At 47.6% G+C, this 115913-nt stretch overlaps 2 protein-coding genes across 3 annotated transcripts; one reads left to right on the plus strand and one right to left on the minus strand.

Moving 5' to 3' along the window:
* Positions 1–11914: 11914 nt before the first annotated feature.
* Positions 11915–92997, plus strand: TNRC6C (trinucleotide repeat containing adaptor 6C). 2 transcript variants are annotated; one of them, XM_082860700.1, is made up of 22 exons: positions 11915–12035; positions 12782–12803; positions 36526–36852; positions 49358–51961; positions 58683–58898; positions 60752–60918; positions 63873–63953; positions 65232–65289; positions 67195–67337; positions 68954–69103; positions 70454–70600; positions 72622–72741; positions 74867–74950; positions 75131–75362; positions 78561–78728; positions 80084–80275; positions 80768–80911; positions 84630–84746; positions 86557–86751; positions 87498–87568; positions 88083–88222; positions 92452–92997. In XM_082860700.1, exons 1-22 carry the CDS (start codon positions 11973–11975, stop codon positions 92810–92812), a joined length of 5802 nt encoding a protein of 1933 aa, XP_082716826.1. In that variant the 5' UTR covers positions 11915–11972; the 3' UTR covers positions 92813–92997. The 2 variants fall into 2 exon arrangements, with proteins under 2 accessions (XP_082716826.1, XP_082716827.1); XM_082860701.1 differs by lacking the exon at positions 84630–84746.
* Positions 92998–99696: 6699 nt separating this feature from the next.
* Positions 99697–112779, minus strand: TMC6 (transmembrane channel like 6; the record flags this gene model as incomplete). The annotated part of the gene is made up of 20 exons (XM_082860088.1): positions 99697–99851; positions 101087–101154; positions 103389–103467; positions 103560–103736; positions 103878–104011; positions 104700–104775; positions 104942–105037; positions 106133–106230; positions 106461–106542; positions 106649–106800; positions 107229–107384; positions 108051–108195; positions 109056–109246; positions 109537–109794; positions 110032–110125; positions 110270–110375; positions 111679–111837; positions 112156–112251; positions 112424–112566; positions 112721–112779. The coding sequence occupies 20 exons, from the start codon at positions 112777–112779 to the stop codon at positions 99785–99787; spliced, it is 2436 nt and encodes an 811-aa protein (XP_082716214.1). The 3' UTR covers positions 99697–99784.
* Between the last annotated feature and the right edge of the window lie 3134 nt (positions 112780–115913).

Consider the following 115913-nt stretch of genomic DNA (forward strand, 5'->3'; position numbering starts at 1 on the left):
CAATAAAAAGTATAGTGGCATTTTCTGACTTAATTTGAGGCTACTTTAAACTCAGAAATGAAATAAAGAAAAGGTTTTCACAAAATGGTACTTAGGGACTTCCCTGATGGTCCAGCAGTTAAGACTCCACGCTTCTACTGTGGAAGGCACAGGTTCAATCCCTGGTTGGGGAACTAAGATCCTGTATGCTGTGTGGCTCGGCCAAAAAAAAAGAAAAACAGTACTTATAACTTCTATACTTGTAACTGACATGTGATATAGTAATTCTAAAGCAGTTTTTATAGTGGTTAAAAATGTTTACTGAACATGATTAGTTTTGAGACATCATAATTAAATAGTGCTAGATCCAGTCAGCACATACTTTTACTACGACGTCTAAATTAAATAAATAGATTGTCGAGAAACTGTATTTATCAGGATTCTTTGGTTACAAGCAACAGAAAGTGACTCTGTACAAATTAAGGGGGGAGGGGAAGAGGGACTTTGGAATGATATGAGGTGGCTGACATCATTGAAGGAAAAACTGAGAAGCCGGGCTCCTCAGCCTGCAAAATCTAGGTAGCAAGTGCTAATGGACAGATCTGGAGGCTGCAGTCGCTGCGATGGATCTGTTCCAGCTGTTTGCCACTCAGTTCAGGATTCACATTCCAAGGAGGATCTTGACTGGCCTAGTAGGACCAGGCAAGGGCAAGGCACTGAGGTACCAGGCCACAGGAACAACTTGTTCCTGGGCTCAAAGGACATACATTACCAAGACTTAATTCTCACGCCATTTCTTTGCTTCTTTTCCTTGGCGTCAGCTTCATTTCCAGGCCCTCTGTGATTAAGGCCTTGAGTTTCCGTTCAGCGTCCTTCCTGTGATGTTCACATGCAGAGTCATCCTGAATCTAATCACCGTGGCCCAGGAAATGCAGTGCTCTTTGATTGGCCAGACACATCTCTGGAGCCACTGTCCTTAACATTAGCGTGAGAGAAGGACTGGTACTCTGGGGGAAATTGGGGCACAGTTTCCAAAGGGAGGAGTAAAGGAAGCTGAGCGGCAAAAATAACAGACGGAGGTAATCAACTTTATTGTTCAGAGAAAAGCCTACCAAATGAGGGACATCATTTGTTCTGTGACAAAAAGCCAATGGAAGAAGATAATAAGATGTAGAGAAGCATTAGTGGGACAGGGAAGTGGGTATATGTCAGTGGTTAGACAGCAAGCACCATAGTGTGTGTTTATCCGATGAGAGGAACTGCTAAGAAGTCTGGTCAGTCAGACTGCTCCCTGCTAAGGGTGCTGCTGGCTTTTGTTCTGGTTTGGTGTTTTAGCCACAGTAGTCAGTCTGTATTAGCACTAAAATGAAAATAATGTCAGAGTTCTTTTGGAATACCTCGAGGCCAGCTGCTGTTGCCATGCCTCTCTTCAGATCTCTGTGATGCTTCTCCATCCTTCTAAAATAAAGGTGCCTGCAGTCAGCATTCCCAGTCAGTGTCTCGTCCTTTTCTCCACATCTTCCCTCTGTGTCTTATGGTACACTGGTCCTGTGGTAAATGAAGATCTTTATCTTTAACTCTGTACCCTCGCAACTCACTCCATGTCCCCCCCTCCATTTAATTGAAACCTCATCTCTCATTAGGCCAGGAATGGAGGGGGAAGAAGATGCATGAGGGAGGGATTCAACGTTCCCCAGAACCACCACCTTCCCCCCCACCCTGCCTCGCCCGGTGACCATTTACAAATCATTTTTTGCTTTTGTTTTTGATTTTTGTTGTTTTTATTCACTTTTTTAAAAAGTTTACGTACAGTACAATTCACTCTCTAGTGTACAGTTATCTAAGTTTCAGCAAATGCATACAGTATATATATGTAATGTTTATAGGTGTATATAACCACCATCATAATCAAGATTCAGGATAGTTCTGTCATCCTCCAAAAAAGTTCCCTTGCTCTGCCCCTTTGTAGTAATATCTTCCTCCCTCCCCAGGCCCAGGCAATCACAGGTCTGTTTTATGTTCCTATAATTGTTCTTTTTCCAGATTGTCATATAAATGGAACTATACAGCACGTATCCTTTTGAATCTGGCTGCTTGTACTTAATATATGATATGTCTGAGTGGGGTTTTCTTCGAGTTTATCCTATTAGGAGTTCACAGAGCTTTTTGAATCTGTAAATTTATTTATATCACCAACTTTGGGGAGTTTTCCACCATTATTTTTGCAGATTTATTTTTCTTCACCAATCTCTTTCTCCTCTACTTTCTCCTCTACTCCTGGAACCCTAATGACATGAATGTTGGACCTTTTGGTATTGTCCCATGGTCCCTGTGACTCTTCATGTTTCTCAATCTTTTTTCTGTCTGTTCTTCAGATCATTTCTTTTGCTTGAATTAAGTTCACAAACTTTTCCCTCATTCATTCTTTCATTGCACTCATCTAGTGAAGTTTTTAATTCAGATATTTTATTTTTCAGTTCTAAAATTTCCACTTGAGGGAATTCCCTGGCGGGCCAGTGGTTAGGACTCTGCGCTTTCACTGCCAAGGATGGGGGTTTGATCCCTGGTCAAGGAACTAGGATCCTGCAAGCTGCGTAGCACAGACAAAAAGTAAAAAATAAGTGAATGAATGAATAAAATTTCCACTTCTGTTTTTACAGTTTCTGTTTATCTGCTGTGAACACCTATATTCCCATTTGTTTCAAGGGCATTTACCTTTATTTGCCTCCTGGAGCATAGGTACAATAACTGCTTTAAAGTCTTTGTCTGATAATTCCAACACCTGGGTCATCTGGGAGTTGGTATCCCTTGTACTTTGTCCTGACAGTTTGCCCACATATTCCTGGTTCTTCGTATGAAGAGTAATTTTGGATTTTATCCTGGACATTTTGAATGTGTTGTATAGACTTTGAGTCCTATTAAACTCCTCTAGAGCATTTGATTCTGTTGCTGTTATTTTGTTTTGTTTTTGTTTTAGCAGGCAATCAACCCAGTTAGGTTCAGACCACAAAGTCTGTCTCATCTTCTGTGGGCAGTGGTTCAAATGTCATTCAGTTTCCGTAGCTTTCACCCTGCTATGCTGCTTTGGGCCTGGCCCACCCGTGTGCCACTCAGGGGTTAGTCCAAGACTTTGGGGAGAAGAGGGGAGAGTAGTTGAAGTTGTAGTTCAGTTTTCAAAGCAGCTGCTTCGCTGTTTTGGGTCTGTCCCACACACGCATGACTCGAAGGTGAACCCAGAACTGTGGAAGTTTATGCACAGACTTTGGGGGTCTCCTCCAGCCAGTTGCTCTCTGGGTCCCCCACACTGTCTAGCTCACAAGAGCTCAGTTTCCTAATTCTCTGTTCAGAAAGATGGGCTTCTCTCGGTTTCAGCTGCCTGGGCCACCACAGCACAGCACAGCTCTGTGACTGGGGCCAACCTTCTGTTAAAATTACAACAAACCAGCTTCAAGAGGAGGGTAGGTGAGAAACTCGCCCCCATACAGTCACCTCCCCAAGTTTTGACTCCTCTGCCTAGTCCACCTGCTTTTGTTTACTTTTCATAGTTTGTATTTTTGAATTTATATTGTACCTCATCCAGTCTTTTGTGGTAATCAGTGGCAGAGAGGCTGTGGTGGGCTTACTCCATCTTGGCTTGCCCTGGAAGTCTTAAATCACGACCTGTATTAGTTTCCTATGCTTCATGACAAATTACCACAAACTTAAAGCAATACATATTCATTATTTCACGGTTTCTGTGGGTCAGGAGGCTAGGCATGGGTTAGTTAGCTGGACCCACTGCAGGCTGCAGTCAAGGCCAGGTCTGGGTTTTCATGGGCGGGGCGCGTGTGTGGGGGGAGTTGACTGGGGAAAGGTGGGCTTCCAAGCTCACTCAGGCTGTTGGGAGAATTCATTTCCTTGCAGCAGTAGGACTCATGGCAGCTGTTTCTTCAAAGCCAACACCTGAAAGGGAGACTAAAGCAAGTCTGCTAAACAAATGGAGTCTTCTAAATGTAGTCAAGGCAGCAGCATTCCGTCACCTTTGCCATAGTCTAGCGGTGAGAAGCAAGTCCCGGGTCCCTCCCACACTCACGGGGAGGGCATTACACAAAGCTGTGAACATCAGGAGACCTTAGATTCTCTCTAACTGTGTTTTCCTTTAATCCTCAAATAAAAACTCTCCCTTCCACCCTCTGCTCCTGTTTGTCAGAGCTGTGGTGCCCTTTTCCACCCCACGTCCTGGTGTCACGCTGAATGACTGCATGACAGTCCAGTTCTTCTACCCAGTCCAGCCCATACTTGAGCCTACAGGTTCTTGACCTCCTATGCTAGTGACCTTTACTTTCGAACCTAGTTCTGTGACTCTGAATCTCAAGCATAAGCTGTCTACTACATTATTCTGTTTATTTCCATAGTCTATCAAGTATTAAGGATAATTCAAGCCTTACTGTCACTCTCCTATTAGATTCTATTCCCCTCAAGGTCTAAGACTATTTTATGTCTTATCCTTTCTGTACTGCCCACAAGGCTGTATCGTGTATTCAAACACATGTTGAAAAGAATCTTAAATATTTATTTGACGACTGGACAAGATACCTCTTCCTTCCCCTTCCCTTTTTAATTTTGTCTGATAACACTTAACCAGCTCTTCCTAACGTAAACCCTGCCAGGAAATTCTAATTGAATTAGCCAAACTGTATATAATGGCATATAACACACACACACGCGCGCGCACACACGCGCACACACACACACACACACATACACACTGAATTAGTGAATATTTTAATGACATGACATTGGAGTCTAACTTCAGAGCATAAGCTGTGATGTGTCCTGTAGGTGAAACCAGGTTACAGTTTCTGGTGACTAAACCTCACAGGCAAAAACAAGCCCACCCTCTTTTTTGAATCCCGTTCATTTGCAAAAAGGGAGTAATCAACTAATAAAAGACTGGAAATTTGGAAGACTTCCCACCTAGAATACTTTGGTGTAGGGTGGCTACAGCTGTCAAATCATGTTTCCCTGGGAAAAGGTGTAGTTAGCTAGGAATACTGAGATGATTGATACCCATAGAGGCTCCACTTAAGGGCAGTCTCCTACCTCCCGACCCTTCCTTCTTCTGGCTGCCTCCAAAATACGAGTGTGGCTCTTTCTCCACCCAAAGCCTCCTAATCCAGCGATTGCTAAACTATTTGAGAGTAAAGGAAGTATGCATCTGGAAAATCCAGATTATTAAAAATATTTTCTTTCCAGTAGAATTCAGTATACTAGGGACCCATGACAGTATGCCTTGCCACACAGAGTAGAGGTAATTTATGTCCACTTTGCCCCTTCAGACTTGCTCTGGGTCCTGAAGTTGATCCCCGAATGAGATTTCTCCTTACCTAGTTTTCACTATTACTGAAGCATTAGCTATATCACTAATCAAAGCAATGTTGTTCTCTTTAGCAGAAGCTAGATAGACTAAAGCTGGAGTTACTTGTAATGGTGATAAACTGGAAATGAAGTGAATGTGTATGAATAGAGGAATAACTGAATAGAATATGGTAACATTCACACCATGGTATATTATGTAGCCATTAGAAATAATGGATATGGATTAGATCTGTCAGTTGGGAGAGGGGATGAGGAGAGAGAGACATATACTGAATGAGAAGAGCAAGATGCAAAAAAGTTTACATAACATGATCCCTGTGTTACAGAACAATGATCAGATAAAATCCTTTGTAAACGTATATAGGTATGTATGTTTCCATATAATTACATGAGCATGGAGAGAGGCACAGAAGGGTATGAACTCGGTGGCTACATGGGTCATCTGGAAGAGAGGTGGAGAAGTGAACCTTTGAGATGGATGTGGAGGGAGAAGGAAGAATGAGTAAGGGATGCCAAGCAAATGAGAAACAAAAGCAAAGGTTATATTGGGAAAAAATAGATAAGATTGTATGTACACATGTATATAAAGTCATATGTATTTAAATTTAATTTTTTAAGTTGAAATTAAAATTTAAAAGTGAAATTCTCCCAACCTGGCTATCCCTCTTCTTTATTTCCCTTACAGCTTGACTTGTAAATCTCACAACTTCTCCACATAGGAAAAAAAATACAGTTTATAATCTTCGTACTAGCCTCAAAAGGTAGATAGAAATTTATTAAATATTACTTGGTCATTTCAGAAAATAAAGTTTCCCTTGAAAAGAAAATATAGAAGATTTTTTTCCAGTATAAATTTCACCTGAGATTATGGACCAGAAGTTGGTACTAGAAATGTCCTGAATGATGACAGGCTTTTCTTGGTGCCACAGAGACAGAAGACAGTCCTGCCACCAAGGTTCTTACAGCCCAGAGTACAGAAGGAAGCACACAGTGTTCATTAAAGCAGGACATAAGGTCCCCTTAACTATAATAGAAAGATAACATAAGCAGGAGGGCATCACCCAGCAGACTTTTATGTTCTCGTTGCATTTTGTACATATCACTGCTGTAATAGTGATCATTTATTTGATGCATTATTTATATGAATATCCTTAAAAGCGTATGAACTCTGCCTTGTCACTGCTGTAATCTCTGCTATAATATTTGTTAAATGAATCAATCGCTCTTTTTGTCCCTGGTGCCTACCACAGTAAATAACATATGCTAGTTGTATAGTTCCTGAGTGACTGAATTAGTGAACATATGAGATGATCTTAAGGTTTAGGCTCTCTAGTAAAGGAACTGATGAAAATAGCTTAGAAGAAAATGGAAGACAAGGAATAGGAGTTTTTGGTAAAGATAATGAATGGGTACAGTGGAAATAGTAAGGAGAGGAGGTTATGGTCAGAATTCAGAATAATGACATCGAAAATTTCAGCAGTTCTAGGTGGTTAAGGTCTAGTAGCTAATACTTTGAATAAAGCACCCTGGTAATCAGGGGAAAGGCTGCATGTTTTCATCTTTGAGGCTACTTTAGCAACATAGCCAGCTCCCCAACCTGTCTCCCTAAAGCAAAGCCAATGAGGAAACAAGTCCAGCCCATGCACACAAAAATAATTGGTTTTTTGTTTTGTTTTTTTTGACCCTGAACGGTCAAACCAAAGATGACCAGACAATTGAGAAAAGTCTCTTACATCAAAGGGAGTCTAAGGGAAGAACTGTTCAGAAAGGAAATAATGCAGAAAATTTAGCAGAACTTCAGAAAAACCCTAATTAATATCTTCTGCTAGCATAAAAATGATTTGCGTCCATAAAACAAGAACCCAGTATTGTGGGAAAAGAGCAACTGGAGAATAAGAAAGTTATATAAAATTTTAATATCATGGAATAAGAAGCTCAGTAGAAGGACTGGAACACCAAGTTCAGTTAAGCACTCAGAAAACTGAGAACAATAACAAAAAAGAGTAGAAAACATAAAGATAAATCATGATGATCCCTCCAAGGAACTTAATACGTGTTGTTTAGAAAACAGAAGATGTTTTCAATAAAATAGAGAACTGAAAGAAATGTCTCTATATTGAAAGCATCAGCCAAATACTAAGCACAAATAATGGGGGAGCAGATACCAAGGTGCACATCATCATGAAATTTCAGAATCCCAGGGGTGAAAAGAAGCTTTGGAGGGGGGGAAAGCACCTAGAAAGGACTAAAAAAGCAAAATGACATCAGACTTCTCTTGAGTAGGTATGGATGCTAGAATACAGGGGCACTGTGCCTTCAGACTTGATTTTCAACCTAGAATTTATGCTCAGCCAAACCATCAGTGAAACAAAAAGGTAGCCAATTCCAGCATAACTTGAGGGCATCATTCAAGGAGGAAAACAAGGGAAGTCACAAGATGACCGAATTAGTAAGTTTAGGTCAGCATTCATGGATGGGCAATGATGAGGAGTTTGCACACACTGTTCCTTCTGCTTAGTCTGTTAGTTCCTCCTTTCCCACTGTATCAATCTGGATTGATAGAAATGACACAGTGATACAGAGTTAAAAATAAGGAATATGTAAACTATGATAAAAGAGTAGGCCCCCAAAAGATACACAAATGTCCAAGAAGCATATGAAAAGATGCTTGATATCACTACCATTAGGGAACTGCGAATCAAAACCACAATGTGGTACTTAGGGTTAGTCAGATTAATAGAAACAGAAAATAGAATGGTGGTTGCCACGGCCTGGGGAGAGGGGGCGTGTAGTGGGGAGTTGTTTCTTGGGCACAGAGTTTCACATTTGCAAGATGAAAAGAGTTCTGGAGATTGGTAGTACAACCATGTGACTAACATTACTGAACTGTACGCGTAAAAATGGTTAAGATTGCAAATTTTATGTATAGTTTACCACAATTAAATTTTTTTTTTTTTTTTTTTTTTTGCTGTACGCGGGGCTCTCACTGTTGTGGCCTCTCCCGTTGCGGCGGAGCACAGGCTCCGGACGCGCAGGCTTAGCGGCCATGGCTTACGGGCCCAGCCGCTCCGCGGCATGTGGGATCTTCCCGGACCGGGGCACGAACCCATGTCCCCTGCATCGGCAGGCGGACTCTCAACCACTGAGCCACCAGGGAAGCCCCAAAATTTTCTTTTTATTAAAATAACTAGAGGGTATTAGAAAACTCTAGCAGAGTGCTCCCGACTGAGTGAGCTGGACTGAGGCTCTGGAAAGGAGTTTGGGAAATGCAGTTGAGGAGAGGGCTCATGTTTTTAAACTGGAGGAGGGTGGTTGTGTAAAAAACAAAAACAATTTTTGTAAGGAGGATATTGCAAAAGGAAAAGAAGAACAGTTAAGAACTCTAGAAAAAAAGCAGCTACACAAGAAGTTAAATGTCCTCACAGTACCCTACCTAGCTCTGCAGCGAACATTAACATACTGTTTTTAAAGCAAATGCCATTCATCGTTTGAACTCAAAGCAGTGATGGGGTGGAAGATAGGGGTCTGAAGAACCAAATCCGTATCCATCATTATAGAAATTAAATTGTTACTATCTCAAATTGATAAGAAATAGGAATCCAAGCATTTTTAAAGATACACAACCGCATATTCACATAGAGAATGTTCTTTAAAAAACTCCTTACCTCCAAGGAGAGAGCCTGCGGACACTGGAGAAGGAAGAATCTGTCTTTTTGTTAACGTATCTTTTGCACCGTTTATGTTTTCTCATGAGCATGTATTACTTTACAAATAAAAATGAGATTCAGGGCTTCCCTGGTGGCGCAGTGGTTGAGAGTCCGCCTGCCGATGCAGGGGACACGGGTTCGTGCCCCGGTCCGGGAAGATCCCACATGCCGCAGAGCGGCTGGACCCGTGAGCCATGGCCGCTGAGCCTGCGCGTCCGGAGCCTGTGCTCCGGAACGGGAGAGGCCACAACAGTGAGAGGCCCACATACCGCAAAAAAAAAAAAAAAAAAAAAAAAAAAAAGATTCAGTGTTGATTTTTTTAAGTTATTAATGAAAAATTGTAGAGGTAGAAGAAATTAGTGCTAGGTGGGGGGATATTAGATAAAAACTTCATTAAAGTTCATACATTTGAATCGTGCTTTGTCATAGGAACATGAGCTCAGGCAGGAGAAGTGTAAGATATCTCAGGGCTACGTGAGCTGTTTATTTACAGCACTTTATTTTACCAGTACAGTAAAACCTTAACTGTACTCCTGGGGGAATAGCTGGTTCTAATTAATTTAACTTTCAGAGTAATCCAATCAAGCAAAAATCCTTTTTATTCCATCTCCTATAGAATGCCTTTTTTTAAATGTAGCTCTACTTGCCTTCTTTATTAAGTTTAATATCTGAAGATAAGGCTTTCATTATGCTGTAGATTAAGAAAGTATAACAGTAGCGGTGGACAGACACTACATTCCTAGTGAACATTTGTTCACTTTTTCCCTAGATGTGTGGCAGTAGCATGGTGATTACAGCAACAACCCATCACTCACAGGGCTTGCCTGTACCTTGTAAGAATATTTAAACACAGATTTCTTAGTGTCCCTGCATCCTTTAACATGAAAATATTCCTGGAAGGTGTCATCTAAGGCAATGAATAATAGCTGGTTCCCAAGCTTGGGAAATGTACTGACTTCCTTTTAAAAGTTGTTTCTCAGCCTCGGTCGGACATTGGAGTCATCTGGAAGCTTTTAAAACTGCTGATGTCTGAGTTCAATTCCCTGATTTCACTGAAAAGGGATACAGCCTTGGCATTGCGAGTTTTTAAAACTTCCCAGGTGATTCTTACGAGCAGCCAAGAACCACTGTTTTAAAGGAAGAATAAGCTCTGAGTGCCCCCCATCACCACCAGCACCTTGTTGATTTGAGTTATTTTTATTACGATGGTATTCAAATAACGTGCCAACTGACACTAGGTTGAGACCCCCTGTGCATGTAGTAGTTGTAAACACATTTACAGGTTGAAAACAAACTCCAGAATTAATAAGTTAAACAGCAGTGGTGTGTGGACAGTGAGGTTTGCTGAGGCCTTTGTGCACGTTGCTCCTTCTGCTTTAGTCTATTAAACCCTCCTTCCCACTTGTGTCAGTCTGGCCCAGTGAGGACGCAGAAACTACGTGGTGATATAAACGGGGAACGTTTATTGTAAAGAGTAATTAAACTGTGGTAAGAGAACAACTGCAGAGCTAGCTAGGGCTGAGGGAGAGAACCTGAGGAAGGGCCAATTGGAGGTGGCCCCTCCCCAAGGCTGGAGCTCCCACTCACTGAAGAAGCTGTAGGTGCAGCCCGCTGGATGGCAGAGTGGCTCCCAGCTTCGCCCAGGTCAGCCAGTGGGCAGTTGCTGGCAGCAGGAAGGAAGCACTCCTCCAGCCCGGGAAAGCCAGTAGCCCGCCACAGGGGCACACAGGAGGTGGGAGCCCTGGTGGCAGACCTCCTGGTGGCGAGCTGCAGTTGATGGCCAGGCGTGCAGGTGTGAAGACAACGTGGCAGTGGCAGTGCCACGGGCACGGAGCACGTGGCATCCCCGTCAGGAGGGCCGCGGCCACATCATTGGGAGAAGGCCACAGAGACTGGTGTGGGAGTGGGGCGAGTAGCAGGAGGCCCGCAGTGCACAATGTCTGTGTTGACAGGGTCCCTGGAAGGTGACACGAGATCACGCCAGAGCTGCAAGGTTGCTAAGAGACTGCCCTTTCTTGCTCCGTGGCTGGGGTCCTCACCAGGTGTCCTCATAGCCACATGCTGACCCCACCCTGCAGGTGCCAGAGGCAGTGGGACGGCCCCTTGCTGCTGCAGGCCCCTCCAGCGCCCCTCACTGGGAAGCCTCTGCATTGCGCTCACAGGGAAGGAGAGGTGCTTGAGGGGGCGGGTCCATTATTGGCAAAGCGTGTGCCGGAGGGTGAATCTGGAGCTGACAGGCAGCAGATGGATAACTGACACAGCACCCCATGCCAGCCAAACACTTTTGCCACATTTAAGCCGTAGCTCATAGGCTACCTCACTCTTCCAAGTGTTGTTCTATGCCATGTTCCAGTGTACCCTTATAGTAGCTCACCATGCTGTGTAGGGATCTTTGTTTAAAAAACAATTGTTTTGTCCAGCCAACATAAAAGGTGTGCATAAGAATCACCTCCAAAGGCTCTGATTTGGTTGGGCTAGTGTGGGATCCAGGAATCTACACTTCTAATAGGTAGATTCTGATGATGGTGGTCCCTGAGACAGCACTTCTAGAAATACTGGTCTGGGGCTGGATTCTAGGGACTATGTCTTTCTCCATCTTGTACCCTTAATTCCTGGTACACTGCCTGATAAAAGGTTGGTGGTGTTCAACAGATGTGGGCCAGTGAATGAACACTGCCAAAGAAGTCAGGGCCACGTGCTCTAGTACTTAACAGAGAAGTGGAGCTGATGGGGGGACGGGTGAAGGTCCATTTCTAACACTGCTTCTCAAAAATATCCTTCTTTATACCACGTGTGAAACTCTGTGTGACTTAAAACTTTCTGCAGCTAATGTTTTTTCATTTTTTCATTTTAAAATGGACATTATACTAATACCATTTTATTTTTAATAGGGAGAAAGAACAAGAAACACAAAAAGAGGAACGTTTGATGGAAGAAAAGAAAAAGAAAAAGCAGGAAGAAAAGAAAAAGAAGGAAGGTGCTCAGAAAAAGGTTTGGCTAGAGTTCCTAGTTCATTGTTTCTGTCATCACTCGTGTCTCACCGCATTATAGCCATTGCATTATAGAGGTTCGGTTATTACTTTTAAAATTCACTATGCTCAATCTAGAGTGCTAGTGATATAGATAAAAGGTGACAGCCACAGAATGTCTTTTTTAAGGACTCAGAAATACTAGAGCTGTGTTTTGAAGGACTTTGATTTTAGTCATTGGTAGTAAAGAATGTCCGTGCTATTTTACTTAAACTGAACTGTCCGGGGCAGCCATGTCTAAGGGCCATTTAACTGATTTTGTTTGAAAAGCTAGAAATAATTTTTGCAGCTTTGGCAAGTGTTCTTTTACAGCTTGTACTAGTAAATATTAAAATCTAAAGTCCTACTGTATATCTTACGGCCATGCTTGAATTTTAGGGCATTTAAGGTACCAAGTTATGCCATTTGTATTGTTCTTGCCTGGTTTAATGCATCTTATAGTTAAAACTGTATCCGTTTTAGTTTGTATTAAAATATAGAGTTTAAGTGAGCTTCCACATAGATTTTTTTTGCCTTTAGATCAATATTGGCACATAATTAATAGAATGTAGACAATTATACATTTTTCCCAGTAGTAAATTTTAATAAGGTAACTGGGCAAAAACTTGTTTTTAAAGTTTCCAATATTAAAGTCTGCTTATAAACTTTCATATGGATGTGTACATCCTACACATTATTCCTAAAGAGTTTCTGATTTTTTTTTTTCAGGCTGCTGATCAAAAAACCAAAGGTAAGTTTACTTTATTGTGGGGGGATACGTTTTATGACAGTACCAAAGTTTATGATGATGACTTTTTTTTTTAAATTGGTGGTTAAAAACAAAGAATGTCACCGTGCCTTTGAATCTGCTTTTTACTCTTCCCTGTGAAATTCCTCATTTATCACTGGTTTTACATCTGCATTTAATTGGCATATGCTTAATCTAAAATGCCTAAAGAACGTTACATTACCTTTCTAAACAATGCTTTATAATTTTCCTTTGGTTTGATTTCCACCAATCAAGGATTAAGCTGATAAAGTTGGTCCAATTTGAGTAAGAATGACCAAAGGACATTGAATTTTTTTAAAGCTTCCAATTTCTCTTTGCCGACTATTTATAATAAAAAGAGGTATATTCTTTCCTTTTGCTTAATAATGTGTGAAAGGTTTCTTTTTTATTTTCCAAGTCCAGAATTGGCGTATGGTTGTCTTAATGGGTGTGGATGGGAACATATGTGGTTCTCACAGGAACTTGGGCATCTCTGTGTGATGTGCCGGAGGACAAGCAGAAGGGAAGCCACGCTCGGAGCCTCCGCACTTCATACTTGATTTGTTCAGGGACTGTCCAGTGCTGGGAAGCACACACTCAGGACTCGCATAGACCAGCTCTGTTTAATTTGGGGCAAGGCGCTTCACATCTTTAAGCCTTGGGTATCTCATGTTTACAATGAGAAGGGTAAGGGGTGAATGGTTCCCACCTCACAGAGCTATCTCACGACTATATGAGATCCACATGGACAAGGCTTGGTGCCTGGCACAGAGCTGGTGCTCACTAGAGGTTGCCTGTGATTAATTGTAAGTTTTATTTCTTTTGGACTGTCACATATAAATGTAGACACAGACACATGCTCTGCAGAGGCTTGTGTCTCAGGCAGCGACACAGCGAAGGGCTCCACTTTTGTTTGACATTTATAGTTTTCAAAGTGGAGTTTATGTTATCTCATTTGAACTTCATGATTGAGCAGGGCAGGTGTTAATTGACAGTGAAGAAACTGAGGCCGATAGTGTGACTTACGTGGCTTGCTCTTGGCCTCGAGTTAGTGTAAGGACAGGCCTCGAGGGAGCCCGGGCATCTGACCCCAGCGCAGGCGGCTGCAGAGCTTCCGCAGCAGAGCCACGGTAAGAGATGGATTTCATGTAAAAGAATATTTAAAGACAGCATAGTTTTCAAAAAGGACGTTTTTCTCTCTTACATTCTCAGTGGTAGTGTGAATTTACAAAACACTTGTCAGAAGGGCCCTGGTACATGGTGGTTTTGAAATTATGATCTTGAATGAGAAATAATGGTTTCTTAAAATTGTCATTTAAAAGTACAGAATTATTGCTCTGAATCATCTATTTCCTTTTTTTTTTTTTTAACATTTTGAGAAGTTTTTACAACCTGATTCAGTACCAGCAGTGTTCTGTTGTCACTGTCATAATAATTATTTTCTCTTGAAGTAGTCACAAATTGCTTATGATTGTATAGCGGTCATGAATTGCATTGTCCTGCCCCCTTCCACAGAGCTATTATTTTCTGTTGCTGTTCTGATGAGTATTTTCATTGCTGACTGCAAACCCTGCTGGGTTTTTATCTTTTCCTTTTATCTTCTCTAAAATACTGCGCCTTTGGATACAGTTTGCCAGTAACTGTACTAACTATAACTAGCCTCAGAACACAATGATGATTATTAACGTCCTTCTAAACAATAAAAAATGCTTTTTGAATTATAAATAATCTAGCAGTGCTGCTAGGTAATTCATTAATAAATATGAGCAGCACCAAGGTCTAAATTTTTCTCAGACTGTCCATTATTACTGGTTCCAGTCAAAATTAGCTGCCTGCAAGGTGGTGGTTCTGAATTTCCAACTGGACATGTGTGTTAAATAACACAAGCTGGGCCTGACTGAACGTTGAGATACATTGTAGGAATAGTACGAGTGCTCACACGGAGCAATAGGTCCGCTTTCCTAACCTTCTGTCATTTTCGAGTCTTTCCCCTACTCTATTGTGTGTAGCCAGAAGGGCAGGGCCAAGTTTGCCTTGCTCGCTCTCACACGCCCAGCTCCTTGCTCTGTGTGTGCAGTCAGGAGGCCTGAGACCGGCACCCTCATCAGCAGCTGCTTTCAGACAGACCCTGTACATGTATTAGTTCCAGTTGTTGTTGGCACTGTCTGCAGTGTCCACACGAGTAAACTGAAGCTCTGAGAGTTTGCCCAATGCCCCCAAGACTGTATAGCTAGTGAACAGCAGGGCTGATGTGCCCAGAATCTTCCTGAACTTACGGCATCCAGGAAGGGCACACGACAGACATTCATCAAGCATTTACTGTATCTCAGTACCTACCATGCTTCAAAACAATCCTGTATCGGGAAAGGGATGCTCAGAGAGGTATGGTAACTTAGATAAGGTCACAGAGCTAGTGAGCAGCAGAGCTGGGTCAGTCCTGCCTCTGATTCCCGAGCCAGGTCTCTGACTTCCTGGCCAGATGTGATGACCCACTTCAGAACCACAAGAAGCCGGAGAACGCTGCTCTCACCACAAGGCAGCACCCAGAAGTCTCAGGGCCCTGAGTTGTTAGAATGTAGGAAGGAGTTTAGCAATTTGAGTGAGTCCAGGAGTTGAATACTCTTAAGAGAGAGGCTACAGTTATAACTAAGGTTATATAATACACTGAATCAATTAACGTAGTAGAAGTTTGAATTGATTTTATTTTGATAATTAGATAACTAGACCATATCAATTAGTAACTTCCTTGCTCTGCAGCATTACACATGCATAAACAGTGGCATTAGGAAAGCAGTGCCTCCACTAGTTAGCATTATATTTGACTTAATTTTCTCAATAACTGAAACTTAACTTCTTTAAATTTTGATTTATTTTAAACATTTTCAGGGAACTCTTTATGTTATACACATACATATATTATACCTTTCTGCTTTCTCCTAGAGAATAACTAGCCTAATCCATTCTTGATAGACGAGTCTTCATATAGCATTAATTATGCTTAAAAAGTTTTCTATATCTGGTTATAACCATTGAACTTGGACTATGAATCTTCATTTAAGAGACAAATGAAGAACTGAATCTCACTGGAAATTTTTTCATTAGCTTAATCTAATATATAGCATGCTTCTCCTCCCCTACTGCAATCTGAAAACCAGGTGCTAGAAATTCTGCTTTACAGAATTACAAGTAAAATTAAATTTAGTACCTCTTTTTTCAAATCCTGCCTTGCGATTTCTTTGTTAAGGTCATTTTCTTTTTGTTTTAAGATTCAGGCAAGCGAGTTGGTTTGTTTGAAACACTGTGCTGCCAGCATTTGTGCCCAGCATCCCAGCATTTCTGCCCTGATGTCAGGGGGGAGCTGCATTTTCTCTGCTTAGTTAAGCGCTGGAGACTTTTATGCAAATAGTGGATTCACCCTCTCCTTTCACCAGTTTCCTCCTCCTTCTGTACCCCTGAGTATCCTGCACTGTAGGAATCTGAGCATGTTTCTGTGACTGGAACTCTTTTCCTTCAGTGCTTTCTAGTCTTGGGTGGGGTTGTTTCAATCATCCTTTCCTTATTTTTCCTCCTGTGATGAAAAATGTAAGTAATAATATTCTCATTGTCTAAAAAGAAGTTAAAGTTCAGTGAAATCCCTCCATCTTGAGATATTTAGCAGTTAACATTTTGTTGACCATCCTTGAAAGCATCTCCTTATGAATACATAAATATGCATTTTATATGGACTCTCTGCTGCTTCCCCTAATTAAACACTTCCCCATCCCTTGCCTCTCAAGGAGCTGCACTAAGCAACTTGAAAACCTCTGTATAAGCCTATTCAGAAACAAAACAGTCCTTAGTAAATTCTTCTAAACATTGTCTTTGCATTGGTGACCAATGAGAGAGCCAGCTGAACACAATGCCTTAGTGACACCCTAGATGTTCTCATAGTTAGGGGGAAGAGGAATCAGATATAATCCTGTTTCGAAACACCATTAACTTGTGTATTGTATCCCTGCTGTGGAGTAGCCAGTGTCTAAGTGTTGGACACTATAATGGGTTTTGCTTCGGTAATCAGTAATCTCTGTTCATTATTTGAGGCATTGCCCTTAATTTGGGCAGAGAAAATAATAGCTTTACATGTGATGTGATGACCTTATGAGCCTAAATTTTCCGTATTGTCTTCTGGGTTTTTTCATGGATTTAAAGGGGTTTTTTAGGATTAACTATAATATTCCTAAAGGTGAAGTGGATTTAATTTAGTGGTTTTAGCCAGATTTTCTCAAATTCATAAAATAGAAAGATAATTTTTCATCCCAAAAGCTCAAAGTTAATTATATCATGTATAAAAGTGAATATTTTGATGACCCAACATGGCTCCAACTTCATATGATTCATGATTCATGGTTTCGAGTCATATACTTTTAAAAATTTGTACATTTTAATTAGTTTCCTAATCTTGCTTGAAAGGACTGTAAGTTTTGCAATCAGGTATTCAGCTTCTCCATGCATTCAGTTTTTTGTTTTGTTTTGTTTAACATCTTTATTGGAGTATAATTGCTCTACAATGGTGTGTTAGTTTCTGCTTTATAACAAAGTGAATCAGTTATACATAAACATATGTTCCCATATCTCTTCCCTCTTGCGTCTCCCTCCCTCCCACCCTCCCTATCCCACCCCTCTAGGTGGTCACAAAGCACCGAGCTGATCTCCCTGTGCCATGCGGCTGCTTCCCACTAGCTATCTACCTTACGTTTGGTAGTGTATATATGTCCATGCCTCTCTCTCGCTTTGTCACAACTTACCCTTCCCTCTTCCCATATCCTCAAGTCCATTCTCTAGTAGGTCTGTGTCTTTATTCCTGTCTTACCCCTAGGTTCTAAATGACATTTTTTTCCCTTAAATTCCATATATATGTATTAGCATACGGTATTTGTCTTTCTCTTTCTGACTTACTTCACTCTGTATGACAGACTCTAGGTCCATCCACCTCATTACAAATAGCTCAATTTCGTTTCTTTTTATGGCTGAGTAATATTCCATTGTATATATGTGCCACATCTTCTTTATCCATTCATCCAATGATGGACACGTAGGTTGTTTCCATCTCCTGGCTATTGTAAATAGAGCTGCAATGAACATTTTGGTACATGACTCATTTTGAATTATGGTTTTCTCAGGGTATATGCCCAGTAGTGGGATTGCTGGGTCATATGGTAGTTCTATTTGTAGTTTTTTAAGGAACCTCCATACTGTTCTCCATAGTGGCTGTATCAATTCACATTCCCACCAGCAGTGCAAGAGTGTTCCCTTTTCTCCACACCCTCTCCAGCATTTATTGTTTCCAGATTTTTTGATGATGGCCATTCTGACTGGCATGCATTCAGTTTCTAATTGTTAATTTTAAGCAAACTTTTATATGCTTTTATTAATGTAAGTCAATTGAAAGCATATTCTTTCAGTAGCCTTATGTTGAGTGATAAGGGCTTGGAGAGGGTCACTGTGCTGTACTGCTATTAAGGCTCATTCTAATATATATATATATATATATATATATATATACACACATTTTTTTTTTTTTTTGGCCATGCTGTGCAGCTTGTGGGATCTTAGTTCCCTGACCAGGGATTGAACCTGCACCCTTGGCAGTGAAAGCATGGAGTCTTAACCACTGGACCACCAGGGAATTCCCTAAACATATATTTATAAAGCTTTCCCTCAACATGAGTGAAAAAAGTGAGAATTGATGTTTAAAGCATGCCTTCCCAATTTCATAGTCAGATATAGATAAAAACAAACAGAAACGCACCCAGATTTCTGCACCTCACCAATTAGGTCGCACTTTTCTTTAGCTGAGGCAGTTGATTTCTGTTGCTCAGTCCTTCAGGGGTCTCAACACAATAATCAGCAGTTAGTATTTATAAAGCAGCAGGTCTGTGTTTTCCTGAGTTATACTGTGTCATAAAATTGGCCAGTTTCCTTGAATTTACATGTATTCACGTTCACATCCGCATAACCAAAGCACATGTTATTTCGAGTATATGAGTTACTCTTAAAAGCAGCATCTAAAAATCTAGTCAGCGTACTTAGCACAATATTTTCTATAAAATATGGCATTTTATTTGCCTGTCTACAAGATTAATAAAATCTTAGAGCTTGAAGGATCCTTAGAGATTATCCAATTCCTGTTAGATGGGAAAGGAGATTCAAAGAGGTTAAATGATTTGTACAAGTTTTGACAGCTAGTTAATAGCAGAACTAGAACTAGAACCCTCATCTTCTGGTTGTCAGTTATATATTTTTTCCGCTATCATGTGAAGGGACTGGAGACGTAGATATTGTTTATGTATCACCAGTACTGTGTGAGTTCCTTTTAAGAAGTGACTTAGGATATTTTCAAATAAGACTGGAAGAGATTCCTAAGAGATTTGTTGTATGAGGGAACGCTATGGGATGGTATCGTACAGGATTTTAAATATTATCTATGTCATTCTTTAACCCCATTGCTCTCTGTTTAAAGGAATTATTTAATTTTACTATTAAATCCCTAGGGAAGGAAGATATAATAAATGCATGAATATTTTTTCCATGGGAACAAAAGATAGTATATTAAGATGTGGTATTTTTCCCCTAAATATGTAGACAATTTAAAAGGATAAAAATTTATTGGAAAAAAAACCTAAGGAAATATATATATATGTATTCTTTCTTGATCAAATTTTAGAGGAAAGGAAGTAAACCCAGTGATAATTTATCTGTCGTCTGTTATAAGCCCCTTTAACTGCATCTTCTGGATAGGTCTCAGGTGAAGTCCACATCTCTATTTAGCATAACTTCACTGAAGTGTTAAACATAATCATGATCTCCAGGCATAAAATTATAGTTTATAGCTCTAAAGGAAGCTGGCAATCTGCTTTCTGAGAAATCATTTGTTTGCCCAGATTGCTTTCTTCTTTTTTGTTTTTTTTTTGTAAGCGCTTTACTGGGTTATAGTTGACATACAATAAACTGCATGTATTTAAAGAGAACAGTTTAATAAATGTTGGCATGGGCACACCTGTGAAGCCATCCCTGAAATCAAGACAGCATCCATCACCCCTGAAAGTACCCTGTGCCCCTTCCCGACCCAACTCTCCTACCCCTCCGTCCCCTCGCCAGTCTCTGGGCAAACACTGATCTCCTTTCTGTCACTACAGAAGCTTTTCTAGACTACTACATAAACGGAATCATACAGTGTGCACCCTGGCTGCTTTCACTCAGCCTAATAACACTTGGGAGAGTCATCCCTGTTGTTGCGTGTATCAGGAGACCATTCTGAGTAGTATTCTATTGTTTGGATTTTTCACAACATGTTTATCCATTCGTCTGTTCATGGACATTTGAGTTGTTTTGAGCTTTTAGCAATGATGAATAAAGTGCCTGTGAGCATTCATGTACGAATCTCTACATGGATATATATACATACACTTTCATTGTTCTTTGGTGAATCTGTGGGAGTAGAATGGCCAGATCTTATGATAGATGGACGTTTAACTTTTCAAGAAACTGCAGAACTTTTCCACAGTGATTGTCCCATTTCACAGTTCTTTGCATCCTCATCAACACTTGGAAAGTGAGTCTTCATAATTTTAGCCTTTCTAATAGATGTGGAATCTCCTTGTGGTTTTGATTTGCATTTCCCTAACGGCTAATGATGCTGAACATTACTTTTATGTGCTTTTTTGCCATCTGCGTATCTTCTTTGGTGGATGTGTATTCAAATATTTTGCCACTGCTTCCTGAGTTATTTGCTTTCTGACTCCAGATTGGTTTCTAATATTAAATTGGCCCCTAGACTCGGCCGGAAGGTCTCATCACTGCAGCTTAGTTTTCTGCATGCCTCAGTCATTTCCCTTTCTTTCTGTGCCTGCAGTTATTTGTATGATAGTTATATCAGAAGATATGCACTTTCCATTGTGATCACATTTCATCTAGCTTTAACATACTAAAGATTGCATTAATAAATTAGCTAAATATTAGTCACATTTTATCACCTAGAGTTGTCAAGTTAGTTCACTAATTAATTTAGTAAATAGTTTATAAATACCTATCAGACAGCAGAGGTAATGGGAAGAGTTGGCTGTATTAGCAAATGGATATATAAGCAAGTGAATGCAATAAAATGTTCTGGGTGTTGTGATTTATTTATCCCACATCTTCTACCTGAAAGGATTGAAGTTACATTCATTTGATCATCTTTTCATCCTATATTTATATTTCTATGAGAAAAGATAACCTGTTTTTAAAAATAAGTGAGAAAACTGGGGGAAAGGACAGTACTGATTGAGAGTGAGATAAATGCATGCTGGAGCTGGGCTGCTCTTCCCATTGGCCCCTAACTTAGCTGTGGACACAAGGACAAGGAGGGATGCCTTACGCCAGTCATCCCAAACCCATCCATCAGGTGTGAGCCTACCCTATGAAAAAGGAGAGTCATTGGAGAGTTCTGAGTGGGGGAGTGACATCATGAGATTTATGTTTTAGAAAGATCACCGAAAGCACCAGATTGAAGGTGGATTAAACAGTTGGAGAGAGAGCTGGAGGCAGCGGGTGCAGTGAGACCGCTGCCCAGTTCAGCCTGCAGATGCTAAGCTGATGGGTGGGGGTAGGGAGGACGGCTCATGTTGACAGAGTGGGCAGAGCCCAGAGGCCAACCGGGCGCTAACCATCTGATCCAGCAGATATTTATTAAACACCTACTATTGGCCTTGCGCTTGCTGTTCACTGTGGGGAGAAAAAGATTTAAAAAATAAATACAGGGGCTTCGCTGGTGGCGCAGTGGTTAAGAATCCTCCTGCCGATGCAGGGGACACGGGTTCGAGCCCTGGTCCAGGAAGATCCCACGTGCTGCGGAGCATCTAAGCCTGTGCACCACAACTACTGAGCCTGTGCTCTGGAGCCCGCGAACCACAACTACCGAAGCCCGCGCGCCTAGAGCCCGTGCTCTGCAACAAGAGAAGCCGCCGCAATGAGAAACCTGCGCACCTCAACGAAGAGTAGTAGCCCCTGCTTGCCGCAACTAGAGAAAGCCCGCATGCAGCAACAAAGACCCAACACAGCCAAAAATAAATAAAATAAAATAAAAAATAAATAAATTTATTAAAAAAACAGATATATTTCCGACTCTCCTGGAACTTAGAGTCTTATGGGGAACAGACATAAACATCAGTCACAATGCTATAGGTATCGTTACCAACTGCCGTGAAGGAGAGGAGCATTGATTAATGAGAGCACAGAACACAGGAGCCTGGACTAGGCTGGGATTAGGGAAGGCAACTGAGTGCTGCTTCAAATGAGACCTGAAGGATGACGAGAACCTAGGCCCAGGAGAGTAGAGAGAGGGCGAAGGGCTCCCGCGTATGGAGGGAGCAGCGCTTGCAAAGGCTGGCTGGCTGGCTGGACCCTAAACAAACAAAAAGCCGTCAGGGTCTAGGAGCCATCAGCAAGGGGGAGAGAGTGGTGTGAGATGAGGAGAAAGTGGTAGATGGAGACCAGGGCGTGATAGAGGTGGAACATTCCTTTTCCTAAGAACAGTAAGGAGGCTTTCAAAATAAATTAGCAATATGGGCAGTTTCCCGCCCCGATCCGCTGCCTTCTCTGACTGAATGTTGGAGAAACTTGGGCTCCCTCTTCTGGCAGGATGTAGGATTCTGCACTTTGTGGGAGGAAAAACATCTCAGGATTATTGCTATTCCGTGATTTATTTATTTTATTGAAGTGTAGTTGATTTACAGTGTTTCAGGTGTACAGCAGAATGATTCAGTTATACATATTTTTTTTTCTTTTTCAGATTATTTTCCATTGTAGGTTACTACAAGATATTGAATATAGTTCCCTATGCTATACAGTAGGACCTTGTTGTTTATCTATTTTACGTTTGGGTTTTTCCATAAGACGGTACAGAAAAACCCAAACAACTTTTTTGACCAGCCCAGTATATAGTGGTTTGTATCTGCTAATCCCAAACTCCTAATTTATCCCTCCCCCACCCCCTTTCCCCTTTGGTAACCGTAAGTTTGTTGTCTATGTGTGTCTGTTTTTGTTTTGTAAATAAGTTCATTTCCACATTTTATTAGTTTATTAAGACACACGCACACAGCCCTCCTGCACAAGGCAATATACATGTCCTGGGAGAACACTGGAACACTGGTGAGACATAATCCCACTTAAAACCTCTGTTTCATGAGATTTCGGATCTGCTCTTTGTTTCCAGAGCTTATTCAGCTCCGGATGATTCTGTGTGTAGAGAGAAGAGGTCAGACATAGAAGCTGTATACTCCCTGGACTTTCTTTACCCTTCACGTCTGTCCGGTGTGTCACCTCTTTGGGGAGTATTTCAGTTGATGGTCCGTATTGACAAGGTTATAGAAAAGCCAATATATGTTAATGCTGTATTGGCTACTTGGCTTTAACGTATGCTGTTATCAAAATTTTCAATTTTTATTTTCTAAATCAGCTAGCCGACGTTTAAAAGAACCTAGAAACATTTGCCGGTGTGACAAGTAATACATTTTCTTAGAGTAGAAGAATCCAAGGACCAAAACAAGGTAACCTTTTTTTTCCCCCCCAATTCATTTATTTATTTTTTGGCTGCGTTGGGTCTTCGTTGCTGTGCGCAGGCTTTCTCTGGTTGCGGTGAGTGGGGACTACTCTTCGTTGCGGTGCGCGGGCTTCTCATTGTAGTGGCTTCTCTTGTTGCGGAACACGGTCTCTAAGCACATGGGCTTCAGTAGCTGTGGCTCTCGGGCTCTAGAGCACAGGCTCAGTAGTTGTGGCACATGGGCTTAGTTGCTCCGTGGCATGTGGGATCTCCTGGACCAGGGCTCAAACCTGTGTCCCCTGCATTGGTAGGCAGATTCTTAACCACTGCGCCACCAGGGAAGTCCCTAAGGTAACCTTTTAATGAAATGATTCTTATTGTTAGTAGCCTTTATTAAAATAATTTTACTGTAACATATTATCCAGTCTGATACATTAAGAGTAGCGTTTAATTTAATACCTTTCAGAGAGGTAACTATAATCCATTAGAATAGAAAACTCTGAACAGCATTTCTCATTAGCAGCAGACACGAAGTTAATGTAGTTAGTAGCTAATGAATTTGTGCTCATTTGAGTTGGACTCTAAAAGTTGCTATGGTGACAGATCAGCCAGAAGCCATCAACAGAACAAACAGAAGGCCACCGCTTTGTACCCCACCGGGACTGCGATAAACAGCAGATGGACCAATGCTCATAGCTGTCTTCTCCTTGAATCTCTGTTGTTCTAAGGGAACATCTCGCTAAAATGTTTGTTGCTGTAGAGGTTGCAGAAGTAATTGTAATAATGAAAATATTCCTCGGAATCACTGATTATTTCAGCACAGGAGAATAGTTCTCTTTCATAGTCACATTTTGCAAACAGTTAACGTATACATTTCAGTAAATTTAAATTTTTAAGAAACTCTGAATCTTGGAGTATATATTCTGAAATGGCTAGAATTAATGCATGATTTTAAAATATTTTTCCTTTTTTGTCATTGTGTGGTGTCTTATGCATAAGAGAAATTCTATGCCTTATCATATAGAAACATCTGTTTCTTAAGTTCTAAGATAGCATCAATTATAGGGCATACCATTGATTTAATAATGTCTTATTGATGGAGTTGGAGGGTGAATGAGGAAAGTATGTTAAATTTATACACCAATTGTAGAAGCATCCAAATTTCAGAAATAAGACGTATTGAAATGTGTAGGTTAAAACGTCCCTTTAGGTTAACATTTACCTATAAAAACTTACTTTTAAAATATACTTCTATAACCCATTGCATGCCTGCTTGTCAGCATACTTCAGGCTAATGGAGGTAGCCTCTGAGAGTCTAATCCAGGTGTACGTAGGTAAGTCCCGTTACAGTAAATGTCATTAGTTGAATATCTAGCTCATACCATATACTGTGATACCGTCTAGGTGAATGAAAGATTTAAATGTCCTACTTGCTAAACAAAATCTGTGCTCTTAACCAGAGCTGAATTGAAAAGTATAGAAACTACTCTAGCTATTTTAAGCAGAAATGAGTTTAAGTACAGGGAATTGGGTGCTTATAAAATCGGGGGGGGGGCGTGCCCTAGGCTGGGAGGCAGATATGACTCCCCAAAGGGTCCTCCAGAAGAGCTGCTCCCTGGGGAAGAGTCAGGAGGCCCCGCCGGTACTGCTGGCTTCAGGAGCACGGTGTCACTGCCGCAGCCCAGCTGTCAGGAAGCTGCCACCAGTGTTGCCTCTCCCCACGACCAAGACAGTGATAGGAACCGGGACCCCATGCAGAGACTTCCACCATCTCCAGGGCCGTGCTTACACTTGGAGCTGGCGCAACGGACAGAGCGCCTAGTCAGTGCTGGATCCCTCGCGCACATGCCTCCTTGCAGCTGTGAACCGACCCCTGTGGGGCCTGCCGCTGGTGTGCCTGTCGCTGAGCAGGCACCTTTGATTGCTGCTCTGTAAGGCTTTTAAAAAGCTGGGATGGCTGTCCATTAATAACATTTGTATAGTGCTTCACACTTTTCAAACAGTGGAAATGAGAGACGCAAATTAACGGAAGAGGTCTAGGGCCAGACTGGAGATCTAGTGCTCTGATGATCCTGAGTACAACGGTCGTTGTCTGTCCCAAGTTGTCACCTGGCCTAACCTCTTTGAGTGTTGCCTCTCTTCTTCCCTTGTTTACTTCATCATCTGCAATTCATTTAATGTAAGTTGGGTTTTGTTTTTGTTTTTGTTTTTTTGCGGTACGCGGTCCTCTCACTGTTGTGGCCTCTCCCGTTGCGGGGCACAGGCTCCGGACACGCAGGCTCAGCGGCCATGGCTCACGGGCCCAGCCGCTCCGCGGCATGTGGGATCTTCCCAGACCGGGGCACGAACCCCGTGTCCCCTGCATCGGCAGGCGGACTCTCAATCACTGCACCACCAGGGAAGCCCATGGTTTTTGTTTTTAATCAGCCTAAAATGCCTCCCATTGCTCCTGAGAGGAAGAGGATTATTAAGACTGACAAAGATTCTTTGTTTGACCAAACCTTTCTCAGGCTCCTGGACCTTCTCTTAGGCCCATCTCTGCACCTCCCTGTAAAAATCTAGTTTTAGCAAGAGCCCCACTGGGTCGCTTTAACCAGTTTCCTTCCTCCTCCTCCACCATCGCCCAGGTGATGTCTGACGACCACCCCCACCACGCCTGCCTGCAGCAAGAATCCTGTTAGGTTGGTTTAGCTAGAACACCCCCTCACCCCTGATGTTTCCGCTTAGTATTTTCCATCCACTGACACCCTCACCCCCTGCTCCTTAACTCTCAGTTCCCACGTGCCCGTGCTATATTCCGAGCTGAGCCCAGTCTCTCTCCCACACTGTAAAATCCCATTACAGTGGTCCCGTTGTGATGGTCCTGTATCAACTCTGCTTTACCATCTTCAACAAGTGTCATTGCATTTTTTCTGTAACATAATATAAACACTTACCATGCACTCACTATGTGCCCGACACAATTCTAAACGACTCTTTACATATATTAATGTTCGCTCCTCAAAGAACCCTCTCAGTGAGGTACTGTTACCCTCACTTCATCCTCCACTTACCTACATTTTTACAAGTGGCACCACTGAGGGACAGAGAGTTAAGTGACTTACCCAGGGTCACCAGCCAGTAAGTGGCAGAGCTGAGATTTAAATAGATGAGTCTATGCCCATAGCCACTACACCGCATCTGAAGAGAAGAAGCACATGGGAATGATAAACCCCAAAGTGCGCATGGCCACAGTCTCCTGGGGGGAGGTGGAGTATGAAGCCAGGGAGGGGGAGAGAAGAGCCTTTGGTGGTATTGGGGACATTTTCTTTCTTAAGCTGGAGATTGGGTCCACGGAGTTTGTTGACTATTTGGTCTTTATGCCTTTTTGTACATCTTAAATATTTCCAAATAAAGTTTTTTTTTTTACAAAGAATGTCTTGTAGTATGACTTGGGTAATAAGATGGAAACACCTCAACACACTGGGCACCCCACCCTCCCCTGCTCTGTTCAGTTTCTGATAAGCAGCACAAGGTACCTCATAGCAGGAACCAAACCGCCCGAGTTTATAGAACAAGACAACGAGGGTGCTGCTGCTCTGGGCCATGGCTGCCGGGAAGGTGCTGTCGGGCAGGACCCCCTGGCTCTGGAGCCTGGACAGACAGGCTCTTGATCGAGGTCACCTGCTTGTTGAGTTTAAACAGCCAGTGGTCACAACATCCTGGACTCTGTGAGTTTGTAATCAGAGGAGCCCGTCCCCAGAGAACTTCTGCCCGAAACTGGAGGCTCCAGACTCGTCAGTGTGCTGCAGCCGGGACAGGAACACCACGGGGCCTCCCTCCACGGGCTGCCCCGACTGCTCTTCCAGCTGTCGGCCAAGTGATGGGACCCAGAATCCCCGCCTGCCTCTCCAGCCTTGTGTCCAGCAGCTCCTCCCTTGGGCACTAAGCTCCAGCCACACCAGCCTTGTTTCAGACCTTGAAAGCACGGAAGCCCTTTCCCATTTCAAGACCCTCCCATGCCCTGTCCCAGCTGGTGGGCGTGAGTTCGCAGACACGCTCCACCCAGCCAACAGTCTTCCAGGCCCAGCGTAGCTGTCACTTCCTCAGAGGAGCTTTCTCTGAGTCCCTAACCTAAGCTGGGTTCTTTTATCCTATCGCTTTTATCGTGCTTGTGGCAACTTGTATATTTGTGGAATCATTTTTAAGATAGTGTCTCTCACTAGACTATAAACTACAAGGACGGGAGCCGTATCTATTTATTTTCCTCAACACACCCAGCGCCTGGCACAAAATAGGCGCTGATGATGTATTTCCTAAATAAGTAAATAAAGGAGGATAAATGAGGGCCCTGGCACGCGCGGGCTGTGGAGCGATAGGCAGGCAACCTGAGAGGCCAGCTTGAGCCCTTAGTTGCCTGCCCAGCTTTCCTCGCTTTTCACAGCACTTGGCACCTTCTGATGACCACTTATCCTAGTGCATCCCGTTCATTGCCGTTTTCCCCTGCTGAGATGTGAGCGGAGGGGGTGGGGAGGTGGGAGTCTGCCTTTTTTGTTCACTGGAAGGTCCCAGCACCTGGAGCTGGGCTGTAGAAAGGCTTCGTGTGTGTGTGAGTGAGTGAGTAGCATCGATCTCAGGAACCTAGAGTCCCAGCCAGAGGTTGAGAGAAGGGGGTGGGTATCAGGATTTGGGAGAGGTAGGGAAAGTTTGAAACAGTTGCTATAAGGGACTTTGGGCCGACCACGTTGGATTATAAGAGGAGCGTTAGCAGTAGGGGCTTGGAATAGCAGAAGTGGGTACAGAACTCGTCGCTTCCTGAGCCTGCAGTTTCAGGCAGTCTGGAAAGCAACTGAAGGCTGGGATGGTACAGAGGTGTGGATAGCATAGTGGAAGGAAGGCCAAGGGGGGCTGGGGGGTGGGGGGCGTCCAGATGGCAGTTTTGGGGCTTGGGCCATGTAAAATGGCTAGAGAAGCAGAAGAGAGAACGGGGTCGTCCAGAGTAGAATAAAAGGTAAGGAGGCTGGGTCAGCAAGGGCAGAGCCTTCTGTCTTGGTCTCCTAGAGATGGCAAGGTGTCGTACAAAAGTTTGAAAGGAGATCCTTCCTGAAGTCACCCAGACACCTGAAGGGACAGTCTAAACTTCCTGCCTATACTGTGGCCTGTTGTTTTGGAAAAGCAATGGTAGGAATTTATAAACTATTTGGACCCTGATGTGACAATGTCCCCTGAAATTTTTAACTGAAAGCGGAAAATTGTTTCTTGGAAAGAAAATTGTTGAAAGGACTTGCTTTCTTACATAAGGATTTAATATCTTACCTTTTCGCCAGCAGGTGTCGCTCTCATTTAAAATAAAAAAAGTAAAGGTTTATTAAAGAACCAGTGTCCAGCTTGCTGGAAGTTCTTTATTAGCTGTGTAGTTATTCACTGGATGCTATTCTAATTTCTTCTAAATAAAACAGATCATTTGTTGGCGATCCATATGAATCAAGCTAAAATTCCCATTGCCTTACTTTGTTCTACTGTGAAAATGGTGATGTGTCAGGTCGACTGGCTTCTGAGACTTTGTCATTGAGGTATCACCTTAGGTCCCGGTCTGTTTGAGAAGAGGAACGTCAGAATTGCTTTGATACCCTAGCCTAGTTCTTTGGGCAGCGATAGATTGAGAAGAGAGTGTGGATAGTCAAAACTGACCATTTGATTTATCTGTATTTTAAGAATAGATCCAGATTTTAAGAGTCTGTTTCTCAGTTGAGATTGTTAGTTGCCTGCTAGTTTCAAAGATCTGCAAAATACTACCTTAAAGAAGGTTTATCACTATCTCATGGAAAAGAGGCCAGAGGTGCAGCTTGGCAGGGTCAGAATTCCTGGTTCCCTCTCCCTCGTCCCTCTGCTGAGTGACGCTTCTCTTCCTTTTCCTCAGCATTCAGGGTGACCCGCCCCCCAGACCACCAGCCACGACACTAGTATCTCAGGCAGCTAGAAATACAACCATGAGGTTGAGCGTGTGGGTAAATTGGGAATACTGTGCTTGCTCTGTACTCTGGGCCCTTGGTCTCGCTAGCTACTTTGCAAATATCTAGTGACATTTTTCTGTTTGTGAGATAAGGCGCTAGTACTTCAGCTGGTACAGAATTGTAAGGGAAAATCTCTCACCCGAAAAGGCTTGTGATCTACCACGACTGATGGTCCTTTATGAAAACGGACAGTTATCTAAATTTAACACATTTCTGAGAAGCCAGCTCAAACTTTAACTCCTTCAAGAAGACAGTGCTGTTTCTAGACCAGCGCTATTCAATAGAAATAGAATTCAGGCCACAAATGTGAGCCACATAAGGAACTTCAAATATTCCAGTAGCAACATTTTAAAACTAAAAAGAAACAGGTGAGATTACTTTTAATATTTTTAATTCAATATATTCAAAATTTTATCACTTCAATACATCAATATAAAAATTAATGAGATTTTTGTGTACTGACTCTCTGAAATGCAGCGTGTATGTACTTAGAGCACATCTCAGTTCAGACATCAAGTGCTCGGTAGCCATATGTGGTTAGTGGCTACCATGTTGGGCAGTACATGGTTATCTTTCCGCTAAGTGACCAACTTCCAGTCTATACCACATGCTTCTGTGTCTTGTAACTTTTATTTCCCCTGTTGATTGTTGGTTCACTTAGGTGAGAAACACCTTATGCTTCAGTGCCTTCCTACAACAGTCAGCACCATCCTGGGCTCAGCCCAGGAAGTCCTGTTTGGCCTTTGGGTACTTTCAGTTTGAAGGGTGACAGCTTCCAAGCATCACCGTCCAGTACACAACTGAAGGTCAAGGCTGAACTAGAGCTGGGGGCAATATAGAACAGACAGTATTCGGGTGTCAGCCTAGAGTTGATGGTCCTAATCGTGAACCTGGATGGCCTCTCCGCAGAGTCCAGGGCAGAGGAATGAGGCCAAAGATTCGAAGTCTGCTTCTCGCTTCTGGTCAGAGGGCCAGCAGAGCAAATAGGAAGAAGAGGTGAGCAGCTCATCCAGTCTGTGTTGACAGGGTAACAGAGTGCATTCTGTTCTCGCAGCTCAGTGCTAGGCTGTATTAAGAGCACCTGGGTTTCTAAGAGAGCGATCAAATCTCTTCAACTTAAAGTGTTCCCTTTGTTTTCTTGAGTAATAGCATCATATTACCCTTCATTCAGTAATCATAAAGAGGGTGAGCCTCACAATTGGGGAGGAGACATGAAACTAATTAGTTAGTTATACTTATTTATTTTTTAAAACAACGCTCACACAAGACTTTGGCATACATTACTTGGATTTTTCCCCTAAGAAATTTGTACGTCTGATGCTTAATATAATAGCACAAGAAGTTTCTAGTCCCTACAGCAGGAGCTGGTCATACTTTTCCTGTGAAGCGCCAGATAGTAAGTATTTTAGACTTTGTAGGCCATATATATATGGTCTCTGTGACATATTGTTCATTGTTTTTTTCCCTGCCTTTTAAAAATGTAAGAAACATTTAGTTCACCTGCTGGCTCCTGCCTTAATCAGCAGTTATTCACGCGGAAAGGGAAGACTGGCCTAGAGTACTTTCACTCTCAGAATGAGGCTGTCTGATAGAGACACAGATGTAGAAAACAAAAGTATGGAAACCAAGGGGGAAAAGCGGGGTGGGGGGCTGGTGGTGGTGGGATGAATTGGGAGATTGGAATTAACATATATGCACTAATATGTATAAAATAGATAACTATTTTAAATAGATAACCTGCTGCATTAAAAAAAATTTTTTAAAAAAGGGGCTATCTTAGATATAAAAAGGACTACACATAATGCATCAGGCAGATAACACAAGGAAAATTGAGTATTTCATATCAAATAACTTAGAACTGGTTGTTTAGATTCAAAACTAGTAACTGGGGCTTCCCTGGTGGCGCAGTGGTTGAGAGTCCGCCTGCCGATGCAGGGGACACGGGTTCGTGCCCTGGTCCGGGAAGATCCCACGTGCCGCGGAGCGGCTGGGCCCGTGAGCCATGGCCGCTGAGCCTGCGCGTCCGGAGCCTGTGCTCCGCAACGGGAGAGGCCACAGCAGTGAGAGGCCCGCGTATCGCAATAAATAAATAAATAAACTAGTAGCTGATAACATTCATTTATTTCTTCATTTCTGTATCATGAATTCCTTTTCCTCTAAAGGTTTTGAAGAAAAATAGCCCTGAATTTGTCCTTTGATACTTTTGAAAAGATAACAGCAGTGTCATGGAAGACCAGTCCTGACAGCAACTGTCATCTTGGTTAGCAGACTTGGGCCGAGGGAGTCTGTGTGGATGAGGGTAAGACGGGGTGATTTCTTAGGCTCAGTGTGGGTTCTTTGCTTCTGAGTCCTTGCCAGTTGTTTCCTCCAGGTTTTGAGTTCAGGTAGGTTTTCTTCGTTTCCAGCCTTTGAACAGGCAGGATGACGGGTGGAAGCGCCTTGCCTGGTAGTAGCTGGCCAGCCGATGTTGGTTACTACAAAAGGAAACAGGTTTTGTAACAAGGGCAGGTAGGGCTCTCTAGTGGTTCTCTTGCTTCCTTCCTCCCTCTACTCCTCTTCCTCCTTTTCTTCTTCTGCTTCTTTTGAATTTTGTAGTAAAAGGAAAGAACCAATTGCATTCAGACTCTGAGCTTCCTAAGAAGCAACTGCAAGGTCTAGAATAAAACCTTTGGGCCAGATACATTAAAATGTGCAGTTAAGTGAATTGATATGCTGATTACATGTTTTTAAATAAATTTAGTGGTTCTAAGTTTCCCAGACAAGTGTACCTCTACTCTGCTCTCAATTTCGTTCGCAAAGTCCTAATGGAAAGTGAAAGAGACATCAAATTTGCTTCTCTGCTTTTCGTTTTTTGTCTTTTTAGTTAATAGACTTTATTTTTTTAGAGCAGTTTTAGGTTTACAGAAAGACTGGGCAGAAAATAAAGAGTTCCAATATATTCCATCTCTCCACCCCCAACCCACCCTCAGTGTCTCCTGTTATTAATACCTGGCCTTGGTGTGGTGCATTTGTTACAGTGGATGAACCCGTATTGATACATTATTATTAACTGAAGTCCAGAGTTTACCTGTGCCTTCAATCTTTGTGTTGTACAGTTGATGGGTTTTGGCAAATGCCTCATGTTGTGTATCCAATCTCACAGTATCACAGTGTCACCACCCTGAAAGGCTCCTGCACTCTGCCTGCTTATCCCTCCCTCCCTCCCTCCCTCCCTCCCTCTCCCCCGAGCCCCTCTCAACCACTGAGTGCCTTATGGTCTCCGTAGTTCTGCCTTTTCCAGAATGTTATATTATAGGAGTCATAGAGCATGTAGCCTTTCCAAACTGGCTTCTTTTACCTAATAAAATGCATTTAATGTTCCTCCATTTCTTTTTATGGATTGATAACTCATTTCTTTTTAACACTAATATTCCATTGTATGGATGTACCACGGTCTGTTTATCCACTCACGTAAAGAAGGACATCTTGGTTGCTTCCAGTTTTTGGCAATTATGAATAAAACTGCTGTGAACATTCATGTAGAGGTTTTTGTGTGTGGACATAAGTTTTCCACTCATTTAGGTAAATACTTAGAAACTTCTGCTACTTTAATTAGCTAAAGGCCAATATCAGGAAAGAATATATTTGAAGGCCCCTGTACATTTAAAAATCAACCTATAGGGACTTCCCTGGCAGTCCAGTGGTTAAGACACTGTGCTTCCACTGCAGGGAGTGTGGGTTAGATCCCTGGTCAGGGAACTAGGATCCCACGTGCTGCACGACGCGGCCAAAAATTTTAAAAAAAAAAGGAAGTGTTAAAAATCAACCTATAATAGGTTTTATCACTTTCTTTAAAAAAAAAAAAAAAAGATGTAATGGATGTTCATCTAAGCAATATACAATGCTGAATGCATTGGGAAACACCCAAACTGGCCTAGGAGAGTCAGGGAAGGTTCTGAGGGAAAGTGACATTTAATTTGATATTTAAAGAATGACTAGGAATTACCATGTTTTATTGAATCTGAGATATGATCAATTGTTTTATGCATTATTTTATGCACCACTTAGAAAAAAAGCATTGCCTTTTAAACTGATACATACAACATCAATTATAAGATGCATCTCAGTTTGAGAGATGTTGAAATGCGGAAATATGTTGTTTTGGGACTCATGATACATGGTGGTTAGACAGAAGAGGGGGCACAATGGCCCAGAAGCAGGAAGTTCAGCATCGTGAAGTTAGAGGGGGCTGGAAAATTGGGCATTAGGACAGCTAACTGCTAGGACCTTGGACTTTATCCTAAGGGCCGTAGGAATCCCCAAAGCCTTCTAAACCAGGGAGGCGATCTGCATCTCAGAAGGATCATGCTGGCCGCAGTGGATGATGGATTAGAAACAGGCTCTGGTCATGGCAAAAGGAATGGAAATTGAGGGAGTAGTTTGAGGGCTACTTAGGGGAGACATTTGGGAGCTAGAAATGTCAGCGTTTCGTGGTTGGTTGGATATAGGTTTGGGGAGACAGGGGGAGTAATCAAGGATGGAACCTGGGTTTCTGACTTGGAGCCATTTGCCGGAAGAACAACGGGAAGACTCAGAAGAAGAATGAGTCGAGAAAGCTGATGAGTGTTTGGGACACGTTGACTTTGAGGTGCCCGTAAGACTTCGATGTAGGTATCTAATAGCCATCCAGGTCTCAGACCAGGACCACAGGGTTGATAAATGAAGCGTTGTGCGTAGATTAGATGACCCAGGATTAGTGTCTGCAGCAGAACCTTAAAGAGGCAGAAGCAGCAGCCTGTCATTGGGGAGCAGAAAAGAGTGGCTGGAGAGGTCAGAGGAAATCCAAGAAAGGACTTGCGGTGTTGTGGAGGCCCAGGAAGAGAGGCTCAGGACAGCCACAGCAGTCACCGCCAGTACAGACGACTGAGAGGGCAAGCAGAGGAAGCTCAGGGGGGCATAGGGTTTCAGCCACAAGGAGGAAGAGGAGGGTGAGAGGACCTGGCTGAGAGGCACACAGCAGGTGAGGAAGCTGGACCAGAAGTGTGATGGAGGAGAGGAGAAGGCGGCCAGTCGGGAGGGGGGTGTGGGTCGAGAGGAGCCGGAGAGCCGCTGTCTAGAGAGAGCAGAGGTGTGCGCATGTCTAAGTGCTGACCAGGAGGGCCTGGTTGCAGGGTGGCCACATCCTGGCCTGGTTACTGGTTGGAAATGTGCTCTCCTCCACTCCACACGCGAACTCGGTGGCCGGATTTCTCTTCTCTTTTACACTCAGCAATGTCCATCTACTAAGCCCTGGAAGAAAAAATATAAATATTTGTAAAACAAAGAATTAATCGAAGACCCAGTCTTCAGCTTTGAGCCTTTATATCTGCTCTGGAGAATGTCATGAGTTGAAGATCCAGGACACACAAAGTCCCTGAGACGGGATCCAGAGCCGTGGAGGGAGCCGTCTTGTGGTGCCTCTCTGACACCATAGGCAGTGAGATGCCCCAGTATTTCATGTGCCACTGAGGAAGGGATGTGCCGTCGATGGTAAGACACATGCCGATGCAAGTGATTTTCATATGTGAAGAAATGTGAGTCTTGGAATTGGTAAATATAATACTAGCCTTGGATAGGAATAACAGAAGTGTGGGACAGAGAACAGTGTGATGTGCATTGTAGGAGCAGAAACCTGGTTTTTGCCTGCTGGTCTTTATTTCTTTGAAGAATAAGGTCCAGTTTATCTTCTGGGGATGGGAGATAAAGGCATTATCACTGGAGAGTGGAAGGTCTTTGAATGAGTCATTGACAGCAGTGGAACCAGGCAGACCCAGGAAATCATAGGCTGGTCAGGAAGCACTGAGCGTGTCCTGAGGTTAGGGCCCAGGAGTTCATAGTGATGCCAAACTGCACGGCTCTGTTTTCTTGAGAGACATAGCAGTCCGAGTCCAGGGTGGAGAGAGTGGACAGTGACAGTGGCTTCATCCAGAATTGAGGGTTTGCCAGGCAGGGTGACAGAAAAACAGTGGGCAGAGGCTTCGCGGATACTGACTGTGTACAATGGGGTTGCGGGGTGGACAGCAGAACCCATTACGGGAGGTGAGAAATGCGGGCTGATCGCAAGGGATAATAAAAGGCAAACAGTGTCGACTGGAAAGGTTTTTATAATGCTGCTTATACAAACAAGATATACAGAGAACTAGGTATAACTCGTTTTGCACATAGCTTTTACTCAATTCTGAAATCAAAGACATTTATAAATTAAGTCGAAAAAATTTTTTTTCAAATAACAGGGTAACATAATATTCTGGATATTAATGTTTCAAATTCAAGATGGAAATGAACTTGAGGCTCAGATTCTTTGGCACTTGACAGGCCTGTGCTCCATTCCTCACTCAGGGCCACCATTCAGATCACCTTTTGCATTTGGCATGCTCACTAGCAGGGCTGTCACTCAACTCTCCTGCTCCTTTTTCCTGTTTACATTGCTGTGGAACCTTTGTTGATGCAGCACACTCTGATAGCGTTTTGGCTTTCACTTAATGCATCATTTGCAAATTAGCCTACGGGCGTTCTTTTCCAATAAATGTGGGAGGAGTGTAGTGGTGCTATCGATACCATCACCACAAATGCCTTAATTATTCAGGTAACCCAGAATGCGCATATATATATATATATATATATATTTTTTTTTTTTTAGATTGTCTTCAGAATTAAAACAAATATATATATAAATTCATGGACATCTAATGATCCCTTAAATTTGAGAAACACAGACTGAGAGCAGTGATTCTCAAAGTGTGGGCCCAGGACCCGGGGCATCACCCTCACCTGGGAACTTACTAGAAATGCAGATTTGTAGTCTCCCCTCCCTTCCAACCACGTGAATTTCCCGGGCGGGTCCTAGGAATCAGGCCTTTAACCTGACTCCAGCTCAAGCTGAAGAGCTGCTGCTCTAACCCAGCGTGATCACCTGTCTTATAGATGAGGAAACTGGCCAAGAGCTACAGCTCAGGATCGAGGTTCATTTATAGGACAACTGGGTCTCAAGCCTGGAACTCTGGGCTTTCGTGGAGTTCGATTCCAAAGCTCTCCACTGTCATTTCTTTCTCAGTGTTTGGTTTTGTTTTCTTTGGTTTGGGTTGAAGGAGGTGATAACTAAAGTGTTGGGGTCTTTTCCTTTTGTTCCTTCTAGTGCCAGAACCTACTAAGACCTGTTCAAGCCAGCTCCAACCTGCCGGGACCAGTACCAGTACTTCCACCAGCACTCTCTCCAGCAGCAGCAATGGCAAACGTGCGTCTGCCGGCGGCCAGCAGCCAGCTGCATCCCGTTACCTGCCTCGCGAGGTGCCTCCACGCTTCCGCCAGCAAGAACAGAAGCAGCTGTTAAAGAGAGGTCAGCCACTGCCCACGGGGTCTCTGACCAGCGTGAGCCCCACCCAGGGTGCTGGGCCTGCAGGGCTGAGCCCTCCCCCGCTGCCTGGAGCCGGAGCACAGCCGCACCCCAGCAAGCCCCAGCCAGGTAAACCGCACAGAACCCGGCGTTCTTTCTATCAGAGAACTGGTTTGCTACTTTCAACTTGCTGCCCAGAAATAGAAATGGACATGTTTTGATCCATGTTTACTGTACACTTAGTAAAGCTCGCTAGCTAGATGATAGCTCGATTCCTTTCAATTAGATCTTAAGGTTTACTTCTAGTTCCCCCTGCTCACTTATATTGTTCCTCATACACTTTCAGGTGGCATTAGCTACTTCAGCTCGTTTGTTGCTCACCAGAAACTAAGGGTCTATGTTAGTACATATAAATCTGCCAAGGCAGATGCTTTCGAACCCTGCAGTGAACACTTCAAAATAAAACCCTTTTCCCTCAGGTTACTAGGATATCTCATGACTGCACACATACTTTCTGTGCAGGGAGGTAATAGCATTTTATGGGGAGCGGTGTTTCTAAGTAACTTATTAAAGCATCCTGAGGCAACCCTGCCTGCTGTCTCCCCGTGCTCGGCCCCTGCGGTGTCTGGGGCTCTACGCCGCCTGCTGCTTGTTGTGTCCTTGCCTGCAGTTCAACGATAACTTTCTCTGGGCTCCCAGGAGAGCTCGCAACTTGCTCATTTGCTTTCCAGCTTCCAGAATGTCAGCATCTCTCATCTCCTCTCTCTCCTGTTCGCATCTTCTTGACCTCATGGATTTACACTTTTAACAAGTTCTTTACTGGAGTTTCAGGGAAATTTTTGGAAGAGCAAAGTGCATGTGTTTGACTGCCATGAATCTCTGATTTTCTTCAATCTTTACGTTTCAAGTAATTTAACTAACAATTGGCAATGGTTCTGGCATCGAAAGCGTATTTGCTGATAGTAGTGAAATTCAGGTCTATAATTAGAGAGTCAAGGAGGCTTCTTGTGTTAGATTAGAATTTAAAAGAAACATGTCACAATTCATATTAATATTTGTTTTCCTTCATGTGCTGCCTTTTTACATGGGGAATAATTCCAGCATGACATAGAAGTATTTATAGCAGAATTTCTCAAAACCATGACTTTGTGGTTTTATTTGGAACAAATATTTTTAGACAGCTTTGCCATGTCTCTTCAAATAGTCTTTACTTTCATCTGCTAAATTCCTGGTAGAGGCGATGTAGGTCAGTGATTTTCAGCAAAAAGCTAGGAAGGAAAGAAATGATCAAATATATTCACTGAATATAATCCCATCTGCTTAACTGCAACCAGTTTATAGTCAAACGTATGGTTACTTTCCACACTGAAATATGGTTCTCCGACCAATCTTAACAGAGACAAAGATTGTATAGTCAGACCTGTATAGCTTGGGGTGTTGATTTTAGACGCTTATGTAGAAAAACTGAAAAAGAAGTGTAACAGCCCTGCTTTTTTCTGGGCTTATCTCATTGTTATAAGATTAGTTGGCAGTCTTGCATCAGTGTTCTCACCAAATGCGAGAGGTGCAAGATGTTACTGGTGTCTTCTTAGATAAGGAGAAAGTAATCAAGAAATTGATTCAGTAAAATTTTATATGAAAGTAATATTCTTTAAGAAAGTATCTGGCTCTGTAATTATAATATCCTTCTCCAGAAAGTTATTCCTAGTTGTTTGTACTTTTTAAAATATATACATTGAAGACTAAATCATCATTTTATACATAAAAACATCTTGAGAAATGGAATCAATCTATATATTTATATTAATAAAATAAGAAATGATTGATTTTTTTGGCTCCCAAGCAAAAGTCTTTGTTTTACACCAATTTCATCTCTTCACCAGCAGTCTCTGGTATCACAGCTTCAGAGGTCCCTTCGGAAACCTGTCCTGGTTTCCTAGTTCCTAATGCAGTCTCCGTCTCTCTGCCTGGCTCAGTGCCCTTCCCAGCCTTGTCCAGCCAGCATGTTTCCTTCTGTCCCCGGGTCCTGCTTTCCGTTCTGATTGGGATTGTTTCCGTATGGCTTCACAAATAGGCCACACTCAGTGTTGCCTTTCCCAGCACATGCACACACCTGATCGCCCTGCCCCTTTCTGTCTGCAAATCACAGTCACCCACCCTCCGTGAAGCCCCTTGAGTATTTCTGTCCTCAAGCTCCTCTTGAAGCTGTAGGATACTCCATTCGTCCGCAGCATGCAGCCTCACACGCACTGTATACTGTGTAACCTGTATTGTATCCTAAAAGGACAGTGTCCGAACCTCTGTGTGACTAGTTGAGCAAAGTGAAAGGAACTGAACTGAAGGGGAAGTCCTGGCAGCCGGCACTGGTTATGCCACAGCCAGTACTTCCATTTCTCACCTAAAATGAGACTTCTAAGGTCCTTTCCCTGGAATCTCCAACTCAAACCCGCTTCCAAAGAGCTCGCTTGATTTTGTCAATGCAAAGCATTGCTGGGACGCCATCCCATGTCCTAGTGGAATCAGCACAGGGACCTAGGTGGGCGTCCCCGGGCATGGAGGCAGTGTGGCAGTGTGGTCAAGAGACAGGTCCGATTCGTTTTCCAGACCCACGACCCCTGTGTGACCTTGTCACTTAGCCAACTGGCAAAAATTTTAACTGATAAGTGTATATAGTCGTATATGTGTGGTGATTCACCCTATTAAGCTTCCAGAAAAATGTTATTTTCTATTCAGACTATGTTTTTGCCAACCTGGAGTATAACTCCAGCTTGAAACACTTGAGAGCTTTTATCTTTTTTAAAAAAGAAAAAACTCTTTCTCGCTGCGCTTAAGGCAGAACAATGTATTGTTTTGGTGGCTACTTTGTACATTCGTAAACTGAGGCTTTGATTAATACGCGGTAGTGTTTGCTACTTAGATCTTTTGTAGATAGAAGCAGGAAAGAAGTTGGACACGTGCCAATTTACATATGGGGCTCATTTAGAAAATTATAGCTAGTGTTGGTATGCCGAACGTTTAGTGTGTGTTCAGGAAAAGCGGGAAAGAGGAAGGAACGGAACACAAAGGAGTAGGAAGGAGCAGCGGTTTATTTGCATGCAGCCAATGGGCAACGCGCCCTTGCTCTTTTGGCAGACTTTCAAAAAACCGAGGAAAAGTGGCTCTGGTGCTGCTGTAACTGGGTCCTGTAGTGAAAATGGCTGTGACAATTGAACGAATTTTAAGAGGCAGGAAGATCGGTTTAGTGTCAGCTGCAATTAGATAATCAGAGCTTTCAAGTCCTCTCCGCGGATGCCTCCCCCCGCCCCTCCCGCTGGAGGGGGTGATCGGCTCCCTCCCGGGAAGGGAAGGGCAACGCCAGCTCCTGCCCCGCGGGCGCCTGCAGGTCGCCGGGCGCAGCCAGCACGGAGCCTCCCGGTGACGACAGCCGGCGGCCCGGGGCGCGCGGCGACAGGGTGGAGCTGGGAACCCGCGCTGCCCTAGATGCGGGCGCCCGGGCGTTCGGCGCGCAAGGTAGCGTCTCCAGGGGGTGGGCGGCCCCTCTCCGCAGGCACTTTCGCCCCCGCGGCCCGCAGAGCCGCAGACACAGAGCCGACACGGAGCAGACAGCAGCTGCTTCTCCAGGGCCTCGGACGGGGCGCGAGGGGCGCGCAGACGACGCGTAAGATGGCGCCCCCGCCGCTGCGCGCGGAGCTGCTCCGGGCCCCGCGCCGCCGCCCCCGCGGCCGCCCCGCTCGGCAGTGCCTCTCACAGGGTCTGACCGCGGAGGAAGCAGCCTCGTTTCCTGCCGTTTTGAAGAAAAACAAGGCAATAAGCGTTTTCTTTTGGACACTTTCATTATTGTTTGCAGTAAACCTTTCACTTGGTTCTGCATTTCGTAATTCCTTCCATTGATAGAAATTGACGAAGGAGATGTCTCGGAGTCTGTCCAGTGACGTAATTCTGAACTCAGAGCACTTTCTCCACAAGATTTTTACGCACACTCAAGGCAGTGGAGAGGGAGGTGGCTTCGGTTCTCCAAAGCTGAAAACGATGGTTTCGTTGATCCCGCCCCTTGAAACCGAGGACTGTGTGTTATCAGTAAGCGTAGCACTCATGTGTTTTCAACTATGGAAGGCATTTGGAATGACTTTATAATTTATTATTCTGTCATTTCGGTTAAAAGCACTGCGGTGAGAAAGAATGGACTACGTACTGTTTGTCAGTGTTAGCAATAATTAAGCATCCCGCGCACTTCTGAGTAAATCTTGTCCACACTTCCCTATCTGATTAATTTGATACCTAATTAAAAGCTCGCTTACTGTAGCTTTAGGAAGCTCTTTGTTAAACACTTTTTCTTGAAAATTTTATCTTTACATGGTAACATTTTGGAATTTAAAAAAAGAAGAAAGCTTTTTTCTTTAAACCATGCTGTCGTGTGATCCTTTTTAATCACCTAAGACTGTTTATGTTACTTACATTTTTATAGAGCCACCTATTTTTAGAACGTGTAAACCATTCAAACAGCAGGAAAAAAGTGAATTTAACATTTGGTGATAGAATGTTGTAATGGAAGGAGCACTGGAATTTTATCCTGAAGATAGGCATTTCTGTTCAGTCCTTACTGGTTATTGGTTATAACACCTTTTCCAAATCTGGCCTCTGAGCCTCTGTTTCCCCATCTGTAAAACAGATGTAATTTGTAAGGTTCAGTTAATTTAATGTGTGTGGAAATACGTAGAGCTTGAAAGTGCTATGAAATATGTGATGTCTTAGGGATAGGAAGACTTATTTATAAACTCTCTCAAGCTTGCTGCATAACAGATGCATGGATTTTAGCCTTTAACAGTTCCTGTGGGCTTATCCTGGAGAGTTGAGAATAACCTACAAGAGAATTCAGTCTTGGTTTATTTTAGAGCTTTCATTCATTTCAAAATGCCTGTTCCCAGAAGTCAGTCATTTCACAAATTTCTTTCATAGAGTCTTTTAGACTATAACTAAAAGATGGGTTTTTGAATTGATAGCACAGTCAAGAGACTTTGGTTTATGAAAGGCATGTTATTCAAATATTTTTGAAGTCATAAATTCTCCCAAGAAGAATGGTGTGCTTTAAACATAAAGAGAGTAATAGCCTTAAAAATGTAACACGTTTTCATTTTGGGGATAAATTCTAGTGTCAGAACATGTGGTGGTGGTGGTGGGGGGGTATTGCTGGTGCTACTGGTGATGATGGTGATGGTGGGAGTGATAATGCTGTTGATGTGATGGTGGTGTTGGTGATGATGACGATGAGCGGCAAGAGAGGAGAGACTTCAGGGGCTCCCCAGAACAGAACTAGTCAAACTGTGCTCCTCAGATACCCACAGAAGGCTTTAAAGGAGTCTGAGTGGTGAAAGGATGGTGGGAGTGGGGAAAGCCTAATTTTTCCGAAGTGGCTTTAGGTTTAACTCCTTTGTGTTTTGGGGAAGTAGGTTCTGCTCTTTGTTTTCTGTTGTCTGGTTTTTACCACTGCACTAAGAAGACGGTGAGTGGTATTTTCAAATCAACTTAAGTCTATATTTGAAAATCAAAAATATTGCATTAAAATCATAACTTTCTGCTTTCTAGTTTTCAGGTCCTTTCCAGCTTTTAAATGCATTTATGTATTCAAACTTTTTTTTTTTTTTTTTTTTGGCTGCGCAGGATGTGGTATCGTAGTTCCCCAACCAGGGATCAAACCAGCACCCTCTGCATTGAGAGTTCCAAGTCTTAACCACTGGACTGCCAGGGAAGTCCCCAAACTATTTTTTTTTTTAATATATTAAAGTACATAGGACACAGTTGATTCCCATTTTAAAACTTTTTGAGAAGGAAAAAAATGAGAAAACAAGTTAAAGTGAAAGAAGGAAAATAAAAAACTAGAGCAAAGAGTGGCACCTTTGTGCTTCATGCTTGTCTCGGCACAGAAAGTTCTTTGAGGGGAGACTAGGTCTTGTTCATCTGTGCAGTGTTTGTGAGCTCATCGGTAGGGCTGTTGAACATGCTTGTTCAGCAGAATGTGAGTGTCTCAGGGAACTGTCATCGGAGGACACTGTGACTAGAGTCACACAGGAACAGGCTCTGTACGGGGCCCCAAACTGTAGGAAGAGAGGACCCTGTAAAGAAAGATCCTGGGGCTAAGAGCTTTCTTTAATGTACCAGAACTGGGAACACTAAGGAGCAAGGCCGAAAATCAAATTGTGGAACCACGGCATAGAGTAGTTTTTACCATTTAGCCTTAACTTTTTGGTTTTTAATGTATTTAATGTTCATTTTGACCCTATAAACACCCCCAAATGTGGTATTATCTTGGAAAAATCCATATATCATTTTGGTGTTCTTGAAGTTTAATTACAGTGAAAGACATTGTAATATTTGTCTCTTTCATTTTGTTTCCTTATCCCCTGTTTCCATTACAACTAAAAACATTTTAAGTAGAAAAATATTTTTAGTGGCTTACATGGTAATAACACATATAAATGTATATAGCAAATTAACTTGTTAGCCTCACTTTAAGCCCCTCCAAGTAGTTCCTCATATAAGGGTGGCCGTCTTTGCAAGCTTAGGACAGAAGTCCTCACCTGAAAATGGACTTGAGCTGTTCCGTGCACTGGTGAGAATTGAGCTTCTCCTTTAGGTTCCTTTAGTAGCAGTGATCCCCTGTCCTTTATACCTTCTGTGCCAAAACACAGGTGTAAGTACCCGTTCAGTAAAACTCCCTTGGTGTTTGGGGGACATTTCTTTTTTTCTTCCTTCCTTCCTTCTTTTTTTTTTTTTGCCACACCACACAGCTTGAGTGATCTTAGCTCCCCGACCAGGGATTAAACACAGGGCCACAGCAGTGAAAGCACCGAGTCCTAACCACTGGATTGCCAGGGGATTCCCAGGGGGACATTTCATCTCATGCTTTCACCTCCTTCCCTCTTTTATCTCCTCTCCTCTAGCCTTCTCTCTCTCGTCTCCTTTCCCACCATGTGTACCGAGTTCCAGAACACTTAGCTCCCCTTTGAGTTAGGAGCACTGGTCTCCTGGCATGCACCACTTGCAGACACATTCTCGCCTTTGAGAAGAGTGTCCTGTTGAGTGGATGACAACACGTAGATTCCGCAGTGCTTGTTGGAGGGAGCCCCCACTTGATCCAGCTACTGAAGCTGGTGATGGAGGGGAGTGAAGAGGGGAGAAGAGTGGTGCTAATGGTCTTTTAAGGAGCTGGATGAAGCACCTGCAAGGATGCGTGAGTCCACACGGAGAGACTGCTGATGAGCTGCACATTAACATCTGAGCTTCTGACTTGCTTCTCCCAGGACTGAGGGCGGATCCGCTCGGAGGTCTTGCAACCGCCCCAGACTCAATATGTCTGGATCTCAGTCCGTCATCTCCCTTTCTTCTCTCCTTCCCAGAACTGCCCTTACTCCAGTGTTCCCTATTATAGTTTAATATAGTTCCCTGTGCTCTACAGTAGGTCCCTGTTGTTTATCTATTTTATATATAGTAGTGTGTATCTGTTAATCCCAAACTCCTAATTTATCCCTCCCCCCGTCCCCTTTGGTCACCTTAAGTTTGTTTTCTATGTCTGTGAGTCTGTTTCTGTTTTGTAAATAAGTTCATTTGTATAACTTTTTTAGATTCCACATACAAGTGATATCATATGATATCTTCTTTCTCTGTCAGTGGACATTTAGGTTGCTTCCATGTCTTGGCTGTTCTAATAGTGCTGCCATGAACATAGGGGTGCGTGTATCTTTTCCAATTATAGTTTTGTCTGGGTATATGCTCAGGAGTGGTATTGCTGGATCATATGGTAACTCTGTTTTTAGTTTTCTAGGGAACATCCGTACTGTTCTCCATAGTGGCTGCGCCAATTTACATTCCCACCAACAGTGTGTGAGGGTTTTCTTTTCTCCAGCATTTATTATTTGTAGACTTTTCAGTGATGGCCATTCTGACCAGTGTGAGGTGATACCTCGTGGGTTTGATGTTAAGAACCTTCTGAAGTGTGTGAGGAGGCATTCGTGATCTGCTGGAGGTGCATTTGGAAAGACTATTTGGTGCATTACTGAGAAGAGACTGGAGAGAAGCAGGAATGGGTCTGGGGTAGACAGTTAGAAATTCTCCTAGATTCTCATAGGAGAATCCAGTCGTAGTAAGTGAAAGTGTCCTAGAGAATCCAGTGCGTAAACGCACAGGCGAGACTTCATCCTGCGCTCTGTCGGCTCGGGTGCTGGGGCTCCTGCCAGCACTGCCTCGTTGGCGCTGAGCTGGCTCTGCTGCCCTTGAGCTCTTCCTCTCCACCCCAGGGAAGGACTGAGCGGTGGAACTTGATCACTGTGGGGGCCATCCCTTCAGCAGACAGACACACTTGTTAGAAAGAGCCCAGGCTGCACGGCGACGCTACATACCCTTGATACACCTTTATGGATGTGTGTTTTTTTTTAACCTAATGACTAATATTTTTCATGAAATTTGGGATTTTTAAAATTTACGTGAATGAAAAAAATCCTTTTTCTCACAGGATTATCTCCTTAATTCCAACGTTAGCCTTTGGTCCTTGGCCCTTTGTTGCGCTTGTAAAGCTCTAAGGGCAGAGGACTATCCGTGAAAGGAGAGAATTCAGGTATTTATCAGCATGTTGATTCAGTGTTTTTCATGTAATTTTTCTCCTCCTTGTTTTCCATCTCCCCTTTTCAGGTTTAGTTACTGTATTTTTTTTTTTTTCTTTTTTGGCTGCACTGCACAGCTTGTGGGATGTTAGTTTCCCAAACAGGGATTGAACCCGGGCCCTCGGCATTGAGAGTGTGGAGTCCTAACCACTGGACCGCCGGGGAATTCCCTAGTTACTGTATTAAATTCATTACTTGCCTTACCCTCTCTCTACCTCATAGAGAAGTTTATAAATTATTTTATCTTGTAAAATGTTATGTAGGATGTTACATAGCTCAAAATGTAATGATCTAGATTTATTTTTCTCACAAGCAACAACATTGCTCCTACATTTTATCATCTCATAATGTCAGAAATTAAATAATATTTACTATTTACAGTTTTATGTTTTGATTATAAATATTTGTAGAAAATTCCAAAACAAAACCATCTGAGTAGGAGGATGGCATATTTTGGAATAGTTTTACATTATTTATTGAAAACTCATTGGGTTTTATGGTTTTTTTATATGCAAACAATGTAGTTCTTGGATTGTTCATTTTAAACGAAATAAATCAGTTTGATTATAAAAATGCTTTACATGTGAAAAGATACTCAACATTACTAATCATTAAGGAGAAGCAGATCAAGACCACAATGAGATACCACTTCACACCCATTAGGCTGGCTGTTATTCAAAAATCAGAATATAACAAGTGTTGGCAAGGATGTGGAGAAATTGGAACCCTGGTGTATTGCTGGTATAGTGTTTCATCTTGGGATGAGGGATAGTGGTGATGGTTTCACAAAATGAATGTACTTAACACTGCTGAATTATATACTCAAAAATGGTTAAAATGGAAAATTATATTTTGTATATTTTGCCAGAAAAAAAAAATCTTCTCTCCAATATTGTAATTGAGATTGACAGTGTCAAATATGTTGCTAGGTATTTTTTTGTGTGATTCTTATGTAGTATATATAAACTCTAGATTATAAATTTTAGAGCTGAGAACTTTAGGGCTTAGGTAGTTAGTTCATCATCATCTTTGTAGAGTTGAGAAATGACTTAAGATTGTTCAGCTAATTGGTGGCTTTAACTAAAACTCATATTTGGTTCTATACATTGATTCTTTTGTTTGTCCAACAAACATTTGTTGGTTGCCTAATATGTGGCAAGCATTATGGATATAAAACCTTGCTAGGCCAGGCTGGTAACCTGCTACTGCTGGGTGCAGGTTGCAGTGAGTGCTCTCCTAGTCAAGAGGTAGGTGGCCTGCCTTTGGGTAAACCTTGTCCCTGCAGAGGCAAGACCGAGGGAGAGTGAACTGTGGTAGGTTTGCTGACAAAAAGTGATAATCTTTGGTTTTTGTTTGTTTTTAATTGGGGTATAGTTGTTTTACAATGTTGTGTTAGTTTCTACTGTACAGCGAAGTGGAGTTCCCTGTGCTATACAGCAGGTTCTCATTAGTTATCTGTTTTATACATATTAGTGTACATATGTCAGTCCCACTCTCCCAATGCATCCCACCCCACCTTTCCCCACTTGATGTCCATACGTTTATTCTCTACGTCTGTGTCTGTATTTCTGCCTTGGAAACTGGTTCACCTGTACCATTTTTCTAGATTCCACATATATGCATTAATATATGATATTTGTTTTTCTCTTTCTGACTTCACTCTATATGACAGTCTCTAGGTCCATCCATGTCTCTACAAGTGACCCAATTTCGTTCCTTTTTATGGCTGAGTAATATTCCATTGTATATATGTACCACACCTTTATCCCTTCATCTGTCGATGAGCTTTTAGGGATAATCTCTGTTTTTTAACTTGGTCTTATTTTCAGTGTTAAATGATGAGTGGCTTATTGATCTCTTTATTTTGAGGGCCACCAGGGAAGCCCTCGTTGATCTCTTTAATTGGTTATTACATACGCTAGTTTTTATAGTATAGGCAAAACCACCAACAGGAAATTGTCATAAACCAGGGTAGCAGAGCCAACCCCTAATATCAATATTTGGCAATAAAGAACTTCGTTGTTTCATGGTAATTTAGATACTTAAAGTTTTCTGTTGCCTATCTTCATTTTCCCTTTGTAGTTTTCACCTGGAATTACCTGCCTACTTTTTTTTTTTAATATTTACTTCTTTATTTTCTTAAGAACAAAAGCCTCGGATTTCCCAGGTTGTGCAGTGGTTAAGAATCTGCCTACCAATGCAGGGGACACAGGTTCGAGCCCTGGTCTGGGAAGATCCCACATGCCTCGGAGCAACTAAGCCCGTGCGCCACAACTACTGAAGCCCACGCGCCTAGAGCCCGTGCTCTGCAGCAAGAGAAGCCACCGCAGTGAGAAGCCCACACTCGCCGCAACTAGAGAAAGCCTGTGCGCAGCAACGAAGACCCAATGCTGCCAAGCATTTTTTTAAAAGAAGAATAAAAACCTCTTACAAGCGACACAGTTGATTTTTTTTTTTTTTTTTTGACCACGCCATGCAGCATATGGGATCTTAGTTCCCCTACCAGGGATTGAACCCGTGCCCCTGGCACTGGGAACATGGAACCTTAATCACTGGACTGCCAGGGAAGTCCCTACCTGCCTACTTTAGAATCACCTAGACCATCATTCTAAATTCATTACATTCCTTTTAGTCGCGGCCAGTTAGCTCAGTTGGTTAGAGCGTGGAGCTGATAAATTCATTACATTCCTTTTAAATCAGGCAACAAAAGTCATTTGTTTGGGTTTTTTTTTTTTTAAGGTTGAAGTTAGTTTTGGTATGTTCTTTCTAGTGATGGTGATAATTCTTTGAATACTTCCTCTTTTAGCTCCATCAAACTATAAAAGAGATTGCGGGGGGAACCCAGTTTTACTGTCCATGAGTAAGATATTTCTTGTTGAAATTAATTTGCGGAGAACATAATAATGAAAGTGTTCTAAAAGAGAAGAAATATTTAATTGCAATTATCTGTATATCATACTATTTAAAGAAACTGTCAACGATTTCTAAACTGTGTGAGGTCTTGAGTGATGCATACTTCGAGTAAAGTCTATTGGAAAATTCGTTGGATATAAGTTTGATTGCAATGTTAGAAATACTCCAAAAATTAGGAAATTGAAGGAGGTAAATAACAGATACCAAATACTAGCTTCTTTAAAAGGATCATAAGAGTGAAAAGATATAAATACTATAGAAGATATCGTATAAAGTTATTCTGGGGATCTCCAAAGAAAAGACTAAATTAAGGAAGTAGAAAGCAACTGTAGAAGCAATCCATAGAGATCCGAGAAGATACCAGATATAGGGCTGAGAATATTTTTTATTAATGCACAGGAAACCAGGATAAACCATAATCACTGGTAATAACAGATAAAGTAGTATAAATGTAATCAAATCGTTCTAACTCTTGTACCCTTGATAACATGAGAGATCATTTTCTAAAACCACTTCTCTCTCTCTCCCTCCATCCCCCACCCCCAAAATATTGGTTCTGTTATATGATTCTGCGGGAGATTTACAATTCTCTTCTACCAAATGAGCTGTGTAACTTCTATCTAATACTGTGACTCATTAGAAGTCTTGAAAAGAACTGCAAATTGCACTCCGCATCCAGGCGAGCTTCAGTGTTGTGGCCAGCGTTTCCCAGAAGCTGAGTATTCACAGGTGTTGCGTAGTCGCATAGATTCCAAACTGCTTCCAGTTAAGCCACTTTCTTTACTACAAACGCTTTCCCAGATGCTCCTGTGCTAATGTGCATTGTGAATCTTCTCAGTAGTATGGTGTAGTGGTAAGAATTAAAGTAATTTTAGAAGCATTAACTCTTTTTTGAATGGGAGCTACTTAGAAGACAAATAACTTTTTTCTTGAAGTCATTTTTTAGTATTTGTCATTCAGAATTGAAAACTCGAAATAAAGAGCTTCCCCCAAAGGCTAGTTTTAACAGTTGATTCACCGATAAGTGGGAGGAGAATCTAACTTTGAACTTGTTTCATCTTTTTCAGAAATCGGCCACAGCGGGCTGGCAGAGCATTATGAAAGTTCCCACTGGGGACAGCAGCCCACTTACAGGAGCGAAGCCAACGGCAGCTGGGATAAAGTGATAATAGACAGGACCGATAAGGAGGCGTGGCCTTCCATCACGGGAACAGAGGCTGAATCTGCCTCAGAATGTACGACAGACACTGACTGTACCTCCAGCTGTGGCTCAGAGAACAGTAGCATGGCTACAGGGAGTGCCCAGGGCAGCTTCACTGGACATACCAAGAAGACGAACGGCAATAATGGCACCAACGGCGCACTCGTCCAAAGCCCTTCTAATCAGAGTGCCCTTGGGGCGGGGGGAGCAAACGGTAATGGAAATGCAGCCAGAGTGTGGGGCGTAGCCACGGGCTCCAGCTCCGGCCTGGCTCACTGCTCCCTCAGTGGTGGGGATGGAAAGATGGACAACATGATCGGAGATGGGAGAAGTCAGAATTGCTGGGGTGCTTCCAACTCCAATGCTGGCATTAATCTTAACCTTAATCCCAATGCCAACCCAGCTGCCTGGCCTGTACTTGGACATGAAGGAACTGTGGCGACAGGCAACCCTTCCAGTATTTGCAGTCCAGTCAGTGCCATAGGTCAAAACATGGGCAACCAGAATGGGAACCCAGCGGGCACTTTAGGTGCTTGGGGAAACTTGCTGCCGCAAGAGAGCACAGAACCACAAACGTCCACTTCTCAGAATGTGTCTTTCAGCGTACAACCTCAGAACCTTAACACTGATGGACCAAATAACACTAACCCCCTGAACTCTTCACCAAACCCTATCAATGCAGTGCAGACGAACGGACTGCCAAACTGGGGCATGGCTGTTGGTATGGGGGCCATCATCCCGCCCCACCTGCAAGGCCTTCCTGGTGCTAACGGATCATCAGTTTCTCAAGTCAGTGGGGGTGGCAGCGAAGGAATCAGCAGTTCTGTGTGGGGACTGTCCCCAGGTAACCCTGCCACAGGAAATAGCAATTCTGGGTTCAATCAGGGGAATGGCGACACTGTGAACTCAGCATCAAGTGCTAAGCAGAATGGCTCCAGCAGTGCTGTGCACAAGGAGGGAAACGGAGGGAACGCATGGGATTCGGGACCTCCTGCCGGTCCTGGCATCCTCGCCTGGGGGCGGGGCAGTGGCAACCACGGCGTCGGTAACCTCCATTCGGGAGCTTGGGGCCACCCCAGCCGAAGCCCCTCTAACGGGGTGAACGGGGACTGGGGAAAGCCCCCAAACCAGCATTCCAGTAGCGACATCAATGGGAAAGGATCAACAGGGTGGGAGAGTCCTAGTGTCGGCAGCCAGAATCCTGCCACGCAGCCTGGCAGCGAACACACGAACTCTTGGGCCAAAGCTGCATCTTCTGGAACGACAGCAAGTGAAGGAAGCAGCGACGGTTCTGGCAGCCATAACGAAGGAAGCGCTGGGAGGGAAGGAACAGAAGGCCGAAGGCGAGACAAAGGGATTCTAGACCAAGGGCACATCCAATTGCCAAGGAACGATCTTGACCCAAGAGTTCTGTCTAATACTGGTTGGGGACAGACTCCAGTAAAGCAAAACACTGCCTGGGAATTTGAAGAATCCCCAAGGTCTGAGAGAAAGAATGACAATGGGACAGAGGCCTGGGGTTGCGCAGCTACTCAGCTTTCAAACTCAGGGGGGAAGAACGATGGGTCCATCATGAACAGTACAAATACCTCTTCAGTAACGGGGTGGGTCAGCTCACCACCTGCTGCTGCGCCAGCAAACACAGGTTGGGGAGACAGCAGCAGCAAAGCGCCAAATGGCCCCGGGGTTTGGGGGGACACGATAAGCTCTACTGCTGTTAGTAATGCTGCTGCGGCCAAGAGTGGCCACGCTTGGAGTGGGACCGTAAATCAGGAGGACAAGTCGCCCACCTGGGGTGAGCCTCAAAAACCCAGAGCCCAGAACTGGGGAGACGGACACAAAGCGAATCCAGCCTGGAGCGCAGGCGGGGCAGATTGGGCAGACTCGTCTTCTGCCCTCGGACACTTGGGGGATGGGAAAAAAAACGGCTCTGGATGGGATGCTGACAGCAATCGATCAGGGTCTGGCTGGAACGAGGCTCCGAGGTCTGGGACCAGTGGCTGGGGCAATGGCACAAATGCGAAGGTGAATCCAGGGACAAGCTGGGGAGAGTCTTTAAAGCCTGGCCCGCAACAGAACTGGGCGAGCAAACCCCAAGACAGCAGCGCAAGTAACTGGGGAGGAGCCACTTCCGTTAAACAGACAGGAACAGGGTGGATTGGGGGGCCGGTCCCTGTCAAACAGAAGGACAGCAGTGAGGCCACGGGCTGGGAGGAACCTTCCCCGCCATCTATTCGACGCAAAATGGAAATTGATGACGGTACCTCAGCTTGGGGCGACCCGAGCAACTACAACAATAAAACTGTAAACATGTGGGACAGAAACAACCCGGGCATCCAGAGCAGTGCCTCGGTCAGCACCACCACCAGCACCAGCACCACCACCGCGAGCACCAACGCAAACGTGGCCGAGGCGCCCCCGACGCACCAGGCCAGCGCCCAGCTGAACCGATCGCCACTGCTCGGTCCAGGTACGTGGGGGGCTGTGTGTTCCTTTAGAGGCAAAGAAAAAAATGTTTATTCTCATTACATTTGCACACATACTCGACTAGTGTTTTTGTAGCAAATAACGTTAAACTGATTTTAGTGCCCTTCACCTTACAATATCGTATTGAATGTCACCCAAAGAGAAGAAAGTTAAGTAGGATTCTCTGATAGCTTTTGATTCAAGAAAAAAAAAAACATTAAGCACCTTCAAAAGAAAGGAGAGGAAAGAAGAAATACGTCCTCTTAGGAAAGATTGAGGACCTATGTTAGTTGGTGTTTACTTATTACAAAGTCTTTTTTGCTTTTTGGTTTTTTTTTTTTTGGCCTCGCTGCACGGCATGTGGGATCTTAGTTCCCCGACCAGGGATCGAACCTGTGCCCCCTGTAGTGGAAGCTCAGAGTGTTAACCATTGGACTGCCAGGGAAGTCCCAAGTCTTCACTTCCTTATGAGATAAACCACTGGTTCTCAACACCAGAGGGCTTTCGTTAGAATTACCCGGGAGCTTGGGGACTGGGGGATACCAACCTGAGAGATTGCTAGTGTCATGGGTCTGGAGGTTCAAACCCATTCTGGAGCTGGAACACAGTACAGTAATAATCTAGAGAAATACCCCATGCCTGCCTTTTGATCAGAGATGGTAAGCTGCCCTTCCCAGTCCTTCTCAGACTCGGGGTCTCACTGGCAGTGGAGGGTGTGAAGTGGTGTCAGCTGGCTTGGAGCAGAGCCGCCGCCTCAGCTCTGCCCGGAGGCCTGGGGTAAGTCTGAGCCAGACCTGCAAGCGTAGCCCTTACTTACGTTTCTAAGGAAGCAAAAGCAGGTCCTGAAGTACAGCCCGATTATCTCGTGCACTTAGAAATAAACACTCTGGGACACTTAAAAATCTATTTGCAGACACAGGAGAACATTGAATATTAATTAATAAAACATTTGATGAATAACTTATCTTCACAGTAAACTCTGAATCTAGCAATGAGATTAAGGGAGAATCTCCTGAGACGGTTTCTTTCACCCCTGAACTTTGTCAGGTTTCATTAAGACGTACAGATAATTTGAGAGGGATTGGGAGGCGGTGGGGTGAGGGGTTAGAGAGAGAACTACCCAGTTAATTTAGAGTCAAATATGAAGGCCATTATAGGCTTGATCTGAGTGAAACCAGTGACATGGTGGGGTCACGATATCTTGCCTAGGGCTGTGTCCTCCCACGGTGGATGGAAGTGAAACATAGTGCCACATGTCAATCAGAAAACCAGAAGAATACTGCTAATGTCGCTCCTATTCCAGAGCATTTTGTAATCCGTATTCTACGTACCTATCTACCTGTTCTCCTCAGCTCCTCGGAAATGGGTCTCATTACCCTTGGCCAGGCATTCAGCTGTGCCGGTGGTAACCCCTGTAGCTGTCTCATGAGGTTGGAGGAGGCCCCAGCCAGAAGCAGACTTGACTTTGCATTGTATTCTTATTCTAATGATATTATATTTGCTTTATCGTTTAGTTTTCTGGCACAAACATAACCAAAGGCAGAGATTGTGTGAGTTAATCATGGAAGAAGCATATCACCCATTCGATGAACTAAAACTTGGAAGAAATTGGATTTGGGAATCCTCTCCCTAGGTAGATAAAACACATGTGCTGTTTCTCTAAGTCTCCTTAGAGCAGAAGCTGGAGGACATTGTCCTGCCTGCAAGCCGCCCTGTCCTAGAAGCTCAATTGCTCTTTTATCATCCTTTGGTATAAAAATGATACTCAAAAGTAGAGTCACCTGCAGATGGAGTGAATCAGCAAGATGCTGTTAGAGTGTGACTATTTTCACACCATAACCTCAGAAATCGATCTCACCGACCCCTCCAGCCAGAGGAATTCTATTTTAAGCGCCACGCAGTAGTTACTGAAAGAGGAATGAGCTGTGAGCAATCAGTGCTTTGTGTGGGTATGAGATTTTTCTTGGGTTTCAGTTTGGTTAGGCTGTTTATACTTTCGTGTGTGTTGAGGGACTTGGTAAGTCGGGCTGGACGTGAAGGAGGACCAGGGAATCAGAAGTCCTGCTCAAGAAGTAGGAGGAGATGCCTGTCAGTGCAGGTCCTGCGGATACACATGAAGGTTTTCACTTTAGGTACCTTCAGTTCAAAATGAATAGAAAAATGAGACAAAGATGCCATTTGCCCCGCTACACAGCATATCAATAAGGAAGAGTTAGCCCATTTAAAATCGGTATTAATGCACTAAAATAAAAACCTATTTTTCTGTTTCTGATACCTACCCTCTGTGATGACCCAGTAAGACGGGCAAAGGCAGCTCTTCCTAAGAGGCTGTTGTGCAACTTGAGACCACGTGGTCAGCTTTAAAAAGGACCCTTATCTGTAACCCTCAGATAGACTCCCCTGTTTTTGGAACAGAAGTGTCAAATAAATGCCCGAGAAACAGGGCGTTCTAAAAATTATGGGATGCTTTGCATCTGACTGAGCAAACTCTTCCACAAAAAGCTTCACTCTAAGTACCTATCTTGATTTCAAATGTGAAAAATTAATTGTTGCTGCAATAAATAAGAAAAATTGTTGCTGCTCTGCACCTCCATAAGCCAGTAGCCATCCAAGCATTGTAATAAATTTACATTAGGCTTACGTGCCATCATTATGAACAAACTCCCATCTCGTTAATACTTAAGTTAGTACCTAAAAATACCAAGCACATAGCAAGCGCTCAGATGCCTAATCAATTAAATTTTCAGTCCTTTATTTTTCCTTCACTTAATTGTAATTGGTCACTTTTTAACTGAACCTTTCTTCCCCAGAAGGAGTGCCTGTCACACTTGTAGAACTCTCTGAGTAGCATCCGTGGAACAAGCTAGCATTGATTTCTTATTTCACAGAATAACGAATGAATGCCACCTCCCAGCTTAACTATCTGTAGTGCTTAGGATGAGAATCTTTGAGTCGGGTGAAGATTCTCTTTCTCTAGGTTCTGTTTCCTGGGCTCTCATCTGCTCTGTGCTCATTTTCACGCCAGTCTTCTGGGCCTGCAGCACTTGGGCACCCTGGTTTTCTCCGTTCTGATAGAAAGATAAAGAATGTACAGTAAGTCCCCTACATACCAACCTTCAAGTTGCGAACTTTCGAAGATGTGAATGTGCGTTCACACGTCCAATCACATTAGTTAGTTCACACTGAAACGGAACAGGACCCTAGGGTCCTTGCCCCCTCCCACCGTGTCCTCAGCCTGCCTTTTGTCTGTGCAAATACTTCGGCCAAAGGATTAGTTTAATCAGAGAAGTGAGAAAATGCAGAAACAAAGGAAAACAGAGGAGACCAAATAATAATAGTTTAGTCAGTAAACATAGTCAAGGACCTTTATTTCCTCCTCAGTGGCTGTAGATAGTATTCTGAGCCATATCCTGTGAGCTGTCTTATAGATACTGAAACCCACACCAGGTGGCAGAAGTTATCTACATGATGAGCAGGCTGTAGCCGTGACATAAGCTGCCACAGTTCCAAGAATTGGCCTCAAGGAAATGGAAACGAACAGACCCTGGAACTGAAGATTAACTGTACCTAAAGCAGTCCAGATGACTCTGGTCAGACCACTGATGACCAATTTCAAGATGCCTGTCAGGCTGACTGTATTGTTTCTACATGTAGCCCCCTCCCTCTGTCTCTAAAAGCTGTTGCCGCCTGATTGTCGGGGGAGGGGGGAGTCGGCCTTTGGACAGGCGTCCGCCCTCCCCACCCTCCCCGCTTTTTGCCAGCATCCAAAATAAAGCAAACTTTCATTTGCACCAACCTGGCCTCTTTATTGGCTTTTGAGTGGCAAGCAGCCGGACCTGGGTTCGGTAACATGTCTGGCGTACATTGTCACGTGCACGCATCCTCTACAAGTGGTTGTGCTTTTGTGTACTGTACTGTACAGTGCTGTATAGAGTACAGTAGTACAGTATCTTTATTTCAAGCCCAGGATGAGTGAGTGAAAGTGCAGCTTGCCCTCTGTCTCCTGTTGCTGACGATTCTTCAGCTCTACCATCTCCCACCTCCTCTCCCTCCTCCAGCCAGTAACGCTTCTTGCCTGTTCACTCGATGCCAGCCCCTTGTACTGTATGCCAGCTGTTGTACTGGTACTACTGTACTTTTCAAGGTACTGTACTGTAAGATTAAAAATGTTTTCTTTTTCTGTGTTTTTTATGTATTATTTGTGTGAAAAGTATTATAAACCTATTACAGTACAGTACTCTATAGCTGATTGTGTTAATTGGGTACCTAGGCTAACTTTGTTGAACTTTCGAACAAATTGGGCTTACAAACGCACTCTCGGAACATAACTCATTCGTATGTAGGGGACTTACTGTATATTTAAAACGGACTGAAAACTACATATTCTGGTAGCATCTCATTGCTGTTGTTATTTTATTCCCAGCACTGTGTTTGTTCAGTTGAAGAAGGGAGATAATTGGGACTTCTCTGGTTAAAGACTGTGCTTCCACTGCAGGGGGCATGGGTTCGATCCCTGGTCAGGGAACTAAGATCCCGCATGCGGTGTGGCCAAAAAAAAAAAGGGGGGAGGTTGGGGGGGTAATGACTCCTGTATCCCATGGACCATCTTTTAAAACTTTAATATCAGTGTTTTAATGCAAGATAGAAATTTGTTCAGCCTCATTAAGCCCAACTTTAAAAGAACTTCTATAAAATTATTAACAACAGGGATACCAAATTCACTTGAGCAAAAAACATTAAAAGTGGAGATCGTATTTATTTTAGTAGTATGTATTTAAAATTATCTCCTAGCTACCGAAAATATTTGCTTTGCATCAAAACGTTCTGGTGTGCCTGGGTTTTCAGCATCTCTTCCAGAGGCTCTCGGTTGTCAGGTGGTGCACTCACTCTGATGTGTATGTTAGTTTGGCCTTGTAGGTAAATTATTTTCTTGCCAGAGATCAACTTAAACTGGAAATGTTGTTTTCTTGCTTTTCTGAGTGAGCCATTCTTCTTCCATTTATTTCTAAGGTTTTAGAACCTGCCGCTTGCAGACCGTTTGCCTTCCATATAAAAATACTCTGTAGACATTCCTGCTGCTTTCTCAGGAATTAAAACCTCTTTAACTATAATTACCAGGGTTTTAACACTTATTCTTAGTTTTGACTTAATTAAATAATTTGTAGTACTGTATTTCAAAGATTTTAGATGAGTTTGTTATTTAATTACCAACAGTAAATCAGTACTTTTATAGCTGATTGGCCTTTAGCAACACCTGTATTATTTTGTCTTCCTCAAACTTTCATAATTTTTGTCATCTGTGTTAATTTTCCTAATTTAATTTTGTCCCTTCGATTTGTAAAACTCCTTCTCCCAAAATGCACTATTGTTTTATGTGTAATTATAGGTAATACTACAGTTAGCAATTGGCGACAACAGCAATTAGGGCTAACTTCCCTGATATTGGTAATAGTTTACATAATATATTGCTCAGCATAGAGCTTGTAGTTTGAAATGATTCATAGGTTGCATGTACTTTTATTGTGAATCAATATTATTGCATTTTATTAGAGTAAAGCATCATGGGAGCTGATCACATGCTGTTTCTAGTCAGAAAATTAATAAATTTCATAATGGAGATGGTACTATCCATATTTTAACCAAATAACTTAAAATTTGTGGTTGGCTACTTGTATTTTATGCTTTCTATTCTTCAGTTAGTATTTAAAACAGTCACAGTTCTGTCTCCGAGAAACTGTGTCTGTATGAAGACTACAAGTGATATGACCTGTCATTGTGACTATCAGTAGTGTCAAGTGAGCTTATGGGCAAAAGCAAAAAGATCAGAATGTGGGTTGATTCGGAAAAAGTGAAGTTTGCATATATAACATAAGATGTTTTTCTTACTAAAGTGTAAAGAAGGTGGGGAGATCCTTACTGTTGCCTGGTCTCGTGACCTCTTCTGTGCCTGTAGATAGTGATGCCATAACCTTCTGGATTCGTTAGGGACCCTTATCTAGTTTCATTGCATCCCAGTCCCAGATCAGCGTGCCATGGCAACAGGACTGGGTGGAGGAATGAAAGAAGAATTCTGAAAAATTCTTGCAAAAAGTACTTGCAATCAGTGTGTGTGTTGGAACCACGCTTATCCATAATTCCTCCACTCTGTTCCCGTCTTTAAAGATGAATGCCTCAGCTCTTTCTCAGCCCACTGCTGGTACCTGAGAATTGTCTGGGTTCTCTATTATTACTTTATTTGTACATGTCTAATCTGCCATCTTCTCATTTCTTTGCCCAGATATATGTCTTTGATGGTTGGTCAAAAGATAAGCAAAAATAATTTTCAGTGTATATTTGCCACTTGTAAATTTTTTTATAAGAGATTAATGTAACATGAAATTTCTTTTAGGTTGTTATGTATAATGCCAGAAGTAAAAGAGCTACTTCTTAAACTTTAGTTTTTAAACTATTCTTTTAAACTCTATCATGTTGCAAATACTGTGAATTGAATAGTTTTTAATATAATGGACTTTTAAGTGGGTAGGGGTCAGGAGTGAGAAGAATGCAACTTAAAAAAAAACTGAACAAATCTGATTAGATTCAATATTGTCTCCTTTTCGCTCTCTACTAAAAGCCATCCTAAAGATAGATTATCTCAAAATTATTTTGAACTTGAAATTACCATTTTTACTTTCTCTCTCTGTTTCATTTTTATTGTTTTCTCTCTCCCCTGGTGCCCTTTTCAGTTTCGTCAGGCTGGGGAGAAATGCCTAATGTTCATTCAAAGGCTGAAAACTCTTGGGGAGAGCCATCCTCCCCTTCTACCCTGGTTGATAACGGCACAGCAGCATGGGGCAAGCCGCCCAGCAGCGGCAGCGGATGGGGAGACCAGCCCACCGAGCCGGCGGTGACGTTTGGAAGAGCCGGCGCCCCCGCTGCCGCCCCAACCCTGTGCAAACCAGGTGAGCCATGCTTCCTGCCCTGGGTTGGCCGGTTCGAGATGGACCCGGGTAGTCTGTTTAGAGGGATGCTTCTCATTGAATTTTAAGAATTCGTGTTTTAGGACGCTTTCCTCATTTTTAAGTCTAACATTAAACTAAAACTATAAAGAAATATTTGCCCTGTCTGATACAAGAACACAAGGGAGCTTTTAACAGAAGTCCATGTTCTCCTTTTTACAAAAAAATAAATACAAGGATCAGAGCAATAAAGCATAGCTGCTTGATGGTTAGTGGCCTCCACGCTTCTTCAGCAGTGTTCTGCTACCTGCCATTCAAACTACTTAAACTTGCTATTTCACTGAGCAAGGCGGATAAGGCAGGCCATTTTTCTTTTTGAGATTAGGTTTTGAAACATACATTGCTTAACAGCAGTCTGACACTTGCTTTGCTTTCAAGTAAACAAAATTCTGCTTTAGATTCTCCAGGTTTATGCTTCTTCTCTCTCTTTTTCTTTTCTTAAAGAGAAAAACCATGCTGTGTTTTCCTCCCATTATCTGAAAGTATAATAAGTATACATATAAAATGTACATCCTTACAAATGAGCAGATCATGTTTACCAAGTGGAATCCTGTAATGTGTGGCTGTTTTGCAATATGATACTTACGACAAGAGCATGAACATGTTTGCTGATTTAAGTCTGATATTAAAATTAATTGTTCACATGGCTGCAGAAGCTCGGGTTTTTTGTGGTTTTTTTTTGGACATCATTAAATGTCTCAGATCTTAAAATGAAACTTTATTGTTTTAGTATTTTGTTACGTTGTTAACACTGGATAGTATGCTCTGTATACCAACCATTCTGCTGGATTGTTTATTTCATTTATATTACTTCTTGTTATACATCTAAAGGATGGGGAGCTCCTGGGTATTTAAGTTCAGGCACTGAGATAGTATATTTGTTTTTAATAATTTGTCCTTGGAGGCCTAATTATATGCCTGTCCACCTTGTAAGCCTCATGTCTTCATCGTCTTACGGACTCTAGTAACGGTACTGTCACCTGACCTTTGTCCTTCTTCAGATTCCCCAGGAAGTGAAAATTTGGGGTAACTTTTTTTTGTGGTATGGCCGCTCCGCGGCATGTGGGATTTTCCCGGACCGGGGCACAAACCCGTGTCCCCTGCATCGGCAGGCGGACTCTCAACCACTGCGCCACCAGGGAAGCCCTGGGGTAACTTTTATACCAAGAATTGCTTTGTATTTTAAGAAAGGAGAAAGATAATATCCTGAAATCAAAACTCAGTATTCAACTTGTAACTCCCTCTGCCTATAGCCTCAGCTGTCTCCATCCTGTCATTCTGGGAGCATCTCCTGGGAGCTTGTCAAAAGCGCAGACTGTTGGGCCAACCACAGACCTGCCGCATTTCTCCTGATCCCCTGGCAACTGGGGTATGGTCGCGTTGGGGGAGCACTGGTCCACGTGACATACCACGTGACAGGGAGGATAGTGACGTTTTGCAGGACTCTGCGTTTTACCAGCCATTCCATATCACGCAGAGATTGCCGCCTTCAGTAGCCTCCAGGATTTACTGTTAGAATGTCCATGCTTTGAAATGACTTCTAGTTGGTTAAAGGAGTTTGGAACAGCACAGCCTACAAATAGCTGAAGTTTGAAGAAAAAAATAGGTACATATATACATGTATATTACATTTCTAGTAGGGAAAATTAAATTCTTAGGTCTAAGGGAAACGAAGTAGTGAAAGGTAGGTTATGTACACCCCTTTTGTCCTGCCTCCCCCTAAATGATGTTATAGGGCACCATTGTCTGCTTTGGGAATGGTGAATCTGATACGTTCGTGTTCCCTCTCTTTCTAGCTTCAAAATCTATGCAAGAAGGCTGGGGCAGCGGCGGGGACGATGCGAACCTCGGTGCCGGTCAGTGGGAAGACGAGGACGGGGGCATGTGGAACAACGCCGCTTCCCAAGAAAGCACCTCCTCCTGCAGTTCCTGGGGGAACGCCCCCAAAAAAGGACTCCAAAAGGTGCGTGCGACACTAAAGGAAATAAACTCTAAAAATCAGTGGTGGTACTTAAATACATTCAGTTTCAAGGTGGTATCTCCAGGTAACAGTGACAGAGAGATCTGAGGTTCTCAAAGTGCTCTCAGGACCCCAGTGGTCCTGAGGCCCTCTCGGTGGGTCTCTGCCGAGCGTAGAATGGGTTTTCCAGAGACTACATGCCATTGCTGTCACAGCAGAGCGAAGGCAAGGACAGATGGGTGAATCCAGCTGCTTCTGTGAAGCCGGACAGTAGAGAGATGTTCAGTCAGGTACGACAATGCCACTCTTCTCACTAAAAATTTTTGTTTTAGAAAATATAATTATTTTCCATTAAAAAACATTGTTATATTAACATATAATGGCTTTGTTATGGTTATCTTTAAACAAATTAATACAGTTTTTTTAATTTATCAGTTTTAATTTCTAATACAGTAAATATCAATAAATACAACCCATATAAACAAAACTTCTTTAGGATCCTTGGGTTGTTTTTGTTTTTGTTTTTGTTTTTGTTTTTGCGGTACGCGGGCCTCTCACTGTTGTGGCCTCTCCCGTTGCGGAGCACAGGCTCTGGATGCGCAGGCTTAGCAGCCATGGCTCACGGGCCCAGCCGCTTCACGGCATGTGGGATCTTCCCGGACCGGGGCACGAACCCGTGTCCCCTGCCTCGGCAGGCGGACTCTCAACCACTGCGCCACCAGGGAAGCCCAGGATCCTCGGTTTTTAAGAGAGGTAATGGGGTCCTGGGAGCAGGAAGTGTGAGCACTCCCCAGGGACTCAGTTCTCTGCACCCAGATGCACAGCCTCCAGAAGAAATCAAGTGAGGTCCACAGCACAGATGCGCACCAAGACAGCTTCCAAGTAGATCACAAATTCAAATATGAAAGAGAAAAATGTAAGAGAATTTTAAAAACTATCTTGGCGAGGAAGAGGCCTTTCTAACTATGACCAAAATCTAAAAGCCATGGAATGAAAGGCTTATAACTTCGGTAAACATAAAAACTATACCTGATAGAAAATTTCATCATCGAAGTCAAAAGACAAATAACAAACTGGAAAAAAATGTTTGTAAGTCATAGAGAAGACTGACCTTCCTGATAAATAGAGAAAGATCCTAGAAACTGTTTTTTTTTTTTTTTTTTAAAAAACCCTCCGGTAATCCAGTAGACAAATAGCGAAGAATGTAAGCAGGCGATCCATGGAAAAGGAACACAAGTCACTGTTGAACGTGTGAAAGGATATTCAACCTGACTTGCAGAAAGAGAATTCAATTTAAAACAACATGAAGAAATGCCACTTTTCATCTCTCAGCCCAGCAGAAATCCAAAATACGCTGTCTTCGCAAAGCTGTAGGAAAACCAGCACTCTCGTACATTGCTGGTGGAAGTGTAAACTAGTGTAACCCAAATGGAGGGCAGTGTGGCGTCATCTGTCAAAATTACAGATGCGTCAGCACTTTGACACAGACCTTCTACTTGTCAAGGGACAGCAAAAAAATAGTAACTTAAGTGCACATTGATGGGGTAACTAGTTAAATTATGCTACATCCGTATTATGAAAAACTAAAGTTTTTTTAAAGAAACTAAACATTGATATGAAAAGATCAACGAAATATATTGCTAAGTGAAAGGCAAGATACAGAGTATATGTATAACACAACCCCGCTTTTGGGGGGCAAGGGGAAGAGAAGAGAAGATGGGTGTGTGAGTGTGAGGCACACACGTACTCGTAACGGCCTCTGTTGAATTTAAAATTCTCTGGAAGGATGAGTAAGGAGAGAAGAACTCAGCGGACGGGTCATGGGGCGGGAAGAAGATGCTTCCATTTGCCCCTTTTTTCTGCTTTTGAATCATGTGAATGTATTATCTGTTCAAAAATTTTTCAATTTGAAAACCATTCAGTTAGCAGTAAGCAGAACCCAGAAACTAAAACCACGGCTTTTTGCTCATAAAGAGTAGAAATGATTGCAGACTCCAAATTAAATCTTTTCACAATCGGGCTGGCAAATAATCCTGTTAATGATGGGACCAGAAACACCAAATTGATAAGTTAAAGTATTGTATATTCTTGGCAAACCTGGCTCTGGCCACAGAGTAATGATTAAAATCACCTCTAGAGAAGCCGCTTCCTTGAGGAGAGTGAGCCTGTTAGTTTACAGTCACCCCGCACGCGCTGTCCTGTGATTGTGGCAGGCTCAGGTTTGAAAGCACTGTGAGGAATACTGTGTATGGTAGTGACGCATTGTTACATCCCCCTCGTCGCAGAAGAGCAGGAGATTCTTGAGGGGTCACATCTTGACGCTCAGCCCTTCCGCGGTGCCCTGCTGCCCCCTCTCCGTCTCGCTGCCCTTTCCTTTCCACTGGACTCCCTCCTTTTGTCTTCATCCTCTCCCTCACCGCCATTTCCCCACTTATTTTTTTTCTCCACCCTACAGGCCATAAACGATGAATAATTAACAAAATTAATAGGTTTTTTTGATCCCTTTCATCTTGTCTTTTCTGTTGGAATGAACACCCTGTATTTTGTCATCTTTTAGAATAAAGCTTATAAAAGGGCAAAAGCCATGTAATTTTTAGTAAACTTTATATGGTTATTATAGGGTCATGTTCAAGGGAGCACTTATTATGATTATTTGATAATGGAAGCGGTACATATTTGTGATGAACTAAATTCATTCTCTGGAGAAAAGAAATAATTATCTTGCTTTTTGAAGTCCATAAATTGCACACATATGCCAACCTCAGAAGCACCCTGAAGCATTTCGTAGCACGAGCCGCCGAATACTGTCGGGGCGATGTGGAGCACAGCATTGCTCAGCGGTAACACAGAGACACTGTGACATGTAAATCAACGTGAATTTTAGGCATCTCCCACTTCTGGAAGAAATGCATTAAAGCGTGGCTCATGGACTTTCTCCTTCCCACACTTGGTTCTAGGGCATGAAAACATCTGGCAAGCAGGACGAGGCCTGGATCATGACCCGGCTGATCAAACAACTCACAGACATGGGCTTCCCGGTGACTGGCGTCTTACTTTACTCCTCCCGCCATGTGTCCTGCCCTGCATGGCCCTGTTGTGTCCTGCCCACCTTTGTCATGTGTAACACGGAAGGAAGACTTGGGGGATGAGATTGTTGGCAAAACCTAACTCGTAAATTCCCCTTTCACCTGGGCGCGTCTGCTTAGGGATCATTGCTTTGAACTATAGCAAAGATCCACATCATTTCTATCAAGAAAGGTGTGAGAACCTTTTCTTAGAATAAAAAATGATGTGTGATTTTTAATTTTCATTGGTTTATACAGTTTTATATTTTCTTTTCGTTTATAATTAAAAGTGAGTTTTCATTCGTTTATGCAGTACGTTGACCAAGATCTCAAGAGAAAACTTGGTATAAAGTACTAAACCCTCGTGTCCAGATAAAGAATCCTAACCAGACCTATTTGCTTCCTGAGTTTCATATCGTGTGTAGGGAGAGTTGGAAATCTTAGGGTCTTCTTCTGAAAATGCCTCCCGGTCTCTTCAGTCCCTAAGAGCCACTGGCAGGAGTTCAGACCATGAGCAGTGCCTCCTGTATCTGCCACATAGCCCCTTCAAATGTCTTCTTTCCAAATCTTCATTCAAATGAGTGTTTACCTTTTGATTGCTGCAGATGTCCCTAAGGATGGGTCTAGAGTGGCCCCAGACTGGAGCAGGGGACCACATACTTCACGTGGGGTGCAGGCCCCTGACCCTGTGCGGGCGTGGCCGGGGGCCCAGCCTCCCCACGGGTGAGGTGATAGGCCCACACTGGCCCTGCAGTGCTTCAGCACCATGCCCAGCTTGGTTTTGGCCTCCACCGAGACTAGTCCGTTTCAATCAGAGAGATAATTATCAAAATGAACCTACGTGTTTTGTGTTATGTTGTCTTTACATTTTTTGGTGAAAAGTAGTTTACAGCAGAGCCTAGAATCTGACTCTTACTGTGACTTCCTGCAGCTGCCCTGGGAGAGGTTTCACCCTGCTAAACCACAGAGTCAGAAATAAGACTCTCCTGGCACTGGACATTGGGGGTTTAAAGTGTTAAATACAAGTTCTTCCCTCTAAAAATCAATTCAGTACATTTTCTTATTACAAGTATTTTTTATTTAGAAGACATTTCTCTCTAACCACATGGAAGAAAAGTATTTCTAGTTCCGAAATCTAACAATACTAGGTCAATATCAATCACTTCCCTGAGTTAATAGTGATAGAGCTCTTTACAAGCTTTTCCTTTTGTTAACACGCAGTCCTAGTGAAAACTCTGTTTCCCTCCACAGAGAGAGCCAGCTGAAGAGGCCTTGAAGAGTAATAATATGAATCTTGACCAGGCCATGAGTAAGTAAGATGACATACCTAAAGCACACTTTTTTTTAAAGGTACCAATTTGTGAGTTTTGATGTTCAGAGTCATGGGTTAATGGTTGAATACGCACTGGGGAGACAAGACCACCCACAGGATGTGCACCTGCCAGGGGACCGATCCCTCAGGACTGGTGGGCACTGGGAACAAATGGCCAAACACCACATTGAACTACGTTTGCTTTTTCTGTTTGGGGGGTTTTTTTAATTATTATTTTTGCAACAAATAGATGAATTTTTTTCTATCTCCATCTATTTTGAGTGGGGAGATAGTGACCCTGTTGGAGAAAGGCGCTGGGACCACGTGCCCGCCTCATTGGGTGCTGAGTGAGCTGTTCTTGTGCCGCGCCCAGCAGGGCTCGCTCAGGGCCCCACGGGAGCATCGCCTGCCGGCTGAGAGATGAGAGTTACTGTCGAGGAACAAGCAACCCTAGTTCTGGAATTGCTTTACAAATAATATCAATTATGTTAAATGCTTACATGTAAAGTACAGCTGATTCTCATCATTCGTGGTACTTACGTCCTGTAAAGCCCCTGCAGACACTGAATCAGGAAGTAGTAAACCCTTGCTCCTCGGGAACATACAGGGTTGAGGTCGTCTGAGCCTCTGGCCGCAGCATTTTTGTCAACCAGTCAACACGTAACCTTGTTTTATGTGTGTTTCTGTTTAAAGACACCGTATTTAATATGTATTTCTCACAAATAATTATGTGCCGTATTTCTTTATAATAAAGCATTAGCTACGAAGGGTTGAACATCCTCCTGACCCTGGATAATGTGACCGTAGATTTTGTTCCCTTTTTGACTCACACCAATGCCGTGAGCTACGCTGTTTTTAAATAAGTTATCATCTTGTGAATCCACAAATTTAGCCACTTTCCATCTTTTCTGAAGCTTCATCTCACACTGTAGACATTACTTTAGCTCCCCCCACACAGCCTTATACACGATGGTGACATTCTGTCCCTGTTCCGGCTGCACTGCCCTGTTCATCAGCTGAACGCAGCCGCCTGGGCAGCGCTGCTGCAGCAGCTGCTAAACAAAGCAGGCACCATGCAGCCTTCTTGCGCTTAGGACACTAGACAGCACATTGGCTTGGGGACCATGGGGACCACTGCGATGACCAACAAAAAGCACAGAGATAGCCCTAAGTACACCACAAAAGGACACCTGTCGCTTTGTGAGAGCCTGATCTGGGAATGTGTGTGTCGGGGGCTCAAATTCTTCACCGCCCCACGTGTCCACAAATGACCAAAAAGCGCCATACTATTGATTTGGGGGCTACAAGTATATGTAGGCAAGTAGGTGGATTCACAAGCTCGGAATTCACAAATAATGAGGATCAACTTTATAATCACATGCAAATGCCAAATGGGTGGTATAAGCTGCCAGGACACAGGGAATCGGTGTGAGCTGCTGGAGGGAGTTAGTCCCGCCTCCTCAGAGCCGTGAGGCGGCGCAGAGTCAGAGGGAGTGGAACAAACACCAGTCTCTGAGTCGGAAGAGCACAAGGACAGACTCTGTCTGGTTTGCGTTGTATTGTGTCCCCGACATTCGGACAGGTCCTTACAGCCAGTAGGGACTCAGCAGGTGGAAATCGATGGCCATGAGGCGGGGCAGCCAGGGAAGGGCCCTCTTTGGAAAAAGAGGCGACAAGTCCCGGGGGAGAGGAAGGGCCTAGCCCCACAGTGGCAGAGGTGGCCGGCGTGGCTGCGAGGGACGAGGAGCAGGGGCCAGAGCCAACCCGAGTCCCCTGTTTTCTGGGGGTGAGCGTCTTAACTCCTTCCCTGAGGGGTAGGCTGGTGCCCGTCCGTGCTCAGAACTCGCAGCCGACCCCCGAGGCGTCTTGTTTCAAGCGCTGCTTCTGTCTGCTTTGCCCCAGGCGCTCTGCTGGAAAAGAAGGTGGACGTGGACAAGCGTGGACTGGGAGTGACCGACTACAATGGGATGGTCACCAAGCCCCTTGGCTGCCGCCCACCGATCTCCAAAGAGTCTTCCGCGGACCGCCCCACCTTCCTGGACAAGGTATGAGTTTAGGTGGCTTTTTGTTTGTTTTTAACAAGAGGTGTTTTTCGTTTTCACTGTGTTGGATTAAAAAGTTATTGGGCTATAATATTTAAGTGACTTTTACCCATTTTTCTAATATATATGAACGTTTAACTCAAAAGAGGTTGTGTTATATTTCATATGATGGGACTAGGAATAAAAATACTGAAATTGAAAACTGATTTTCATGTTAGCGGGTGAGCTTGGCTGCTTCAATTTGTCCAATAGACGAGGGTCCATCAAATTTCTGTTTTACGGTCTTACTTTATATGCACAGTTCTTCCCACTGGAAATGATGTATTACATGTCTAATCTCAGGAAAAAGGGTCTAGAAGTGGTTAGGCATGGGCACCCATGTCTCATGGCCCTTGCTTGGATGTTCTACTTCAGAGAACACGCAGGGGTCTGTGGGAAAATCCCCTTAGATGTTTCAACAAGTGTAGTCGCCAGTTCATTCCCCTTAGTATCGTCATGCTCCCTCTCCAGATTGGTGTGACCTCAGAGGGGGGAAACAGCATCCCGTTAAACTCAATCAGAATGTTCATCCTTGAAAAAGAAATGGAAGCAAGAAAGGACAAGTTTAAAGCAAACAAACAGGCTAAAAGGAAGCTCATAGGAGAAGAGCTGAGAGTTCGTCTGTTCTCAGATTAGCAGTGTCCTCTGCCAGCACTCCACACAGTGGAGTCCTCGCCTTGCCCGGCACCGGCACCACTGTGCCCAGAGAAATTGGAATTTCAGACAACAATGAATCATTTTTGGACCATGTTTATTCTCAGATATTATTAGTAGTTTATCTGAAATTCCAGTTTAACTCCACACCCTGTATTTTTATTTGCTAACTTGTGGGACCCTGACTTATTTCCGTATCTTTAAAATGTGAAATAATACTGCAGGTTTGGGGACTTCCCTAGTGGTCCAGTGGTTAAAACTCTGCACTTCCACTGCAGGGGGCACAAGTTTGCTCCCTGGTCAGGGAACTAAGATCCTGTATGCCACATGGCATGGCAATCAATCAGTCTATCAATAAATACTGCAGGTTTGTTGTGAAGTTAGATGAGATAAATTTACAAAGGACCTGGCACCCAATAAATGTAAAAAAATAATAATAACAAGATTTTTGTCTGTTTTATAATTTACCTTATTATTAGGTTAAACCATATGAAATCGCTGTTTGTAGGTCAAAAACATTTGAATGTCAGCAGATTTCAACCTAATGTATACCTAGAGCCTTGCTAATAACTTCTCAAAAGGAGCCTGTTTATTTGAAAATGGTTGTAAAGTGTTTTCCAAGTAAGACTTTTTACAGTGTTTGTCTCTCTTCTGATTCCTACCCATAGGCAGGGTCAGTAGTGATGAGAATATTATAAGCTGATATGTGTTTGTAAAATAATTGTTAAAATGAAAACAGCATCTTAATCCTGTTTCTCTTTTTTCTTTTTCCCCTCTTCCTTTTGACCATTTCTCCATTTTCCTGTCCACACATTTTTGATCTTTTAATTCTTTGTTCATCCGCATCCCTTTCTGTGTCCCGGGAAACTTGTGCTTTGTGTGCGGACGGGCACCGCACACAGCTCACGCTTTCTTTCCCCAATCAGGATGGCGGCCTCGTGGAAGAGCCCACGACTTCACCATTTTTGCCTTCACCAAGCCTGAAGCTCCCCCTTTCCAACAGTGCACTCCCTAATCAGGCCCTGGGCGGGATTGCCTCAGGGCTGGGCATGCAAAACTTGAATTCTTCTAGACAGGTAAGGCTGTTGGTAGATGGCCACCATGGTCTCTCTCACTTGCCTTTAAGAAAGTGTGTTTGACACGCAAACCTTCTTATTTTTAATTAATGCCTGCATTTGAAAATATAACTGAATATGTAAAGGAAGCTGAAATATTATAAGGATTTCCTTCCAAGTGATGTACTGCTGTCAAGAATTGAATCCAGTTCTTGAAATTTAACCATGTTATAGGAAATGCTTCAAAATTTTATTTATTCTTACATGTAACTAAAACACCCTTGGTACTAAAGTACTGCTAGTACTTTAAATGACATGGACCGCAGAGCCGTCTTCACCTGCCCGATGCGTTCACAGGTCCAGGCAATGCCGTCCTGTCTCTCCTGACAGTCGAAACCTTAAATGCATTGATCTGCAGGAAAACACCATACTCTCCCCTTTTTCCCAGAACAGAGGTGACATCTCTTGCAGGTTCTCAGTGGTTTTCAGAGAGTGATGTTGGCACTGTTCCCTGCCTTTGACACTCTTGGGGGAGGTGAAAGTCACCCTCAGACGTCCCTGAACGGAGGGACCTGGGGTTTTGATCGACGGCCGCTTCGTGTCACTTCTCTCCCCTGGAATGAAATGATACGGAAGCGCGTCGCGCTCTTCCCGTCCACAGAACTGCTCTTCTTGATTTTCTCCCGGGGGAGGCTCACATCACACAGCTCTGAGCCTTCTCTTCCAGCGACGCTGTGAGATTTGGGGTGGCCGGCGGCAGTTCTCAGTGGCGCCCCATCCGCGTGATCCTGGCCATCTCTTGTTGCCCACCGGGCTGCGGTGCCAGTTTCAGCTCTTCTGCGGTCGGGAAGTCGGCAGCCTGGCCGGCGGGCCCCGGGGATCAGATACCCAGTCAGGAGAGTAGAAAGAAAGCACTCAAATATATAGTTATTATATTTAACACAAAGTTAACTGCCTGGACTTGTTCACGTATTCAATTTCAGGTTTGTTGAAATCATAATTATATTTCCTTTTGGAAAATGTCCTGTTCTCCCAGGTTAGTGGTCCCCACACATGATGCCCTTTACCCCAGCACAGACGGTGCCCACACAGCCATGCCTGCTGCTCCTGTGCCTGGCTCTGTGTAATTGTAGCTTCCTGGAAGACAACAGCCTTGTTGGGGGGCACCTAAAACTGGCTCTGTGGGCGGCTTCTGTGATTTAAAGACATAGGCAGGCTTTGCGGGCAGATCTCCTGTCATCTGTACCCAGTTTAGACAGCACTTCTTAAACATCCCCTTTGGTACACGTTGAGAGCGGCAGGAAGCAGGTGCAGCCTTGCCCCCCGCTTGCTCCCGGGCGACTGTGTAACGCGCCCTCCGCCTCCCTGCAGACACCGAGTGGCAACCTGGGCATGTTTGGCAGCAGCGGAGCAGCCCCAGCGAGGACCATGCAGCAGCCGCCACAGCCGCCCGTGCAGCCCCTGAGCTCCTCCCAGCCCAGTCTCCGTGCTCAAGTGCCTCAGTTTCTATCCCCTCAGGTCAGACCCGCGTCCGCGCTACACTGAGAGCCAGTCAGCCCAACCATGTTAACCTGTCCGTCCCACCCTCCTGCCCTGGGAGGCATTTCCGGAGCTGCTCCCCCAGGGCCCCCGCCCCATAGGCCAGGGCTGGGCCTCCTCCCGGCAGAGTGCTGTTGCCGGGTGACACATGCCAGGGATGGGACTTCTGTCCTGGTCTTGAGAAGATTACTCGGATGAACCCATTGAATTCTTCTAGATTGGTGAGAGAGGAAAGTGGCAAGTGAAATTGCTTGGGACATAAAAGAAAATTCTTAGAAGCAGTGAAGGACTGAGTAATGCTTTAGTGACAAACTAAATGTGACAATATGTATTAGTGTCCATATCACAGACTTTTGAGTTAAGTTTATTCTTTAGTATTAGATCGTTTTAAAACAAAAGAGCAAATAGAATCAAGGAAAAGGATATTGTTTTGCATAGCTCTAAAGCATAATGTCAGCTTTTTCTCATATTAATATTGTTTACTTTTAGAACATTTCCATAATTTTTGACTTTGGACTGAGTTTTTAATTACAGTGTTACAGTCCTTACCGCTTAAAAGAATATTCAGTAATAGATTAAAATGGTAAATCATAGAATTCGCTGGAAGTAATTATTCCTCCACAGTTGTTTGACCAGAGATCTGTGCACTGAGTTGAGATGGCTGAAATCTGGGTGAAATAATAGTGAAATGCATTAAACAGGGTACACTGTAAGCTGCTACAGTAAAATGCATTAAACAGGATACACTGTAAGCTGCTACAGGGTACACTGTAAGCTGCTACAGCAAAGACACCCTGAAATACAGATGCTCGGACGAGACAGACAAGTAATTCGCCCCCAAGCAGCAGAGCAGAAAGTAGCAGCTCTGCCTCGGCCGTTGCCCAATGACAGGAGGGAAAGCGAGAGACATACCACTTCCACTCATGTCCCACTGCCCAAGCCTAGTGACACGGCCACCCCAGCTAAGGCACAGGAGCAGAGACAGGTCCTGGAGACAGAGCAGCCTTCCGCACACAGCAAGCCAGCGTGTCCCGAACGTCACTCATCTGTGTGCCTCCCACGACTGTTACATAATGTGTTCTCTTTAAGTTGACTTGCTTTCTTAATTTAGATAAATTTATTCTTAAAACTGAACATATCTGTCGTAAAGAGAAAAAGCAACATTTTTCTAATACACGTTAGGCGACTGTAAAAGATACTCTTCTGTGCTCTACCTAAAACCATCTTGTGTAAATGCTGTGATAAGCGTACAGCGCACGCCGTGGAAAACACTGAGCTGGCCAGTGCCAAGCCCCTGAAGGGTTCAGAGCAGTGAATGCCAGTTGGGCAGGGAGGCAGGCTGACCATTGCGGTCAGGGCTGGCCGGCCACACCAGGGCACGTGCCACATGGGAGGCTGGGCAGCCGGGCCCCCCGAGAGGAATGGCTGGTCCCACGAGCAGGGGGAGACCACTTCCCGAACGTGTCAACTTGAGAAGGGGTCCCTGCCTGCCCTGGAACAAGGCCCCCCGGTCAGATGGCCGCGGTGCCATCTGCTGAGCTCCTGCGGGGACTAGTCCAGGGCGCCTGTGTGAGACGTAGACACTGGCCTCCTTTGAGGAGGCTCGAACTTCCTCCCAGAGACCACGCCTTCGCTGTCTCCCACCCTTAAACGATGCCCACTTAGCTTCATTTCGACAGAACGTGAAACCAGTTACCGATGGGAGTAACCCAGAGCCCTAGAAAGTTAATTCGTAACTAAAATATTTGGAGGAAGAAATCTCTTTCTTGCCATCTGCCTTTACCTCCCTCCCTCCCTTCCTTCCTTTCTTCCTTTCATATTATCCACAAAAGCATGTAAACTACTAATGTTAAAATGTCTGTAAATTTTTTAATGGCTTTTGAAGTTCACTGAGACAAATATAACTGTCATTTACTCAGTTTTGAATCTCAAAAAACTGCACAGAGAAGTAAATGTTTGAATAGAGAATCCATGTCTAATGGTGCATTTTTTGTTAACAGGTTCAAGCACAGCTTTTGCAGTTTGCAGCAAAAAACATTGGTCTCAACCCTGCACTATTAACCTCGCCAATTAATCCTCAGCATATGACGATGTTGAACCAGCTCTATCAGCTGCAGCTGGTGAGTAGGTAGATCTGCTCGGGTTCTAGGACAGAGGAAGAGCCTTCTCCCCGTGAGCTCGGGGATGTGCCAGCAACATGCACGCCGACTGAAGGAAAGCAGTCGCCGTAACGCTTTTCTTCACGTCAGGGAATGTCATTGAGACATTCATGAAGTTTGTAAACTATTAAAGGAATTAGGAAGTTCTTCACTTAAGGGTGTGTCCACTAAGCTTTGTGGATTCTGTGGCCCTTTCGTGATCACAGTCTTCCAGATCTGACAGTTAAGGTGTCTGTTAGCTCTCAGCCAGCCTTTCTCATCTGAACCACAGAACCCAACAAATCATTTCATGATTGTTCTCTAAATTCTTCCAAGGTTGGTCTACACAGATAGCATTCTAGAAACAAAAGACAGAAGTTACTTCGTTACATACAGGAGATGAGATGCCTTAGAGATTAGGACTTGATTTTCTCAGAATCCCTCTTGAGGAAGGCTGATGTAGCCTAATAATTCTTGCAAGTGTTACAGTTTAACATATGTTGAATTTTTAATTTTCAACAGTCTTACTGCTTTTACCATGAAATGCCATGGCATTGTATCCCTAGGTGCATCCTGAATTTATATTCCCTGAAGGGCCCGGTATATTATTTCCTTCTTTAATACGTTGACACCTGATTTATTTAGAAGTCTTGCCCAACAGCTTCATCTCCTAGAAAATGACCAGGAGTCATGAAGGGAGAAAAGCCTCCAATAGACAAAACCATGCTGTCAGCCTTTCCTTACGGGGGAGCCCTGGGCTCTCAGTCCTGACCCTTCAGCGTTTGTTAGACACACGTCTGACCGTCTGGGTGTCTGGTTCCAGGTAGTGGCCAGGTGGGGTGGGGGTGACCTAGGACAAGCCGCAGTGCAGTGAAGTACCCAGGGCCCTGGGCACGGGATCCAGACCGGGACTGGACCTCACTCGGAAAAGGGAGCCAAGCTGCCTCACAGTCATGCTGTAAGGCCCCTGCGCGGTGTGCTACTGCCAGCGCCAGGAAGGGACCACCGGCCTCAGCGGGGAGCAGCTGAGAAGCATGCTATTTAGAGCTCTCACTGCAGAGGAAAACAGCTTTCCACTCCTTGATAACACAGAGGACGGCTGGATTCTGACGGGAGACAGAACTCGTTATCAGTCGTACTGATGTTCTGAAATCCTTTATTTATACATAATTTTTATTGACCTCTGTAGTGTAAAAGATACCAAGAAAATGTTGGATTATGTTTACTCTGCTCTGTTTTAAAAACAATGTACACTGTTTTAACATTTTTTTTCCGGAAAACTTGGTAAAATGGTATTTCAGTACATCCTAAGGTTAAGTTTTAGAGCCTGTAAGGATTCACTTAGGTGAAGTATTTTATTCCTCTCTAATTTACAGACTAATGAGGCATTTCTAGTAGTATAATCTCTACTGCTACTTGGATTCTATTTCAATAAATCCTCTTGCCCAAAACGTCCCAAAAAAATCCATGTTGTAAAGAAAAAATTTACAGTATTCAGCCAACTTTGGAAACGAATGATCCGGCCTTCTGCCTCGTGGTGGGAAGAATCTGACGATCATTCTCGCTGGCTTCGTGGACGGGGTCTGTGTGGCAGAAGTGGCCACGTCTGGACCTCAGGCTCCCTGTGGACCAAGGCCACACGTGGCTCCTGGTAGCTACAAGCCCTTTAACGTGTATTGTTCTGTGGCCGCCGATCACTGCTGTCCTGCCACATGGTCTGAGCCATTCTGGACAACTTGCATCTTTATAAGGGGAAAAAAAAATTTATTTTCCCCTCATTTCTTTTTTATTTTTAGTTTGTATGAATTGAGCAGAAGAATTTTGATCTCTTCATTAACTGAAAAATATTTGCTGACAAACCTCATTACCAGCACTAAACAGGGGTACTGACTGAGTTACTTTGTAAAGTCTGTGCACTAGAAAGGTTTTGGAAAGACATGTCTCCTTTTGAAAAAGCTTCATGCCTCACGCTATGCTTAAACCACAGGATGGTAAGGGGACCGAGAATCTGTGCCTTTTTTTTTTACACTAATGTACAGAAGTGGAACCCTCTGTTGAGGCTTTCTTATAATCTACTGGACGCTTCTCTTTGTGTCTGTGTCCACAGGCGTACCAACGTTTACAGATCCAGCAGCAGATGCTACAGGCCCAGCGGAACGTTTCCGGACCCATGAGACAACAGGAGCAGCAAGTAGGCGCCCCCCGGGTGGCTCAGCGGGTCGCTAGCTGTCACCTCCCCTGGCCTGTTACTTGTCACTGGCTTGTCTCTCGCTCAGCCTCCCGTTTTGAAAGCCTCGGCGTCACCTGGGCTGGGGAGGAGGGCGGCCCCGGCGGCCCTCCCGACCCGCTGACCGCGCGTCCCCGCCCGCAGGTTGCGCGCACAATCACTAACCTGCAGCAGCAGATCCAGCAGCACCAGCGCCAGCTGGCCCAGGCCCTGCTCGTGAAGCCGCCCCCGCCCCCGCCGCCCCTGTCTCTGCACCCCTCTGCAGGCAAATCGGCCCTGGACAGCTTCCCCCCCCACCCCCAGGCCCCCGGCCTCCCCGACCTGCAGACCAAAGAGCAGCAGTCTTCACCCAGCACCTTCGCTCCCTACCCTCTCGGTGAGTCCGGGTCGACGCCGACCGCGTGCGCCTGGCGGGGCTGAAATAGCCGGGCAGAAATGCAGTTCCAGGCAAAACCGGAGCGAGGCTGTCTCAGGTCTCCTTCGTAAGGGAGGGACCCTAGCTGTCTTCGCAGAGCAAGAATTTTGCTGCGCCCATAAGTGCTTTCAGTATAAAATCTTTGAAAGTAGTACCAGGATGATCTCCTCTCCACTGTTGAATCGGCGCTTTGTTCCGTCCCTGGCTCTCTCCAGCCTGAACTGCTGGGAACAGGAAGGGTGTGCAGATTTCCGTGAACCAGGCACTTCTTAAAAAGCCATGGTTGCCCGCACAGTCCTGTAGTGCAGAGCACGACTGTGTACTCACCCAGACCAACACGCACACCCTCACCCCCAACCGGTAGGGCGCCCGCCCAGCACTTGAAACCCGCAGGCCAGTGGCAGATGTGGTGCCGCCCTCGAGGTCACCAGGAGGGACACAGGTTACGACGTTGAAGACCGTCAGAAGGGCTGTGTCAGGAAAGTGATCGTACGGGGAATACTGTTGACCCATGAACAACACGGGCTGAAAGAGCGTGGTCCACTTACCCATGGGTTTTTTCCCGTAAATAACGGTGCTGCGTGACCTGCGGTTGGTTGAGTTTGCAGGTACAGAGGGCCGCTGTAAAGTCGTACCCGGATTTGTGACCCCTGCGTTGTTCGAGGGTCAGCTGTAATTTGCTCTGAGGATCCAGAAGTGGGTGAAAGCGCCTCAGGCTTGTCAGGCTGACTGTTAAGAGTCTGAAGCTACAGGGCAAAGGGAATTAGTTACCTGAGAAATACATATCCAGAGGGTCAAAGGCCAGGTGAGTGACAGCGAATCTCGGCTAATGATGTCCCTTTCTGTGGAATACTACCAACACCTCTGAGAGCTATGTTCTGATCACATGAGCACTGTCTCCTTGACATGTAACCAGTGTGGTGTGTCTTTAATACAAAACTGACAAATGCTAAACTACGGTTCTTCTGTCCCTTCATGATTGTCCTACCCGTTACTTTCCTCTGTGCTGAAGAAGCAGAATAGTCTAGTAGTTAAGACCTGCCTTAGGAATCAGGCCACCACACTGCCCCCACGACTAAGCTGCCTGGCAGCTCTTTGCCTCAATTTCCCCATCTGTAAAGTGGGAATACTTACCTCATAGGGTTCTTCTAAAGATTTGGTGAACTAACAGGCAAAGTACTTTGTAATAGCAAGCACTTGGTAGAATGTTGGCTATTTATGTAAATACTTTTTTTAACAATAGCTGTTTTAGAAGAAAATTCAGCTCCATCTATTGTCCCGAAATGTTTAGCTGCAGCTTCCTAGTATCCTAGTGTCCATCTGTCCTCTTAACCTATATTTAGAGGATGTAGTACACAAATCTTTACCCTTAAACGCTTTTTCTTACAAGTGGAAAAGATTAGTGCCTTGAATCTTCAAAACTGATGAAAAATACTTCTGATAATATTTTACAATCACATTAAAGTTTAAAAATAAATGTGTTAAAATAGATAGCTAATAAAGTTTAAGAAAGTTAGTTTGTAAAATTGCCTCTCTGGCTGGTTCTCACCCCTTTTCCTCAGTAGCTCTAAGTCCCGTCCGCCTTCCTTCCTGTGCAGCCTCTTCTCCGGATGCTGTCTTGACTCCCGAGCTTGTCGTCTTCCCAGGAAGACCAGGCGTATAAAAACGAAAACCAGCCTTCATAGGCAGTGCAACGTGGTTACTGCAGAGCTTAGGGAAGGGAGAGTGCATGGTCACCCTGCGCGGTGAAAGAAGAATCAGAGCAGGGTTTAAGCGTGGACCTCAAACGCGTAGAGTTCAGTGGAGCAGAGCCAGCCTCGCATGGAAGAAGAGGCCGTCGGTGTCGGCGAGGGCCGGCCAGGCTGGCTGCCAGTGGAGGGAGGAACAGAAAGAAACGAGACGGGGAGGGTGCGGCCCGGCCATGGGACTTGGGGTGCTCTGGAGGCCAGTCTGAAGCCCGTCCTAACGGTTGTGCCCTCACCTGACTGGGTCTGTGTGGGTGGAGGTGAAGGTAGCCCCCAGTGGTGTCGGACTCCCATGGGCGTTCGGTTAGGTCTGCACAGTGTGTGTGTGTGAGATTGCCAACATTTAAAAATTGGAAATTTTCAACCAAAAGTGGCTTCTGGCTTCTCTTGAAAAGGGCTGCCTTGGGCCTGTGTTCCATTCCCTGGTTGCGTGGGTAGCACCTGTAGCAGGGCGGGCGCTGTCCCCACCAGGCCCGCATCACCTTCATTTGTGTTGCCTGCTTGGCCCATACGGGCATTTGAGTTTGAAGCTCTTGATTTAAAGTTAAGAACAAAAATGTTCAGTACCTTTGCTCTGTACCAGGACATGTGGTGTGGGAACCGCAGGTTAGAAATGGCCTGGAAACACTGGGTCACACCTGCACTGGTCATTCTGTCCGGCCAAGCAGCCTGCTCAGCTCATGACGGGTGTCCCATCAGCGACTCTTTACTTCAGCCTTTTTGCTATCGTCTCCCTCATCTCTCTCCACTAACCCAGCACAGTGAGGGCGCTTGTCACGTGCCCCAGTGCATGCCTGCTTTTAGCTGTAAGAAATAAACCCAGGATCAGCTCACATTCCAGCCAGGGCAGACGGCAGCACCCACACTTTGAAATAGTTCAAGTCCTTTAAGGGAGTTTGATGTTTAATTCATAAACTCCTTAAGAGCAGCCTTTTGTAAAGTGAGTTCACTAAAGGCAGATTTGGGGTCTCCCCACCAGCTTGTTCTGTCGGTGGGACCTTAGGGTACCGTTTACGTCTCTGAGAGACTGGTTTGGATCTGGTGAGTTTGCACAAGGTGCCCTGAGATCAGAAAAGACTTTCCTAATTGTTTGGACTTGTTCTGTTTTTCTGTGGGCTCTGACTGAGAAGCTTCAGGACCTCGTTTGGCACCAAAGCGAGTAAAGTGAAGAGAATCATTGGTCTTACTTAATCAAAGACTATTTGTTACCATCGTCCCCCTAATTTAGGAATAAGATTCCTACAGATGTGTGTTACTAAAAAGGCAAAAAGGGGTTTTTTTTCCTCCAGCATTAAAAGTTACATTTAAAATATTTGGCTGTGAATTAAGACTTAGTTTGATTCTCTAGGAGAGCTTTAGAAAGTAAACGTTTAGAGGAAGAGCAGACGTATCCTGATAGCGTTTTTGTTTTTAGCTGGACTGAACCCAAACATGAATGTCAGCAGCATGGACATGACTGGTGGTTTATCAGTGAAGGACCCGTCGCAGTCCCAGTCACGCCTCCCTCAGTGGACACATCCCAACCCCATGGATAACTTACCCGGTGCTGCTTCTCCACTCGACCAGAACCCCAGCAAGCATGGTACGTCCGAGCCAAGGTGCCTGGAGTCTGGTCACTTCCTTCCTACTCGCTGGTTATGCTCGTTTCGTTACTCGTACTGCATTTCCCGTCTAAGAGTTCAGTGCTGAAAGCTGAATAGAAAATATTCCAAGAGAACAAACCAAACCACAACAAACAGGGATACAGGGAACTAGAGTAGTGGTAACCAGAGGGGAAGGGGCGGATGGAGAGCGAAATGGCGAAAGGCGGTCAACTGCGTGGAGGCGGGTATAAACTAAGCTCTTGGTGGTGAGCACCCTGTGGTGCAGACAAAAGTCGAAATGCAGTGTCACACCCGTGAAACTTAGATGTCAGAAACCAGTGTTACCTCAGTAAGTTAAACATATATATTCCACTTCATTACAGAGTGTGTCAGATCCCAGGTAGTCAATGATCAAACCTCTCCAAGCCTCAACTTTCACACCTTAGCTACAAACCAAGAAGTAACTGAAAATGCCCCAGAGCAACGAAGAGTACAGGTCATGGCCGCACACTCATGTATCTGTATCTTCAACCAAAACTTGGTCTAAGAGAAAAATTTTTTCCATAAAATGATAAAACACAATAGAAAATCTAATGCCTAGAAAAGAGAAACAGCAGATGCTAACAACCAGGAAATTCCCTGGTGGTCCGGTGGTTAGGATTTGGCGCTTTCACTGCTGGGGCCAGGGTTCAATCCCTGGCCGGGGAACTAAGATCCCGCAAGCTGCGAGGCACGGCCGGGGGGGGGGGGGGGGAAGAAAAAAGCTAGTAACCGTAGGAGGTGATCTCACTTGCATTAAATTTAGCTCTTAAATTCCTCGTAGCATAAACAGCAAAGGAAATTAATAGGGTGTATAATTCTCTCTTGATATAAGGCATTCTAAAAAGAAAATTTTTCCTAATGGTTAATTCTAGAAGAAAATCATCACGTGCTATTTGGGCACTTCCCTTGGCAGGAGAGAGCTCAGTCGCCCAGGGTGGGTGGGGTTAAGGCCTCCGAGTCCACATGCCTGTTTGTCCTTCCATAGTGAGGGCAGCAGACTGGGGAAGGGACACAGGCAGCAACAAGGACAGGAGCTGACCGCAGGGACTCACAGGCTGTCTCCAGAGGGCTTCACCGTGGTGTGGGTATGCATTTATCAAGAATTCCAACTTGAACAACTGAAACAGTTCTTAAAGAGTTTGTCTTTCAAGGCCAAGTTTGGGCTAACGGAAATAGTCACTTCCCCCAGAAGGTGCTGGCCAAACCGAGTCTGACAGTTCGTGCACCTGTGCAAAGGGCAAGGCCCGGCGCCCAGCACAGGGACTCGGGGTCCCCTGTTCACTCGGCTCTTTGTTCCCTGTCGTCCCCCCAGGTGCTATCCCTGGAGGTCTGAGCATTGGGCCTCCAGCTAAGTCCTCCATCGACGACTCCTATGGCCGGTACGATTTAATCCAGAGCAGTGAGTCACCAGCCAGTCCTCCTGTAGCTGTTCCCCATAGCTGGTCACGTGCCAAATCTGACAGTGATAAAATCTCAAATGGCTCCAGCATCAACTGGCCCCCAGGTAAGAAAGAGTGTGCACGCTTCCCTGTGGCAGCCGATCAGCACACGCCAAGCCTATGGGAACGACTAGGCCCAGTAGAAGCCAGGGTCCAAGCTGAGAATCCTGGAAGCCTTAACCCCATAGCTTTGGCTTTTTCATTGGAAATCCATTCATCAGATAAATTGTGGGTGTGGTTGGCATCACAGGGTTTTCTGCAGCCCTCGGTTCAGTGGAAGGAGAGAGGGGAAGGAGAGTGGGGAAGGGGCGCTGTGTCCCGTCCGGTCAGAGCATGTCTGGGCTGTATCCTCCCGTCTGGACACCATCTTAGTGTTCAGCGTGGTGGTTATAATACTTAGTTTGTTCCGAAGGATTGATGATTTACTGAAGAAAGTCTAAAGTGTGCCTCTTAACTTAATTAGCAGATTATAAATACACTTCCATAAGCTATCATGAAGCAACATGAAGGTGCGCTAATACTCATGTGTTGATTTTCATTTGTTTGGAATTTTCTAGAGTTCCATCCTGGAGTTCCCTGGAAAGGACTTCAGAATATAGATCCCGAGAATGACCCCGACGTCACTCCTGGAAGTGTCCCCACCGGGCCTACCATCAATACCACCATACAGGATGTCAACCGCTACCTCCTCAAGAGTGGAGGTGAGGGGGCGCCCCGCCCGTGTCCATGCAGTGGTCTCCGTGCAGGCGCTCCAGGGCAGCGGGAGGGTGTGGGTGGTGAGGCTGGGGCGTGCAAGGCACGTCCGATGGGAACCTTCTCTTGCCGTGTGATGCAACATAGTGCTTACGGGGAAATGGAAATTGATTTGGGTTCAGTGTCTCTGCTGGATTTATTAACACATCGTTTTTTATAAACATTGTGTTATAAAATAACAATATTAACCATCAAGCTTTTTAAGAAAAAGGTTTCCACTTGAAATTCTTTGAGCTAGAAGTGAACTTTTACTCATCCATGTCAGCCAATTTTTCCTTTCCTCAAAGAGTCTGGTAAAAAGCCTGAGATCTTTCCCCAGGACTTGCTTCCTGGCACAAGCTCCCGATGCTGTAAGGTCTGGCACACCCTCTTCAGACTTCAGGATCCAGTCAGAGCAAGTGACGAGCTGAGCTGCAAGGTTACAGAACATAAACAGAGATTTCAAATGCAGTGTCGAGAAGGGCAGTAACTTGCCTTTCCTTAAGGCCTGCAAATGAAGACGCTCTGTAAGTGCCGTTGCTGATGGAGTTTTATCCTCATAATTCTAACAATGGGAAAGAATAGCCAGCTTACCAGAGAGGCTCAGCACTAATAAGGCCCTCGCATATTTCCCAAAACATTAATTTAGGTTCCTACCTAAACATGGCCTGTGGGGGAGAGGCCGTTCTTATCAATGGTTCTTTCAAGTGACAGGATTCTGCGTGCCTGTGGTTCGGGTAGAAAGGCGCCATAAACACAGATCACCTTCCCATTTAGTGCCGTGCGTTCCTCGTGTCGCGAGGCGGCTGCATCTCAGAGCAGGGACATTGCAGGCCACCCCAAGGTCAGGGACGGATGAGTGGCACGGGGGACGAGAGGCTGTGGGACGTGGGGCCTTTTGGAGGTGGTGGGGACCGGGGGGTGGCACAGCCAGAGGTGAGACTTGGCCGTCGCCCCTCGGCACCCTGCGTGTGGCCGCAGGGTTGAGCCGGGCAGCCGGGTGGGTCAGCGTGTTCGAGGTTGTGGAGGGTGGGTGAGCCATGCCGATCAGGGCAGTAGAAGACCTTGGAAAGAGTCGAGGCTGCTCGGCACAGAGCAGAGCTTCCCAACTGGTGCCTGATGGTCAGCCCGTGGTCCCTGGCACCTGGGGCATTATGGGCCACCTCCGCCTTCGCATGCGTGTGCCGTGATGCGACACAGGCGTCCTGGAGGGGCAGGGGAGTTCCGAGGGCAGAGCTGAGCAGATGAGACGAACGTCAGGGCAGAGGGAAGCTCAGCCTCAGAGATGTTGGCTGAAACGGGACCTCAGCTGTAGGACAGAGAGAGCTCCCTGCAGCCTCACATGGCCCTGTGTGACCTCCTGGGGCTGGAGCCCTGGGACAGCGCCTCCTCCACCCCGTGACCAGGCCTCGCCCCGGAAAGCCCTGGCTCCCCCACCTCCTGGTTTGTTTATCTGAGAGAAGGGGCGGGATGAACGGATCTTTATGTAGAACTTATTTACAAAAGGCACCTCAGCCGCAGGGCCAGAAGTAAACTGCAAAGGCCAGACCTCGCTGACCGCCCCTCTCCAGGGCCCACGTGCCGCACCCAACACTCGAGGGCCTTCAGGCGCCCCAGGGGCTGACCTCGCTCAGGGCCCAGCCCCAAAAGCCTGTCGTATTTTTGAGTGACCAGCTTGATCTGAAATACAGAGAAGGGACTTCCCTGGTGGCACAGTTGTTAGGAATCCGCCTGCCAATGCAGGGGACATGGGTTCGAGCCCTGGTCCGGGAAGATCCCACATGCCGCGGAGCAGCTAAGCCCGTGCACCACAACTGCTGAGCCTGCGCTCTAGAGCCCGCGAGCCACAACTACTGAGCCCACGCGCCGCAACTACTGAAGCCCGCGCGCCTGGAGCCCGTGCTCCGCAACGAGAGAAACCACCGCAATGAGAAGCCCACGCACCACAATGAAGAGTAGCCCCTGCTCGCCACAGCTAGAGAAAGCCTGCGTGCAGCAACGAAGACCCAACGCAGCCAAAAATAAAATAAACAAATAAATAAAATACAGAGAAAAAAATGGAGAAAATGTGCCCTAGAAGGAAAAGAGTGAGAAATGCCACTGGCCTCCTGTTGTTGGCTTATTTATTTTACGTACTTTCATAATGGAATTTTTTTTTTTACTGAGTATACTAGGTGTTGGGTTTTTATTTGCATTTTTGTTTTTATTTATTGTCATTGGTGTTAAGTTCTGATTTGATATTAAAATTTTAAATTAGCCCAGTATTTGTTTGGATGTTATTTATAGTTTTAACCTTTATGAGGTGAATAGCAACCAGAATGGTAAAATGCAGCTGTGCCAGCTCCTGACAAATTGATACGAAAAGGAAAATTAACCAGAATTTTGTGGGACAGTTTCCACTATTAAACTAAAAATGTCAAAACTAGAACACTGTTAAAATCTAAGTATCCTACTGTTAATTATAAAAGAAATGCCACGTAGGGTTAAATAGTCTATAATTTGGGATCTTGGGTTGATGGCATTTTGTTGGTAGATGGAAGCAGAGGGTTCAGGAACTACGATTAGGTTGTCAGTAAAGCTGACATCTTTCAAAATTGAAGACCTGCAGATTACAAATAAATTTTAATGTTCATCCGCTCTCATGCCATATTCTAAGGAGGTCAGTTACAGCAGAGCAGCTGTAAACAGCTGTGCAGGTTGTAGACCGCACAAGTCTGGGAGGTGCCACACGCCTGGTAGTCCCAGTGAAGGGTACTCCCGACGTTGTTCAGTGCCATCCCAGCTGGGGCCCTGCGTCAGGGGCCCGTGTCTTGTGAGATTCCGTTCACGGTAGTAAACCTGACAGCCAGACTGTTGTGTGCGCCTGTCCCCTCCCCTGGCCAGCTTCCACACTCTGGCCGAGTAACTTGCCAAGTCAGAAGAGCTCTGATCCATCCTGCTTTAACCCACAAGTCACCACTGCTTCATCCTCCCTCTTCCCTGGCTTCCTGCTTTCCTCAGAAAACGGATGGGGTGACATGGAAACAGCACCAGCAGGGGTGCTCCGGGGGCCACACCCCGTCAGCCCCCCTCCCAGGAGCAGGAACAGGGTCCTTAACAGAGGGAACCGCAGTTCTGGGGACACGATAGCTCACAGTGACACAGTTACTAGCACACATTTCTCCTCATTATTCCCGTATTCAAAAGAGAAATACGAATGGGGGAGATGGGATACGTGAGACCTTTCGAGTTAGGAAAAGCGCTGGTCTTTTTATGGCAAAATCTGTAACAGAAAGCTTGGAGTTTTGTTTACAGCTCTGTGGATCTTGTTGGAGGTGTGAAAAGGTGGAGTTGGCCCTGTGTTTTTATTTTTATCTTACTTGGAAGGGGAAACCCGTGGGATCCTTCCAAACTTGGACATGTTGTTGTAAACACTCGGTGGTCGTTCTCTTCCCTCCTGCTGCCTGGTTTCCCGCACCCCGCCCCGGCCTCTCCCAGGGCCCCGGGCCCCCAGAGGCGGCGGTGTGCCCGTGTCTTCCTCTCCTCCCCATGGTCTTGGCCGCGTCACGCTCTCATTTTCCACCATTTGCTCAAACGGCAGCCTAGGAGGACATTGGTTCTTGGCTGTTAGGACTCTCAGGCCCAAGCTGAGCGGCTCACCCCGCAGGCCCGTGCTCACCTTTCTTAGTGCCGCGTTTGGTTCTGCAGGGTCCTCCCCACCGTCATCTCAGAGTGCCACACTGCCTTCCTCGAGTGCCTGGCCGCTCGCTGCCTCCGGCTACAGTCGCTCTCTCAGCAGCCTTGTGCCCGCTCCTAGTATTGCAGGTACGCACCTGGCCTCTCGACTTGCAGGTAGCCTTTTCTCTCTTTCCGCAAACAAAACGGATGGCCTGGCTTTTCCTGGTGGTCTGTCTGCTCCTCCCTGAGCTGGGAGGCCATGTGGTGTGATGGAGAGCGGGCCTGAGCTTTGCTGAGCAGCCGTGGGGCCTCGGGCACCACGGCTCCCACCCCCGTGGAGTGGGAATGGTGACACCTCCTCCGTGGGCTGTCACGAAGATCCGGGGATTATGTAAACTCCCCAGGGCAGGATGTGACACAGCTGCTTTCCCCTCTCCTCCCTTCCCGCCGTAGCCATGAGACCAGGGGTATAGGAGGCTTAAAGACGTGAAGGCGGCCACCTCTGGGGACCTGCTGTTAACTTGCATTGGCCACCAGGGGCTAGGAGGCCACAGCAGCCCCGTGCTTCACTGCCGTCTCTGGGATCAGTGCAGGGCCTGGGTTGTTCCTCTCTCAGTGTAGACCTTACGAGTCTTTCAAGTTAGAAATTTCTTTTAGGCTGAGAGGAGAATTGAGAATTGTTTGTCATAGTAACTTCAAAGGAATTGTTATCTGGAAGTTTTAAGACAAGGATAGAGATAATGGACACACACACAAACAGAATGTGTACAGTACAGGTTTATAAAAAGAGGTGGAACTTAAGTAAAGAGGGTTTATTGTTTATACATTTCTTCAAATATGTTTCTGCATTCCACCAGCCTTTGTTTAAATCCATGTAAGAATGCTGTAGGAATTCCTTTTATACCAGTGCCCAGGGGAGGAAGTCGTTTTGATGTACTTCAGCGTCTTATTTAAAAAGAGAGAGAAAAAGAGCTTCTGGATTATGTCTATTCCTTCTAATGTTTATTCCCTCTGATGTTTACAAAGGGGATGCATTAGGCCTTTAGTGCTTCCCAATCATTTGGCTAAAGAGATGGGCAAACAAAACCGTCTTCCCATATCTCAGGCGGTTTTTTATGGCGTTTTGTTTTTTCTGATCAGTGACGCCTTTGCTCAGATTAGCATTTGTTGTTGTGAAGCTGCAGTGGACCCTGGCCGCCAGGGTGGCAGAGGCGCTCCACACGGGGCTTGTGCCGGCCTGGGTGCTGCCCTGCTGCCCAAGGAGCATGGTGACAGCGACCACTCTGCCTGCTGTCCTCGCAGCGCTGGGCCGCTGAAGCAGGCGTGGCAGGTGCCCCGGGCACAGGAGGGGCTGGAGCTGGTGGTCATTACTGGTTTTGGTTTTTCTCCCCAGGAGCCTTAAAGCAGGCTTCCCCCGGCCAAGGTGCCAAGATGCCAGACCGCTCAGCCCTGGGCCACACCCGTTTCTATAGGCATGGGGAGTGAGTCTCAAAGCCGCAAAGATGACGCTGGTCAGCGTGAGCTCAGGCGGGTTATGTCAGAGGGGGCGTTGCTTTGACAGGGGACTGACACCTAAAGAAATGGCGTCAAAAGCTCTTGACCTTGAGTAGTTTGTTATGAGATAAGATGTGTCCCAGCAGAATTTGTTAAGTTTAGCTTTAACACTGAACTACAAAAATGCAGTTTTTCTGGGTGGCAAGCGAATGTCTGGCACATTTAGCAAGTTAAGTATCAGAAATACTGGCAAGATCTATACCGGACACCAGCAGACTGTGTCTCTGGGCAGAAATTCAAGAGAGAGGATGCCTGTGGTCCTCGTGTGGGAGCTTGACTTGGCGCTACATTCCGGTCACGCAGTCCTCTGGAGCCAGAGCGCCTGGTGTGATTCCCTAGGCGCTGCCGTGACTTTCCTTCTCTGTCTCAGGAATGCCTATGCTCCACTTCTCTGCCTTTCCAGGTAAACTGTCAGACATTAAATCGACGTGGTCCTCTGGCCCTGCCTCTCACACACAAGCCTCTCTGTCTCATGAACTGTGGAAGGTGCCCAGAAACACTACTGCACCCACAAGGCCACCTCCAGGGTTAACCAATCCCAAGCCTTCCTCCACCTGGGGAGCCAGTCCCCTCGGCTGGACCAGCTCCTACTCCTCGGGTACGCGTCCGTTCTCGTGTCCAAACGGGGTGGCTGGGACGGGGGTGTCCGTGCCTGCTCCGCTTGTCCTTCAGGGAAGATGCCTGTCATTTTGTCCTGCAGCTCCTTTGTAAGGACTCCTGGACCCTGGGAGGGCTTAGGAGGGGCCAAGTCGCCCTAGACCCTCGGGGATTATCTGGGCCCAGGCTCTGCTGCCTGTGTTTCAGCATCAGCCCTGGGTGCTCGCACACACAGCTTTGTTCGGAGCCGGGCGGTCTCGGCACCCACTGAGGGGCCGCACTGGGCCCTTGGAGAGGCCCGATCAACGAGCACGAGGGTCTCGCTTCCCAGTGTGAGCGCACCACCCCCTCCTAAGGTGCAGCTCTGGAGGCTTCTTCCGGCCCCCTGCTGAACTGCGGGGACGAGCCGGGTGCACAGGGCATTTAAGAAGCCGAGAGTGAAGCCAGCCCTGCAAGTCTGCTTCATTTTTGTTAGCAAGTGGGATTTTAGAGCATTGATTATAAAGCTGTGGGGGAGGGGGGCAGAGGAGGAGACCAGAACTTCCAGGCAGTTCTCAAGTCTCTGCCGCCACACCCGCCTCCCAGGGGTCTGCAGGGACTGTGACTCTGGGTTGGTTTCCGGGGGTTGGGAAAGGCTTGGAGCACAGGTTCGGCCCGTGCTGCGTCCGTGTGGTGAGACGGGAGGGCATCGGGAAGAGCTGTCTGACTCACCGCAGCCTTGTTGACCGGGTTCTTCCCTGGGCACAGGTTCTGCCTGGAGTACTGACACCTCAGGAAGGACAAGCAGCTGGCTCGTTCTCCGCAACCTCACGCCCCAGGTACAGGCACCCGGTGGGGGCATCGCCAGGCCTGAGGGCCTTGTCGGTGACCCGAGGCCTCACTCATGGCCCAGAGGCAGCGCCGGCAGCATGGGTCATTTAACCATGTTGCTGGTGAATTGTTCACCTTTCACTCTTCCGAGGCTGAAAGAGTGTCCCCTCATAAACAGAATTGCTCACCTGCACCCGCTCCAGAACGATTTGGCCTGCGCTCACTTTTCCCAGGGTCGGGGGCCGCGAGGCTCTCTGTGATGTGCTCTGGAGAGAGGGGGTCGGAACCAAAGCAGGGTTTTCTCCTTCTTCTGTTAGCCCAACTCAGAAACTATGACTGAAATGTCCAAGATTTTAAATTACACAGTAAGTTACAAGGTGCAAAAGGTTAATATCATAATCATATAGTAAGCCCTTTCAAGGACAGACATCTTCCCAAGGTACCGTGCACCTGGATTTCATAAACGTATATAGTGAAGAATCCCCAGGACGCGTGTTACCGCCCCTCTGCTTCCTTAATCAGATCGATGGCTCCACCCTGCGGACGCTGTGCTTGCAGCACGGGCCTCTCATCACATTCCACCTGAACCTAACCCAAGGCAACGCCGTGGTCCGGTACAGCTCCAAGGAGGAAGCCGCCAAGGCCCAGAAGTCCCTGCACATGTATGTCCCTCCCCTGCCCCGCGCAGCCCTGGCTGCAGCCCGGTGGTGCGGGGGCTGGGCGTTGTGGGTGGGTCCTGGGGCCGCAGCCACAGAGCACCGCGGGCGGGCGGGCGGGCGGGCGGGCGGGTGGGCGGGAAGTCCGATGTGGTGTGGACAGGGTCGGCTGCCCCCGGGGCCTCTCTCCTTGGCTTGCACTCAGCTGCCCAGTCCTGTGTCCTCAAGTCTCTCAGCCTGAGTGTGTCTGTGTCCTGACTTCCTCTCCTTCTAAGGACACCAGTCTGAGTGAATTAGGGCCACCCCCCTGACCTCATATTACCTTAATTCCCTCTTTAAAGACCTCTTTCCAGATACAGGCACGGTGCGGTCTTGGGGCTTAGGGCTTCAACATATGAATTTGGGGGGACACAATTCACCCCATAATAGGTGTCTTGTGACGTGTCGGTTTCTTCTGCTGCTGAAGTGCCGTGGCTCGGCCTCCCCCCCCACCCAGTAGGGAAAGGGTTCCCCAAGAGAGCACGTGTAGAGCCCAGTGATAGAAGATGCTCTGTCCATAGAAGATGTCTCCAGGCATACGACACATTCAGACCCACTGCTGGGCCTCGTAGTGGTCCCTGCAGCCAACTCCTCTCCCCTGATTAAAGGATGCTTTTGATAAGATGTGTGAGTAGACCTACTCAGCGACATCACTTGGGGTGTGGGCCCTAGAAGTTAATCCTTCCTATTTTTAGCCCAGGGTATAAAATTGCACTGACCCTAAATGATGCCCAAGTTTAATGGTCCATTCATGCACTTCCTTAAGAATGTGCTCTCTACACCGACACAACATAGCTGCTAGAAGTCTAAGGTGAGAAAAAAAGGTCATAATCTGGCCTTGGAAATAGCTATACTAAAACATAAACTGCAGGACCATTTCTGGGTGGCCTGTGACATGAAGCCTCCAGCTGCCCTTTTCCCATTGAAAAAAAAAAAGGGGGGAACGCCAACGAGGCGAACACAGGAAGACACACAGCTGCTCTGCTCACATGACCCCTGTTCTGCTTTTTTTGTTTGTTTGTTTTGAGTTTTTGTTTTGAGATGTAACTGACATACAACAGCGTGTCAGTTTAGAGTGTAGTGTTGATTTGACACATTTATATATTGCAATGTGGTTACCACCGTGGGAGCTAACACCCACATCAGGGCACATGATTATTATTTCCTTTTTGTGGTGAGAACGTTTAAGATCTACTGTCTCAGCAACTTTGAAGTAAAGGATACAGAATTGCTAACTGTAGTCACCGCGCTGTACATGAGCTCCTCAGAACTCACTCATCTTCTAACTGGAAATTTGTACCCTGAGACCAACCTCTCCCCATTTCCCACCCACAGCCCCCGGTAACCACCATTCTACTCCCGAATGTTTCAACAAGTTTGGCTTTTTTAGATTCCGTATATGATTGATATCATGCAGTATTTATCTTTGATTTATCTCACTTAGCATAAGGCCCTCAGGATTAATCCATGTTGTTGCAGGATTTCCTTCTTTCTCATGGCTGAATAATATTCCAGTGTGTCTGTTTGTATCTGTGTGTGTGTGTGTGTATAAACATCTTCTTTATCCACTGATTTGTTGACAATTAGGTTGTTTCCATATCTTGACTATTTAAGTAATGCTGCAGTAAACATAGGAGTTCAGATATCTATCTCTTCAATAGCCTATTTTCATTTCCTTTGGATATATACGCAGAAGTGGGCTTGCTGGATCGTATGGTTGTTCTAGTCTGAATTTTTTGAGGAACCTGTATACTTTTTCCACAGTGGCTAACCAATTTACGTTCCCACCAGCAGTGTAGGAGGATTTCCTTTTCTCCAAATCCTCACCAACACTTGTTATTTCTTGTCTTCTTAATGATAGCCGGTCTAACTAGTGTGAGGTGATGCCTCATTGTGGTTTTGACTTGCACTTCCCTGATAATTAGTGATGCTGAGCATCTTTCCATGTGTCTGTTGGCCATTTCTATGTCTTCTTTGGGAAAATGTCTATTCAGTTCCTTTGCCCATTTTTTAGTCAGATTGTTTGGGGTTTTTTTGTTATTGAGTTATATGAGTTCTCTATATATTTGAGTTACAGGATATTCTCTATATCAGATAGATGGTTTGCAAATACTTTTCCCATTTTATAGGTTGTGTTTTCATTTTGTTGATGGTTTCCTTTGCTGTGCAGAAGCTTTTTAGTTTGATGTAGTCCCACTTGTTGATTTTTTTCTTTTGTTCCTTGTGCTTTTGCTGTCATATCCAAAATTTTGTTGCAAAGACCAGTGTCAAGGAGTTTTTTCCCTATGTTTGCTTCTAGGAGTTTTATGGTTTCAGGTCTTATGTTTAGTCTTTAGTCCATTTCAAGTTAATTTTTGTGAGTGATGTACGGTAGGGGTCCAGTTTCATTTTTTTGCATGTGGTCGTCCAGTTTTCCAGCACCATTTATCGAAGGGACTGTCCTTTCCCCATTGAGTATCCTTGGTGCCCTTGTCAAATATTAGTTGACTGTATATGTGGGGATCTATTTCTGGACTCTCTATTCTGTTCCATTGGTCTATGTATCTGTTTTTATGCCAGTACCATACTGTTTTGATTGCTGTAGCTGTGTAGTGTTGTTTGAAATCAGGAAGTTTGATGCGTCCAGCTTTGTTCTTTCTCAGGATTGCTTTGGCTATTTGGGGTCTTTTGTGGTTCCATACACATTTTAGGATTGTTTATACATTTCTATGAAGAATGCCATTGGAATATGATAGGGATTGCATTGAATCTATAGATGGCTTTAGGTTGTATGGATATTTTTAAAGTATTTTTAATTCTTTCAATCCATGAATACAGGATGGCTTTCCTTTTGTATCTTCTTCAATTTCTTTCATCAAAGTCTGGTAGTTTCCGTGGTATAGATCTTTCACTTCCTTGGTTAAATTTATTCCTGAGTATTTTATTGTTTTTGATGCTATTGTGAATTGGATTTTTTCTTTATTTCTTTTTCAGATATTTCATTGTTAGTGTATAGAAAGAAATGCAACTGCTCTCTGGGTGTTGATTTTATATTCTGCAATTTTACTGAATTCTTTGATTACTTCCAACAGATGTTTGATGGAGTCTTTAGGGTTATCTCTATGTAAGATGATGTCATCTGCAAATAAATTTTACTTCTTCCCTTCCAGCTTGGATACTTTTTGTTTCTTTATCTTGCCTGATTGCTCTGGCTAAGACTTCCAATACTATATCAAATAAAAGAGGTGAGAGTGAGCACCCTTGTCTCGCTCCTGACCTTAGAAGAAAAGCTTTCAACCTCTTACCATTGAAAATGATGTTAGCTTTGTGTATATGTATGGTTTTTATTATGTTGAGGCCTGTTCTTTCTGTACCCTATTTGTTGAGGAGTCTTCATCATGAAAGGACATGGTGGGTTTTTCTTTTTGAAAGGACGTGGTATTTTGTCAAATGCTATTTCTACTCCCGTTAAGATGATCACATGATTTTGATCTTCCATTCTGTTAATGTGGTGTATCCCATTTATTGGTTTACATATGTTGAACCACCACCCCTGCCTGAATCCCAGAGATAAGTCCCACTTAACCGGCGTGTACTTTGTTGAGAATCTTTACTTTTTTGAGAATTTTTACATCTATATTCATTTATATTGGTCTGTGGGTTTTTTGTTTGTTTTTTTTGTGTGTGTTTTTTGGGGTTTTGTTTCTTGTTTTTTGTTTTGTTTGTTTGTTTGTTTGTAGTGTCCTTATCTGGCTTTAGTATCAGGATAATATTGGCCTTATAAAATGAGTTTGGGAGTGTTCCCTCCTCTTGAGTTTTTTGGAAAAGTTTGAGAAGATTTGATGTTAATTCCCCTTTAAGTGTTTGATAGAATTCGTCATTGAAACCATCTGTGGTCCTGGGCTTTTCTGTATTGGGAGTAATCAGCTGATTATTGATTCAACCTCCTTACGCATTATTGGTCCATTCAGATTTTCTATTGATGATTCAATTTTGGTAAATCGTATGTTTCTAGAAATTTGAACATTTCTTCTAGATTATCCAGTTTGTTGGCACATCCTGTGTATTTCTGTGTTATCAGTTGTAATGTCTCCCTTTCATTTCTCATTTTATTTGTGTCTTCTTTTTTTCTTGGTTAGTCTAGCTAAAGGTTTGTCAATTCTGTGTATCTTTTCAAAAAACCAGCTCTTATTTTCGTTGCTGTCCTGCTCTTTTAGGTGTGTTCTGGGAAACACTACCATCTTGGCCGAGTTTGCTGGCGAAGAAGAAGTGAACCGTTTCTTAGCCCAAGGCCAAGCACTGCCGCCCACCTCCAGCTGGCAGCCCAGCGCTGGGACCAGCCAGACGCGGCTGGGCGCCTCGGGCAGCTCCCACGGCCTGGTGCGCAGCGACACTGGCCACTGGAACGCCCCGTGCCTGGCAGGCAAAGGGAGCAGCGACCTGCTGTGGGGCGGGGTCCCCCAGTACTCCAGCAGCCTGTGGGGCCCCCCCAGTAGCGACGATGGCAGGGTCATCGGAAGCCCCACCCCGCTGAACACTCTGCTTCCTGGCGACCTTCTCAGTGGGGAGTCCATCTAGCCCGGAGAGGCTGCGTGGGCACCGCAGTCATCAGCACTAGGAAGAAACGCTGACCCTTTCCAGTCCGGGCGTCGCTGAGGACCCCGCTTGACCCGAGCAGCCCGGCAGCCCTTTCAAGTACCTCTGTCCAGTACTGAAGACGAACCTTGGCCGCAGTCCTTGCGAACTGTTCCCAAGACAGTGCGGGCTGCGCTGGGTCAGTGTCATGTGTAATGACAGGATGCTTCTCACAGCTTTTTATTTTGTGTCGTCTTATGTTTGTATGGTGTGTTGTCATTTTGATTTTTTAAGTATAAAAGCTGCTTAGAATAGTTCTATCATGAAGGGCACTTTTCAGATTGTGGGCTGGAAAGGGTTATTTTATCAAGGGGGTGGGGAGGGAGGGAGGGAGACGAGAAAGCCTATTTAAAACGAGCCTGTGACGATTATGCACATTACCAGAGGCGGACCCCGTAATCAGGGGGAGCTGGCGTCCATCACTGGGACACGGTCCTGGCGGCCCAGACCAGCGAGCCGAGCGGAAGGAGCGGTCTGCGATCTGTTCTCTGTTCCCACGGAGCCGCCTATGCACATTACCCTTGTTTCATTACTTTTTCATGTCATTTTTTTTTAATCCCAAAAAATATTTTTTAAAAGTTAAAAAAAATAGACATATCAAACATGCAAATACTTGAATCCAGCAGGCCAATAATGAAATGTGAACACTTTCTAAGTCTAATTCTACACTTCCAGGTTGGCATCAGTACGCAGAAACAGGCTCTAGGAAAAATTTCTAAGTTCACAGCCTATGTGTGTGTGTGTTGAAACAGAAGCACGTGTGTGTGTGCGTGCGTGTGCGTGCGCACTTTCTGTGTGTGTTAAGTGTGTGAGGGATTTAACTGTGGGTTTTCCCTTTTATTCAGTATGTGCTTATTTTTTTTTGGCGCATTGGTCAAACGTTTGTTATTATTAGCTTCTAACTTTGCACTGAGTGTCCCTGCCCTTCCTTTAGCTAATCCTATACATTAAAGAGAATTCATAGGACAGGGCCGGTGACAATTCATGTGTAAATGTTTACTCAAGGACTCTGTTATTGCGTTTAAAAATTACAGTGTATATCTCTGGAGAAATAATATGTATACCTACCTTTAGCAGCTTTTTATCGTGGACTAATGCAAGAAAATTATTACCAGAGTATTGCACCATTTTTCCATTTGGAATATAAAGTTAAAGAGAAAACAACTCTCGTTGAACTGTGGCCATAGATACTTGTAGAGGTGGATGGTTCCGCGGGAGGAACGGAGACAAGCACTTGGACGTGGGTTGTGACTGCTTTCGAGGAGCCCGAGGCGCGGGCTCCCACCTGTTTACAGACCTTTTTTTCTCCTTCAGACTTTAAAATAAAAAAATTTTAAAAAGGAATTTAAAAAAAGAAAAGAAAAAAAAAAAAGACTTCCCGTCGTAAAGAAACCTATTTTCAGAATGCAGATCCGCTACTTCAGAGCTCTGGGATTGAACAGTGTTGTTTTCCCCTCCGGCCACCGTCGTGGACTCTGTCGACTGTCCCCTTCGTCCAGGTGACGAGTTGTGGTCACTGTCTTGCACACGCGGATGCGCTCTCAGGAAAGCCAGGGTTCCCGAGGGGCAGCTCCACACCATTTCATGTATTTTGTAACCCAACTCCTAGCACTGAAGATGTTATTAAAAAACAAACAAAAAATAAAGAAAAAAAAAGAAAAAAGAGGAAAAAAAAAAAACACAAAGAAGAAAGATACCTAATCTCTAACGTGTAGCAGTTACGTATGTACCAAATAATGGACTCAAAGGAAATAGATGTTCGAAGAGTGCTTTATATATTAAAAATTGCTTTATGTTTTAAAAATGATCAATGTTTTGATTGTTTTGCAAGAAAGAAAGACAATGGAGTAACATACCCTTGAGTATGTTTAAAAAAATATATGAACATGTGCTCCCTGCCTGCTTGATCAGGAAACTTGTGCATTACATTTTTTTTAATTAGCTTTTTAATGGTTTTATCAAAACAAAACAAACAAAAAAAAAAAACAAAAAAAAAAAGAAAAGAAAAAAAAAGTTCCTGCAAAATTGCAGATCAACAAAAGCTGGTTTTATAGAGGATCATGAACTATGCACAAACTGGTTCAAGACTTTTTTCTCAAGTTCAGTAGTGTATTTAGCTAAACAGACCTTCCTCAGAGTAAGTGCATCTCATTGCCATTACATGCGTTCTGTATATTTGATGTACACGTCCCTGCGTTATGTACACCAAATATACGTACGTGCGTGCGTGCCCGTGTGCACCCAGACATACAGCTTCCCATGCTGCATTTAGCATCGAGTTGTAGAAAACTGATATTTTTAAATTGAGGATGGAAGTAAAGATTCTCTGTTTTTGTTTTTGGTTGGGGTGGGTTTGGTTTTTTTTCTTTGGACCTTTTATTTTGAATTAAAGATGTCTGTAACTCTGAGATTAAAAGACAAGTTTGTGGCTTTTAATGTTTTTCCTCATAGAATGTGATTGTTGAAGAAAATGCACCGAAAGTTGCTTTCAAAAGTACAACGCTTTGTTGAATCTTAATAAATTGCAATTTTTTTTCTTGGCTGTTCAAATAAACGTGTTTTTTATTTTTCAGAGGCGGATGTCATCCAAATTCACTTTGTATGTGTTGGGAGAGAGAGTTGTCCTACTGTGTGTAAGAAATTCCCTGTGTCGTCTTATGCCGTCCTCAGAGTTCACGTGTATAATCAGATACCCTCCAAGTTTTGGTTGCTTGACTTGTGATCTTATCATTTGCTTTGTGGTTTTGCAGTCCACACTGAAATCTTATTACTAGTCTTCGAGAGGTGCAGTAGAGCCTGGACCCACCCGCTCCGCGTGGGAACCGGTGTCATCTGGGGCAGCCGTGGGACGTGGCCCCAGCCGAGGACCATTGCTCGCTCTCACCCATGACCCAGTTTGGGCATAAGACATATTCGGAGAGAAGAGAGTAGTGAAGGTCTTTTGGGGCTTCCATGGTGACACGGTGGTTAAGAATCCTCCCGCCAGTGCAGGGGACACGGGTTCGAGCCCTGGTCCGGGAAGGTCCCACATGCCACGGAGCAACTAAGCCCGTGCGCCACAACTACTGAGCTCGCGTGCCACAATTACTGAAGCCCGTGCGCCTAGAGCCCGTACAAGAGAAGCCACAACAATGAGAAGCCCGCTCACCACAACGAAGAGTAGCCCCCGCTCACTGCAACTAGAGAAAGCCTGCGTGCAGCAAAAAAGACCCAACGCAGACAAAAATAAATAAATAAAAAATTTTTTTTTAAAAAAAAAGGTCTTTTGTTTTTCCTAGACATTCGTTTCGGTAAAGTAGCCTTAGCTAACTTTACAGAGCGTCTTGTACAAGCACAGTTGAAGTGACGGCACTGGGCAAAGCAGCAGCAGCCTTCTCCCCACGGGGTTCAGGCGGCAGTCAGAACACTCGGGTCCGGCTCTCAGGTCCACCCCTGGGTCGCCTGCCATGACCTTAAGTAAGTTCAGCACCAGTGCTCCTGTCACGTCAGGATTGTAAAGACAGCCTCTTGAAAACCAGCCAGAATGTCCTTTGTGACCCCCGCTCAGAGACCAGCAGAGTGAGTGTCTTTTTCTCTCCACTCTTAGGCGCCTCGGCCACGTTTTATCGAGAAGATAGGATCCGGGTTGGCCCCCGCAGGCGAGACGGCGAGCTCCCGGCTCTGACTGGCCTCTTTAGAAAGCGGAGGAGGAAAGCGCAGAAGAGCCGTCATCCGGAGGAGAAGCGAAAGGCTAGAACGAAACTCATGGAACTCAGCATGTGGACAGTGGAATGTACTTGACACCCTACCCTTGTACGCACCTGGAGGCACCGACCCTGCCGGAGCTGTGAGCAGCCCTTCTGCAAGTGTTCGTTCAGTGCCCGTGAGTCCAGCATCGCTACAGGGAGCGAGCCGGCCCCATGCCTGCTCCTAGGAGAACAAGCCCAGTGCCTCCAGGTTGAGGCGGGCTTCATGGAGGAGGTGGCACTTTCCTCCCAGGCCCGGGGGAAGTAGGGGACAGGTGGGGAACACAGGGTAAGCCAACTGACGGCCGGCCTCATGGCCTGGAGTGGAGGTGGCTCCTGGTACCCACAGGTGAAAAGGAGGCTCGGTGTCTGGGATCAAGGGAAAAATCAAGGCTCAGAGCTGCACTTTTTAAAAAAATCATTGTGGCGATACCGTGGGAGAAGGCAAAGAACGGAGGCAGGGTGCTCAGTGGGTAGAGGCTTGGTGTGAGAAGGGACTGTCGAGTGGAGAGGAGAGGCCAGGAGAGAGCCGTCCCGGCCAGCACTGATTCTAACCGCATAAACGACAAGATCCGAGGAGCTGAGGTGCTGAGCGCGCGTTCACTCAGGAAGGCATTTCGAGAAGATTCTTTGCAGGAATAGAACATATGGGGTGGATCAAGGAGAAACCACGTAAGAGTCGTGGTGGAAACATGTAGTTAACTTACTAGCTTTACACATCAGTTTTCACAGCTTAGCTTGTGTGGGACCGTCCCCTGAATGGCAGACCGTGTGGCAGGCCTGGCCCCGGAGCCTGGATCCCCAGTCGTCGTGAAAACCAGAAGCACATTTCCAAATGCTCCCGAAGTGCGCAGAAGCCTCAGGCTTAAGTGACGTTTCGCTGGTTCTCCACCCTGGCTGCGTGTTAGAATTATCCAGAAAGTTTTTTAAATCCCAGTGCCAGGGCACATCTCAAGAGTTTTCACATCATCTCCCCAGTTGGTTCCACTGAGCAGCCAGGGCAGAGGCGGTGTCAGAGGGAGCCTGTCAGGCTGAGACTGTCGGCCGCCTACCCACTGGAATAGCCATTTCCAAGAGTTCAGTGCGTCTCATTTGGCAGTCATAGCTAGCTTTTTGCTTTTTTTTTTTTTTTTTTTTTTTTAGCAAAACTGCTATGTGCCAGGCAGGGTGCTAAGCACTGTGTAGGACTGTGTCTGTTGTTTCGACAGCCCCACGAGGTGAGGACTGAGACTGGGAGAGGTTACAGAATGTGCCCGAGGCCATGAGCTGATGAGGGTCAAATCCAGGCCCATCTGACTCCACAGCCATCGCTCGCTGGGTCAGCCCCACACAGGATCCACCACGGAATATTCCAGCTGGAGGACCTTGAGGCCACGTGTGTATCAGAAACAGCTCCGATGGGCGATAGGTGTGCCTGTAAAGAGACCTGGCTCCAGCAGTAGCAGGGCTGGCGAGCCTGGAATTTGTACAGGGCCAGTCAGGGTGGTGCCGCAGCCCTGGGCAGAATTTCTTCTCCGGAAAACCTCAGCCTTGCTCTTGAGGACTTCCGACTGATTGGATGAGGCCCACACACGTCACTGGGGATAAAACCCTTAAAGCCAGCTGACTGGGTGCCGAGCACCTACAAGATGCCTTCACAGCAACACCTCAGGTGGCGCTTGAGTCGATAGCCAGGGCCACCAAATGCCATCACACGTGGCTTCTGCAGAAATACCCGCGGGCCTTTCGCCTATTTGTCGTCAGCAGCTCGTCCTGACTGACCTCATAGTTGTTGCAAGGCAGGCGAGGTGGGCCCAGTCACAGCTGGTGGCAGTGCCAGCTCAGACTGGATGTGGTCGGTTTATGTCCATCCATCCAAAAGTGCATCCTCTTCACACAGAGGCAGACATCTGCGGGGGTGCTGGCCCCTAGAGCCCAGGCGAGTGTCCTCACCTGACCTCACCCAGCGGCACTCATGCCCGGAGACACAGCCCAGGCCAGCTACTCGTAGAGGTCCTTAAGCACCTCCTGGCTGGGACCAGCCACAACAGGCCCAGGAATCCTGCCTGATCTGTTGGGCGCCCGAGAAAGTCAGGTGACAGTCTGCCCCTGGACGTCTGCCAAATGCAGGAGCACCCTGCGTGGGACCGTCCTCAGAAGAGGGACCATTCGGGGTTAGCGTGGGCCCAGCTGGGAGCACTGCTAATGGCAGTGGCATCTTCACTGCGGGGCTGGCCCGGCACCCCCCAGGCCAGGTTTGCTCTCCCAGGTTCCCCGCTGGGATGAGGAACATGGGCCCATCGCCGCTCTCCCATCCTTTCCCACGGCGGCCGCTGCCCCAGCTCCTGTGGACAGCGGGCACTGGGGCTGTGACAGCTCCGTCCCCTCCTCCCCGCACCCTCTGGTCCACGGCATCCCACAGGCTCCTCAAGCACAGCCTGGCAGCAGCCGGGGTCACCCCCCCACCAGTCACGGCAGCCAGACCCCGCTCCTGCCACAGGCCTGGGCGCTGGCTGCCCTTCCGCCTGCAGGCTCCTCTCCCCACAGCTTACCAGCAAATGACCCACCCCGGTCCCGCCCTATATTTTCCCTCCACCCCCACCCCAGGAACCACTAGAGCATCACTTCGTCACCCTCCACGCACCCCCGTTCTTGTCCTGCACAGGCTGGCAGGGCAGCGCCTGAAGCTGCAGCGCGGTCCATCCCTGCCATTGGGGGCGGGGCCAGAAGAGGGCGCCCTGCGCTCAACACTGAAGCCGCACAGAGTCTGCTTCATGGGGAGCCCGGCACCAGGGGAGACCCCTCGGGCATCTGGTAGGCCGCAGGGCCCTGGCCTGGCAAGCAGAGCAGCCTTGAAGAACCAGAGGGAGAAACTGAAGGGGCGGCACACGCACGAGGCCGAAGTTCCCATGACCTTGGCCTGGAGGTCATCCACGGGCTGTACCTACAGCCCTGGGCACCTGGGCAGGCCTGAACATAAGCATGGACTCCCACGAGACAAGCCCATTTCGCAAAACGTATTTAATCAGGATAAATAGAGTCCTGGGCAGGGTCCACCGGGGGTGCTCCAGCCTCAGACGGGCTGCAGACTCCCGTCACCTTCCCCGTGTCCCAGCGGGGCCATCTCCAGGCGGCATCTGTGCCTGCAGGTCCATGGGAACCGAGGGTGACAGGGTGACAGGGTTCCCGGGCTGCCAGGCCCAGCGCTGTCCTACTGGGCATCCCAGTCATCTGTGAATACGGCCGGGGGCATCACGGCCTCCTCGGTTCTACCAACCCTGCCAGAAAGCAGAGTCGGCAAGGGGCCTCGCTCGGGAGGCTGAGAAGCCCCACGGTCATCCCTCTGGCCAGCCAAGGCCAGAGGATCCCCAGCAGCCTTCCTCAGGAGCTGTTTCCAGGCCTCCCAGGGCTGAAAGGCTCTGGACAGCAGTGGAAGGAGCCGGACAAGGCCGGGACTCACCACCGGTAGGCCTCGGCAAGGGAGGGAGTGGGGTGGGCAGGGGATCTTGTTAGATGGCTCGTTCTGGGGTCTCCTGCTGCCTGGGGTCGGGGCGGGGGAGCCCCAGGGGCCTCGACCTGCAGACCTCAGCTGGCCCACCTGGCCGGGCGGGGCTCGAGGAGGGGTGTGTGCGCATTCCCGTGGGTGGCCTGTCTGTCCAGGCAGCAGGAGGGTGTCTGAGTTCATCTCCCCTTCCCTGGGCTCAGCCGCAGGTAACAGTTGAAGGGTGAGATGTGCGGCCACAGGAGCAGCCCCAGCCCTGCGCCAGGGCAGCCGGGGCTGAGGCAGCAGCACTCGGTGGGGTGGGGGCGGGGGGCAGGGGGGGTGTTCACCTCACGGGGAGAATGGGGGCAGGGGTCTGAGAAGGCCAGCCAGGCTGACCCCCGACCCATCAGGACGCGGGTGGCAGAGGGACTTCCCTGGTGGTCCAGTGGTAAAGAATCTGCCTTCCAGTGCAGGGGATGCGGGTTCGATCCCTGGATGGGGAACTAAGATCCCACGTGCCGTGAGGCAACTAAGCCCATGCACCACAACTACTGAGCTCGCGTGCCTCAACTAGAGCCCGCATGCCACAACTACAGAGCCCACGCACTCTGGAACCCACGCTCCACAACAAAAGAGCCCACATGCCTCAACGAAGATCCCACGTGCCGCAACTAAGACCCGACACAGCCAAAAAATAAATAAAATAAATAAATATTTAAAAAAAGAAAGACGGGGGTGGCAGAGAGGAGGGAAAGGGCATGAGAGACCCCCAGCTCCACCTTGCCCCCTGCACACAGTTCCTTCATTTCTTTTTTTTCCTTTCTCAGCAAACTTAAGTTTTCTTCCTCCCCCAAATGCCCCACACACCTGAGGAGGAAAGGTGGGGAAAGAGGGTAGGGGAGTCCCAAGGGGCTGCAGGCCACCCCGGGCCGCCGGCAGCCACTTCCCTCCCCACCGCCGGCGGGAAGAGGCCTCCTGGTGCAGCACCCGTTCCTTCTCCCCCACACACTCCCCTCCAGGGCCCCTCACCTGCTCTTCTCCTTCCTCTCATAGATACGCTGAAGCTTGTTGATTAAGAAGATTTTGTCTTCCCCCTCCTAGAAACGCCAGAACACAAAGGCTGAGAAAACAGCCATCGCGTGTCCGTCCAGAAGTGCCCTGTTCCAGACTGCACTTGGGGTAGCTCACAAAGAGTGTGTGACATCACAAGCACAAAAAGTTTAAAGAAGGGGGACAGAGGCACCAAACAAGGACAAGGAAATACCAAGAGCCAAGTAGTGGGCACACACACACACACACACACACATATATATGCATCTAAGCTTCCTAGTGGCCAAGGTGAAAAGGGAAATGTGATCAGTTGCACAGTGAGGGCTGCCTACCCAGCCTGACTCAATGTACAACCGGCCCTGACACTTAGTCTGTCTTGGGCAAAATTACCTCCCCTCTGACCTCGGTCACCATCTGTAAAAGAGGGATACAAATGTCTGTGTCATGGGGCTTTTATTAGTTTTCTATTGTTGACCTAATCAATTATGGAAACTTAGTGGTTTAAAACAACACAAATGCAACATCAGTTCAGGAGGTCAGAAGTCCAAAATGGGTCTCAGTGGGCTAAAATCAAAGAGTCAGCAGGGCTGGTTCCTTCTGGAGCCTCTGGGGAGAATCTATCCTTGCCTGTCCCAGCTTCTGAGTCTGCCCACATCCCTGGGCTCATGGCCTCCTTCAGAGCCAGCAATGGCCAGTCCAGTCTTTCTCACACCTCTTTCTCTGACAGTGACTCACCCACTTCCTTTCTTAAGGACCTTACGATTACGTCATGCCCACCCGAATAATCCAGGATAATCTCCCACCTCCAGGTCAGCTGATTAGCAACTGTAATTCCATCTGCGAACCTAATCCCACAACCCCAATGCCACGTAACCGTGGCATATTCACAGCTTCTGGGATTAGGACAAAGACGTCTTTGGGGCAGGTATTGGCCAACCCAGGGCTCTTTCGACAAGTGACTATGAAAACGCACATAAAGCTTTAAGTCTAGGACCCAGTAAACATCAGGCGGATTTCAGGGCCCATCGAACCCCGGGGTCAGACTGGATTCCTCGCATGGAGTCTTCACAAAGGGAAAACAGCAATTTGGTCAGGATGCGTTCTGGGCGCTGGGGACCCTGGCTCACCCACGAAGGCGCTGAGACACTACGAGGTGGGACCTCCTTAAGAGACCTCGCTGTTTTCTCTCCATCGAGTTGGTGGGTACAGAGGGCTGTGCACCTGAGTAAGCCACCTGCCCAGGCCAGGGAAAAGATGTTCCGAGCGCAGGCTGAGATCAGAAGTGTGGCCCCAAAGACTCAGAACCAGGGCCAGCCTCGGCCTTGGGAGGACACAGCCTGCAGCAAGGGCTGCCTGGGGAACCGTCCTTCAGCTCCTAGAGGAACGGCGGGCGGAGCTGGGATTCCCCTCCCGACGCTGCTGTGCGTCCCACCACCACGGGACACCGCAGGCCCCAAAACTCTACAAGGTAGGGCAGGAGCCGGTTGGGAAAAGCCCACTTCCAATAGCTGTACCTCACCCAAAATGCCCAGCCTGAGCCCTGCCCTTGGTTTGTGAAAGGGGAGGAGAGGGGTTACCTTGTACTGCCTTACTTATAACCGTATAAAAAGTGGGAGCTGTCCCCAGGGCATCCTTCCACCCAAGAAGACCTGACCCAGAGTCCCTGCACCAATTAGCCAGCAGCAGAGTCACAGGCGAGCTGCACCCCAGCCCTGTCCTGCCTCGGCTGACACCCAGCAGCTGACCCCCAAGTCATTTCTAACGGAGAGTGGCTGGTGGCCACGAGCCCTGATGTGACCGCCTAGGGGACACAGGCACCAGCTGGCCCCAAGGTGGGCTCAAGCATTAAGTACACAAGTGAGAAACTGGGAAGGAAAAGGAAAAAAGAAGAAACAGCAGTGGGGAGAGTGATGTCAGGGCCCTGGGGGCAAGGTTGGGGCCCTGGGGATGAGGTCAGGGCCCACCAAGTGTTCAGGGGAGACCTGCTGTCACTGACAGGTGCCCCTGAGCAGCCAGCCCAGACCTGGGGAGGACAGGACCAGGTGAAAGGCCATTCCTGTCTGGGGAAATGCCAGCCCAAGTGACTCTGACCTACGGGGCAGTGACTTGTTTTCAAGGTGATGGGAGGCCCAGTAACTGCGCAGGGAGGGAGGGACAGCCTGCGGGCAAGGCTGGGCAGCCTCTAGTGGGGATGCGGGGCGGGGGGGGCGGGGGGTGTGTGGAGGGGCCGCGGGTGTGAGCCAGCAGGCACCCCCGAGGTGGGAGCCCAAGGGGCACTCACGTTGCTTAGCTGCTCCTTGAGGAGGCAGATGACTTTCCGCTGGCCCTTCACCACCTGGATGTTGAAGTAGATCACGGCCCTGCGGGAGATGGCCGCTCAGGCTGCGCCCCCCGCGCAGGAGCCCCGGGGGAGGGAGACCAGGGCCCCCACCCGGGCCTGTCCCCCACTCACAGCAGCAGAGCCGACGCCAAGTAGATGGGGAAGGCACTTTCCACCAGGTACCGGTGGATCCAGGGCAGCCAGGAAACCCCGGGGCCCGCCTCCTCCAGCTGGCGCACCCACACCTTGCCTGCCTCATACATGGTGTCCAGGGTCCGGAAGGGGCCGCAGATGCTCGAGGGCTTCACCCTGGGGGAAGAGGGCGGGCGGCTTGACCCCTCAGCCCGGACAAAGGCCACCTCCACACCACCCAAACCGCGGCTACCAGCCACAGCGGCCCCAGGGGGCAGCTCCCCATCCCGCGCCCCCGGAGGCCGAGGGCCCACTCACTGCCAGATGGCGTAGCAGAGGAAGACGGCAGCGCCCAGAAAGGAGGGGAAGCAGAGCAGCGAGATGAAGACGGTGCTCATGTGGGAGGCCTTCCAGGGCCTGCGGGGCGCCTGGCAGTTGGCCATCAGGCTGGTCTGGGGACAAAGGTTGCGCTCTGCCACCACCCTGCCACCCACCCTCCCCCAGGCCTGGTGGGGCCTCCAAGAGGGAAGGGGGCAAGGCCGGCAGTGGGCTGGGGGTGTTCTGCTTGCAGGGGGAGCCCGAGCCGATCCCCCAGGACAGCCCCGCAGAGAAGCAGACACTCAGAATCTCAGCCCACAGGCTGGAAAGGGCCAGCGGGGCTACCTCCCGGTCTACGGAGGGGAGACTGAGGCTCACGGGGGGCAGGCTGGCCAGGTCACCCGCATGTGAAAGGGTTGATACTAAAAGCCACCTCCGCTGACTGAAGGTCTCCACCGTGCCCGACGCTTTATAAACGTCATCTCCGGCAGCACCCCCAGAGCAGCATCCACGCTGTACAGAGGAGGGAGCACAGGACCAGGGAGAAGGACCTGGCCCTGAGCACTCCCAGCCCCCCCGGCCCTAAGCCCTGGCCCGTGCGCACGGGCACCTGGCAGTGACCACGGACCCTGACAAAGGCAGTGATGCAGGGGCGGGACGGGGGTCAGCTGTGGCCCGTGGGACTGACCCCAGAGGGTGGCCCTGGGCTGCCAGCCCACACCACTTGGCTCAGGGCTCCGCATCTGCCGGCCCAGCGGCCACCCTGGCTGCACGATCTCCCCAGGCCCCGCCGCCCTCCCAGGGACCCAGCGGCACCTCTACCTTCTTGACGTAGAAGAGGAACAGCAGCTTGATGATCTGCATGGCGGGGAGGAGCGGGGAGAAGAGGACCCCCAGCCTGAGGAGAGCGAGGAGAGGAGAGGGCTGCATCCAGAGGCTGGGTCCCCGGGGAAGTGAGGGTCAGGTCCCTCCAGATTCCCAGGGCTGGGTCTTGCTGTGGCCCAGGGGGAAGCAGTCAGCCTCCCCAAGGGCCAGGCACTGGGACACAAGTGGGAGATGCTCACCAGGTCAGGGTCTGCCCGTAAATCAGCTCCAGAACATTCCCCGCAATGTCGAACTCGGGCTTCCCCTTCCTCTGAGACCTCTTCTCAGAGATGAGCCTGGGCAGAGGAACCACTGGGGTCACGCAGGAGGGCCAATCCCCAAGACAGACCCTCGTCCCCACCCCAACCCGCACGCCAAGCTGAAGACCCTGCCCGCCCCACCAGGGTGCCCAGTGATGCAGAGGGGAGACGGCGGCCTGGGGTCCCACCCTGAAGGGTCCACACTGCAGCCAGCTTCATCTCCGTCCTTTTTCTAAGCATGTACGGATACACCCGGGTATAAATGTGCACGTCAGCATCAAATGTTTTACTGCCTTTTTTTTTTTTTTTTTTTTTGGCTGCGTTGTGTCTTCGTTGCTGCACGCGGACTTTTCTCTAGTTGTGGCGAGCAGGGGCTACTCTTCATTGCAGTGCACAGGCTTCTCATTGCGGTGGCTTCTCTTGTTGCAGAGCACGGGCTCTAGAGCGCAGGCTCAGTAGTTCTGGCACGTGGACTCAGTAGTTGTGGCTCGTGGGCTCTAGAGCACAGGCTCAGTAGTTGTGGCTCGTGGGCTCTAGAGCACGGGCTCAGTAGTTGTGATGCACGGGCTTAGTTGCTCCGCGGCATGTGGGATCTTCCTGGACCAGGGCTCGATCCCATGTCCCCTGCACTGGCAGGCGGATTCTTAACCACTGCGCCACCAGGGAAGTCCCTGTTTTACGGCTTTTTTAAAATCTTATTATTATTAAATTCATATGTTCTCAAAGAAAACACAAAAAGAAGGAAACGACACCTACAATGCTAGCACTCATAGCCAGGACATCTGAAAACGTTCCTCTACTTTCTGTTCTTCCTCCCCACCCCTTTTTCCTCTGTATGAGACAGATTATACCATATGCATCATTTTGAAACCTGTTTTCCTTTCCAACCTCAAAATAGGTTACATCCTGTCTCCTAAATGTTTTTCTCAGTTTATCGATATTTTACAGAAGAGCCGTCACAGGTAGAGATTTATGGCCCCAATCTGGGGTCAGGTCCTGATTTTCAGAGGCCTGAGAACCGCCTGAGTGACCCTCACCTCCACCACACAGGTGAGGATGCCAGGAGCCCTTCCACAGGGGGAGCCCAGGTGCCCAGGAGGTGAGCGCAGGGACCCGCCCCTGGGGCCTCACCTCCACACCAGCTCCCCCAGAAGCGTGTCCAGCAGCGTGAAGATGAAGTCCATCACCATGAGCCGGTACAGCTCCTGGCCCACAAAGTCCTCCCAACACTGAAACGGACGCGGCCTCAGCCCCCAGTGCCCTGGTGCCCCCCACCCCTGCTCCCCATGCCCACCTCGGGGCCTCCAGTACGCTTGTAGACCGGGCCAGGTAAGATGAGGTGAGGGCTGGCTGCTGTGAGGGGCCACCACGTCCACCCCCAACCTGGGACCAGGGCAGACCCTCTTGAGGGGCCCGGGGAGCCCCACGCCTCTGCCAGCACCGCCCAGCCCGCCCTCACCTGGTCCTTCAGGGTGCCCACCCTGCGGCCCAGCCAGTGGTAGCAAAGAATCCCCAGGATGACCACCTTGAGGATGAGGTTCCTGTGGAAAGAGGGGGGAGGGCGTGCACAGGCTGAGGGAGGGGTGCCTGGGAGACAGAGGTCCCGCCCCAGAAAGCCCCACCTGGCGGTCCCATCCGACCACGCACCTGCAGATGGCCACGTACACCTCTAGCACCGGGGAGTCGTGCCGCTCCAGGACGGCCAGGACGCGGAACAGGTAGGGGGCCCCCAAGTTGAGAAGGCAGACCACCAGGGGCAAGGCCAGCAGCGCCCAGTCCCGCTCAGCAGACACGCGGCTCTGCTATGGCAGGGGGAGGGCCAGAGGTCAGCGCCCCAAGGACAGAGGCAGGTCCACTGATGGGCCCGAGACGGAGGAGGGGTTCCCGGGGCGGAAGGAGGGGGTGGAAGTGGCAGGCACGCCACCCTCCGCCCTAGGCCCAGTGTTCAAACCGCACAGGAAGGGGCGTGGGAGGGGGAGGACGGAGGATGGAACACAGGTGTGGCGGAAGAAAAGAGAAACCAAAAGAAGACGAGAAAACAAAAGGACAGAAAAATAGGGAGAGTGTTGAGACAGAACAAGAATGAGAACAAGGCTCGTGAGGGAAGTGGCCTCCAGGGAGGGCCCGGGCAGAGGCGGCGGGGCCCCAGGGGGCCCAGTCTAACGAAGCAGGCATTTGACCCCACGGCCGGAGCCTCCGCGGGGACCCCCTCATGCCCTCCCCGCACCTGGATCACGAGCTCTGAGAAGGTGTAGACGGCCAGGGCGCACACCAGCGTGGTCCCCAAACACAGCAGCCAAACGAGCCCCAGCACGGCCCCCTGTTGCAGCCGTCCGCACGCCCTCCGGGGGCGCTGCCACAGCTGCCCCTCGGCCAGAAGCTCCTGGGGGCGGCAGCGGGCCTGTCACCCGTGGCACAGACCCACGGAGACACGCAGACACACGCGCCACACCCCAGGAGACACGTGGAGCAGACACACAGGGAGGCTCGGGGAGCACCGGGGGTCGCCTCCCGCCCACCCCTGGGGCCACGGCCCGTCGCCCCCCCTGCTCTGGGGCCCCTCCAGGCACCAGGAGACCGCAGGACGGGGACGCAGGCTGAGGCCTGCCCCAGCCGCTCCCACGCACCCTCCCCAGCCCTGCCTCCTGAGCTGTCCTGCCTGTGGAAAGCCGTACCCTCGCTGACCCGGAGCCCCAGGGCACTCCCTGGGCGCCCATCAGCCGGGTCAAAGCTGTGAGCTGCCCTGACCCGAATCCCGCAGCGGGAAACCCCAGACAGGCAGAGAACCTTCCGCGAGGCCCAGCCAGCCACCCTCGAGCCCTGAGGCCTTGGGCAGTGTCCTCTCGTGTACCCCAGGGCTATTCCGGGGACTGGGACACGTGCCAGCTGGCGCCCCGCAGGCCTCTGCCCGCGGGGGCTGGAGGACACGGGGACTCCGGGGAGAGGGCCCAAGAGCAGCCCTAACCCTCTCCCACTGGAGCAGGCCCTGACTGGTGTTCCCTGGACACGGGGTGGGGGACAGCGGCCCCAGGGCTCCTGGGCAGCTCACCTTCAGCTGGGTTCGGATATTGTCGTGCTGGAGGCGGCTGGCCCATTTCTGAGTCACTTTGTAGTCCCAGGAACAGAAAACAGTGACGGCATGGACCCCCGAAGTGCTGCCTACCCGGTAGCTCTCCCCAAAAGAGCGGGACATGCTGGGAGAAGCAGAGGCAGGCAGAGGGTGAGATGGGGCGGAAGGCGCAGAGGCTGGGAGAAGACAGATGGGATGCTCCCTGCGGCCAAAACCTACCACCCACTCAGGGGGGCCCTCCCGGCGCTGGATGGGCCTCCAGCCACTCTCCCTGCCCCACCTCTAGCCCAGAGCTCTCAGCCTCCTGGTGTGGACCGCCGGCCACTCTTAGATCAGCCCTGACCAACAGGGTGCCCGCCAGCCACAGGTGGCTAGAAGAGGGGTCAGGCTCCACTCCCCACCAACATGGCCGGCTGCCTCCCACCCAGACGTGGCTGCAGAGGGTGCTGGCTCACCTCAGGGCCTTTGCACTGCCTCTCCCGATAACCAAAACACCTTCCCCGGCCTTTCTCCAGCCCACCCTTATTTAACCTCCCTCTCTGGGATGGGATGAGTGCCACCGCCCTGGGGAGCTGGTCTGACTTCCTCTCCTATGCTCCAAAACACCGGAGCAACATAACACCAGGAGTTTCCCAGCCTCTTCATTGGCCTGTCTTCTCCTGTAGACAGCAAGCTTCTCAAGGACATGCACCAAACTCACTTACCTTCCTGTCCTGAGCAGAGCACAGCAAATGTTTGTGGAGTGGATGGGTGCGTAGATGAAAGTGTGGATGGATGAGTGGAAGGAAGGCAGGATCCATGGATGGATGGATGGATGGATGGATGGAGTGATGATGGACGGATGAATGGATGAGGAAGTGATGGTGGATGGATAGGTAGCTGGACGGATGAATGGATGGGTAGCTGGATGGATGGATGGACAGATGGATGTATGGGTGGATCAATGGCGCTCAGAGCCAGGGTCATAGAGTGGAGGGCTATTACCTGTACACCAGAGTGATGCAGGTGATAAAGAAAGCTACCCCCACGGTGAAGAGGTAGGCCAGGGGCATGTTGTAGGGCAGGCCGCCCGCCACAGGCGTGCACTGGCCGCCATCCAGTGGGGAGGCACACGGCTGGTTCAGCGTCACGTTACTATAGTAGCCGTAGTACATGACGGTGTGGGTGAAGCAACCCTGTAGAGAGGACGCCCGGCCACATCAGGGACTCTCCCCCTCCCTGCACCTGACCCACCCTCAGGCTTGGAAGGCAGATGGAGGGCACCCAGGGGGCAGGGCGAGGGGAAAGGCAGAAGGGGAAGGGCCAGGGCAGGGGCAGTGAGGAGAACACGGAGGTGGGCAAAGGGCCGCGGCCACCCTGGAGCTGCCAGGGCACCCCCCTCCCGGAGTCGCAGCAAGGGGTGGGGTGGGGATCCCTGGAGGAAGCCGTGACAAGGGGGCGCCTGCCCGCCCCCACCAAGCCTCACCCCGCCTGTGAGAAGCTCCAGGCCCCTGAAGGCGGGCGCGGAGCCCGAGGGCGCAGGCGGGAAGGCGGCCTGCACAGCCACGATAAAGGCCAGCAGTGGCAGCAGCAGCAGCGTGTTGAAGGCCAGCAGGGTCTTGAGGAAGAGGAAGTAGGAGAGAACGCTGGAGCCGAACTGGCCCCCGATCCGCTTCAGGGCGTAGTGCCAGGGCATCAGGGCCTGCAGCCCCGAGAGCAGCGCGAGCCCCAGGTTGTGCGACGCCTGTGGGGCCAGCAGCAGGACAGCCCTCAGGCGAGGCTGGAGAGGGGAGCCGGCCCCCAACCAGACCCCGGGCCAGGCCTAGAGCGCAGGGGCAGTGGAGGGGCAGCCGCTAGGGGAGGGGGGGTCGATCACACCCAGAGCCAGGCTGAAGGCTAGAGGACCCCACGAGCGGCACGCGGAGGGAGAACACGTGGCCCCCCTCAGTGCCCCCGCCCCCAGCCGCCCAGAGGCGCCTACCAGGATACAGCTGTCGCGCAGCCGGCTGCAGCAGGAGAGGAGCCCATGGCGCCCCCGGACCCTCCGCTTGCCCCTCGGGGGCCGGCTCTCCTCTCTGGGGGCAGAGGCAGCGTCAGGGCTTGGTCCACTCCCTCCCAGGGACCACCTGCCCACCGCAGGCTCAGGGCCCTTCTCACCAACCACCACGCCCAGCCGAGGAAGTGGGGCTGGGGTCCGCACGAGGCCGAGGGGCACTGACCGCAGGCAGCGTTTCTCAGCCAGGCTCAGCGGCATCCCCCGGAGCATGTGGTCCCGCTGGGCCACCGTCAGGCCCTGAAGCTCCTTCACCAGGAGGCCCCGCTTCTCTGTAGGAGCAGGAGGGAGCCCTGCAGGTTCCCCGCAGCATCCTTCCCTCCCTCCCACAACTATGGCCATTCCCCGGCAACACAGACCTCTGCCGCCCTGCCGGGCCCGATGGCTCCTCTCTGCTAGGACCCTGTGCTGCCCACCTGTCCCACACCCTCACTGGCCATCACTCTCTCACCTCCACCCCGTGGAGCCCAGGACACGATCAAGCTCCCAGCATCTTCCGAGGCCCAGCCCAGTGGCCCCTCTGCCTTGAACCAAACTCTCCTCTTGGGTCCCCACTCGCATCTTGCTCTGACCTCCCAATGCCCCTGAGCCCCGTCCACCCCCCACTCAGCAGTCCCCACTGTCCCCCCACTACATCCCACTATGCCAAGGCCTGGTGGGGTGAGTAGGGGAGGGCGGGACCTGGAGATCTGCCCCTCCCCTATGTCCTCGTTCCTTTCATCTTCACAACCACCCTGGAAAGGGGGTGCTATTTTAACCCCACTTTACAGATAAAAAATGACCAGAAAGCAGACACCTGGCATGGTTTACACAATGAAACTGGAATGTCCATCCTGACCTCAGAGCCCACACCACCCTGCACTGCTCCGTCACCCACCAGCTGCAGGCCTTGGGTAAACAGGGAGAGGAAACACAGGCAGGGCCCCAGGAAGTACCCAAGCCCCTGGGCACTGATGCCAGAGATCACCTGGCTGAAGACCAACCTGTGAGCTGGGCCCTGCTCCCTCCTACGACCACTTTCCCTTGTTCCCCAGCCCCGCCACACAGGCCTCCCAGATACTCAGGCAAGCCGGCAGGCTCCCACCTCAGGGCCTTTGCCCATGCCCCATTGACTCTAGTGTCACTTCCTCCAGGAAGCCTTCCTGGGTCGCTCCAGGCTAGACAGGTTCCGTGACACTCTCCTGCGGCATGCCTTTCCTCAGCTGCCCTTACCTGAGCTTCAACCATCCACTTATCCATTTATTTGGTTCCTGTCTGTTTCACAAGGCAGACAATAAGCTGCAGGAGAGCTGACTGGGTCTGCTTACCACCATCACATCCCAAAGCCAACACCAGTGTCTGCGACACTACAAATGCTCAACAGACGCTGTGGAGCGCGTGCCTGCATGAGCCAAACACTGTGCAGCTGGAAAGGCCTGCACTTCTCTACGCCAGTGGCCAGAACACCGAGACACTCCCATACCCCTGCAAAGAGACCTCACCGCTGGGGGCCTTCAGACAGCCCACTGCACCCCAGTCCCCCGACCCAGCCTGCTGACCTCCTCCCCACCGAGGCTCCGGCCCCCCCTCACTCACCCTCCTCCTCCAGGACCGCGGGATCCAGCTCCAGGTCGTACAGGCGGAGGCTGGGCCGGGCTGAGCGGCCCTCGTCTCTGAGCTGAGGCCGGCCGGCCCTGCGGCGCAGCCTCACTGTACGGCTGTAGTACTGGGAGATGATGGCGCCGCGGCTCCGGCCTGTGGAGGCCACTGGTCAGGGGGGACGCGCCCCTCTTATGTAGAGGCAGGGGGTGCCCCCCCACTCCTTCCCAGGACCCATGAAAGTTCTTTCACAAGAGACCTCAAGTACCACCGGGTTCCCAAGAGCATATTTTTATCCCCGTGACGACTCCGGAGTCGTTTTTAGACCGCGGCGAGGCTGCACGGGACTGGGCTGGGCCTCCAAGCAGCAGACGGGGTGGGGTAAGAGCCGAAGAGGCCTGGCTCTGAGGTACACAGATCCCCGCCGGAAACCGCAGCCCAGCCCAGGGTCCAAAGGCAGAGGGTCCCACTCACCAATGGTGCGACTGGGCATGCTGGCCAAGATGCGGAGTGTGGCCGTGCTGTAGACAGGGGCGCCCTCGGGCCCCAGCAAGGCCTGGCGGTCACTGCCTGCCCAGCAAGAAAGACTCGTCCAGAGGTTCTATAGACACCACTGGCCGGAGATATCCCCTGCCCACCCGCTGCCCCAGGCTGCTAGGAGGGGCTTCCTGAGAGGTTGAGAGGCTCCGTGTCCGGCCCACACATCCCAGCACCTGGCCTGGGCCAGGGCAGGCGGGCTCACCTGAGGCCCCCAGGGCTCCAGCCCCCAGCACCCTCTGCTGCAGCTCCAGCCCCTCCTCGGCCACCCAGCGGCTCTGCTCCTGGATGAGCTGGTGGAAAGAGTCGTGCACTTCGCTCTCATCATAGGGGCTGGGCTCCTGGCTGCTGTGGTGAGAATGGGGGAAGGGGCAGGAGTTCAGGCTGCGGCTGACCCAGTCCTCGCCCCAGCAGCCTACCCCCTCCAAAGGGCTGAGGTCCAGACCACCTCTCCCTGGGGGTGATACATCCCAGCCCCCCAGCCCCACCTCAGAGCACTTACTCCTCTGGGTCCTGTGGGGTCTCAGGGACATTGAGGACAAAAGCCAGCGACCGGGACATATCTGCGGCCCACCCGCAGCCAGTCTGCCGACCTAGGGCAGTTCAGAGCCTGGACACAGCCTCAGGAGCCTCCCGCTGCCCACGTGATGAGACAGAAAGCGTTACAGCAAAGTTAGCCTGGCACCCAGCTCCACTGCCCGCTCCCTGGGGACCATGGGGGGGGTGCCACTCCCAGCCCAGGCTGCCTGAGCCCCCATCCTGCCCCCATCCACACACAAACACCAAACGCGTGGCCAAGTGAGGGGCCCCAAATAATCCTCAGGCCAGAACGGATTGAGGGGGAGCTCATTCCGGAGGGAAGGAGGAAGGAAGTGAGGGGAGTCTGGGCAGCTCCCCACCGGCTTCCTCAGTGACGCCATCCCTGAGAGATGGGGAGCGGGTGGGGTGCCTGTAGATAGGTTCTCCATTCCCAGGGTTCTGACCCAGAGATGCCGCCCTCTGGGTGGGAAAGGTCAGAGCAGTTGAGACCTTCCCTGCGCCCGCCCGTGACCACACAGCACTTCCTCCCGGCCGGAAATCCCACAGACAGCTAGCAGCCTGGGCCCTCACCCCCACCAGCGCCTGACAGAACGGCAGACAGGATGGCCTCCTCGGCTGCGGCCCACCCTGCATCCCCCCTACAGGAGTCGCTCCACGCCAGCCTGGGCGCGTCAGTGTTGACAGCCCTCCTGGGAGACTCCCCTATATTCCATCACCTCCCGCAGGCCAGGGCAGCTGGCTGGGGGAGGGGTGCTGGGCGTTGAACAGGCAGCCTTTGTCCGGGCTCTGCCATCACCCAAGACAGCTGAACCAGGGCGGCCTTGTCCAGGCTCTTCAGCCCGTGGGAGTGGGGCAAGGGCAGCAGGCTCCCAACCGCCCCCTGAGTCCTGCAGGCTCTGCCCCAGCAAGACGGGGCCCAGCCCTCGGTCTGCCCTGTCCACCCCTCCTCGCTACCCTCACCCCCAGGGAACTCAGCACAGAGGAAAGCTGGCTCAGCTCAAGGGGCCTCCTCAGGCGAGGCCAGGGTGTCCAGAAAGAGCAGGTCCCGCTAGGGCTGTACCCAGACAGTGCCCTCACTTAGGGGTGTCCAGTCTCTGAGCCCAGGCCGCACAGAGTCCAAGCCCCCTCCCCTTCTCTCTCACAGGAGCACAGTGTGGAGAAACCAGCAGAGAGAGGTCAGAGGTGGACTCTTAACTCCGCTTGAAATGGTAAGTAGCTGGGGCTGAGGGTGTGCCCCCCAATCCAGTCCCTAGAGCTGGAATTCCTTCCTGGAAAGACAGACCTTCCCAGGTTCAGATCTACAGGCCTCTCCCACACATCCCTTCTCCAGGAGGGAGAAGCAGGGAGATTGAAGGCGCTCAGAGGCTGCCTGGAGGATGGGGGCTCACCTGGGCACTGGCATCTGGGCACTGCCGAAGACTTCTGTCCGGCTGGTACCCAGCACCCCGGCACCCTTGCCCAGGCAGGGACAAGTCGGGCAGGAGCTCCCAGGGTGCACCATTCCTGAGCCGTGAGCCAGGTAGGGAGGGGCAGGGTGGGGCGCGTTTCCAGAAACCCCACCCCAGCCGGAAGCCAGTCCTCTGGGAGCAGCTACTGCCCAGTCAGCGCCGCGGCCCAGCCTCTGAGCCGAGGGAAGGCAGGAACTCCGAGAGACCCTGGACCCCTCATCTGCCAGTCTCCCACACGCCCACTTTCCACCAGTGGTACCCACCTGCAAACCCAGCCTCCCCACCCTTTCCCATCCCGAGAGACACACACCACCGCCCTCTCCCCTGACGCCCGCCACCTGACTGTTGGGGTGAGCTGAGATCTTCACGTCCCCCGCCCGGACACCCCTGAGAGAGTCAACTCCGGTAGTGAACTCAGGGAGATCCAAGAGAACCCGAGGAGTCAACTCAGTGCCCAGTGGCCCCAGAGGCCCAAAGGAATTCGGAGGGGGTGGAGCTGGTGGCCGCAGGGGAATTGGATGGGGCTAGGAGGACGAGGGCGAGGTCCCTAAGCCCCGGAGCTGCGGCCCCCACCCACGACCCGGCATCCGCATCCCGGCACTGGCCTGGGAGGCGCTGGGGAGGAGGGGCCCGGCGCGCGGCTCACCTGTCCCCCGCGAGGGCCGCCGGAAACTGTGTCTGGGCTCCACCAGCTGCGGGAGGGGTCGTGAGGTCAGAGGGAGGGAGTGGCCAAGGGCCCTGGGTCGACCTGTGAGCGTATCAGGCCTGGCGGGGCCAGAGTGCTGCTCCGCCCAGCCCGGCCCACGTGGCGACGGGGCTCGGACAAGTCACGTGACCCGGCTGGGGGGGCGCGCCCCGCTCCTCCTGCTTCCCCTCCCCGTCGAGCCCTCGGCGACTGTGCCCTCTCCCCACCAGCTTCCGACCCCTCCTCTCACCCCACCCTGAGGTCTGACCAAGATGAAGGCGGCGAGTGTCTGGAAGTGTTCCAATCTCCGGTTGAAGCCAATTTCTGTGGGACTCAGTTTCCCCAAGTTTCAAATGGAGACAATGATTCCAGACCCTCCCACTTCCCAGGGCGATTATCAAAATAACACCATGCGGCAAAGCCACACGGATACGGCGGGCGTTGCAGGACTACATTGGGTAGCCCCTTCCTCCAGCACAGCCTCCTGCGACAACTAGCCCCAAACTGGCTGGTAGAACCCGGGGTTATCTCCGACCTCCCGATGTGGGCGTGGTTTCTCCAGCAGAGTTCCGGCACACTTCTTGTGTGCTAGGTGGGGAAGAGAGGAGGCACACTTGGGGGCTGTCCCCATTGCTGTTTGCTCCGTTATTCCCCACAAGCCAGGGAGGGGGGCACTGATGACCCTAGCTCACAGATGAGGAAACGGGCCGAGAGGTCAGTCAGCCTCCAGGGTGTCATCGGCCAGGGTGTAAGTCTTGTCCACCTGGGAGCTCTACCTAGAAACCTGACCTCGAAAAAGCCCGGCAGAGGAGAGTCACCCTTGGGTTTGAGAAAAGGGTGGGATTTGGACAGTGGTGGGAGCCATTTCTTGTTGGGAGAAGACTTGAGAGGCGGGCAGGGTAAAAGTGAGCTGGAAGGCAGAAAGGAAGGGGAGGGCCCTCCTGGAGGGGAGGACAGGTGGGCCAAGCCAGGATGCCCAAATAGTCATTGCCTCAGGATGGATCTTGGTACAGGCACCTCAG

Source organism: Leucopleurus acutus (genome assembly GCF_964270905.1).
Source record: "Leucopleurus acutus genome assembly, chromosome: 19".
NCBI lineage: Eukaryota > Metazoa > Chordata > Mammalia > Artiodactyla > Delphinidae > Leucopleurus > Leucopleurus acutus.

Coding starts and splice junctions, on each gene's coding strand:
- TNRC6C (XM_082860700.1), top strand. CDS start 11,973: ATGGAAGAAAAGAAAAAGAAAAAGCAGGAAGAAAAGAAAAAGAAGGAA. Junction 69,104..70,453: donor ACTTGAATTCTTCTAGACAG/GTAAGGCTGTTG, acceptor GCCTCCCTGCAG/ACACCGAGTGGCAACCTGGG. Junction 87,569..88,082: donor TCCGCAACCTCACGCCCCAG/GTACAGGCACCC, acceptor TTCCTTAATCAG/ATCGATGGCTCCACCCTGCG.